The following is a 144179-nucleotide window of genomic DNA, read 5'->3' as shown; positions in this document are numbered from 1 at the left end:
ATGTTTAGATAGCTGTGCATCTTGAAAAAAAAAAAAACACAAAGAGAAGAAATAGGGGTTTGAAGTCTAATCTCAGGCTCACTTGGCAAGCATGAGTTTTTGCTATCATATATTTATAGCCACCACTGAGCTGGTAAGGGAGGAGGGAACTCCACTCACACATCTTCTTAGAAGTCTAAGGGAATGCTGGCAGAGTCCCAAATGATAACAATCAAAAGAGAAGAGAAAAAGATGGAGATTTTCTCAAAGACTACCATGTGGACAGCTCCTCCTGTTTCTCTAGTTCTCTTTGAGACACTCCAGTTATAGGGACCAAGAGACCAATCAGAGTTGTTGTGTTGTGTCTGTTCTTAGCAAGAGTCCTAAGCATCCATCCCTCCAGGGAGCCAGAGCACATGTCCAGTTCCATGGGGTGGTGGTTAGCCCACCACCACTACATTAAATCTTTAGATAAATGGTTTGCCAATGTAGCTAATTTTGTTGTATGTTAAATGTCAAATTTCAGTCTGAGAAATCAGTTGGTACCCAAGATTAAAGTGGTTTATAACTGGAAAACTTAGATACTATAAGACTTCATGACTAAATAGTCAAAATTCTACTTAAGAGTTCAACCCAGAAACTTGTCAGTAATGCTTTTACAAGATATAATTTTATTTTCTGAACTAGATGTTCAGCAAGCACAAGGAGCTCCATTTACCAAAAGGTTTTTTTGTAATAGATTTCCAACACTATCAACAGCCCCAGGACCCCCTGGAAAAGCAAATTATGTAATTTCTTTTACATATTTCTTATTTGAAATGCTCATTACCCTGAACACCTCAAAATACTATACAAACGTCAGTTAAACTATTATTGTTTATTTCTTTCTCCTCAAGATGTCTGTTTACTTGTCAATATACACATTGTATTTCCCTTCCAAGTAGAGTGTTTCCTCAGTGCAAATATTGTTTCATTCTTGTCTTTGTAAGCATATTCGTGCTTATTAGGCATATTAGGCACTTGAAATTTGAATTATTATTTAACGCCTCTACATGCCTCTTTCTTTCATCTTATTTTTCACTACTTCCTTTACTATATCCCTTACTTCCCTTGTCATTTAAAATAAAAATCACAGGGATTTTGGAATTGGGAGAGATTTCAGTGGCCATCTTGTCTAACACATCCCTGAATTAAATCCAAACTATAATATATCTGACAAGCAGTAATTCAGTCTCTGTAGAAGTATGTTAAAAATTTTCGGTTTCTCTAGAAATGTTAGAAATACATATTATAGTGGCTCCATAGTTTGAGAACAAGGCCTAGAAACAAGAGGACCTAGGTTCATATGTGGTCTCAGATACGTCCTACCTGTGTGGCCCTGAGCAAGTCACTTAACTTCCATTGCCTTGCCCTTACTGTTCTTCTGACTTGGAACTAATACATAGAATAGATTCTAAGATGGAAGCTAAAGGTTTAAAAGAAAAAGAAATATTACAAATATTATGAAGTAAATATTAAATACTCCTCTAGTATTATTAATATTAAATATTATTAATATTTAAACCCCCTTCTAGGCTTCCCTATATGAATGTATAAATTGAGGTGGGGAGTGGGGTTCTTATTCTGAGCGGAAATCAAACCTTCAATAAAAAAGTACTTCTTGTCTTGTTAAGATCTTTCTCTGAAGAATTTCCTGCAATGATGCTCTCTACCTCTTTTTTTCTAACTACTTCTAAATCCATTCCAAGCCTGGTCTTATCTTGGCCTCTTGATAATAGGCATGATCATAGTAGGACTAGGCTGGGTATTGCACATACTCTTTTCTTTGGTACCCTAAGATTAACTTTGGATTTTAAAAGGGGAGAGTTCTGACATTAAGTTTGAAATTACAACAGACTCACCCTCTGAATTAAGTTTCAATTTAACCCATCCTCTGATTGAATTAAGAACAAAGTCTGTTGTTTATCTGTCAACAAACTTAAGATGGTAGGATAAAGCAAAGATAGTGGGAGACATGAACATTCTGAAGTCATTTTAAAGATACCAGAAGACCCTAGTCTCCTGATGGCAAACCTATGACACGCATGTCAGCACTGACAAGTGTAGCCATTTTTGATGACATGCAGCTGCATGTGGCTGCATACAGAAAAGTATGGGGCTTCATGCTGAGGATGAAACATTTGCTATAGTGTAGTGTAGACACTCTGTGCCAGAGATCTGTAGACCAAAACAACTGTCACTAAGCAGGTAAGTTAAATAATTAGTTTTTGGTTTATTAAATACAGTTATATATTACAATTATACATTTTTGTTATTTAAACTATAAATACTACAAAATTATGGTTTTTTCTCGAAGTGACACACCACTGGAGTTATACTTAGTTTTTTGGCAAATTTTGACACACCAAGCTCAAAAGGTTGCCCATCACTGCCCTAGTCTCTTGCCCCTCATGACTCCCTGGGCTCTAGAAGACCTGCCTCTTGTCCAGACTAAGGCCAGAGTCCTCTAATCAGAGAGGCTTTGGAAAGAAATATCTCTTAACATAAATTTGGATCCTGAGAGGAAGTGGAAGCTTTTTTTCCCCCAGGGAATCCAAGGGGAGAAGGTATGTGTAGTTCCTGGCTCTGAACCTGGCTTTTAGAGGAGGTATACTGAGGGAATGGCCAGTCTCATGTGGCTTGAGACATTTTGTTTTTCTGGCCCACTTTTTATTGTTTATTAAATACATCTAAACTGAGGTTCAACTTTAATTTTAAACTAGCATCCAACCCATGTGGAAGTTCACAGCCTCCAATGGCAACAGCCTTCATGGCCCAAGAGATATGGGAAGACCCTTGGATGTCTCATATGGTCCAGAGTACTGACCAGGTGCAACGCAGATGGTATGATTCCCTCTTGGCTCTGCTCCATGACCTGCAAGCAACTAGAATCCATTCTGTCTTCATTAAGCCCTTGACTTTGTTGGACCTGCTGGTCAACCTAACTAAGACCAAAATGTACTGTGCATGTAGGCAGAGTTACCAAAAGCTGGCCTCACACTGACTTCAAGGAAATTCTTCCTTGTCTTACTACTTCTAGGTCCTGATCCCTGTGTGCTAGAAACTGCCCATGGGATCACCAAGGGCTTCTACAACCCTCTGATGACTGAAGCTCAGAAAGAGGAATTGGAGCCCTTCTTGTCCCTCAGTTGTGCTTTTTCTACTAAGTAGGATTGCTGTTTTGCAATTATCCTTCAAGAAGCTTGAGAAACCCAGACCCCTATAAGGCCTGATGCTTTCCTTCTGCCCTTTCCTGGGGGCCTCCAGAGGTCCTTCTAAATATCTAAACAGGAATTAGGTATGTATCTAGAAGGAAGTTAGGGCAAATGACTCCCTGAGTTGAGAAAGGCCTTGTCCTGCCCTTTCCTCTCAGAAGATAAAGCTATCAGTGATATTCCCTAGATTCCCTGGATATTCCCTAGCAATAAGAAGACATAGCCTGACTCATCTGTGAAAGTGGGAGCTGGGATAAGAATCTTCCAAACTTATATGGGCTATACCTTAAAATCTCAAACAGATTTATGTCTCCAAGTCTTCTTTTTTAGAGGCAATTAATGCGCAAGGTAGATAAAGGTCTGGAGTCAGGAAAAGTTCAAATCCAGCCTCAGACACTGTTTGACTCTGTGCAAGTCACAACCTCTGTCTGCTTTGTTTTTTTCAATTGTAAAATAGTGACAATAATAGCATTTACCTTCCAGAATTATTGTGAAGACACCATATATTTGTGCATAGTACTGAACACATAGTAAGCACTTAATTAATGTGAAGGAATTTTCTTCTTTTTTCTAAGCTAGCTGTCCATAATAGCTGATATTTCTATATCATTTACTATGTGCCAGATACTATAGAATTATTAACTCACTGGATCTTCACAATAACTCTAGAAGGTAGGTACCATCATTATCCCCATTTTACAGATGAAGAAACTGAGTCAAATAAAGGGTGCCATTTCTAGTAAGTGTCTGAGACTTAGAATTGAACCAGAATTGAGTCTTCCTGACTCCAAGCATTGTGTTCTATCTACTGAACCACTGGTCTACATTACTTATGGAAGTTATTCCTCTTAATGCCATCTAAGACAACATTAACTTTTTACTTCCATATCACATACTGTTCCTGTCTTATTCTTTATTTAGAAGTTGAATTTTTTCATCCAGACTATAAGATTTCACACTTGTCCTCTTATTAGTGTAGCTTTTTAAATTTTCTTATTAGTGTAGTGTTAGGGACCAAGACTTTAAGATAAGATAGTCACTCTTCTAAGAATAGATATCATTCACTCTTCTAAGATAAGATATTGATCATAGGCCCAGCCATGCTTGGAGACAGTAAGACGCCACCAGAGATTTTCTATGCTCCCTTTCCGTGTTCCTTTCCCCCTTAGTATCTGCCGACCCCCTTCTGCCCTCAACCTATATATTCTTGTCATAGATCTGCAATAAATGAGCCTTGCTTCCATCCAAACGACTCTGTGTCTTGCACGCGAGGTCTCCCCTCTTCTTCCCCTATGGGTTCTTAGGTTGCCGTTTCCCCGGACCCCTCAGTTGTGTCTGGCTGGACCCGGACAGTGTAGCATGTAGTTACTGCACCTGATTTCAATAGCATTGCCACATCACTCCAAGTATCAGTTTTCAATTCCTCAGAGTCTATCATCCAAGTACATCCCTTCACACTTGGATTATTATAATAATCTGCTGCTCAATTCTGTTTCCTTAAGTCTCTCCCCACTCAAGCCCATCCTACACTCAGTTTCCAAAATGATTTTTCTATAGCAAAGATCTAGTCACACATATCAGCCATTCAATAAATTCCAATGGTTCTGTTACCTCCAAATTAAAAACAAAAAATTCTCTTTGGCTTTAAATCCATTCAGAAGCTGGCCCCTTCCTACCTTTCTAATCTAAATCTTATACTTCATTCCTCTTCATATACTCTATGAGTCTGTGATGTAGGGTCTCAGAATTCCTTGAAAACATTATTCCATCTTCTGAGTGCTCTCCTTTCTCATCTCTACCTTCTGGCTTCTCTGGCTTATTTCAGGACTCAACTGAAAGCATTACTTTTAAAAGTTTCTTTTCCTTTTCTCTTCCCCACTGTTAGTGTTATGATGAACTCCAATTTACCCTATGTTTATTATATATAGTTATTTACCTGCTGTCTTCCCTATTAGAATGTGAACTCCTAAGGCCATCATCAAGGAATTGTTTGCCATTCTTTGAATCTTCAGTGCTGGCATGGTGCTTTGGGATTATGGAACTCTTTCATGGAAAATTCTGAATGAGAAAAGACTTCAGGGCCTACATGTCCTGACCAAATACTATATCAAACTGTGGCTACAGAAGAGGAGTGAGTAACCTTAGGAGAACAAAGTTCCTTATTGCTGCTCCAGAATAGAGGGGTAAGAAGACACAGCCTCTATAGAAACCTCAGTGGGTTAAGAATATTGAAACTGATGGTGCTGGGTCTCAGGAATATAGAAATTAAAAGAACCAAGAGATCAGAAACTCTCAGAGAGCTCAGGAAATAACAATAACAAATTAAACCCTGAGACATTATCACATGTAAGCACAGGGAGAAGAACTTGAAACTTGTATAAAACTGACAATTAAGAAATGTGCCACTAAAAATTAAAAAAATTTTTAAATGAGTAAAAAAAACAAAGAACCTAACCACAGATAGTTTCTTTGGAAATAAAGAAAATCAGAGTTCAAATTTGGAAAACAATGAAATTTAAAGCATCCATTTCTAAAGTTTTAAAGAACATGTAAAATGGACACAAATCTAAAAAGAGTTCTTAGAAGAGCTTTAAAAACTTTGTTCATGGGGCAGCTGGGTAGCTCAGTGGATTGAGAGTCAGGCCTAGAGACAGGAGGTCCTAGGTTCAAATCTGGCCTCAGCCACTTCCCAGCTGTGTGATCCTGGGCAAGTCACTTGACCCCCCTTGCACACCCTTACCACTCTTCCCCCTAGGAGCCAATGCACAGAAATTAAGGGTTTAAAAAAAAAGAATAAAAACAAAAACTTTGTTCATGTAAAATTAATTAATTTTAATAATCAATTTAATTTTAAAGCTGTTTATTTTAAAAGACTTTGAAAACCAAACGAGAGAGGTTGAGGTAAAATTTTTTTTTAACCCTTAACTTCTGTGTATTGGCTCCTTGGTGGAAGAGTGGTAAGGGTGGGCAATGGGGGTCAAGTGACTTGCCCAAGGTCACACAGCTGGGAAGTGTCTGAGGCCGGATTTGAACCTAGGACCTCCTGTCTCTGGGCCTGACTCTCAATCCACTGAGCTACCCAGCTGCCCCTGAGGTAAAATTTGAAAAAATAAAAATGATGGGAAAAATATAGAAAATTATGGGAGAAAGTTCAATCAATTAAAAAAATAAATCTAAAACTCACAAGATGAAAATAATTCATTAAAAAATTAAAATTGGGCAAAAGGAAGCTGATAACTTCTTAAGAAATAATAAAACTAAATTGAAAAAATTGAAAGACCTTGAAAACAGATTGAGAAAAGACAAAAATAATTTTTGGACTACCTAAAAGTTATAGTCAAATAAACAGTGTAAACCCTATCCTTCAAGAAATTATTAGAGAAATTTGCCCTGAGATTTTAGAACTAGAAGACAAAGTAAAACTTTAAAAAACTCATTGATTGCCACCTGAAAGAGAACCCAACAGGAACACTCACAGAAACATTATAGCAAACTTTTGTAATGCCCCAGTTAAGGAGAAAATACTAAAAGCAACTACAAGGAAATAGTTTAAATACTGTGGAGATACAATAAAAACAATATAAGATGTAGCAGATTCTACATTAAAACAATGAAGGGCATGGAATAAAACATTTCAAAGGCAAAGGAGCTGGGTTAACAACTAAGAATAACTTACCCAGCAAAGCTGAGCATCATCATACAAAAAAGAAATGGCCATTTAAAGAAATAAAAGACTTTTGAATATTCTTGGGGGTGGGGAGGAGATCAGAACTAAATAGAAATTTTGTTATATAAGAATGAGAAGAAACATAAGATAACACAAAAGGCCAATTTTAAAGGATTTAATAAAATTCAAAATATTTACTTCTCAGGGGGAAAATGGTATGTTTAAACCTTAAGAATGATATAATTGAGTGTTTTGAAGAAGAAGTTATAGATATAGAATTAAATATAATAAAATGAGTGAAAAATAAAATAACATTGGATAGGGACATATAAATTGGAATCCTCATCTCATATAAAAAAGGCATGAATGAAAGAAATATTACAATGAAAGGATAGGGGGATGATAATGCTAGTGTCTTATTCTCATCAGATCTGGGTAATGAATAACATTTTTATTAACTTATAAGGCAATAAAAAGGCAATGGATAAAGACTAAAAGAGGGAATACTGGAATAGTGTGTAGATTAAGAAAAAAGAGAACAAGGGACAAGATGAGGAAGGAATGAGAGAAGTTTATATTAATGAATAAGAGAGTAAGAAAGGGACAGAGGAGGGACTCAGACAAATAAACAACTATGAGGGTAAGGGAAGAGTAAAGAGAAGGAACTTTAGAAGATGGGGGAAGAAAATAAAGGTTGGTATAAAAAAGGAGTGGTATTAGGGAGGTAGTGGTCAGAGGAAAATTAGATTTCTGAAGAGAAATAAGATAAAGAGTGACAAACAAGGAAAAATAGTGAAGAAAAATAGAATAGAGGGCAATACATAACTCATTATTATAACTTTGAATGTGAATGGGATGAATTCATCCATAAATGAAAATGGATAGCAGAGTGAATTAAAAACCAAAATCTAAGAATATATTGTTTACAAGAAACACATTAAAAAATTAAAGACCTGCAGAGAGTAAAAATAGAGGAATGGAGTAGAATATATTTTGCTTCAGCTGATTAAAAAAAAAAGCAGGGATAACAATAATGATTTTAGACAAGGCTAAAGCTGAAATAAATCTAATTAAAAGAGATAAACGGGGACAATACATTATGTTAAAAGATACATTATCAGTACTAGACATATATGTACCAAATGTTAACATCCAAATTTTTAAAGGAAAAGCCAAAGGAGTTAAGGTTGGAAATAGATAACAAAACCATAATAATGGGTGATTTAAACCTTCCCCTCTCTAAACTGGATAAATTTAACCAAAAAATAAATTTATAAAATTAAAGAAGTAAATAAAATCTTAGAGAAGCTCGGTATATTAGCTATCTGGAAAGAACTATAGGGGGATAGAAAAGAATATACCACTTTCTCAGTGGCACATGGTACTTTTACTAAAATTGACCCCATATTAAGACACAAAAATTTTATAATTAAGTACAGAAAAGTAGAAATATTAAAAGCATCCTTTTCAGATCATAATGCAACAAAATCATATTTAATAAGGGACCTTATTCTGTAAAAACAGAATAAAATTAATTGGAGACCAAATAACTTAATCTTATAGAATAAGTGAAAGGACAAGTCATAGAAACAATAAATAATTTTATTAAAGGAAATGATAATGAAACAACATATGAAAACCTATGATAGAGCAAGTGCCATATTTAGAGAAAATTTTATGCTTTTAAATGCTTATATCGATAAAACAGAGAAAGAACAGATAAATGAATTGGTTTTAAAAAAGAAAGAATACAAATCACTAGCATCAAAAATGAAAAGGATTAATTTAGCACTAATAATGATGAAATCAAAGCAATTATTAGAAGTTATTTTGCCTGATTATATGCCAACAAATCTAATATTTAAGTGAAATTGATGAATATTTATAAAAAATATAAATTGCCTAGACCTCCAGGAACTGATGCAGAGTGAAAGGAGCAGAGCCAGAAGAACATTGTACACAGTAACTGACATACTGTGGTAAAATCGAATGTAATGGACCTCTGTTCCAGCAGCAATGCAATGACCCAGGACAATTCTGAGGGATTTATGGTAAAGAACGCTACCCACATTCAGAGGAAGGACTGCAGGAGAGGAAACATACAAGAAAAACAACTGCTGGAAAGCATGGGTTGGGGTGGACATGATTGAGGATGTGGACTCAAAACTACCACACCAATGCAACTACCAACAATTTGGAAATAGGTCTTGATCAAGGACACATGATAAAACCAGTGGAAATGTGTGTCAGCCAAGGGTGGGGGGAATGCGGGGGGTGAAGGGGAAAGTAGGAGCATGAATCATGTAACCATGTTAAAAATGAATATTAATAAATGTTTAAAATTAAAAAATATATAAATTGCCTAGACTAACAGAGAAGGAAATAGAATATTTAAATAAACCTATTTTAGACAAAGAAATTGAGCAGTATATAAAAGAACTTCCCAAGAAAAAAGTATTAGGATCAGATGGAGTTACAAGTGAATATAATTAAACATTTAAAGATCATCTAATTCCCATATGAAATAAATTATTTTGAATAATTGGTAAAGAAGGAATTCTACCAAACTTCTCTTATGCAACAAATATACTGCTGATACTTAAACCAGAAAGAGCAAAAACAGACAGAAAATTATAGGTCAATTTCATTAAGGAACTTAGATGCAAAAATTTTTTAAAATATGTTATCCTGGAGACTGCAACAATATATCACAAAGATTTTGACCAAATAAGATTTATGCCAGGTATGCAGGAATAGTTTAATGTAAGGGAAACTATTAACATAATCGATTACATCAACAAAAAAGGAACAAAAAAGCATGCAGAAAAAGCTTTTGACAAAATGCAATGTTCATTCCTATTAAAAACCTTGAAAGCAAAGGTATAAATGGATTTTCCCTTAGACTAATAAGAAACATGCTTAAAACCATCAGCAAAAACTATCTCTAATGTGGATAAGTTAGAAGCTTTCCCTATAAGATCAGGAATAAAATATTGGTGCCTAGTATCACCAATATTATTTAATATAGTACCAGAAATGCTAACAATAGCAATAAAAGAAGAAAAAAATCAAAGGTATCAGAATGGGCAATGTTGTGATAAAACTATCTCTTTTTGCATATATATATATCTCCTAAAGATTCAACTAAAATTAAGTGAAACTACCAATAATTTTAGTAAAGTAGCAGGATATAAAATAAGCCCACATCAGCATTTCTACATATCATTAGCAATGTCCTAAAAGAAGAGAAAATAAGAGATAAATTATTTAAATTAACCATCTGTCCAGTTGGGTTTCACTAATTTGCACATGTGCTGCCCAACATGTTGGAAAGCATCTACCATTTTCCAAAAGCTGATGGGGAAAATAGTTGAGGACATGTGTTCTTAAGGACACGTACTGCTTGGAAGAATTGAAAACATTATTGTCTTTGGAAACATGCTAGAAGAACATAAGGAGAGACTGAAGAAAGTGCTGGATTGGCTGGAGGAAAATGTTTTGAAGTAGTTAAATATCACTTATCCATTTATCTGGATCACTTACCACAACTAAGTGTAAGCACTGATCCAGAGAAGGTAGATATACTTCTGGCTACCACACCAACAGAATCGTCTAGATTTAAGGACTTTTCTAGGATATAGCAGTTTCGTGGAAAATGTATTAAGAATAATGCTGTTATTGCTATACTATTAAATGAGCTCATTTATTTATATATGATTAAAAGGATTTAGAAGAAGAAGGGCTGAGAAATACAGTGTTTTAAGACCAAAAAAGAAAGCTTTTTAGAGTCCAATGAATGGACTAATGTAAAAGTCTTTTTTTCCATATTATTTATTTATTTTTTAATTCAGTCCTTCTCTTCCCTCCCTATACTATAGAAGATGAAAATCTTTAAATACTTAAACTGCCTCACAAATGCACCAGTGTTCCAAAGTAGACCAAAACTAACCTTTTTTTGCTGCACAGAAATTCCAGCCTAGAGAGTTCTGGCCACCAGAGACATAGGTTTGACTGATAGTGACACCTGTTACTCCATTCCACAAGCTGGAGTTGTTGGGTTTTTTTTTACTTTGAAGTAGGCTGCCACTTACAAGTTCAGGGATTATATAATGTACATGAGATAAAACTCCAAGTGTGGACTGACAATAATTCACTGACATGTTTTGACCAGTATTAAGTTGGATGCTGCATGCTATAGATAGTAGCTCCAGAAAATTACGAATTCAGTTTACACTTGTAAACCAGGAGAAGCTAATATACATACAGAAACCCTTTTCTGAAGGCCAAGTAATCAATAATTAACAAAAAGTGAGTACAAGAAGTATATATGATACTCAAGGAGCTGGACCACAAGCAAGTGGAAGTAAAAATGAGAACTTGGGGAAATCCCCAAAATAGAATGTGCACCTTGTTTCATTTAACAAGCCTGTCTTACTTCAGTTGTCTGTGGATGACTACATACAAATAACTATAAGAAAAGTGACAAAATCCAAAAATCAAGGAAATAAAGCTAAGGATCTCTATTTCTAATCACCTTATTGTTAATTGCAGAAAATGAAGCTGTGCAAATGAATGATATGCCAAACTTTGACATGATATAAAATCATGCACCTATTGGTGCATAACTATTACTCAGTGGAATAAAAAAAAAAAAGAGGTCGTCCATCAATAATACAAAAATGGTTCTGTCTAGATATAGGATCTAAAAGTACAGACATATAATTTTTTGAAAATTCAATTTCATTTTATTTTCAGCCCTAAATTTTCTCCCTCTATTTTTTGCCAAATTGCTTTCTAGTTTTTCTAAAAGGTTTTGTTTAAACCAGATTCCTTCTTCCAGTAATTTGTGTCTTTGATTTATCAAAGACTTCACCATGAGGTTCACTTGCTTATTTTTACTCATCTGTTCCACGGATCTATTTTTAACTTTTCAATTAGTAACAAATGTTTGATGATTACTGCTTTACAATTTAAGGCCTAGTGAAGGCAAACCTGCCCAACATTCCTTTTTTCCCCAGTTTTATTCTTGAGATTCTTATTTTTTTGTTCCTCCAAATAAGCTGTTATTTTATCTAATTCTATAAAATAATCCGTATGCCACTAGAAGCCTAGCTGAGAAGCAGTAGGTTCAGATCAAGAGTGCTGAAGTTGAATGATCTCTTCTATCTCCAAGAGTATTGGGCCAGAATGATATCGATCTGCCATTCCTCAAATATCTTTAGAGTAGAGAAATAATTCCAAAGAATTAAGAATGAAAAATCTCTTGTCTGACTACTTCTTAAGGGGAAGAGTTTATGCTTGCCAATTCAGCCCCTGTCCACTAAATGCAGTTTATACAAAAGACCATCATGAATAGCAAAAAGCTAATAAAACCATTTACACAAGCAAGATAGAAAACAGAGATCAGAGTCTCTACACTGAAAAGTAAATGAGTTCTCTGGATAAGAGGGACATTAGATCTCAGTTGCACCCGGGAGGGAGAGAAACATCTCATTAAAGGGAGTCTGCTTTCTAGGAGTATAGGCACTGGAAGTAAAGGGATGTGATGGGGAGTGGGGAAGGATGACTCCTATCTGTTTGCAGCTCTAGGACTCCAGTCTGCCATTCAATAGGATAAGTAATTCTCCTCTCTCTCATCCTATATCTTTTCTCCTTAAACTCTCCTCCAAAAAGGTCCTACAAGAATCTCAATTATATGCAGGTATGCTGCTTTGGACTAAGCATTCCATCAGTTGATTAGATGACATTTCCATTCCTCAATTGGGGAATGGCTGAACAAAATGTGGTATATGATGGTGATAGAATACTATTGTGCTATAAGAAATGATGAACAGGACGATTTCACAAAGAACTGGAAAGACATACATGAACTGATGCAGAATGAAATAAGCAGAAACAGAAGAACATTATACACAGTAACTGCAATATTGTGGAATAACCAAATGTGATAGACTTTGCTACTAACAGCAATACAATGATCCAGGACAATTCTGAGGGACTTACAAAAAAGAATGCTATCCATCTCTAGAGAAAGAATTGTTGGAGTATAAATGCAGATGAAAACATATGATTTATCACTTGTTTATTTGGATAGATTATTTGGGGTTTTGATTTAAGATTATTCACTTACAAAAATGAATAATATGGAAATTTTTTGTGTGATAATACATATGTAATCTAGATTGATTTGCTTGTCAACTCTGAGAGGAGGAGGGAAAAAAGGAGCGAGACAACATGAATCATACAACTTTGGAAAACATGTGGTGATTTGTTATTAAAATAAAATAAAGATAAAACATTAAAGAAAAAAGTGACAAAGAGGGAAAAAAAAAGAAGTCACATTTCCTCTCTTGAATGCAGCAAGCAGCACAGGTCTGTCCTTCATAGAAAAGTCCACCACTCCTGGATCAGTTAATGTCACAAATATAAGTATTCCACTCAATTCCATGTTTGGTAATTCTTGATTTAAAACCTGATGAAAATGAAACACTGATTGAACATGATTCTGTATCCTATGGACTAATGCTTATTGGTTGGTTGTTGTCCTTCATACTCAAAGAGAACCAACTGACATCACTGATGATATCTTTTGACTCACACAAATTGGTTTTATGTACTAACTTAGAGTTGCACATAATCATAAGTCTTATACTCCCTTCCAGAGTCACTGAAGTCCAGTGGTGAGACAAAATCAAGATAACTGGTGAAGCATCAAGATGTAATAGATGACTTTGGCTTCTTTGATGTCTAACCAGGCCCTAAGCTCTCCACTAACTTAATGACCATGAGAACAAATCGTTCATATCTACCCATTCTGCCAAGGGAAGTTTTCCGATGCCTAGGGTAGACACTCCCCTTAAATTCCCAATAGGGTCAAAGGCTATTAGTTACTCTGAATCTGGTTTAGCCTGCCTAAGAAGATAGTTTACCGAGGTGTGGCCACTACATATACTAGAGCTTCTTGGAACCACAGATGAGAGCTGGGTTGTAGATGGACTCCAAAGGAGGAAAGCAGCCATGAAAAAGGTTTGGCAAGCCTCACATTAGAGGTACTAGACCTTCCTGAACACCTGATATACCCTGATGGATCTAATACTGATCACAGTTCATAGCAATGTACTGTTTTATGTTTTGTAGAGAAATAGCTTTACATTGATCTAATTCTTAACTCCCAACAATTTAATGAAGTAGTTACTGCAGTTTCATTATCCCTATTTTACAGAGTAGGAAAGAGGTTTAGAATGGCAGTAACTAATTTTTACTCTTCATTTATGATTAGTATGATCATGATAACTAGGAGGTAGCAAATATGAATTTGGTCCTCATTAGATATAATGTAAGGATAAGGAATAAGGGAGAGGAAAAAAAGCAGATTGTCTTTAAGAGGAAAGGAGGAGAATTTAGACACACACCCTGGGAGAAGATTCTGGAAGGAGAAACACTGGAGAGGAGGATCTTGAGAGTTAACTGGGATTAATCGTCACTCCTGATCTGGCTTTTCTCTGAGCTAGAAGGGAGGACATTTGCTCTATTATCTCCTGAGAACAGACTAGTCTTGTGGAAAGATGAGGAAGTTCCTGGGTTTGGAGAACTACCTTGGAGGAGATCTGTATTTCCCTGAAGTGCTGAGACTAATCTGGCTGAGACAATTTGGTTAAGGGTAAACCCATTGGTAATGGGAAAAAAACCAACTAGGAACCTCCCCAGGGCCAGTAAAACACAACCCTTGAGATTATAAAAAAACAAAATTGTTGAGGATTAGGGAAATGCTAGATAAACTTAACAGGGTTCCTGTCTCTAAAAACTAATCTCCACCCAACCTTATATGCTCCCCTCATGGGGAATGATCTTCAGATCTTCTCAATCTCTTCTTACCAACTCCCTGATCCATCTAAAACCCAAAGCTATCTGACTACCTTACTTAAGATTGTTTCTAAAAGGTTAAGAATACAAGACTCACAGATGGACTGAGTCCTTTCCCAGCCTGGGGTTGACTTCCTAGGTAAACCCAAAATCCCAGATGAAAACCCCTTGGGTTTACCTTAACCAAGTTTTCTCAGCCAGATTGGTCTCAGTACTTCAGGGAAACACAGTTCTCCTCCAAGGTAATTCTCCAAACCCAGGAACTTCCTAATCTTTCCACAAAACTAATTTGTTCTCAGGAGATGATAGAGCAAATGTCCTCCCTTTTAACTCAGAGCGAAGTCAGATCAGGAGTGACCGTTAATCCCAGTTAACTCTCAAGATCCTCCACTCCAATGTTTCTCCTTCCAGAATCTTCTCCCAGGGTTTGTCTAAATTCTCCTCCTTTCCTCTTAAAGACAATCTTTACTTTTTTTCCTCTCCCTTACCCCTCTTACATTAAGATATGTTGTTTTGAATGTGGATAAAGGATATTGGCAAATGAATTATTTCTAACTTCATAACAAAATCAAAGGACCATATCTCCTATACTAGAAAGAATATCTAATTATTGGTTGTAATTTGATGTTTACTCAAGCCTCCATAACATTTGGGACTTCCTTGATGCTTAAAGCCTTTGCTCTCTTCTATCAGTTTTAATTTGAAAAATGCTTTTTTTTTTTTTTTTTTACAATCTTCGAAAAATGTTTCTGAGGAGCCACGATGGTGGCTTAATAGCAGTGAAAGCTGAAACTATTCTAAGAATCTTTCCAAACCAAAAAGGACCTCAAAATGACAAGAGTTAAAAACCAACAACAAGACAGAGAGAGGTGGCTTTCCTGCAGAAAAATAACTTGAAAGGTAGGCAAAAAGAGTTGATTTTCATGGGATAAGGGGAAACCAGAAATAAAATTGCATTCTGAGGATTGCCAGTTGACCATCCCCCACCTAATGTTCTAGGTTATGAGCCTCAACATAGGCCAACTTTGGGATAATGAGAGCCTGCCTACACCAACAACAGAGCACCCCACCCCCACCCCTTGAAGTCCCAAGCCCTGGCACTAGCCCACAGTGAGGCTTGGAACTCCATAATGCTTGGTTTTTTCAGCCTTTACTGTGCTGAAACCCTAGTTCTGGGGCAAATAGCTCATGGTGCTAAGTCCTAAAAGCCATCAGCAGTAGAGACAGAATCAGCAGCTTTCAGAACTCCCAATCCACAGGCAAAAAAAGTCTAGGAAAATGAGTAAACATCAAAAGAAACACCTGACCATAGAAAATGTCTATGGGGACAAAGAGCAAGGCATAGATTCAGTAAGGGATGGTGAGATACAAGCAACCATAAGCAAAACTTCAAAGAAAAATGGGAATTGATCTCAGGCACTATAAAAACTCAAAAAAGAATTCAAAAATCAAATAAGACAGGTCAAAAAATGGGGTAAAGACATGAAAGTATTACAAAAAGAAAATAGCTTAAAAAAGAAAAATTGGTCAACTTGAGAAAAAGAGGTACAAAAATCCAGTGAAGGAAATCGTTTTTAAAAAAACAGAATTGACTTACTGGAAAAAGAGATAAAAAATCCAATTAAATAAAAGAGTTCCTTGAAAAACAGAATGGATCAAATGGAAAAGGAGAGTCAAAAGGTCATGGAAGAAATAAAGTTTTTAAAAATTCGAATTGGGCAAGTAGGAGCTAATGACTTCATAAGATATCAAGAAACAATAAAACAGTAAAACAAAATCAGAAGAATGAAAAAATAGAAAAAAAATATGAAATATCTCATTGAAAAAATAACTGACCTGGAAAATAGATCCAGGAGAGACAATTTAAGAATTATTGGACTACTTGAAAGTCATGATAAAAAAAAAAGGTAAGACATCATATTACAAGAAATTATTAAAGATAACTGTCCTAATATTCTTGAACAAGAGGGTTAAATAGAAATTGAAAGAATCTACAGATTATCATAGAGCTCCATTTAAGATTACATGCTCTGGCAGCTTCCACAATGAAGCACTGGAAAGCTTGGAATATGATATTCTGGAAGGCAAGGTATACAACCAAGTACTACCTAACCATCAAAATTGACTATATTTTTTCCAAGGGAAAATATGATCATTTAACAAAATAGAAGATTTCCAAATATTCCTGAAGAAAATACCAGACTTAAACAGAAAATTTGATGTCCAAATACAAAATTAAAGAAAAACATAAAAAGGTAAATAAGAAAGAAAAAATTTAAGGGACTCAATAAGGTCAAATTTTTAATATTCCTGTATGGAAAGATATTTATAACTCTTACAAATTTTTATTATTTTCACAGTAGTTAGAAGTAAACATAGACAGAGGGTATGGTAGTAAGCTGTTTAGGATGATGTGCAAAAAAAAATCAAGGGGTGAAAAAGAGGATTTCACTAAGAGAAATGGGAAGAGAAGTAAAATGGCATAAATTATATCACATAAAGATGTGCAGGAAGAGAGGAAACTATTACAGTGGAGGGGAAGATAGGGTGGTAAAGAGTATTGCTTAATCTTACTCTCATTGGAATTGGCTCAGAGAGGGAAAAACAGTCAGATTCATTGGGGTAATGAATCCTATCTTACCTTACACAGAAACAGAAAAGGTAATAAAGGGAGTGGTGAAGAGGGGAGTAATATAAGGAGGGGGAATAGGGAGAGTTATTAAAAGCAAAACATTGGTGTGGAGAGGCAGAGTAAAAGATGGAAGGGCAGGATCAAAAGAGGAAAACAAGAAGGAGGTGAATACACAGATGGTAATCATAACTGTGAATGTAAATGAGGTGAACTCACCCATGTGATAATAAAATTAAGTCTACACTGCCCATCTTTAGATTTAATCACCAAAGGTGAGAGCACTTTCCAATTCTGGGTGGTCCTAACCCACGTGTGTTAGAGTGAGTAACGAATCAGAATTGATGCACCACCCCCTACGCTTTCTATTAGAAAGCGTCTATTGTGATTGGACATGCAGGCTAAGGGAAGGCACTGGAAGTGACATATATGTGACCCCTTCTAAAGAGGAAGGGGAAGGAAGCTGTGACTGGTGTGGTGAAGGAGACCTGAGGGAGCTTCGCTGGTTCGTGACCGAGACTGTTCCATGTGGTGAGTTTAAAGACTGAATCTTCCTGAACTTCTATTGGGAAACTTCCTTTTATAGACTCCATGAGTAGAGTTTGCTCCATTCACTTCTGGGCCTCAGGCCCTTTTAACTCTCAGCTGACGGTTAAGATATACCTGGACTAATTAGTGAGATAGAGTCTTACTGTCTTTCTCTCTCTCTTCTCTCATGTAAATAAATTTACATAAAGGTCAATTTTGACTTGTGATTATTCCTTAATTGGGGAAATTTCCTCTGGTGGCCATCTTTTAATATATTGAACCCATAAAACCCCCATTTCCCCCTTACACCCATAAAACAGAAATGGATAGCAGAGTGTATCAAAAACTAGAATCCTACCATATGTTGTTTACAAGAAACACATTTGAGGTAAGTAGACACACAAAGAGTAAAGGTAAGGGGCTGGAGTAGCAATTATGATCTCAGACAAAGCTGAAGAAAAATAGATCTGATTAAAAGAGATAAGGAAAGTAATTACATGTTGATAAAAGGTAGTATAGACAATGAAGTAATATCAATACTTAACATATATGCACCAAATGGTATAGCATCCAGATTTTTAAAGGAGAAACTAAAGGAGCTTAAGGAGGAAACTGTAAAACTGTACTAGTGGGGGACCTCAACCTTCCCTTATCAGAACTAGAGAAATATAACCAAAAAATAAAAAGAAATAAAGGAAGTAAATGAAATTTTAGAAAAGCTAGATTTAAAAGATATCTAGAGAAAACTGAATAGGGATGAAAAGGAATATACTTCTTTTCAGCAGCACATGGTACATACACAAAAATTGTCCATGTTCTAGGGCAGTGATGGGAAAACTACGGCCCGAGGGCCAGATGCAGCCCCCTGAAATGTTCTATCTGGCCACAAGACATTATTCCTAATCTGACGAATACAATGAGTAGGAGGATACAATACAATGAAACTTCAAAAGAGTTGCCTTAGAAACAGACTGACAGATGAGCATTTCCTTTCCTTTGGCCCCCTCTTTAAAAAGTTTGCCCATCACTGTTCTAGGCCATAAAAACTTCACAACCAAATTCAGAAAAGCAGAAATAATAAATATAATTTGTAAGATCATAATGCAATAAAAACTATAATCAATAAGGGTTCATGGAAAGACAAATTAAAAATTAATTGGAAACTAAATAATCTAATTCTTTGGAATGAGTGGATCAAAGAACAAATCATAGAAGCAATCACTAATTGCATTAGAGAGAATGACAATGAGGAGACAACATATTAAAATTTATGGGATACAGGCAGCAAAGCAGTACCTAGGGGAAAATTTATATCCCTGAATATCAATAAAATAGAGAAAAAAGCAGATCAATGAATTGGGCATGCTACTAAAAAAACTAGAAAAAGAACAAATTTTAAATCCCCAATTAAACAGAAAAATGTTCCTAATCTAATTCTTTTCATTGAAGTTCATTGACTTCCAGGATTTTCATCATTCCACTAAACACCCTTTGAGAGTTAGCAATGATGTTAAATTCAAATCTAATCAACGAACTTTGAATATTTTTGGATTCACTTCAGCCAAAGTTGTGTATCTTATCTAAATAGAAAACAAAATGGACTCTGGTATAAGCAAGCAAAAGCGTTTTGTATAATATGAAGTGTAAAATTAACTTTATTAGGTGTTGTGTTAGTTACAATCACCTGGGGTTCTATTTGGAAGGATTGAACCTCAATATAGTGTTTGACAAATTTCTGTGGACCTGTGGGGGTCCTTAAAACTACATTTCCCGTGCTCCAACGGGTTACATGGGTTTCCTGTTTTGGATGACGTATTAAAGGTGAGGGACTATTTTAAGTAGGGGGAGTGACTTGGAACTTCCTCTTTAGTTACCTGAGCTCGAGGAGAGAGGAAGGTAAATGGCTGAGGTGAGGTTGGAATAGGTTTCTTACAGGCGCGTGGTCAGTTTATCTCTATCAGCATGGCTTTTATTAAAATACTATTCTCCCTTTTGATCTTGGCCCTCGTCAATTTTAATCATAACAGTGTTTATTCATAGAGAACTTCTTAGATCTATCAGATGAATAATGAGCAGAATAAGCTATATCTCCAGTGCCTAGCACAGTCCCTTACATTGAGCCTCATCATTAGGAAATGAGTATTGATGAGTTACTAAAAGAGTATTAAAATACTCAGAGAGTTAGTTATAATCTGTGCATTCACTTAGACCCAGAAATACCATTCATTGCTGGGTCTGTTTTCCAAGGAGATCATGGAAAAAGGAAAAGAACCTCTTTGTTCAAAAATATTGATAGCAGCTCTCTTTGTGGTGGGAAAGAACTGGAAATTGAGGGAATGACCATCAATTGGGGAATAGCCAAACAAATTGTGGTATATATATTACTATGCAATAAGAAACCAGGAGCAGGCTAATTTTAATACAACTTGGAAAGAACCACATGGGATAATGGACAGTAAAATAAGTAGAACCAAGAGAGCATCATATACAGCTACAAATTGAATACTTGAAGAATAAATTGTATGTTATCTCCAGAGAGTGATCTGAAATGTAGAAACATGAAAGACATAATTTATATGAACATATCTGTCTCCCAGATGAAGCCTTTCGTGATTCAGAGAAGGGGAAAGGGGAAAGGGCAGGGACACTTGTGGATAAATTCTATTACCTAATCAATCAATAAATAAAAAGACCAGATTAAAAAAATAAATTTCTAAAATTTCCAAAAAACATTTTAAAATAGTAACACAATTACATCTAGAAAGTTTCCTTTTCAATTATGAATTGATATTTAGTAAAGTATTTGCTGATTCAGGATACTGTAGTTTATCATTCTAATCATTAGTCTTTTTAGAGAAGAGATGATGGAGATGAGGTTGCATCTTTATTTTTTTAAGAAATAAGTTCCCTGAACAATACTATCTACTGGTCCTGAAAAAAAGGAATAGTATCTATCATGGAACTATGTATTGTATGATTCTTTAATTTTTCTTAAACTCCATTTTGTAAACTGGAGCCATCTTGTAACTAACTTGTGACACAGTTTTAATTTGCTATGGAAACTTGCTGGCTGGCTTGTTGACAACCCTCCCACCCACCCCCACCCCTACCCCATGTTTTGGGTTTCCCTGAAGGTGTATCTGATATGAAACCATTCCCCCTACCCTATTTCTTGGCATAAAGATATCACCACCTGAAAAGACCAAAGTCAGATCAGAATATTGGACAAGCCTTCACTTACTCTTCACCTAGGAGATGGTACACATACACACACACACACACACACACACACACACCCCTCAGGCCTCCTTTAACCATTCAGCTGAGTGTGAAACATTGAAGATACCTATAAAAAGCCCACTCAAATCCTTAGTAGAACAATCATTAACAATTCCATGACTATGTGATTGTCTCCTACCATTGACTAATGCCTGGAGGACAATTCTTGCAACCCACAAATATTACCTAACTCTCTGATTGGGATCCCACTCCCAGCCTGAAGTCAGGAAGACCTTGGGCATACAACTAAGAAAAACAAAACTAGAAAAAGAACGAATTAAAAATCTACAATTAAACACTAAATTGGAAATCCTAAAAATCAAAGGAGAAGATAAAATGATAAGAAAACCATTAAAATAAAAATAAGACAAGGAACTGGTTTTATGAAAAACAATAAAATAGATAAGCTTATGATTATTTTGATTTTAAAAATGAAAGAAGAAAATCAAATTACCAATATCAAAAATGGAAAGTGTAAATTGACTACGAATGAAGAGGAAATTAAAGCAATTTTGGCAGTCATTTTACCCAATTACCTGCCAATAAGTCTGAAAATCTAAGTGCCATGGAACTTCATAAAATTATAGAATGGACATGATGTTAGAAGTCAGGAAATGTCAATTATTCATTGTTTAACTAGCACAGTAAAGTTCATATATGCTTTATAGAAGAAATTGGATATTTACTATAATATAAATTGCCCAGATTAACAGAAAAGGAAATAGAATACTTAAATAAGCCTAAGTTAGAAAAAAGAAATTGAACACGCCCTCCATGAACTCCCTAAGAAAAAATTCCCAGGGCCAGATGGATTAACAAGTGAATTGTACCAAACATTTAAAGAACAATTGATTCTAAAACTGTATTGACTGTTTGAAAAATTAGGCAAAAAAGGAGTTGGAGCAAAAACCTTTTATGACACAAATATGACACTGATTCCTAAACCAGGAAGAACAAAAACAGAGAAAAAACTATAGACTATTTTTTCTAAAGAATATTTATGCAAAAATTTTTAAATAAAATATTAGTAAGGATATTACAGCAATATATCATGAGGATCATACACTATAACCAAGTGGAATTTATACTAGGAATGGAGGGATGGTTCAATATTAGGAAAACTATCAGCATAATTGGCCACATTAATAACAAAACTAACAGATATTATATGATTATAGATACAGAAAAGGCTTTTAATAAAATATGACATCCCTTTCTACTTTTAAGAAAAGCATTAAAATCAACAAGGCATGAACAGGCAGTTCTCAGATGAAGAAATGAAAAACATCTATAGTCATATGAAAAAATACTCCAAATCATTATTTTTTAGAGAAATTAAAACAATTCTGAGATACAACCTCACCCCTATCTGATTGGCTAATATAACAAAAAAGGAAACTGCTAAATGCTGGAGAGGATATGGGAAAATCAGTGAAAGTATAAACTGATACAACCATTCTGAACAATTTGGAGCTATGCCCAAAAGACTATAAAAACTGCACATACTGGGCAGCTGGGTAGCTCAGTGGATTGAGAGCCAGGCCTAGAGACGGGAGGTCCTAGGTTCAAATCCGACCTCAGACACTTCCCAGCTGTGTGACTCTGGGCAAGTCACTTGACCCCCATTGCCTACCCTTACCAATCTTCCACCTATAAGTCAATACACAGAAGTTAAGGGTTTAAAAGAAAAAAACAAAAAAGAAAAAAAAACTGCACATACTACTACTAGGTCTATATCCCAAAGAGATCACAGAAAAAAGAAAAGGACCTACTAGTACAAAAATATTTATAGCAGCTTTTTTTGTCTCTAATGGCAATAGCAGACATTGAATTTTTCATTGACAGAATATATTCAAAGGAGGTAAATGACATTAAGCTCATTTCCTTCATGGAGCTTATGTAAACACCATTTAACTTAGGATTTATAAACTGAAAAATTGCTCTATGATAATTTTTAATCTAATGTGGTCCAGAAAAATGAGCAATTCCTTTGCTTTAATAGTCTTTATCAAACATAATTTAAACCAAAAGTTTTTTTTACTGTACTCCAATTCCTTTAGTAATTTTTCTTGAAGAATTTGCTTACTGCTCTATCTGGGTATGTAAAAAGTCCTCTTACAAAATCTAATTCCAGGTAAGCAGAGATCTGGATTTTTTCTTGCATTCTTAGATATAAAAAAGTATAGTCTTCTATTCCTTTGAAAGGTATGGTCAGTTCCAGAGAGAAAACCTTAAAGATACACATTAAAATTCTTTACTAAATCTATAAGTATCAACTACATCATAAAATTAAACGATAGCTGAATAGTAAGAATTAAATTGGTTAAATTAAGTTATTTGGTTTTTTCCCTTTAAATCAACCTTGAATTCACTTAATAGGAACCATATTTTAGTATCTTCGTATTTCCTTTACTTCTATCAATGTTTGTTGTTTTTTTTTTAAACCCTTAACTTCGGTGTATTGTCTCATAGGTGGAAGAGTGGTAAGGGTGGACAATGGGGGTCAAGTGACTTGCCCAGGGTCACACAGCTGGGAAGTGGCTGAGGCCAGGTTTGAACCTAGGACCTCCTGTCTCTAGGCCTGACTCTCACTCCACTGAGCTACCCAGCTGCCCCTTATCAATGTTTAATACGTAGAAAGCACTTGGTAAACATTCCGTGGACCAAACATGATTCACAAATCTGAAGCATTACATTAGATTCCCCAGTAAAGGTTATGGCATAGCCAGCTGTCAGGTGGTAACACTCCATGCCCATTACTTTCTTTTCAAGGTTTCCAGGACTAAGTGGTATGGTGTCAGGCTCATCTTCCTGATTTCAAATTTGGCCCCAGACACTAGTTCTATGACCTTAAGCAAGCCACTTAGTCCTGCTTGCCTCAGTTTCCTCATCTATAAAATAAACTGGAGAAGGAAATGGCAAAATGCTCCAACATCTTTGCCAAGAAAACCCCAAATAGGATTCAGGAAGAGTCCTACATGACTGAAAAATGACTAAACAACAAACAACTGTCAAATATTGGAAAGACAATTTCTTCTATAAAGCATGTATTAACTTTACTGTGCTAGTTAAACAATGAATAATTGACATTTCCCCACTTCTAATATCAAGTCCATTCTATAATTTTATGAAGTTCCAATGGCAATAAGAAAGAATAGTGACAATTCTAAACATCCTTGAAATGTTCTGTTCCACAGGGCACAGAAACTTTATCTTGAACTGACTTTTGAGCCAGCTGATGCTATTTTTTCTTCTAAATGGCTATTCACTTCTTTCTCACTTAGACTGAACTTTAAAACTTTCAAATGTTAAAAATTTATCTCTCTTGTGAGCCTAAGATGATCTTAATTGGTTTTAAAAATAAATAACACATTTCTGACTTTGAAAAAATGCAAAAAATCAATCAATAAAACTTTAAATAGATGCCTGCTGCTTCTCTTTTTCTAATATAAGTATATTATGTATAACCTCAAATTCATGTCAGCTAAAACCAAATCGTAGAAAATATCTCCAAAGGATTATTTTTGAGAAAGCAAAGAGTCAAATGAACAACTCTGCAAGTACAGTTCTTAATAAAAATGTTCACATCACTTTAATAGATGCTACTGAAAAGATTATCATTATATCTCATTTTCAGTAACAAATCAGAGATTTGTTAGAGGTTAGATAGAGGTCATACGTGTCATTAACAGAATAATAACTGTAGTCCTGAATATATGATTCCATGGTCTCTATGTTAAGCACTGTCAATATATTACCAAGAGAAATTTGTTTCCATAAAAGTAGGTCATGGTTACACTAATTGGACATTTGGTAGCCTATCAAGGAAGAGAGAACTCAGTCCTTAATTGGAAACCAAATCATAGACTATCCACAATATCTAATTATTTTCAGATAAAACAATAACAGACATCTCCTGTGGGTAGATAAAAGCAAAACCGATTGAAACAGAAGGAATATTAGCAATGCTCAAAGAATGGAATCTAAGTATGGAAAATTTCTGACACCAGGAGTCTATAAAGACTGAGGATGACTGTGAATTCAGTATTAACAATAGCTGAAGGCTGTTAGGAATGTGAGTGGGTAATGGGGAATGGAATGTCAAGGACATAAATGGACTTGTTAAGGCTGTGTGGAGGCCCTGGGTTCAAATATGGCCTCATTTTCCTATCTGAGTGACCCTGGGCAAGTCACTTAACTCCCATTGCCTAACTCTTATCACTCTTTCTGCCTTGGAACCAATACACAGTATTAATTTTAAGATGGAATGTATGGGTTTAAATAAAATAATAAATATTACTGAGTTCACTATATTCAACACTTTCTTTTTCTCTTCAAGAAGCTGGAAGCAGAACAGGGAAACACTTTAAAACAAAGGCACTGAGGTTAAAAGAAATCCTTGAAAACATTTCAGAATCATGGCCAGTCCTCTCTTATTATGGGCACACTGGCTATTTTGGGAAAACCTAGCTTCAAGCTTTGAAACTGTGAAAAGACCTTAATTAAGCAAATGACTTAATGTTAATCTCTCTGTCCCTCAGAGTTTCCTCATTTGAAAATGAAAGGATTGGCCAAGATCAACTCTATGAGCCTACTTTCTGTGATTCTATGACCTTCTGTGGTTCAGTATTCAGTACATTTGACCACCTCTGCCTAATAAGGTAGATGGATGGTATTATCCATTTGGCTCACTGTGATACTTGTATTTGCTCACATATTTGTGAGGTTCATTTCTCACATGTGGCATGATAATGTCTTTGTGTGGCTCAAAGGGAGGCAGAATAGACATCTCTGATCTCCCTTCTATTCTTTCTAGAGAAGACTTTATTCTCTACCAGTACGAAAAGCAAGAAGGTAGAGGGCCAGAAGATGCTACTCTATTCTCCTCAGAGATAAGCAGTACCTGACTAGAATTATATCTATCTGCTCCTTTAAATATTATTCATTTAGGGTAGTGATGGTGAACCTATGGAATGGGTGCCAAATATGGCATGCAGAGCACTCTCTGTGGGCACTTGGCCACCCTCCCTCCCCACCCCCATCATCACATAATTCATTACTAGAAGGCAGAGGGACTAGTGCAGAGCTGCTCCCCCACCCCCTCTCCATCATATCTGATGACATTTTTTTTGCATCACCCACCCTTCTGCCCAGTAGCCCAATGGGAGCACACAGAGGGTAAGGTGGGCAGCTCACAGGAGGCAGAGCTGGAGGGGAGCAGAGCACTCGGACCACTCCCCTCCCCTCCCCCTGTCTACGCTTGCTGAGGACATTCCTCTTCACCTGCCCCTCTGCCCAACAGCCTAATGGGAGTGCTTCCTCCATCCTCTGAGTAGGGTAAGGGGGGGGCCTGGCATGTGGTGGGGGAGGGGCACAGCACACAATATCTGGGGGTGGGTGAGCATGGCACTCCATCTCTAAAAAGTTTGCCATTACTCATCTAGGGGATATGGTTTTCAGGTTCAAGCTAACTTCTTATTGCTGCTTCATTATTGGCAGAAGCAGGACCCCAAGTTCTACAGCCAAGGATTGACCCTTCCTTTCATCAAATAACAGTTCTACATTGAACATACATAACACTTAGTCAAGAACCTCATTTATCCAAACCAGTAGCAAAACCAGAAATCAGATTAAGTATATAGGAGAATATATACCAGGCAATACAGAGTGAAGGAGCTCTCCAACTGGAAGTAAGGTAACAGCTCAACCAAAAGAAAGGGAAAGAATCCTACATCTCACCCAAAAAGAAGTTCTTTGATGTCTAGTGTAGCAAGCTGGGGATGGGAACATAATAGAGATAGCCAGCTCCTCTCATGTTGGTTTCTTCCAAGAGTCTTTTCCTTTCCCAATCTGAGCTGGGGTTGGCATATTTGATCTTCTCTCTCTCAGAAGTACCTGAAGGAAGTGTAGAATTCAAAGAGACTTAAAGAGAATAAAGAGACTCACAGAGACTTTCCCCAATTCTACCTCATCCCTGACATAGGTATAGGGCATCAATCTCCACCAATTAGGAGAAAGTCTCATACCAATGGGACTGGGGTTACATTCCTTCACTGGACTGATTCTTTGTAGTCTCTTGCAAAGATCAGCTGTGGCATATCCAAAATCTATAAATATATAGAATAAACACCAACATTAGCACTTTAAAACAAAGAAACAAGGCTGATTTTCCTGGCGTCCTAGGTAAGCAATCTTCAGTACCATTGAAAATGCAATAAGTAAATGTACATTAACAGTACAGGTAGTAGATATGGCACTACACAGTATATCACCTTGAGAGTATATTCCAGTAACAATGGATGGGACATGGGACATAGAACATGAATATCCATGATACATAGCAATCAATCAAAAGCATTATAAGCAAAGCTAATAAAGCAAAGTCTGCAAGCTGCAACAATAATATCAATAGGTCTAAATATAAAGCCCAACTGTAAGCATTAGTACACATAGAAAACAATTACCAGACATTGCTATACCTGAACATCATATGAAATATAAATGAACATAACAGCAAAATATTAGGAAAACAAACAATAATCAAACGTAATAATCCATATGTACAGTAGTAAATATATGCAAGGCACAAAAGTGCAAGGAACTTTTAATATGGACAATCTCTAGTATTGTTGCCTAGATACATGTGTAACTCTACCTGTAACATCATAATTTAGCCTAGTGACTAGTCTAATAGATCTTGTTACTAACTGATGTCTCAGCACCTAGAACAGAGCTAGTAGTTGGTATGGGTTAACTATCAAGATCAATGGATTCGTGGTTGACAACCAGCCCAGGTCTCAGTATTTTCAAGCTCTGTGGGTTAAATCTGTACCCTAGAAGTCTCCATAACAGTTTTGGGAAGGAAAGGATTTGCCTCTGAGTTCAGCTCTCGTGCTACACACAGTTTCCTTTCCTAGATGCATCCAACAATTTCAATATTCATATCTAGGTCAGCAAGTGTTAATACAGCTGGTGAACAATCTCTTTTTCTCAGCCTTTTCCTGTATGAATGTCCATCATTTTCTTCCCCTTGCTCATTAAAAAGACCAACTAACTCTCCTATAGTCAATGGGTAGTTCTAGTGAATAGTTCTGATAAGGGCCCCTTCCATTTTGGGAAACTATTTTCTCAATTATTTTTATGGATCAGCTTTATAATAATCAGCTAACTTCTAAGTCTCTGGACTTAAATATAAGCAATATTTTCCTTTTTATTTTTCACACAAACTGAATACTACTGATTGCCTTGCAGATAATTCAGAGCATCTTGTACCCATGGCATAGTGAGTACTGGTCCATTTGAATCCTTTTGTCTAAAGTTTGGTAACCAATACCCATATGTACCTTTCTACATTTCTCAGGTACTGGCACTATGGGTGAAGCATAAGTGCTGCTAGATTCTGTGATGATGCTATAAGTCAGCATTTCTTTAAGATGGTTTCTGAGATCTTCCATCCTAGACAAAGGGATTCTTCTAGACCTTTCTCTGAATGGTCTGGAATTGGTGATCTGAAGTTTCATTCTGTTGGTTGCACCTTCCATGTCCCACTTTCCCAATGAGAACATTCTTGTCCTCTACCTGAGTTTCCTATCTTTTTCCTTAACAGAATTGGTTGATAAGATATAACCTATCCTTCCACTCTTGTGGTACTAATGAGTCTCCAAAGTCAAATACCTCAGAGTACATCTCAAAGAGTGAACAGTTGGATTTCTGTGGTATTCACTAGAACATCTGTCCTCTACACAGCCTGCATGGATGGTCAAAGTGTGCAAGTATTGGGTCCCAGCTTGTCACTTGCACTATCCTATTATAAATTTGAATACACTAGAATGAGTTCCATTTTGGTGTTGACACTCCAGTGAGAGCTAGTTTGTGTGCATACAAGAGCCAGAGTTTCAGTTTTTCTGTTCATACCAACTACTTCCTTGAGATATTTTAAGCTCACCTGGACATATCCCAGGTATGGACATCACTCAAACCACTATGTCCAATGATTGGGGATGTAGACTCGAAACTACCACACCAATGCAACTATCAACAATTGGAAATAGGTCTTGATCAATGACATGTTAAAACCAGTGGAAATGCGCATCAGCCATGGGGGGGGGGGAGCTGGGGCGGGGGTGAAGGGGAAAGTAAGAGCATAAATCATGTAATCATGTTAACTTTTCTAAAAAATACATATTAATAAATGTTAAAAAAAAAAAACACCATTATGTCCAAGCTCTGTCATAAGCTTTAAAGCTATTTGTCAAAACCTGTCATAAAAAGTTTGGGAAATGATGGTATAACTTGAGATCTACTATCTAGGACAGTATTGCAGTCTACCTTTTCATACTCTTTTTTTTTTTAACCCTTACCTTCCATTTAGAATCAATACTGTGTATTGGTTCTAAGGCAGAAGAGCGGTAAGGGCTAGGCAATAGAGGTCAAGTGACTTGCCCAGGGTCACACAGCTAGGAAGTATCTGAGGGCAGATTTGAACCCAGGAACTCCCTACCCTGGACCTGGTGCTCAATCCACTGAGCCACCCAGCTGCCCCCTTTACTATCACTTCTACATGGGTCTACTCCACTTGGACTCCACCCTCAAACATTTGGCTTTGCCTCTCTGAGGATATCCACTGCCTTTGCAGCCATCCCCTTAAAGCTATATTTGTCAAAATTATCATTCTGTCTGGCTCCAGGGCCTTCTGCTGTACTGGGCACACTCTTCCCTGTCCAACCCAGGTCTCCTAAAATTATTCTTTTGGGGAATGTGATTCATATCCAGAGAAAGTGGACCCAGGATATCTGTAGATCACAGTGGGTAAGGTCTCTGCCTTCCTTGTAGAGAGAGTTGTTGTGGGTGAATCATCTCTTCTTGGAGTTCATGTGGTAGGTACCACATAAAATCAATTTTACCACCTAGAGAGGTAAAAACCTAGGTTTTATTATGCTTAAGCGCAGGTTCAGGAGGTAGAAAAGAAAACTCTGAGCCCAGACTAGAGTTTCTGACAAGCCTTTATGAAGAAAATTCTATCAGAGAGACAGAGAAATCTTTTTTTTTAACATATAACAATCTTAATTAGGCCTTAAAAGTCACACAGACCTAATTAAACAGCTTCATTATCTCATGCTTCCTTCAATTAGGTTGAACAAAATAAGGCAGAACAAATGATAAAACTGAGTTACAGATTTCAACACTGCAAAATCCTCCATTTTCAAAACTACAAAGCTATATTTTAACGTAACAATGAACTAATTGAGGGAGAAGAATTTACAGGTCACAAAGAAAGTCAAAGGTATGGTGTCAGAGAAATTGCTCCATAAATAGCCAGGTGGGAGTATTTTCCCACAAATAAGATCTTTTAGTAGATTTCTAAAGATGCTGTATTATTTCCTTCTTCCTCTTGTTAGATTTCTTGTCTCAGGAATATCAAAAGTCTTCCCTTGATACAACCATTCCATGAGTCAGGTTTTAGCCAGGTAAAGTTAATATTAATAGGAAACAAGCTTCAGTTAACCAAATGTTCTAGGAGACATTGCATAATAAAATGGAATAAAAGGAAAATTAAAAACTCTCATTAGAGTCGAATTCTTGGATTTAATTCTGATAGTCTTTCTCTAGGAATGCTTCCCTAGATTAGAAGGGCTACTACCTCTTACGAAATTCCTCATCCTTTGTCAAAGGGTGGACAAGTCTGAAATTCCTAGAAATAATTTCCTACTGTCAATTCTTCTGGCATAATTCCAGAGTCAAAGTCACTTAGTTGCTCCTCCCTTATAGAATTTAAAGCTTTCAATTGAGTCTTTTTTGTTTTTTAAACCCTTAACTCCCATTTTAGACTCAATTCTGTGGATTGGTTCTAAGGCAGAAGAATGGTAAGGGCTAGGCAATGGGGGCTAAGTGTCACATAGTTAATAAGTGTCTGAGGCCAAATTTGAACACAGGACCTCCCATCTCTAGGTGTGCCTGTCAATCCACTGAGCTACCTAGCTTCCATCTCTGCCTATATTCTTAAAATGTTTTCATTCTTAAGGTCTGGGTATATTCCTGATATGAGAAGACCCATGTTAACCAAAAAATGTTATTATGTCAACTTGAAAAAAATCAAACAGAACTACCAAAGGTAGTAATAATAATGGATCCTTACTCAGGGCAAGGAGATTATAATCTGGGATGAAAGTACAGCAAAAGCCATGAATTCTGGGGTGGAGCTAGCGCTCAGTGGATTGAGGATCAAGCCTAGAGATGAGAAGGCCTCGATTCCAATTGGAACCAACACACATTATTAATTCTAAGACAGAAGGGAAGGGTTAAAAAAAAGGCATGAATTCAAGTCATGAAACCAGTACAATAACTTTTTCATGTATCAGCATATAACAAGTAATGACTCATTCATTAAGCATCCAGACTTTCAAGAAATACACCACAGCAATTACATAGCAAACAAGAGAATAAAGCTAAAGCAGGAAAAACTTGTCACATTTCTGAAATAATCTTAAAATAAAAATTAAATTAAAAACCAGGAGCAAAATTATCTGTGACTCTAAAGAATTCTATTCTCTGTGAAGTAAAATCAAGGTATAAACTAAAAGTATTTTCTAGAATTGGAAGACAAAAATCACACTTCTGAAATAAAGCTGACCGCAGAGACTTGAAACATTCTAGCTGAAGCAAGAAGTTTCTGAAGCCTCTAAATATTTACCAGGGGCAACTTCCGTTAAAAACAATTTTCAGTTTCAATTCTGACTATATGTGACTATCATTTGGGGTTGTCTTGGCAAAGATACTACAATATTTTGCCATTTCCTTCCCTGGTTTGTTTTACAGATGAGGAACTGAAATAATGACTTGCCCAGGGTCACACAGCTAGTAAGCATCTGATTTGAACTCACTTTCACCACCCTGCTATCCAATTCAAAACAAAAGGCTCTAGGGGGGTGAAAGGGAAAGTAGGAGCATGAATCATATAACCATGTTAAAAATGAATATTAATAAATGTTTTAAAAAAAACAAAGGGCTATATAAAAAAATCAAAAGGAGGCTCGAGATTCACCATAATTTCCTTTCCTTTTTCCTTTCCTTTCCTCTCCCTTATTTTTTGTCTTTGTATCAGCCCTAAGACAGAAGAACAGGAAGGGCTAGGGCAATGGTGGTTAAGTGACTTGCCCAGAGTCACACAGCTAGGAAGGGTCATTATTTGAACCTTAGACCTCCTGACTCTAAACCTAGCTCCCTATCCACTGTGCTACCTAGCTGTTCTTTTCCAAGTTTCTTAAGGAAAAAATTATTAGCTTACAAATACAAATTGTAAATCAGTATGTTTATAGAAGACAATTTAATTTAGACAAAATCTGTCATAAAAATTTAGTATAGCCAAAATCTGTCATAAAAAGTTTGGGAAATGATGATAATTTGAGATCCACTGTCCAAGACAGCACTTCAGTCCATGTTTTCAATTTTTACTATCACTTCTATTCCATTTGGATTCCCTCCTCAAACATCAAAGCTAAAGTTTGTATACATTTTTACCAGAAAACATCTGGCTCTCATTCCAAGTCAGTAGAAAGTATAAAGGAGCCTAAAACAATGGGTTTGTAAAATTTATTTAAAAAAATTGTTTTAATCCTTACTTTGGCTCTCTATCCACTGAGCCACTGCCCTACCTTATAGAATTTAAAGCTTTCAATTGAATCTTTAAAAAAACAAGACAAAACAAAAAAACCTTACCTTCCATCTTAGAATTGATACTGTGTGTTGGTTCTAAGGCAGAAGAGTGGTAAGGGGTTAAATGACTTGCCCAGGGTCACACAGCTAGAACATGTCTGAAGTGGAATTTGAACCCAAGACCTCCTATCTCCAGGCCTATATCTCTATCCATTGAGCCACCTACCCGGCCCCTTTCAATTGAGTCTTTTGGAGGTCATTCAATAAAAGTCTGAAGTTAACTAAAAAAAAAATGTACTTTAAAAGTCCCATTTAGAACACAATGGGCTGGATGATCAAGAGAAATAATAAAGAACCATGAAGAGGATAAAATAAATTGTCCAAGGTTTTATAAAAGCCTCTCAAAAGCCATAATTTCTTGCAAAATGGGAGATCAGAAATTATATTCCTACAGAAAGAGCTCCCACATGTGGTGAGAGCTGCATTATATAAATGATCATACATTCTATCAAGTTTGTCAAATTGGAGGGCAATTATAATCAAAAGAGAAGAAACTATTTTAAATGAGGAAATTTAGATTAATACCAAGGCATGTTTTAAAACATTTTTAAAGGTTACTAAATTCTCCCACTAGCCCATCAAATATAGCCCCAAAGCCACTATCATTTGCTTCTTCAAAATCTGGAAAACTTGTATTGTCCTGAATAACAAATATCTTAATCCATTTAAAACATTTTATTTGTTTCAATCAGCAAAATTCTACCTTTTGACCCTACCATCCAACCTACCCTCACAAATTTCTCTTTTTGTCTCTCTGCCAACCTGGTCTGGACTGTGATTCACTGGGACTTTGTGTGTGTGTGTATTTTCGGGTCAAGATTTAAATGGTGCATTTTCTAGATCTGTTTGGATGAATAAGGGGATGGGGAAGAGGGGTGGAGCTAATTGTACTGTTTCCTACCACCCACCATCTTGGCTCTGCCTCCCTCCTTACAAACCTTAAAACTACTTTTAAATACTTTAAAACTAGTATTATCCTAACAATTCTATTATCTTTTCACTACTTATTACAGTGGAACCATGTCAAAGATATAGGAAAATCAGTGTTGCCTAACTTTTGAGGTGGATGGGTTTGACCACTAACTACTTCTATATATTTCAGCCCTGGAAATGATCCTTTCAGCTTACATTTCTACATCCTGGAGAGGTGAAAATGAGCTCTCTCGTTCTATAAAGTACAGGGAAATGTTAGGAACCATTAAAGAGTATACATACAAATAGAAATCCTACAAGTTATAACAGAAGGTGAGGAAACCTAAGGATTGCAAATATTTGAATTAAGATTGGCCTAGCCGTCAAAATAGCCAAGACTATGTTGAATGCAGCAGCTGACCATCACCATCAACTGCCCTTGCTGCTTGTCTGCTCCTCTATAGACTACATAACAGCTTCTCTAGGCTGGTTCTCCATCTCTCTAACCCCAACCCCTACCCCTACTCCCTGCAGGACTATATAACTTTACTTACTTCTACCCATCTTGGATGCTCCAGTGCTCTGGTATTATGTAGTATCTCAGATTATAATCTTCTTACCTCAGTTAAAGATCATTTATTATTACTACTTTGTTGGTTTTGTTTATTCAGGTTGACAACTGAAAAGGTTTAAGACCAATTAATTATCAAAATGTACTTGTCATAAATTGTCTGTGGTACATTTAGGGGGAAAAACTAAATGATAACAAATATAAGTGTTTATAGAACAGAAGTGTACATTGAGGCCCGAACTGCTATTTTAGAAGTAGTCCTAATGCTAATTAGTATGTTAAGCAAATATGAGATTTCTTTTTTATAGTGATTTTTTTTATTTTTAATTTTAATTTTGAATATTTTCTCCTAGTTACATATTTCATGTACTTTCCCTCTCCCCCAAACCCCACTAATCCCCCTTAGCCAATGCACAATTCCACTGGATTTTACATGTATCATTGATCAATACCTAATTCCATATTATTGATAGTTGGACTAGAGTTATCATTTAGTGTCTGCATTCCCAATAATATCCCCAACAGCCCATGTGTTCAAGCAGTTGTTTTTCTTCTGTGGTTTTCCTCCTACAGTTCTTCCTCTGAGTATGGCTAGTTTTCTTTCTCATAAGTCCCTCAGCCTTGCTCTGGATTCTTACATTGCTGCTAGTACAGAAGTCCATTACATTCAATTTTACCACAGTGTATCAGTCTCTGTGTACAATATTCTCCTGGATCTGCTCCTTTCACTCTGCATCAATTCCTGGAGGTCTTTCCAGTTCACATGGAATTCCTCCAGTTCTTTATTCCTTTGAGCACAATAGTATTCCATCACCAACAGATACCGCAATTTGTTTAGCCATTCCCCAATCAAAGGACATTCTCTCATTTTCAAAATTTTGGCTACCACAAAGTGTGGCTATAAATATTTTTGTACAAGTCTTTTCCCTTATTATCTCTTTGGGATATAATCCAAGCAGTGCTATGGCTGGATCAAAAGGCAGATAGTCTTTTTCTTTTTTTTTTTTTTAAACCCTTAACTTCTGTGTATTGGCTCCTAGGTGGAAAAGTGGTAAGGGTGGGCAATGGGGATCAAGTGACTTGCCCAGGGTCACACAGCTGGGAAGTGTCTGAGGCCTGATTTGAACCTAGGACCTCCTGTCTCTAGGCCTGGCTCTCAATCCACTGAGCTACCCAGCTACCCTGGCAGATAGTCTTTTAAGGCCCTTTGAGCATAGTTCCAAATTGCCATCCAGAATGGTTGGATCAGTTCACAACTCCACCAGCAATGCATAAATGTCCCAATTTTGCCACATCCCCTCCAAAATTCATTACTCTCCCCTTCTTTCATTTTAGCCAATCTGCTAGGTGTGAGGTGATATCTCAGAGTTGTTTTGATTTGCATTTCTCTAATTATTAGAGATTTGGAACACTTTCTCATGTGCTTATTGATAGTTTTGATTTCTTTATCTGAGAATTACCTATTCATGTCCCTTGCTCATTTATCTATTGGGAGATGGCTTGATTTTTTATCTTTATCTGAGTTTTTTGTTATAAAGATTTTTTCCCAATTTGTTGTTGTTTCCCTGCTGCTGCCTCTCTCAGCCCCACTCCCATGCCCAAGGTCTGAGTTTTCCAGCCACCTGGGTTTCAGGTCTTGCTGCTCTCAGGGGCAAGCTCCTAGTGGTGCCAGTTAGCTTCCAAGGAACTAGATTTTGTGAACCCACTCGCTCTAACTCTGGAGCGCAGCCTCTGACTCTGGTACTGTGGGGAAGGGTCGATCAGCTCCTGTTTTAATGGGAGCTATTTCCCCCGATTATAGCATGGAAGTGCCCAATCCCACATACCTTTGATACTGCACCCTATTGTGGGGTCTCTTCTTTCATCTGAATTTGATTTTTTTGTCCTTTGGAGGTATGCTATATCTCAGGGGTCGGCAATGTATATGGCTCTCGAGCCATATCTGACTCTTGAGGGCCAGATATGGCTCTTTCTGCAGGAGCCATAAAGTCAATTTTTTTCAGACGCTGTTACAGGAGCGCGCACTGTGAGCACTGTACGACTCTCATGAAATTACATTTTAAAAAATGAGGCGTTTATGGCTCTCACGGCCAAAAAGGTTGCCAACCCCTGCTATATCGGTTGGTAAGGAAAGTCGCCCTGCTTCTACTCTGCAGCCATCTTAACCCAGAAGTCCCAAATATGAGATTTCTAAGACTATCCAAGTAACATTTGCATTAATATCTGATGTTTTACCAAGTACAGTTTAAGAAAAATATGGAGAATTTGAAGAATTGTCAAAAAAACAGCTAATAAAAATAACAAAATACAAAGGTTTACTTATTTAAGAGAAAAAAAGATTGAGGCCCTCATCGTCTCTCACCTATACTATTTTACTGACCCCATACCACCACTCCATTCCTGCTCAACCTACCTGCCATCTTAGAAGAAGAGTACCAGGCCACGTCTAATTCAGAATTTGCTTTGGGATTCCGCAGGGTTAGTAGGAAAAGGAGTTGAGAGAAGGAAAGTAATCCTATTTAGAAACTGTAACATTCTTCATATTGTCTCACTTCTTACCCCTATGTATATGAAGGTTTTCTATATAGGAGGTGGACAACCACTTGTTTCTAGAGCAGGGGTCGGCAACCTTTTTGGCCGTGAGAGCCATAAACGCCACATTTTTTAAAATGTAATTTCGTGAGAGCCGTACAGTGCTCTCAGTGCCGCTCCTGTAACAGCACCTGAAAAAAAATGGACTTTATGGCTCCTGCAGAAAGAGCCCTATCTGGCCCGAGAGCCACATGTTGCCAACTCCTGGCCGAGAGTCAGGAAGACCTGAGTTCAAATGTGACCTCAGATACTTACTTGCTTTGTGACCCTGCTTAACCTCTGCCTTTACTCACTGGAAAAGGAAATGGCAAACCAATGCAGTATCTTTTGACAGGAAACTCCATGGATCATAATGGCTGAACAAAAGCTGTCCTTGTTAATTATACTCCATCTTTAACCCAGAACCTATCATTCCATGGTCCAGAAATTCAGATCCCATCTCAGATATCATTTCCTTAAAAAAAAAATTAAACAAAAAAAATTTTTAATTAACAACAACAAACATTCTCTCTTAGCACCCCTGCTACTCCCCTGCCCCAAAGCCTAGGGACTCTCTTCAGTTATGTAATTAGTTATATTGGTGTAATAGAATATTATTGTGTTATAAGAAAGGACACATATGAAAGTAGAGTTACTAGTTAAATGAAAGAGAATGATGATGGGGTCAGGCACAATCACCTTTAGTCAAGAACTGGCAGAATGACAAGGGAAGTAATGGTCTCCAACCCAGAGATTTTTTTGGAAAATGTGACATGTAATCCATTGAAATCAGGGCCATAAGTCATGTTATTGAGAATGTGAAGATGAGAAGGGGGAACTGGTACAAGAAAGTTGCAGGAGTATCCATCCCATTACTGCTCTGTGAAGCATGACTTCCTCCACAGAAGTAAGAGTAGATGGGCTTCCATTATCAAAGAAGTTTTAACAATAATCTGGAGAGTCAGTGGAGTAGTGGTTACTAAATGAATGCTCCTCCAATGTGTGACAAAGGCATTCCATAAAACTGAAGAGCAATTTTGCAAAGCCAGTTCAATCAGTTAGACCAGTGGTTCCCAAACGTTTTTGGCCTACTGCCCCCTTTCCAGAAAAAATATTACTTAGCCCCCTGGAAATTAAATTTTTAAAAAATTTTAATAGCAATTAATAGGAAAGATTAATGCACCTGTGGCCATCACCCCTCTTCCTGGATCGCTGCAGTACCCACCAGGGGCGGTAGAGCCCACTTTTGGGAATCACTGATTTGGACCATCCAGTCTAAGAGTATCCTTTGTCCTTTTTTACATAGTTTAACTGGTCCCCTAAAGAAGAATTCCTACTGTAGTCCATAGGAGTATATATAGGGTAGGGGTGATGTTCCTATAGAAAATAGGGCTTCATATATGTTGTAGACATAACTCAAGTTCTCTTCAATTGTCAGATTTCTTTTCCTCTGAGTTGTTTTGGAAAACTCCTTTCCAAGAAAGACTTAGAGGACTAAGGGTGGCATCATTGTAAAGTATTTTCCTTTCTACCACTATGAAGAAGTGAAACTGTGTTTGCTGAATCTGACTGTGGTGAATGTGTATTTACCTGGAAGAAAAGGGCTCTCATAGTTTGCTTGATGATTATTGCAAAGGAGGACAATAAACATTTATTAAATGTTAACTGTGTATTGGACACTGTGCTAAGCACTGGGAATTTACAAGCAAAAAAGAAAAACAATTCCCAGTGTTAAGGAGCTTATCTTCCACTGGGGGAAGACAGAACAGAAGAGGGAGAAGAAAAGCAAGGAGTGGTGGAGGAGAGAGAAAAAACCCCAGTGTAGGTGTATATTTTTCTAGTCAGGGAAGTCAAGGATAGGGCTGAGAAAGGAATGAAGGTTGATTTAGACTTGTGTTGGTGAATCTATGGCTGGTGTGCCAGATGGGGCTGCTTTCCTCCCCCTCTTCATGTGCGCCCCAGGACATTTCTCTCATCACCCGCCCTTCTGCCCAGCAGCCCAATGGGAGTGCTTCTTCCATCTCCTGTCTGGGGTAAGGTGGGGGGCTCACATGTGGTATTAAGAGTTGCAGTTTGGGCACTCAGTCTCTAAAATGTTCATCATCATTGACCTAGGCCATTTCACAAAGTGGAGGTACTAGGAAGAACTCATTAATGGGTGAAGGGAGGGTGCAAACCTTATAGAGAAATATTACAGGGTAAGAAGAACATGAAGGTAGTTGCCCTTGTCAAGTCAAACCTTCCCAGGTGACTGGAGCCACAGAACCAGAGTCCAACTGAATGAAAGAGAGATGGACAGACAGACAGACAGACAGACAGACAATCGATCGAAAGGAAAGGCAAAGTCATTATGTTTTAATTCTCAACAGAATTGCATGCATGTGGAACTCCTAAGAAAAAAGGTCCCCCAGCAAAAGGTCAGGCTAGCTTTATTTGCTCAAAGCCACCATAGCTCAGGGGTAGGAGTATCACAGTCAAGTCCTGATCGAGATTCAGTTGGCAGTTGCCCCTTTTTAAGCTTAGCTTTGTTGACTTGGAAAAACACAGTAGCAGTCAGAAAAACCAAATCTTTAATCTGGACCAAGACAGGTTTTTAATATTTGGCTGTCACACAGAGCCCAATGCCCAGTCAAAACTCTGGGGCTCTGAGGACAGTGTCTATGCGAGAATCACAGGGCTAGATGATTCTCTGAAGAACAATAGAATTTGGGGGCTTATATCTTTTGGGGGAATTAAGTACAGCAAACATATGCTGACAGTTTATAAGTAGGCTTGGGAAAGAGGCTGTAGCCAGAGGCTGGGGTATCAGGGTGTGGTTTAACTTACAATGGATACAAAAGGATGTTGGTTTTCTAGGGAAAGGATCTCTGATACAATGGGGGGAATTTCTAAGACAAAAAGGGTGATTGAGGATTCTATCACTCCTGTTATGGACACTAAATGGATGCTCAGAGATCCCTTGTTCAGTCTAAGACAAAGTCAATTTGGGATTTCCCTGAAAGGTAAGTTCCCAAGGGAAATGGGCAAACTTGGGGCTTCCACAATTCACACTGACAGCATATTGTCACAAAGCATTGTTGTTATATTAAGGTTACATAGGGAAGTTTGAGCAAATCTGGCTGATTATTATAGTCAGTATTCCTTTTATTTTCAGCACCCTCCAGGGCAAGGAGATCCCAGGTACTATGTGAAGTTCTAAGGTAAGACAGATGAGGCATGGTTTTAAAGTGTAGAAACTGGGAGGAAGAAGGGTCAGAAAGGGAATTAAGTCTGGTCAGGGATAATCCACAAAAGAAACTCCCAGAAGAATTCACCAATGGGAAGTTATCCTGAATTCCTGGGCGGGTGGAGAAAGTCCTTATTGTCCCTCGTTTAAAAAGTGAGGCAGCTTCTCAGTAGAGATCTCTAAAGGGACAAAAATTTGTTATTATTCTACTAGTGAGGCTCCCTGAGAAGTGGACATCCTGACTGACAGACTGAGGAATACAGAGTGAATCCTGGCATCAGTATTGACACTGGGACAGACTGCATGAAAGAGGGCACCCTCTTCCCTTCCCTTCCCCCACCCCACTAACCTCCACATTCCAGCCATACATGCAGGGGCCTGATACCTTGGGACAGCTCTACTCTAGGATGCATCTATATGGACAATGATCACTTATTGAATTCATTCCTCAATGACCAAAATATACTTCCACCCTATCATAAACCCCCTTAGGCACATCCTCCTCAATTCAACTCCCTTAACCTCTCTCTCAAGCTACCCAACTCTTCCCGTGCTTTGTGGAAAGTCTGCTCCATAAGCAACAGCCTAGATTTCATCTTAAACCTTTTCTTCCCGCCCCCTCCCCCCCCTTCTCCCTCCATGTTCTTGCACTCTCTAAGACCTAGCTCCCTCCTGATGACAAGGCTTTCTGGTAATCCTTCCCAAGGCTGGTTTCACTTTCACTAGGTTGAAATGCAGCTGACTTGGAGCTGATCTGGTTCAGATCCAAAGGCTATGAATTGCGACGATGATCTCAACCAGTTAAAAGAGGACAGTTGAAATCAGTTTTTAAAAAATGGCTTACACCTGAAGTTATTTTGATCAGATGTTACCACTCCCCAGCTAGTCAGTAAAACAACTTAACCCTCTGGTGCACACTTCTCTCTTGCAGCTCCTCCCTAGCCTTTTCTAAAGACTTTCTGTTGTTATGCAAACAGATTTTCGTAACTGTTCTGGGAGCCTTTACTTTCTCGGAGACTCCTCCTTAGAAAAGTCCCCAGGTCCCACTGCCAGCAGCCGGGTGCTCTGTGGCCACTCTAAATTGCAACCCCCTACCTTGATTAGAGACCCTTTGCTATTGTTACTTTGGTAATTCTCTTTAATTCAAATTGACAACTCATTCCTCCTGACTTGTGGGTTGTGTAGAAGCAGTTGGAATATTCCTGGCTCCCCAAGACCACTTCCAAGCCCTCCCCCTACCGTAATCACTCAGTAACTCCTCTCTTTAAGTTTTTTTTTTTAATAACTTTTTAATTTTAGAAAAATTTTCCATGGTTACATAAGTCATGTTTTTACTTTCCCCTTCACCCCCTCAACCCCCTCCCCCTTCCGCTGTAGCCAATTCGCATTTCCACTGGTTTTATTATGTGTGGTCAGTCAAGACTTATTTACACATTATTGATAGTTACATGGGTGTGGTCTTTTCAGGTCTACATCCCCAATCATGTCCTCATCAACCCAAGTGTCCAAGCAGTTGTTTTTCTTCTGTGTTTCTACTCCTGTAGTTCTTCCTCTGAATGTGGGTAGCATTCTTTACCATAAATCCCTCAGAATTGTCTTGGGTCATTGCATTGCTGCTAGTACAGACGTCCATTACATTCGATTTTACCACAGTATGTCAGTCTCTGTGTACAATGTTCTTCTGGCTCTGCTCCTTTCACTCTGCATCAATTCCTGAAGGTCTTTCCAGTTCACATGGAATTCCTCCAGTTTTTTATTCCTTTGAGCACAATAGTATTCCATCACCAACATATACCACAATTTGTTCAGCCATTCCCCAATTGAAGGGCATACCCTTGCTTTCCAGTTTTTTGCCACCACAAAGAGCGCAGCTGTAAATATTTTTGTGCAAGTCTGTTTATCTATGATCTCTTTGGGGTACAATCCCAGCAATGGTATCCAGCCATACCATTGCTGGGATTGTACCTCTCTTTAAGTTTCATTCAATACATCTTTGTCACTCAATCAAGTTTCTGGTAGTCACTATCTACAGACTCTTAGGACACTCCTTCCTTCCTCAATAGGTTCAACACCTGCCTCACAGATTTTGTCCTTCCCTAACTCCCACTTTTAAACTAGGGAACTTTAACAAACCTACTGGTACTCCCTCAAATTCCTTAACCTCCCAGTACTTCAATTTACTAAATTCTCTTGATCTACTCTTCTAACACCATGGTTACACACAGAGATGGCTCTACCTTTGATCTTGCCATCCATCACCTATCCTATCTCTGTTCATGAACTCTGAAATTCCTTTATCTGATCACAATTTGTTGTCACTACTCATAGATCTAGGAAAAAAAAACAAAAAACCTTTTCTTTAAGGGACCCACTATCATTTCTCAATGGATTGCCACTACTTTTAGGACTTTTCTAACTGACCTCCACCATACCCAGGAAGCTCATTATTGGAATACCAACATCATTGGTCCCATCTCTACCTCCATGATTGGAGGGTGAGGCCATAAATCTCCATTTAAGGAGAGAGCTCAGCTTAGTCATCTCTCTATTTCTCACCTGGCTGTACTTATCCTTAGGTCAGTCCTCTGTACCTACTTTCTCCCTTCCCAGTGCTTAAGGACAGCGGTCGGCACACAGTAGGTACATAATAAGTTTTTATTGATTGACTGATCCCACTGCCTTGTACTCACCACGTTGTTCAATCTCTCAAGCCTTCAGTTCTTTCCCAGGTCATCACTACTGCTCAGACTATACCCTGTACCCTTACCCAATTTGAACCCCATGTAAATCAGTTCAACTCTACATTGTCCTCTTGAGTTCATTGCCTCTTTATCCTGTGGATATCTTGCCCTTCCAAACTCCAACCTTGAATTACTCACACCATCTGCTGCTGTCCTACTCATTTGCTACTGAACAAAGCTAGAGAAAATAACAAAGCTATGATCACTAGGTCAATAATTAGGTCTATAAGTTTATTTTACATAAACTCAAATGAGCCCTCTCCCAAATTATGTTTATGCTTCCTAAATTGACTCATAATCCTAATCACAGTAGCTTTTGCAAAAATTTTCATCCCTCCTTAAACTTCCCACAGTTCACCCTTCCCCCAGACAGGAACTTTGTTTAATGTTTCACTAAAAAAAAACTTGAGTTAATTCACTTCCCTCTCCTCTTATTTTACTCAGATATCTTCTGCCACTATTTCCTCCTTCACCTTGTACACCTGAAGAAATGACTTTTTTCCTTCCCTCCACATGCACAAGTGATCCCATTTTATTTCATCTCCAACCAATTGTCTTTTCTATCATTTTTACTTTCACTAATCTTTAATCACTCCTGTGTGAGATGAAATAAAATCATCACCTACCAAATTATAATTACAAACCTGGAGTCAGAGAGCAGATAGTATAAGATGCAGTTTTTATTCTTCTTCATGAGAAAGGGGACACCACTGTAATGGCAATGCCCAATGCATGACTGAAGATACAAGCATTTTATAGATTCCTGACATAAGATCCCCGTTCCCTCTAGGACCTCCCATCTCTAGGCCTGGCTCTCAATCCACTGAGCCACCCAGCTGCCCCCTCTAGTTAGCTTTGTTAACTAGCCCTTATATGCTGCAGTTTCATCAAGTGGGTTGGGAAGGGTGTCCAGATCAACTTTCTTCCTATACAGATATTATTGTCCTTGTTTTACAGATGAAGAAACTAAGGCTCAGAAAGGTAAATGATTTTATTATAGGAGAGCTAGAGATTAACCTGGGCCGGGAAGGGTGTCAAGAATGACAGGCTCCGATGTTTATCTTTAAAAATGGAGAAATTTATTTATTAAGTTGGATAATTGAGTTGAATGGCTGGGAGGCAGGTTCAGGTAAAACTCTGCCTTCCCAAAGAGATGGGGGTTCAGGATTCTTATAACTTTCTGGGGATAGAGATTGTGACCAGAAACTGGGTGGGGGATGTGCTATCCGGTTGTAAAGATGCCTCTCAGTATCCTCCAATACAAAGGAGGTGGGATTATGCAGTTTGGGGGGGATGAATTGATATTTGAGATGCAAATGAGTGCTTATCAAAAGCAAATGGGGGGGCAGCTGGGTAGCTCAGTGGATTGAGAGCCAGGCCTAGAGACAGGAGGTCCTAGATTCAAATCCGGCCTCAGACACTTCCCAGCTGTGTGACCCTGGGCAAGTCACTTGACCCCCATTGCCTAGCCCTTACCACTCTTCTGCCTTGGAGCCAATACACAGAAGTTAAGGGTTAAAAGAAATTTAAAAAAAGCAAGTGAGAAGGTGCATATCTGTGCTTAAAAGCTAGGGGAAAGGCTAACAAGATGTCAGATTCCTTTAACCAAACTGCAAGAGTGCAAGAATAGGAAATTCCTCACATACTCTTTGACCTGAGAGTCCTCTGGGTACTTGGGGTACCCAGGGAAACACCCCATATCCCCATCTCAATTTGACCCATTATCTCTTGACTAGACCACTGCAGGAATCTTCTAATTGGTCTCCCTGACTCAATTTTATTCCTTCTCCAGTCCATCTTCCATATAGCTGCTGTTGAATGCGGCAGCTGATCATCAGCTGATCCTGTTTAACCATCAACCAACTTTACAATCTATATTGTTCTTTCCCAGAGCAAAGCATTGCCTGAAGTTGAGGAGCACAATCCTAGTTACCCTGGCCTCTTACTCACCTTTCCCAGGCTATAGACCTTTTATTATTATGTAAAACAATTTGTATAGGTCCCTTCTCATAGGTCCCTGTGCCTCCTAAAAGTATTAAATATCACACGCTGCCCTCCCCACCCCCATTCCAGGTGGATTCCTCCAGTCCCAAGGTACTGAGAGGGACCCCAGATTATAATCTCCTCACCTTGATTAAAGATCCTTTATTATTATTTTACTTTGGTAGTTTTGTTTTATTCAGGTTGACACCAACAAAATGATTTTCCTAAAGCATTGATTTGACCATGCCATTTCCCCACTCAACAAACTCAAATGGTTCCTTTATTACCTCTAGTGTTAAACTAACTCCCCCTTACCCACTTAAGCTCTTTATAACCTAATTTGAACCTACCTTTCCAGTCTGGTTATACTTTATTCACCTTCATGCATTCTACAGTTAAGTCAAACTGGAGTCATGCCCCTTCCATTCTACACTTGCTTGTTATTTGCTTGACTGATTGCCCAGTCAGGGAGGAATCCAGTTCAGGCTTTTCCTGGCTCCAGGTGCGTGGTCTTGAAGATACAGTTTTGGATTCAGATTGAAAGAGCTACTTAAATGCCCTTCAGGTTAGTGAAATTACCTAGTAATTGTTACCAGTTCTGCCCCACATCCAGCACAAAGCTGGAGAATCTCCATGTGCCTTTGTTTATGACAATAAACATTAATAATAAATAATCCAATATGCTGACATGTTGTCTTCAGAGAATCTCCAGATTGTTTCTCAGAGTATTAAAACAAAGAACACAAAAGACAGATAATGATTGAATTTACTATGAATTGGTCTTGCCACTTTCTCCAGAATTAGTTAAAGAGGACCATCCAATCTAAAGTACCTTTGCAATTACCCAAGCCTCTGGCTAGTTCTCTTTTCCAAGCTTTTGTGAATTCAAATAACCGGACTTTTTGTCCCCCTCCTTTTCCCTCAAAATCTATTTAAGCACTCCTTTTTCTGTAGTTCAGTAGAGGTCCTAATGCTAAAGCTCTGTCTGGCTTCCCAAATTATAATCCCAATGCTACAGCTATGTGATCTCTAAGGTTATAATCTCCTCACCCTATTAAAGATTTATTAGTAGTTGTGTTTTTCAAGTTGACAATATAACAATAGAATCAACTTGAAAGAAGTGTCACTTTCTAAATTTAAAAAGCATTTTTAACTCCTTGGTTTAAAAAACTACTGATCATGCCTTTCTATACAGGAGGCAATTCCTTTAAGTCTTCCAGAATTAGCACAGGCAGCAATTTTATGTGCAAAATAGGAAGGGAAGGGCAACTGTCTTTTTCTTATTCAGTGCTGTTCTAAAATGAATTACCAATCTGGAGATCTCAAGTAGCAGGAAGGTAGCAGAAGGAAAGTTTCACATTATGCTATATATCTTCCTGAAAGTACAATCCACAAAATTGTATTTTATTCTTAGCAGTTTAAAAATGCTAAAAAAAAAAAGGGGGGGGGAACCCTTAAACAAAAACCCAGGAATTTCTTGTTCATTTTAAACTTATTTTCAGCAAAGTTTTACTTAAGGGAATTGAGTGGTTGAAGAAATTAGCAAGCCAGAGCCTCTGTTGTTAATACTTAATGTTCCTGTGCCCCAGTTTCCTTTCATTAAAGGATAGATGATATGCCTTATCATTACCTATCTTGCAAAAAGTTTTTGAGGATTCACTAATAAATGTTTAGCCTGTTGACTTAAAAAAACACAGAACTATTAAATAGTCATAAAGCCACTCTTTAATCAAGAGAAAGGGGGAACAGGACTGATTAGGCCTCTAAGACAGCTGCGCCTTATGCAGAGTGAACTCTGCTTTGCTTCCTGATCCCCTGGGAGTGACACCGCGCTAGATGTAGACTCCAAGGAACAAAAGAAATTGGGGAATTTATGTACCATTTGGGAAGATCCAGGGGCTGGGAAAGATGATTGAAGTTATACTGGTAAGGATGGGATTTACAATCAAGCTTGGGAAAGGAATCCTAGCCAGAGGCTAGGGTGTAAGGGAAAGGGTTGGTTACAATGGACACTAAAGGATGGTTCCTGCTCGGGTGTGCCTTCCTGGGAAAGGGTCTTTGATACAATGGGGAAGACTACCTGGGGTCCATTATTCAATCTGCAACTGCTAGCCTGAGATTCCCTTCAGGGTGGATTCTCACTGGACTAGGAACGGGGAATAAGCCCTAGCTTTGAGAGTCTCCAACCTACGAGCTATTTCTAAAACTTGGGGTTCATCAGATCTCACTAAGCCACAAGTTTGGGGGTCTCTAGATTCCACGTTGACAAGTCAAATGCACAGAGAAGCGTAGAATGACCTCTTTTACTGTTACTCTGGTTTTAAAAATTTCCTACAAAGTTATCATGGCACAATAACTAATACACTGATGCTTAGAGCAGTTTCCTTAGTTTGTAAAGAACCTGAAAACTTAAGATATTTTGAATGATTGTAAATTTTTGTCTTATACAATAATTGAGTTCTAAGACGGTCAAGTAACTTATTTCAGTGCAAAATAAATTCTCATTGACTAAGTCAGGAAAACAACATATCTTTAATAGCAATCATTGACTTCATGATTGACTTCAGTCAGAAGATGTTTTCCTGATTTTTTTACTTTCCTAATACTCTCATGTAAGGGTGAGGTCTGCTCCTACTCTTTTAGGACCAGACTTTCTACATTGTTGTCTTGAATGGTGGGGGTGTCTCTTTTCTCTGTTATTCTTAACCCCCTACTGGTTATGTTCCCCTATTTGTTAAGAGCTCAGTTACTAGCGCCCCACTTCCATTTAACTATTTAACATAAAGAGCTTTAACAAAGAGAATTTAGGGGGACTTATGACAAAGAATGCTACTTACCTCCCGAGAAAGAACTTTTGGAATAGGAATGCAGATGAAAGCATACAATTATTCATTTGTTTATTTGGGTTGTCATCTTGGAAAAACACTGAACCACTAGAGTAGTCAGAAAAACCAAATCTTTAATCAGGAAAAAGAAACAAGTCTTTAGTATTCAGCTACCACATAGAGACCAGTGCTAAATACCACAGAGTCAAAACTCTGGGGACAGTGTCTCTGAAAGAATCACGGCTAAAGAATAATAGAACTTGGAGACCAATGTACCTTTTAGGGGATATAGTACAGCAAACATATACTGACTGCTTACCAGCAGGCTTGGGAAAGAGACTGTAGCTAGAGGTTAGGGTATCAGGGAATGGCCTAACTTACAATGGATACAAAAAGATGGTTCCTGCCTGTGCAGGTCTTTTTGGGAATGGATCTCTGATACAATAGGGGGAAACTGCTAAAATAAAAAGAGTGATTGAGGATTTGAGCATTTCTATCATTCTTATTCTGGACACTTAATGGATGCTTGGTGATCCATTGTTTAGTCTAAGACAAAGTCAGTTTGGGACTTTCCCTAAAGGCAAGTTGCCAAGGGGTAGAGGCAAATTTGGGGTTTCCAGAGATTGAGTTGATGGGGTATATATATGTTTTGGGGTTTGGGGTTTTTAAGATTATTATTCACTTACAAAAATGAACAATATGGAAATATGTTTTGTGTGATAGTACACACAAAAAGACATAATTCTGCCATATGCTTAGCTTCTGAATGAATGGGCTCTATTCTCCACTTTAATCTGACAATAAGTTAATTGCTCAGAGCTAATGTACTTGGATACTGGTAGTATGAAAGATTAAAGATACTTGAATAACATTACTATATTATGCTAGAAAAAATCTAGCTAAGAGCATCAAAAAATTGAAGAAATATCACAATATTTAAAACTGGTGAAAATTATTAATCAGAAATGCCAATAAAGGAAACAAAGTCTCCAAACGAAAAAGAAATAGGTTTATTGAGAGAGGGCCAGTCTCACAATAAAGCTGGACTCTGGTCAAGACCAAAGACCCCCCCAGCCTTGTGAGTGACCTTCTCATATACCAAATTAATGCTTCAAAAGCTAGCTTATATCTGTAAAACAATAAGCACAAAAAGTACAATTTCTTCTAAGTCTGTCAAAGTAGAGTAGCTAGATACAGAAATTACAATTTCTGGACTTAAATAGTACTAAAAAGGCTGAAAAGGGAGTGTACCAAAGCTGATTAAGCAAGATGTAAAGAATGTCACTAAGGGTGATAAAGATTTAAATTTACAGAATGTCACTAAGGGTGGTAACTAATATCTATTCTTAGGACTATTCTGTAATAATGATGCTCAGAGAAGTCCAGTCACTTGAAATTACATTAATATTGCTTAACTGTGCTAGGATTACACTTTGATTAAATCAAGAACACCTGCTATTACAAAAATAATCTTGAAAGGAGTTAGGGGGATTTCTCATTCACAAAACTAAGTAAGAAATGGTAACATTTTACAGTTTGTACCACTTAATATATAGGTAGGGCAGTGGATAGACTGCCACGCCTGGAGTCAGAAAGACCTGAGTTCAAATCCATCCTAGACACTAGCTGTGTAACATTGGGCAAGATACTTGACCCTGTTTGCCTTAGTCTCCTTATTTGTAAAATGATGTGGAGAAGGAAATGGCAAACCCTACTCCATTATCTCTGCCAAGAAAACTCTAAATAGAGTCACAAAGAATCAGACATAATTGAAAACAACAGAACAACAACACAGAAAACCTTTAGGAATACTGGGATCAAGTTTTCTTAGTTTTATACTACCTCTTTCAAGTGAGCTTGGACATAATTTATTATTAATATCTTGGTTATGATTATAGCTAGAAAAGCATAGTTTCTTTATGAAATGGCCTATTTTGTCATTCCCCAATAGAAGTGACATGGGCATTGTGCAGAGATGGCAGGGACCCTGTACCCCTTAACTCAGACAGGCTGTGAACAGGAGACCTCCCTTAGTTTCCACTTTTAGAATATAATGAAAAGAGTTGTGATGAACATTTATGGTGAAGATCCTTTTCCTCTTGCACTCAAAGAACATACCAAATTAACAGATATATCCTAGAGCAGTGATGGCAAATCTTTTCGAGACTGAGTGAAGAAAAAGTGCATGTGAGCTGCCCCCTTGCTTCAGACAAGGAAAGAAGGAAGCACTCCCATTGGGCTGCTGGGTAGAAGGGCGAAAGACATAAAAAATATTCTCAGGCATGGAGAGAGGGAGGAGATCAGCCCCTCCAGCACATGTGCCATAGGTTCACTAACAGTCCTAGAACCTCTTCATGTTTTTTTTTGTTTGTTTGTTTTCTAGAGTATTTTCAATATTCTTTCAGTGGGAAACAATCTAATTTGGAGGAGATCCTGGTCCATGAATACTAGTTTTGTAATGGTTTATAGTGTTGTCTCCATACCTAAGAAGGAAAATTATGAGACTGGCCATAAATTAAATGATTTTGTTAAATCAGAAAGAGTAAAGGAAAAAAATATTTGGGAGAGAATTGCTCCCCATCGCAAACTCTATGATCTATTTTTATTGGTCTAGTTTTCCAATTCCATGCCTTTATATTGGTTGTCCTTTAACCCCTCCCCCCCCTTTTGAGCCTCAAGTTCCTTATCTGTAAAATGGGGAAGATGGGTGTGAGGTAGTAGCTCAGAGGTCCCCCCAGCACTAAATATGTTAACAATGAGGCTATTATTAGTAGACCTGGGGAACTTGGGCCACGATTCTCCCCAACAAACAACCAGCAACCCTGCTCCATCCCCAGGTGACGACTGAGTAGGAACTAAGGTGCGCGGAGCGCGGGGGACCAGTTTGCAGCCGCACCGGAAGGAGACCTTCCGAGGGGCGTGACGTTGCGGTCGGAGGTGGGCCGAGGCCGCACCAGAGGGAGTCGAACTCCAGTAAGGGCCATGCTGAGCAGCGCGGTCCAGAGAACTGTATCTGCGCTGGTGGGGAGGCAGCCGTTGGCGTGGCCTGTCGGGACCAAAGGGGTGCATACAGCGGTGTCCCGGCCTAAGGCGGACAGTCCAGAGTCCGGTCCGCCCCCGGCCTTCGACGCGGCCTTGTTGGATTTTCTGGTCTGCCCCCTTTCCAAAAAGTCTCTCAGGTGAGGCATCCCGCGCCAGCTTCGCCTTCGGTGCATGCGGGAGAAGCTGAGGCCCAGAGAGGCTGCTGGGAGCGCCAGGCTAGCTTGTGGGACTGAGCTACCTGTGCTCCGAGCCCCTCTCGGGGCTGCCCACGTGACCGCTGCCCAACCACTCGGCGCCGCTGGGGAGTGGGGGTGGGGGCGGTGGAGACTAGGCGCGCTTGCTGGGGATCCTTAACCCCTTTTGCACACCGCCTGCCCCTGGGATTATTTATTCTCATTTTACAGATAGCAAGAAACGGAGACTTTCCGAAATCGTCCCGCTGTGGGACTTTAAAGTTGACGAAAAGGATTAATGTGTGTGTGTGTGTGTGTGTGTGTTAACAAAAAATAGCCTTAAATTGGGAGTAATATGAAGGAAGGCAGTAGCATTAATGACTTGAGCTGAGGAAGAAAATTAGGAACAAGAGAGATTTGAGGATCAGTGAGTGAAAATGTAAAGTGGAAGGATAGCCAGGTGGCTCAGTAAGATGGAGAGCCAGGCAGGGAAACGGGTTCATATCTGACCTCTGAAACTCCCAGCTGTGTGAACCTGGACAAGGCACTTAACCCTAGCTGGTTAGTCCTTACAGCTCTTCTTCCTTGGAACCAAAAGTAAGACAGAAGGTAAGGGTTTAAGAAAGAAAGAGAAAGAAATTGTAAGATAGAGTGTCATGTCAAAGTAACGGCAAGGAAGGCAATGTCATTGGAACTTAATGTTCTTGGAGGGGAGTAAGACTTTAGAAGACTAGAAAGGTAGAAGAGGGAGGAAGCCACTGGAGTGTATTGATTGGCTGTGTAGGCTGGTGACATCATCAGCCCTGCATAATTTGACAGCTGAGTGGACTATAGTGGGGAGAGAGTTGAGGCAGAGAGATCAACTAGCTGGCTATTTCAGTATTTCTAGTTTGAAGTGATGACGGTCCATACGTATATGTCACCATCCACTCCTCACTCTACCCCACTTAGCCATTCTGTGGGATAGCTTGTTGGCAGCATCTGAGGAGAAAAGGAGGATTATAGAAGAGATGGTATGAAGGTAGAAACAATGGAAGTTGGTGACAGATTGGATATGTGTGGTGAAAAAGAGTGAGGAGTGGAGAATGACACCTTCAACAGAAATAGGAAAGTCACAAACAGGGGAGGGTTTGAGGAGAAAGACATGCCCAGTTTTGAACATATTGAGTTTGAGAGAACCAGTTCAAGATGAAGAAAAGACTTTTATGTCAGGAAATGAGGTCAGAGATGGACAGATTTGAAAATCGTTTTCATAGAAATGGTAATTAAATCCATGGGAGTTGATGGGGTCACCAAATGAAATAGTATATATATAGAGAAGCCCCAGGATAGAGCTTTGGGGGCCATCCAAGGTTAGTAAGTGGGACCTAGCCGTAGTTCAAGAGGAGGCAAAAAAGAATATTAGGAGTACTATCATAGTAGTGTGCTATTATAGTAGTAGTAGAATAATACCCCAGTATATGTAAATATTTATTGAGTGCCTAGTATGGGTCAAGTATTGGACATCTGGAGAAAGGCGATATACATCCTCTGCCCTCAGGTTCACAATCTAACAGAGAAGACCACACATAAAAAGAAGCTGAAAGGGTGGAAGGAGAAGGGGGCGCATGATGGAGTCAGGAAAGTGGGGGATGAGAGGGATGCCTGGGTTCCCTTCTTAAATGGAGGATCTGAGGCGGTCTCCGCTGTGTGTCTTCTTCATTCTGAGGACAGGGGTTCCAGGAGCAAATGATACTGAGGAGGAGGAGGGTGATCAGCAGTGTCCAAGGCTGCAGTGGTGGAGAACGCTGAAGAGAAAAGTCCATTCATGACGGTCCTGCCTCCTTCCTTGCCTTTGCTCAGATGGGCTTTTATGTCTGGAATATACTCCCTCCTAAACTTTACCTCATAATAAAAATAATAGCTAACATTTATGTAGTATCTACTATGTGCCAGGCACTGTGCTAAAGTGCTTTACAAATTATTTTCTCATTGGATCCTCACAATAACCACCAGAGATAGTTGCAGTTGTCCCTATTTTACAGATAAGGCAACTGAGGTCAAGTGACTTGCCCAGGGTCACACAGCTAGTTAGTGTCTGAGTTCTTTATCACTGCACCACCTACTGACCTCACACTTATTCATTAGCTTCCTTCACAGCACAGCTTAGGTGCTATTTCCTCCCACAGGTCTGCTGATGTTCCCTGTTAACATTTTCTTCTGCTTGAAATTACTTTGTATTAATTAGGTATACGCTATATCCCCCCAGTAGAGTGGCTGAATATATCTTAGCAAAGTGCCTTGCCCCATCAATGGTCATCACACAAACTTGTGATCTCCATAGATAGATGGAGCTGAATGACTTGCCCATAACTGTTGTTAGTGTCTGAGGCAACATTTAAACTCGGGTCACGCCTGATAGTCTAATAATTTTTTTTCCTGTGCTAGGTTTCCTTTTTTTTTTTTTAAACACTTACCTTCTGTCTTGGAGCCAATACATAGTATTGGCTCCAAGACAGAAGAGTGGTAAGGGTAGGTAATGGGGGTCAAGTGACTTGCCCAGGATCTGGGAAGTGTATGAACCTAGGACCTCCCATCTCTAGGCGCTAGGTTTCCTTTTAAAAGGGATGAAACTATTTTGGGTGGGCAGAGGTATTTGATATTTTCTGTGTGGCATGTCAGAACAAAGGCAGATCCAAAAAGGAAGGTATAAAAAAACAAAAAAGAAAAAAGACTCACTCTAGAGAGGAAGCAGTCTGAAGTGAATTCTCTGAGAAAAACAGTTTAAAGCAGTGATCCCCTTATAGGACAGAACTATTACAAACACAGTCTAAGCATTTTTAAAAATAACTGAAATAATTTATTTTTCTTGTGCTTAGGTATGAAATGTCAACAAATGAACTGATTAATGAAGAACTGGGAATTGCTTACCCAATCATTGATGGCATTCCTAATATGATACCACAGGCAGCAAGAATGATACGCCAGAATAAGCAACAAGAAGAAAAAGAACCAAAGTAGCATGTTCTTATTAAAAACCAAACTGGGACATAGTATGTAAGGAGGAAGGAGAGAAAAGCAGTCAAGGAAAATGTTTCTGTCTCTACCCACACTGACCGTTCTTGTTCCCCTGATCTCTTTAGCTGGACTGTTTTACTCCGCCTCTGTAGATGAAGATTTTCCCCATGGTTGTACCAACACCAGCAGCCTGTGCTTTTACAGTCTTCTTTTGCCAATTACCATACCAGTTTATGTATTCTTCCACCTCTGGACTTGGATGGGTATCAAGCTCTTCAGACACAATTAATGTAATGAGAGGTCACCCTAAAGGGCTCTGTGTACATAAAGTCATGTGACTTACATAGAATCAGGAAAATGATCTTTTATTGTACTCCACTTAACTCTTAATAGAATGAAATGATTTCATTTTCTTAGGGAACAGAGTAAGGAAAGTTAAAATGAAAATTCCCAATAATGATTTCATGAAAATATTCCCTTGTTGGATTTAACAACCCTAATTTTGATCTGTATAAATGTTTGATTTTTAGTTTTGATTATGCTTATAAAAAACCTAAATACATTTCCCAAAAGGTTTTTGGATTGGGCAGTGGAAGATAATTAAAATTGGAGCCAAATGTAATGGTTAAAAATAATTATTACAATAGAAATATTTTCAGAAGTGCTACACCAAATGATTTGTTCATTTAAATAGTTTCAGATAACTCCGTTTGAACTAATATTTATATAAAAGCTTACAATAAAGTAGAAATTGATTAGTATGTTTTGTAGCTTCATTTCCTGAATAGCATGTGAAAAGTAGTTACAATCAGCACATGTGTGTGCACATAGACATGTATATTGAGTACCTACTATGCTTCAAGCACTATGCAAGGTGCCAGGTCATACAAAGACAAAAATGAAAATTCCTACTTTTAAGGAACTTCCCTTCTAACAGGAAAGAATATGTGCACAAATTAATATTGTTGAGTTGTTTCAGTTATGTTCAACTTCATGATCCTATATGAGGTTTTCTTGGCAGTGATACTGGAATGGTTTGCCATTTCCTTTTCCAGTTCAATCAGAGGAAACTGAGGCAACACGGTTAAGAGACTTGTCCAGAGTCATATAGCAAGTAAGTTTCTAAGGCCAGATTTGAACTTGGGTTTTCTGAATCCAGGCCCAGTGCTCTATCCACTATGCCAGCTTACCCTCTAAATAGAGGGTTAAGAAAAATTTTTTTTAATGAGGATATTAGTAGCTGGGAAGATCAGGAACTGATGAACCCATCATAAGGTGGAGATGAGGTAGCAAGGCCTTCTAGGCATTGGTGTAACTGTTGGAAGATGGAATGAGGTATGTGGGGAACAGGAGAGTGTGGGATGGAAAACAATATATGATGTTGGAAAGGTAGGTTGGAGCCAGTTTGTAAAAAGCTTGCTTTAAAAGCTAAATGGCCTGTCTCGCTTGCCCTGCACGCTTAGCATCACCCTATCCATGGGAAAAGAAGTATGGAGTTGACCTGGTTTTCAGAGTAACGCAGGCATGGATGACCCATTTGAAGAGAAATCTTTGGCAGAAGGGAATTTGGGAGAATGAAAGTGGACCAAAGGACCTTGGAACAATGTCAACAGAAAACTTAACTTAGTTGTGTGTAATTTTAAGGTTGACAGATTGCACTAGATAACATCTAGTTTCATCTTTATTAACTGCCTTATGAGGTAGCTGCTATTACTATCATGTTCATTTTGCAGATAATTTAGTTAGAGAAAGCAATTTACCCAAGTTCACACAGCCAGTAAATATTTGAGATAGGATTTAAACCACAGGCTTCCTGATTCTGTCTGGCATCCTCTCCACTATGATCCATGCTTTTGAGAGCCCCTTCCCTCAAGAACCTTATGATATAGTGGGAGAAACAACACATTCCAAAATAACATAAGACAGAATGTAATAATGGCTGAGCGAGTCATCAACAGCGCTGTTCTGAAGAAGAAATCAGAAGACTCTCATGGGCTGATGTCAAATCTGTGTGAATTAAATATCTGGGGGACTCCTAACCCAGTCCAACCCCAGAAGGACTCGCCATGGGAATCCCAAGTATTATATGTCTGATGGCCTGATGTGATGGCATGATGCCACCATGGAGGCCAGGAGGCATGATATATGAAGGCTGTTAGCTAATCAAAGGATCCAGGGGAGGAGCTTAGGTTTGAAAAGCCAGCAAGAGAAGCTCAGGTGTTCTCTTGACTGATGTCCTTCTCTCTGGTCTGGCTCTTTCTTATCTTGCTTGAAATCTCTGGCAGGCAGTAGCATGGAGGGAACTATGCCAGGCTAGAATCCTGGACCAGATCTTGTTTTCAAGTTAAAAATGCTGGAAACCTTATTTCTCTCTCTTTACTAATAAATACTTATAAATTTAAAGTCTCCATACTCCAAGGGAGGTAAGAGGAAATAACTGTCTCTAAAGACTATTGGCAATTCAGGGACTGAATGGGATGGATATGGCTACTCTATCACTAAACCTACAGCAGACAGCCTGGGAAACAGCTGATTGGTCAGGGGATAAAGGGTATCTCACTAAGTCATCCTTTGGCTGTTGTCCAAATGTATCAGCTTGTCCCAGGACTACAAGTAAATAAAGCAAGATAAATCCACTGGAGAAGTCATGGAGATGGATGTATCTGTATGTCTACCATACAGATAAAACTCCTATCTCAACCTGAAACTTCTTGGACTTGCTGGAAGATATTGTAGATACTGCCAAGTTCAGAGATACCACAACTTCACAGGCTCACCAGACAAATGCTAAAAACCAACTCCCAAGCAAACTGCCAGCTCAGAGTCTCTGTGAAAAAGTCCCCTCTGCCAGCATTCCAGGTTTGGCATCTTCAACTCCTGCCAGCTTTGCCTGGCAAAGTCTGCTCTTTACTAAGTTAAATCCTACATTTTCCCTACAATAGAGGGTGGGGGTGGGGGCATGGCCTGGCACTCTGTCTCTAAAAGTTTCACCATCACTGCTCTTTGAGTTTCAGTTTCTTCATTTGTAAAAATAAGAAAATGATACTGGTGCTATCTACTTTATGGGGTTGTTGTAAAGAAAATGTTTACTAAGTACAAATACTCTTTAAATGCAAATTTTTATTGAGACATAAATGTGCCAGAACTTTTACACTAAAAAGCTGTCATTCTAGTGGATCAGTAATCTAAATAGAATAATGATCTATGATTATATATCATAATTTGAGATGAATGTGTGGCAAAGGCAAAAATAAAAATTCACACCTACCAAGTAATTTTGTGCACAAAATCAAATAGGCTAATCTCCTTCCCGTATGATAAAACCTGGGTTAGATCCCTTAAGAACTTTTCACTCTTTCAGCCAAACTTTTTATTTTCTGAATACTTCTTGGCCTCTTCTCTATCCTTTCCAAGTTGTTCTTTCCCTGAATCCACTTCTCTGATCCCTCCTTTTTTTTTTTAAACCTTATGTTCCATCTTAGAATCAATAAGTATTGATTACATGAAAAGCACTATACTAAGGGTCAAAGAAACAATAATCATTAGGATAAAGTCCCTGCCCTTAAAAAGTTTAAAACCCAGAATTTATCTTGCAAGCTACAATGCTTCTTCATCTCTCTTATGCTTTCACTTTTTAAAAAGTCATTAATATATTGAATTAACACAATCATTTTACTGGAATGATTTCAGCATGAAATAGTTTTTTGTGAATATTTGAATGATAGCTAATAGGTAAATCCTCTGTTGTTTTTGATGGCTATTTGAAGGGCTTTCTCCACTCTTTCCATTGTAGAATATCGTGGGAGAAAGAGAATATTAAAACATGTCTGTGCTTGTGGTGGATCTTCTTCCTTTGAAGTTTCAAGATAGGCAAATTTTATTCCAAAATTATATATTCCTTCTGGGTTAAATCTGTCATTTCCTGAAAGAAAGACTTTAAAAGAAAAGAAAATTAAGTGTAGTTTTTCAAAGATTGAGCACAAACTCAAAAGTACAGAAGAGAAATTCCATTTGTTCATTTAGCATTATATTGAATTTCAATCATATGCATTATTATACTTTAAGAAGTGGGAGGAATACAAAGTATATAGTACATGGTTCCTGCCCTTGAGGTACTTATAATCTAGATGAAAATAAAAGGTATTCAAGCATGAAATGATAAATAACATTATAAGATTTAATATTGTTTGAAATGCTATTTGGAGAATGACTTGTATGTGTCTGCCTCCAGAGAAAGAACTAATAAACAGAAATACATAGTCTGATATAGACATATATCTTTTTGTCAAATGGGGCTTCTCTAATGGGGGGAGGGGAGGAAGGGAGTTAACAGGGTATTTAAATGAACAAATTTGTAAAAATTTTAAAAAATTTTATATTACAAAAGATTTCATATCATAGTATGTGCTGAACTGACAAATGACAGAGTAAATGAGGACTTGAGTCATCAAGAAATTATGGAGAGGGGGTAGCTGGGTAGCTTAGTGGATTGAGGGCCAGCCTAGGAATGAGAGGTCTTGTGTTCAAATCTGATCTCAGCACTTCCTAACTATCTGACTCTGGGAAAGTTACTCAACTCTCATTGCTTATCCCTTACTACTCTTCTGTCTTGGAACTAATATACAGAATTGATTCTAAGATGGGAGGTAAAGGTTAAAAAAAAAAGAAGTTATGGAGAAACTGGAATTTGAATTGGATTTGAAGAATGGATAATATTTGGATTGAAGGGAGAAGGAGGCAGAATATTTGAGGCAAGAGAAATGACATGATGAAAATCTTAGAAGTGTGTAATTATCCTAAAATCCAAGGTTTAAATCTTTTGGAGAAATTTCAGGAAAAGAAACTTGCCAACAGCTCAAATCAAGAAAGCAGATCTTTTTGGAGAAAGTGCCGTAAAGATGCCTGCAGAAGCCACACACTGCATCAAAAGATCCAGAATGAACTTTAGGATATAATGAACTGAATTGAACGGGGTTGAACATACTTATTATGAATGTAAACTCTTATACCAAAGGGGACTGCCTCCTAATTGGCATTTTGGCAATGTGTCTATCAATCATTTTGTTTGTTTGTTTTCTTCTTTTATTTCCCTTTTACCTTTATTGTAGCTTCCTCTTAGAAAGTGCAATATTGTATGTACTTTTAGCTAGAAGACCTTTAGAGGTATGATAGTTATGTTTAAACGATCCATTGGGGAGACTAGTCTCCCAAAGGATCACAAGGGGGATTGTGTAGAGGGAATTTCATCCCCTCCCCCTTCTGGACTGCTGACCCAATTCATCCCATTTTTTTACATTCCAGTGCTCCTTCCATGAATGTAAATAAAAGAGTGTGGGTGGACCCCACCCAGCTCTCTCTACTTCCCTGAGCAGGCAGGTGAGATGGATGGAGAATCCTGCAGGATGAGCTACACATGGTTAGACTTAGAGTAAGAAAGAGACTTTAAATTTATGCTTATCTGCTTTCTCTATTTCAAGAGCTTATTAATAAACCTTATGAGAAATAAGAACTTGGAAATATTAATTTCAGTCTAACAGAAGAAATGAAAAATGTGGTCGGGGACCATCAGTCAATCAAATCAATCAGGGCAAAGGGTGATAAGCAATAAGATTGGAAACTGTAGCACATGAATATAATGGGATAACACTGTTCTGTAAGAAACAGTATAAGGAATTCAGAGATGCATGAGAAGATTTATATGTTCCAAAGAGACTGAAATGAACAGAGCAAGAAAAACAGTATGCACAACAACTAACACTGTCCAGGCTTCCCTAAGTGGTAATTTCTTCTTAGGGTCTGTTATAGCTAAGTCTGCTCCAGCCAGATAGCATTTATTATGCACTTATTTGGGGTACTATGCTAGGTTCTGCATTCCAGCAATGATTTTTTTTTTCATTTTTTTAAAACCCTTACCTTCTACCTTAGAATCAATTTTTTAGTTCTAAGGCATAAGGGTGGTAAGGGCTAGGCAATGAGGGTTAAGTGACTTGCCCAGGGTCACACAGCTAGGAAGTATCTGAGGTCATATTTGAACCCAAGACCCTCCCCCCCATCTCTAGGCTTGGCTCTCCATCTAGTGAGTACCTCCAGCTGCCCCTCAGCAATCTCTTTCAACAATTAAAAACAGGCTTCATTCACTATCCTTGTAACTTTCCAAATCAAAATAGTCTTCCCTAAGGCATTTTGTATTTGTATGCCCAGGGTTTAGCACCATGATCTTCACACAGTAAGGTCTTGTCCTTTTTCATTCATGCATGCATTAATTCATTCACTCATCTATACCCTCAGCACCTAGCACTGTGATTTTTATATATTCAAAATGGATGTGTCGTCGCATTAAATGAGTACTCTCTCAAATGATAAAGATCTGTCTATGCCTACTGAACCTGACTGATTCTTGTCTATGCCTTCTCAAAAGTCTGCCACCAGTGGTCTTCCTGGGGATCTTTCTTTTTCACATCATAAAATTACTAGTAGAAGGGCTAATGTGGTTCTTACAAATAGTAGGTCTTTAAAGGACATTTATTGAATTGAACTGAATTTATTGAGGGGAATTATAGGGGTTACAGGATTTAGAGCTTAGAGGTCATTCTGTCTGAGATCCTAATTTTATAGATGATAAAACTGGAGCTTAGAAGGACAGAGGGACTTTGCTCAAGAAATCAGGATTTCTCTTTGGTAAGGCCTGCAAGTATCCCAGGTACTCCCTTGGAAGACTTGTATAAAGTGGGATTAAGGGACTAGAAGTGAATAGACCTGATGTATATATGTTCTAGTTCTGATTCTTTTACTGACTGTTTGATATTGGCAGGTATCTCAACCAATATTAATGGTCATCACAATGGTATCCAGAGACTACTAGACCAGAGCCATTGCATGACCCCCAAAGATTGTGTGATCAATCAATTAGAATGTGGAAAATGTGTCACATCCTATCCCTGTGCAATCATGACCCCAATATATTGAATTGAATCAGGATTGCATAGAAGCAGCACAGGCAAAATTCCTGCTCCTTATCTCATCATATTTGAATCTTCTAAAAAATTGCACCCTCCCCCGCAACTGCTCACAGAAACAATTTTTAACATTTGTTTTCTGACATTTTGTGATTCAAATTCTTTCCCTACCTCCCCTCCCATTATTCTTATATCTCGACCTCCCCCCCCCCCCCAGGCAAATTTATGTTACAGCAGTCACCCCTCTGTGCTCAGGGCCAATGGGTAGTGAGTAATAGCTCCACCTATTCCCCTTTTCATTTTGGGTAGGATTGTGTGAATGCCATAGGATGTGGAGGCATGGAAGGATTGTGATATGCTGATTACATTATCTTTCCTCTCAAACCCACCTCTTTGAACCCTCTTATTTCCATTCATAGTACCATTATCTATTTACATACTCAGGTTCACAGTCTCAGTGTTATTCTTGACTCCTTAGGCTCCCACAGCCCATCTATGCATATAGTCACCAAATCTTTTCGAGTCTCAGCACTGTGTGTCTGGTATCTAGCTCTTCTCTTCATTCATGATGATATGTCCCTAATCAAGGTACTCATAGACTCTTTCCTGGAGTATTGAAATCACAATAGTTTCTTAACTTGTCTCTTGTGCTTCAAGTCTGTCCCCACTCCACTCCATCTTTCATACAACTGCCACAATGACAATGTTTTAATGTTTACACTGGGTCTAACTATGTAATAACCCCCTTGCCTACTCCCCCCACCCATATCCTTACTCATTAAATTCCAATGACTTCCTGGAGCTGTTAGGATCAAATATTATTTCATTTTGACCTCATCCTTTTAAAAACGTTTGCATCAGTTTTATAATGTACATAATTAGCAAAACAATGAATAGCTATGTAACGTCTGTGTAAGTTAATATACATTATTGTGGATGCATTCTCAATTTTATTTTTCCTGATGTTGGCGCATTATCAAGAAGTTGGGAGACATTATGTTCACTATATGAACAACTCGCCCATCTTTCGCTTCATAACTACATAGGAACACAGAGAAACAATAGGTGAAATATCATTCTTTTCATAGGAGAAGGAATATTCACATTCACAAAGCCAAGATTTTAGTTTTTTACGTATGAGGCTCTTCAAGGCTCTCAAAACTGTGAGATTTCTAGCATGGCATTGTCTGTTTTTACTTGGTCCCTGATTTTTGAAAAGAAAAAAAATCTTTTGGCTTTAACATTCAAAAAGTTACATTTCCATACACAAGGAAGAATCACAAGAGAGCATTCTATATGAAAGCACTGCAATTTCATATAGCTTGTTATGTTAGAAAGTATGTAATAAAAATGCTTGGTGATTTGCCTGTAATATATGTAATCATATGTAAGTATGAATTCTATAAAATAAAAATGCCCTTCTTTTTTGTGGTTCCTTCTGCATTTCCTTTTTTTTCTGTATGCCTGCCTAAACACCTCTGAATTAGAAACTGAGAAAAAGGGGAAAAAGTCCAAACTAAATAGTGTTAACACACATAAGCATAGTTAAGCAAACAATACAAATAGTGGTCATAGTCTATTGTTTTTTTCCACTTTTCTTTTGTTTTCTTCAGGGTTGTTTCTATTTTCTCTCCAACTACAAGTGATGTAAATCTAATGTAGGGGCTCTACTATCTTTGACGGTGAAGAGAATTTGTTATAAAAATCCTTACATGTCATTTCTAAGGTACATCTCTTTGTTTTCCTACTTTCAGTTCCATCATTAAATGCCCTTGGAATGACTTTGCTTAGTTGGGTGTCTTGCTATTTTTTTTTATTCGTTCCATTGCTTTAGCTATATAATTGAGTGATGGTGATCATGAACTTTACCCATCCTTTTCCATGAAATGTTACACATTAGTTTATACTCTAATTTGGCATTGTGATTGGCTATCATATCTCTGCTTGGTAACTAAGTCAAACATCTGATTAAGTTAGTTTTAAAGCTCTTTTGTTCTTCTTCTAGAGTTTAAGTTATGTTAAGTTAAACTTCTTTGCATTTTGGACGGTCAATGGCTTCCTTAAATAGGACAGATCGAATGTTGCCTGTTTTATTCTTGACTCAAGATATCTGCTATTTTTGAAGGTTGTGGGTAAGTGCCAGGGAGTCTGGTCTGTTAATCAAGGAAGTCTAAACTGTCCTTGCAGGTAGACTCAAACAATGAACATGAGGGAAAGAAAACCCGGTTGTCTCTAGCTCCTTATTTCCAGTTTCCAGCCAATTATATTGCTCCCTTCTCCCCTGAAGCTACAAACTCCATTACCTATCACTTATTTTCTCCATCTGTGATGCTGCCTTATATTTTGGATGCTCCATCTTTTGAGACCCTGTTTATTGGAAAATTCACACTTTGTTGATAAATTGTGCTCAGAGCTTTGTGCCTCAGTTTAGTTTCAGTTGTAACACTATATTTAACTAGGCTTGTCCTTGAAAAGTTGGCACTTTGTCTTCAGGATCAGTTTTTTTTTTTTTTATTTTAAACTCTTAACTTCTGTGTATTGACTTATAGGTGGAAGAGTGGTAAGGGTAGGCAATGGGGGTCAAGTGACTTGCCCAGGGTCACACAGCCGGGAAGTGTCTGAGGCCGGATTTGAATCCCAGGACCTCCTGTCTCTAGGCCTGACTCTCAATCCACTTAGCTATCCAGCTGCCCCCTTCAGGATCAGTTTTAATTCCTTTCTGAAGGTGTGGAAGATACCAAAGACAAAGAAAAATAATCTTGGACTTTATATTTAACGAAAAAGAGACTGAAAAGACATCAATAACTGCTGCCCATATGCCTACTTTCTGATCTATACCAAACTTTTATGAGAATAATGTTACATATGTATCAAGTGTAAGGATGGGATTTGGCATTGTTGATCAGGGAATATGAGATCCTGTATGATGACCGTAAAAAATTCTAAAGGGAAAACCACAGCCTTAAAACCCTCAAACATTGCTGAGTTTTCTGAATGAAATCCAGAAGCATTCTGAAGAATTGGGACTAATATATTCATAATTGAAAAAACAAAGGAAGGGAGAATGTTATTGTCCAAACGATGACAATCTATTGGGAAAAAATAATCCTTTATTAAGTACTGACCTGCCAAGCATTTTACTAAGCATTTTAGAAAGCACTTTTAACTATAGAAGTCACCATAATAGCCAGCATTTATATAAAACTTTGAGGTTTAGAACACACTTTATATGCTATCTCATTTTGATTCTCACAACCTCTCTGGGAGGTAAGTTCTATTACACTCTTTCCCATTTTACAACTAAGGAAAGTGAGTCCCAGAGAGGTTACATGATTTGCTCAGGGTCAGCTAGCTAGTAAATATCTGAGGCAGGATTTGAAATCAGGTCTTCTTGACTCCAAGTTCTATGCCACCAAGTGGCCTTTGTTAATAACTGTTATCTTAGACTGACACTGCAAATCAATAATGAACAGAAAAGATGGAAGGAAGTTCTTTGGATTGCTTTTGGGAAACTTCAAAAGTCTTTTAATGATCCTAAGCTCCTCCCTAAAACAGATCTTAGGAAATGCAATATTTTTCTGATGTTTTTATGTGGCTGTGAGTAATGAAACATTACCATCTATAGACAACTGGTATTTAGGCTCACACAATTGTAATGAAGAGGTATATAGTATACATATGTGACTGTAAAACATCACAAAGAATTATTAAAGTCTGTAAAATATGCCATCCAAGAAATGAATGGAAAAGAAAAAGAAACCTAGTCCTATTCATTTATTATTTCTCTGTTTCATCAGGGGGAAGGGAAGAGAATAAGTTATATGGCACCTACTATGTGCTAGGATCTGTTTAAATATTATCTCATTTGTTCCTCACAACAACTTTAAAAGGTAAATGCTTTTCTTATCCCCATTTTACAGTTAAAGAAAGTGAGGCAGACAGGGGTTAAATGATTTGTATAAGGTCACATAGCTAGCATGTGTCTGAGACTGGATTTGAACTTGTCTTCCTTTTACTTTACTCTATTTCACCACAGATACCTGATTGGGATACTTATAAAGTAAAGCAAAGTAACGGAACACTTCCTTTCTGCCTGAATCAGGTTTGATCATATCTCTACTGACAATGTGGATAAAGGTTATACAACATGGACAGACATGGATGGGTTGTGATTTCTGTGGTTGTAGAAACATCCACAATAATAAAAAAAAAAGCAAACATAAATAGTTGCTTCTTTGCAAAAGAAAAGTTATCATTTTAAAAAATAGATTTAGAAATATCAATAACTCACGGAGGAATTTTTTCTTTTCTTCTAGAGACAATCTGTGGAAAGCATCCCAGAACATCACAATGGTAGGATGTGACCTATGGTATTCTTGGCAATATTCCGAATTCTTGAGAAGGAAAGGGAGAAAGAAAAGTTTATTGAGAAGATATAGAAATTCTTTGGGAAAATTTGAATTTATTCTCCTATTGCATACCTCTTCAAAACTTTTCCAGTCATAATCCGGGTTTCCAATTGTCACTGCCTTAAGCTCTTCAGGCTTGAAAAAGTTTATTATCTCTTTTTCACAGACTTTGTAAAATCCCATTTGGAACTCCTTATAAAGCTCCTTCACAGATGTGTTAAAGATGTAATCAATACATCTGGAAACAAAATCTTTCCTTTAAGGAAACCAGAAGATGATCTTTATTAACATAAATATACATAGATATGTGCATGTATTTATGTATATTTCTCTCTCTCAATGTTGCCATGGTAAGTGGTAAGGTATGGATACATGTATATATGTATAGTGATATCTTTGTTATTTTGTTCCTTTTTTTCTCATTCTCCAATTCCGACAAATAAATACAACATAAAAGATTTTTATACTTTGTACAACTCTATCCAAGTGGGGAAATAGAAACATTTGGCAAGTTACCAAGTTGTTGAAGTGTCCAGAAGCAATAGGTGACAAATTCCAGGTCCCGGACAGAACTATTAGTAGTGATTTTTATGCCACTCTGACCTGAATAAGAATAGTGCCACAGCAGAGCCATTGTCAATGAATCCTACTAATTAGACATGGGTGTAACATGTTTAACACCCACTTCAACAGCCCTTGTCACAGAACAATATAAATATTGGTTCTGTATCTTAAGGGGCAATAGACTCTTGATACTGGTAACTTAATTGTCTCTTCAGGAAGGTCTTGTCATGGCTGAAAAGAGATCATATAAGGACAGAGAAAATGAACTAAGAGAAATTCTTTCCTGAGAGGACTATATTAACTCATCTTGGGAAGAAACTTTATTAAGAGAATGGTTGAGAAGTCAGAAAGAAACAGCAGTGATGGTTAGGGAAGACTCTAGTGATGATCCTCACAGATGATCCATTTTAGGTAATTCTGTCTTTTTAAACCTGGAATATTAGCAGGGGAGGGGTGAGATCTCTCCCCTTACTCCCTCTTTCTCCATCCCCCCACTCTCTCTTAAATTTATGTGTACTGTGTGGATAGAATTTTGCCCCCCAGGGACTCTCTTTTCCAGCATCTCATTTGCGTATCTACGATAAATATTAATGTAGGGAAGATATAAGTTTTGTGTAGCTTTGCTCCCAGGGACCGGGGCTCTGGCGGTTGGGTAAATGCCAGGTAGGAGAATTTTTACTCACATGGCTTTACACAGGTTTTTACTTTTGTTCTTTTATTTCTTCTACTTCAAGTGATTAGTAATAAATCTTATAAAATATAATACTTGGAGCTATTGGGTATTAATTTAAATTTCATAGTACACATACATATGTATTTATGTATATATATATATATATATATATACACAGTAGATAGAGTGCTAGGTGATACAGTAGATAGAGTGCTTGGCCAGGAGTCAGGAATTCATCTTCATGAATTCAAATATGACTTGATACTAGCTGGGCAAGCCACTCAATCCCTGTATACTCAGTTTCCTCATCTGTAAAAAAGCTGGAGAAGGAAATGGCAAATCACTACAGTATCTTTTTTTTTTTTTTAATAACCCTTACTTTCTGTCTACAGGGTTAGGTTCCTGGGAATCTCTGGTCACAGCATTTGCTTTCTCACTTTCTGGAGCAGTCTCACATAAAGATTGGCGAATTTCCCCTTCCTTTTTTTGGATGTGTTGTGTTGATGATTCATTAACATTGAACTCATGGCCAACAGCAGTATAATGTGTCTAAATGAACAGAAATTACATGTTTCTATCTGAAACATGTAATTTCTGCAAAAGGCACATTACAGTCTTCTTGTCCTTAGGAACACTAGCCAGCATGTTAGCACTTTTCTTGGTGGCCTTTTAAACAACTAAATCACCAACAAAAAAGCAAAAAAAAAAAAAAAAAGGGGGAAAATGGGGCACTGAATACAATAAGAAAAAAGATACTTGTTTATGGTATGAGTTTAAACATGAGAGCAGGGTATGATCATCTTGTTCAACCTCAACTGGTGACAACTTTTTTGATGTTCATTCCACGTCCATGATGACTGCAAAAGTGCTATGAGTATTGATTTGGGGGTTATAAATAAATTTTAGTGAGCAGGCAAATTTGCAAATGTGGAGCCTGTAAATAATGAGGATTGATGATATAAATGAATTTACACATTGATAATGACCCAACAAATTTACTATTTCTTATGCTCTAAAAGAATAATAAAAATGAAGATTTGGTTCACCTTTCTGAAGATAGTTAACCGAAACCAGAAATTAATAGTGCTAATTTATTAAGTCCTTAATGTCATTGATTGAGTATATTAAAAACAAGTCTTTATTTCTACTATACCTACTTGTTGGATTTGTCCACATGTATAGTGCTTCCATTTGGAATTAGGTCTACGTCTTTTTTGTCCCAATATATCTAAAATCACAAACACATTCAGGTGACAATATTAAGTGGTGATAAAGATAAGGAATGATAGGAATTTAGAGATCATCTAATTTTATTTACAAATAAGGAAATAGCCTCAGAAAGATTGAGAGATTTGCTTAGGGCCACCAAGGTAGATGTAGTGTAAGATACTACATCTTAAAGGAAGGAACTTTAGAGGTAATTTAATCACCTTAGAGGTCAACTCATCAAATCCCTTCAATTTATAGATGAGGAAACTGAGGCCAAGAGAAGCAAAGTGACTTGTTCAAAATGATACAACTAATAAGGATCAGCTGCAAGATTCCAACTCACCACCTCCAATTCTATATCCATTGAATTTTTCCCATTTTATAACCTTTCCTCTTTTTCAGGTAGCCCTTTGGAATTAAGTGATTGCTACGTAGGTCTTTGGATTCCCAAATCTGTGCCATTTTCCCAAAATAACATTATGCCCATAATCGTCTCCCATTCTTTCAGTGTAGGAGTTTTCTTAGAAAATATTCCATAATTGAGAGCCAAATGAACCTCTTTACTTATTATTTATTTAATCATTTTTTATTTTGAATATTTCATGTTTCTTCCTTCTCCCCAAAGACTCCCTAACCCCTCTTAGCCAATTCAACACAATTCTACTGAGTTTTACATATATCACTGATCAAGACCTAATTCTATATTATTGATAGTTGGACTAGAGTTATTGTTTAGTGTCTACATTCCCAATAATATCCCCATCAGTCCATTTTGAACCTCTTTATTTAAAAGAAATATAAATTAAAAAAATTTTCCAACTCAGTCTTTCATGAAAAATGCTAGCTACAAAATATGCTTTTTAAATTTGAGCAAGATGATTTCAGAAAAACCTGGAAAGACCTAGATGAACTAGTGAAGTAAGCAGGACAAAGAGAACATTATTCCCAGTATTGTATGATGATAAACTATGAAAGATTTAGCTGTTCTCAGCAATACAGTAAACAAAGACAATTGTGCAGCAGAAGAATTCTATCCACTTCTAGAGAAAGAACTGATGGAGTCTGAATGCAGTTTGAAGCATACTATTTTTCACTTTATTTTATGTATGTGTTTTTATTTTGGGATTTTCATTTTATCTGAGTATTCTCTCACAACATGACTAATATAGAAGAATATATTACATGCATAACCCAGATCAAATTGCTTACAATATCAGGAGAGAGGGAAGGAAAGGAGGGAGACTATTTGGATCTTATCATTTCAGAAAAATGTATGTTAAAAATTGTTAGTATATTTAATTGGGAAAATAATTTTTTTTCTTTTTTAAAAATTTTGTTTAAAATTTAGAATATTTTCCCATGGTTACATGATTCATGATTCCCCACCCCCCTCCCTTTGCCCTCCTGGAGCTGACAAACAATTCCACTGGGTTATATGTATATCACTGTTCAAAATCTATATCCATGTTATTCATATTTGCAATAGAGTGATCTTTTAACATCAAAACCTTAATCATATCTCTATCGAACTATGTGATTGATCATATGTTTTTCTTCTGCATTTCTACTCCCACAGTTCTTTCTCTGGATGTGGATAGCATTCTTTCTCCTAAATTCCTCTGGATTGTCCTGGGTCATTGCAATGCTGCTAGTAGAAAAGTCTATTACATTTGATTGTGCCACAGTGTATCAGTCTCTGTGTACAATGTTCTCCTGGTTCTGCTCCTTTTGCTCTGCATCAATTCCTGGAGGTCTTTCCAGTTCACATGGAATTCCTCCAGTTTATTATTCCTTTCAGCACAATAATATTTCATCACCATCACATACCACAATTTGTTCAGCCATTCCCCAATCAAGGGACACCCCTTAATTTTCCAATTTTTTGCCATCACAAAGAGCATGGCTATAAATATTTTTGTACAAGTATTTTCCATGATTATCTCTTTGGAGTACAAACCTAGCAGTGGTGTGGCTGGATCAAAGGGCAGGTATTCCTTTAAAGCCCTTTGTGCATAGTTCCAAATTGCTCTCCAGAATGGCTGGATCAATTCACAACTCCACTAGCACTGTATTAGTGTGGGAAAACAAATAAAAAAAACCCCAACAACTTATCTTCTGTCTTAGAATCAATACTGTGTCTTGGTTCCAAAGTAGAAGAGTGGTAAAGGCTAGGCAAGAGGGCTTAATTGATTTGCCCAGGGTCATACAGCTAGGAAGTATTTGAGACCAGATTTGGACCCAGGGCTTCCTGTTTCTAGACCTGGTTCTCAATCCCCAAAGTATTTTTTTTAAAAACCTTAGATTATCTAGTTGAAGTCTTTACATTAAGCAAACTGAAAAATTCCTTTTTTGTGCTTCACTTTATATTATGTAGACACATCTTTTCCAAATAAAAAAGAAAAACTAGCTTATTGTAGAAGGTGGCATTTAAGTAAAGGGGACTGACTATTTAAGCCATTGTGACAGGCAGGGACATATGTTAAAGTCTATCCAGGGCAGCTGGGTAGCTCAGTGGAGTGAGAGTCAGGCCTAGAGGCAGGAGGTCCTAGGTTCAAATCCGGCCTCAGACACTTCCCAGCTGTGTGACCCTGGGCACGTCACTTGACCCCTATTGCCCACCCTTACCAATCTTCCACCTATGAGACAATACACCGAAGTACAAGGGTTTAAAAAAAAAAGTCTATCCACATTTCTATTTTTCAGTAGTACTCACAGAAAAACGTAGGTAAAATTCTTCTTCATTGGCATTATCATCTAGAAGTAACTGCAAATTGCTGAAGGAAAAAGAATTTTTAAAGTTTAAAAAGCAAAACAGTGTCTATGTGAAGTAAATAATACCAGTCTGGGGGCGTGGGCAGAACATTATTCTATTTGTAGCATGACTCACAAAATGTTAGTTCTTATTCTAAGTCTGATTGTGGACAAGTTCCTTAACCACTCTGGTCCTTATTTAGCTCATCTGTAAAATGAGGAGGTTGGCCTAGATTACCTCTGAGTTCGTTCTAGATCTAAATTTCCACTAGAGCCTCAGCCTCTTGTAGCCTGAGTTCTAGCCTCTTCACTTCATTGAAATTGGTGTCAGAGTAGTATACACACAGAGCTAGAGGGGATTTAAAATAATAAATGTAGACCTGGAAAGGGCTCCTCTTTTCTTTCTTGGTTGTACTATTTTACATATATATAATGGGGAAATCTCATCATCCTACAGGATCCCATAAGCCTTAGTATTCTACTTCATACCTACTTTTATCTCAAGAGTGGGACCACGAACACCAAAACCTATATTTAAGGAGGGAACTCAGCTCAGAAATCTAATTTCTCACCTGGCTACACACTTTGGGACTTCTCTGATTTCACCATGCCCCTGTGCCAGTATCTTACTAACCTCCCTACCCTGCTATGCCTCCCACTTCTCAGTTTCCTTCTTTGTGTTGTCTTCTTCCCTTAGACTGTAAATTCCTAAAGGGCAGAGACTATCTTCCTTTTTCATATTTGCATCCCTCTTGCTGAGCACACTGTCAGGCAAATGGCAGAGGCTTAATAAATATCTATTGACTTTGGATTTCATCTAATAGAGAAGCTTCATCTCTCACTGATGCCATTCCCCATAGAAAACTTCACCCTCTCTCCCCTCTCATCTCCTAAAAAGAAAAGATATCAAAGTTGGACTGCTTCGGAGTTGTGAATTGCCTCAGAAACTGGTGTTCCCTATACATGTATCTCATTACCATTGGACTTTTAAGCGTATGTATTTTGAGGAGTGTGTCCTTGTTTGAGAGGAAATGCTTTCATAAGTAACTTTGTAAGTTCTTGCTATGTCATTTGAATAAATATCTTTGCTAAAGAACTGATCCCATTCTTCTAGATTATTGTTAAAGGGTAATACACTAGTAGGGGCTTGTGAGCTATAGTGTCAGAAGGATAGATATCTGCAGAATATTAAAAATAGTAGTAACCATTTTTCTGGGAACCCAATTTACTACTGCTAGTGAAAGTTGAAGGAATAAGTCCAGAGGGAGTGTTACACTGAATTACATAACAAAACTTACTTACTTGCCCATTTCAGGTGTCAATTCTTGCAAGTCTTCCAGTGAGGGTTTTTTATCCAAAAGTTTCTTAAAGAGAGCTAGTGGAAAAGGAAGATATACAACATTGCCATGGACTATGGAGAGGCCACACAGTATTCCAAAGAGGAAATAATCTTTTTTTTTTAATGTTGGCTGAAAAAAAAAGGAAAAGGGGAAAAAAGAATTCTGAACATTTAAAATTGGTATTACACTGAGTTTTGAAAATATTATTATTATATATATGTGGTTTAGGTGAGATTGATTTTGCCCCCAAGATCAAGTTACAAATTACAATAAAAATGAGTCTGAGGCAAAGTTTTTTTTATATTCAAACATAAAAATATTTTCAAACATGGTTGAATATTTCTAGTTCAAGGAATACTGTTAAGGACCCTTGAGTTCATTTCATTTACAAAAATAAAATTATGTTAAGTATATCCCAACTAAAATATTCATAGCTAACATAGATTTTACCTTCAAATTTAGAGTATAGACTGGGGAAAGAAGACTAATTCAATCTTGGTCCTCATTAAGAAAAGTAGAATTGGGGGGGCAGCTAGGTGCCTTAGTGGATTGAGAGCCAGGCCTAAAGGTCCTGGGTTTAAATCCATCTTCAGACACTTCCTAGATAAGTGACCCTAGGCAAATCACTTAACCACTATTGCTTAGCCCTTACTACTTATCTACTTTAGAACCAAGGCAGACGGTGTTTTTTGTTTTTTGTTTTTTTAAAGACAGAGCTTTAGAAAATAGGAAGGTTCCTTTTATTCCCTAGCTGTGTAACCCCATTGCCTAGCCCTTACCACTCTTCTGCCTTGGAGCCAATATGCAGTATGGATTCTAAGACAGAAGATAAGGATTTTTTTTTATTTTTTTTATTTTTAAACCCTTTAACTTCTGTGTATTGACTTATAGGTGGAAGATTGGTAAGGGTGGGCAATGGGGGTCAAGTGACTTGCCCAGGGTCACACAGCTGGGAAGTGTCTGAGGCCGGATTTGAACCTAGGACCTCCCGTCTCCAGGCCGGATTTGAACCTAGGACCTCCCGTCTCCAGGCCTGGCTCTCAATCCACTGAGCTACCCAGCTGCCCCCTGAAGGTAAGGATTTTTAAAAAAATGATGACCTCGAAGTACTAGGATAGTGATGTTTACAAAAAGCCTTTTATATTTTCATAGAAAAATACTCATAAAATAGTGGGGTTTGCTACGATGCACAATTTTCAACTTAAAAGAAGGGTCTTAGAACATATTGGTCACATAAAACAAGGTCCTGACTCTGATTTGTCTATTGAGGCAGCCCCAAGAACACAAAGAGAAAAAGTATGGTCGCACAGCTTGGGGAACATGTGAGTTATGTCAGGTTAGCTTTATACCAAGAGTCATTGTGCCCACAAGGTAGAACTACATTTAGAAAGAAAACTATGGGTCAGGCAAGTTGCTACTATTTGTATGGACACAGTGGAAGAAAAAAGTAGGAAGGGAGAGAGATACTCTCAACTTTTGAATAGAGGAGAAATGTTTACTTCTCTCTTTTCTCACTTCTCTCTCTCATATATACACATATACGTACAGACATATTAGTGTGAAGTAATGTTAAATCATATGATTTATGGATCAATGCTTTCTCTCCTGAAACCCCAGAAAGAAAAAAATTAAGATTGACTTACATTGGTAGGAAACCACATTAGGGAAGTTGTTTCAGAATAGACAAACATCCCATATTCTGGCTGGATCATTTCCTTAAACATATAATAGAAAAATTCTTTCCTGACCCCTCCAAAGTCCTCCAAAGGACCAATTTCTCCAATAAATTCAACCTGAGGAAAGAAAATGATTAAACACTCTATGTTCTTAAATGACTTGTGCCTCTTACAATATTCTTTAGCACCCAACACATTGTCTTAATGTAAGTCAATGGCTATTCTTGCGTTATAGTTAAGTATCTTTCTTAGCTTGAACTAGTTTATAAACAGAAAATGGAGGTAGAATATTGGGAGAGATCTTTATTACACTAAGTAGATACATAACTATATAAAGATATATATTTTAAACCCTTACTTTATGTCTTAGAAACCAATACTAAGTATTGGTTCCAAAGAAGAGTGGTAAGGGGTAGGCAATGGAGGTTAAGTGACTTGCTCAGGGTCACACAGCCAGGAAGTATCTGTGTCCAGATTTGAACCCATGACTTCATGCTTCCATGCCCAGATCTCTATCCACAGAGCCACCTAGTTGCCCTACAATATATATTTTCAATTTTTATGAAGGTCCAACTTCATCTGTTCTATCACTAGATCAACTGTTAAATGATTACCAGAAAATTATGCTACCAAACATATCTTTGTAGCAAAAGTGATGGCATCATCTTGGTCCATGTTTTCTCCAAGTGAAGAGGATGATATAGAAATACCCTTGAATTTAAATTTTCCAATAGATTCTGTACTCTCAAATAGAAATAACCTTCACGACTATACTTAAAAATCATTAAGTGCCAAAGATCATTAAGTGAATTGTATATTTGATTATTAATTTGATTTTTAGATTTAATAAATCTGGGCATAAATATAATATTAAATAAGTGCATAAAACACACAGCTGCATAATCCAATAAAATATTTTAAGAGTTGTGTTTTGATAATATTTCTGCAATTGAGTAGAAGAGGCTTCCACTAAATAAAAATGGGTAGATGATTCCACAAATTAATATTTTCTATGGAAAATACACTTGCCACTTTCCTCATAGAATTTGGGGAATCTTATTTGCACATGTTATCTTTTTTAAAAAGCTCTTAGTAATAACTTGAAGACCAAAGGGCAAAGGCTAGGCAAATAGCATTAAGTGACTTGCTCAGGATCACACAGCTAAGAAGTGCCTGAAGCTAGTTTTGAACCCACTTCTTCCAAACTCCAGGCCTGACCCTCTATCTACTGTACCACCTATCTGCCCCTGTACATGTTACCTTGCTTGATATAATGTACGTTCCTTGACAACAGGGACTATTGAATTTTTGTCTTTTAATTCCCATTGTCTAGCATGGTGTTTGTCATATCAGTCATTCATTCATTCAGTCAATCAAAAAGCATTTATTAGTGGTTAGGCCCTGTGCTAAACTCTGTAGATATAAAGAAAGGTGAAAAGTTTCTACCCATTGGCAGATCATATTCTAATGGAAATACAGCATTCAACTAACTGTGTAACTAAGGTGCTGAAAGTAATATAAGTAACTAGAAAGTAATCTTGGAGGGATGAGACTTGAGGAGAAGCTTCCTGAAAAAGGTAGCATTTGAGCTGGATATGGAAGGCAGCTAAAAGGTAAAGGTGAGAAAGGGGAGCATACCAGGTTATCTTACCTTACATCCAGCAAATTAGCAAAGATGATAAAAGATAGGAATAGTCAATGTAGGTGGGGGAATGGAGAGATAGGCACACCAATTCATTATTGGTTGAACTGTGAACAATTATTCTGGAAAGTAACTTGGAATTACACAAATAAAGTAACTAAAATGTCTCCATAGCCTTTGATCCAGAGATTCTACCTTTAGGTAAGAAGGTCATTTATGAAAAGAAAGAATCCAAGAGACATGCAAAGATAGTAGAATAGGAGAGAGCAGTATTGTCGTTTTTTCCCCAGTTATTACAATGGAGACCTAGAAAAGGCACCAGGTTGAGTCAGGATCAGGAAATCTAAGGAAAAATCACAATGGGATTTTTTCCAGACCAATTCACTGCAGGTAGGTTGGCAGAGATCTGAGGACACTGTTGAATGGTGACCTATGGTTGTGGACTTGGAATAGGGGCAGTGATGGATGCCAGAGGTAGGGAGTTCCTATACTTAAGGCACTTACATTCTGATGGGGAGACAACCACATAGAAGGAAACTGAGAAAACTTGTCTCTACTGATGCAGAACAAGAAAAAGAATTTATAAAATAACAGAAACAGTGTAAATATGAACAATTTTGAACAGATCAACAACTAGGATCAGCCCAATGCCTAACCATAATGCCAAAGAATCAATTATAAAATATGCTACCCTTCTCTTTTCAGAGAAGTAATGGACCCAAGGTGCAAAATAAGGCACATATCTTTTGGACATGGCCAATGTAGGAATTGTAGATACCCAGTGACTGAAGATTGTGTGAGGGAATTGAGGGGTTTAGGACAGCAAGGGGTGAATTATGGAAGTTGAGTAAGCCACGCTGACTCCATCTTGTGACTCAGTTCTGGAGCTAGCTTAGTTCCCTTTCTATTCAGTTATGGGCCTCATCCAAATTCTGTCTTGTGAAAGAGTTTATTCAATTGTGGGAATTGGAAGAAAACTTTTGTTTGAATCTGGTTCTGCGTGTCTGGGAAATTTGACTACCTGTACCTACTATTTAGAGACCTAGTTTATGTGGACCAGACACAATCAAATTTGAAGATTTATATAAGGAGTTTTCTCATAATTGTACATCTCAAGCAACTCATATTTCTTATCTGAAAACTGGCCCCATGCTGGCCAATCAAACTGAATCATGTATGCACCTATCTATTCTTCTCCAAACTTGGAATGCCCCTAAATTTCTGGATTTGTGGCTAAACAAACAGTGTTACATGAATATAATGGGATGTTACTGTGCTTTAAAAATATGGATTCTGATGAATACAAAGAAGAATGGAGTGAAAGTGAAATAAGCATTGCCAAAAAAACAACAGGCAAAATGAAAACAAGGTAAATGAGAAGAATAACTACATGACAATCAAAAAAGAACATTGCAAAATTATAGAGAATAAGCTTAGTCCCAAAGAAGAGCTATGAGAATACACCTGTTCTAACTCCTGTGCAGAGTTGGTGGATTCACTGGTGTGGAACATTGTACAGATGGCCAATTAAAAAAAAAAGACACACACGCACAGATCTTGCTCATTTCCCCTCCTTCCTCTTAAAAAAATATTTCTTATAAAAGATGGCTCTCTGAGATGTGGGAGGGAGGAGGTACCAGGAAAAGTTCAGCTGATAGAAAAACAAAAAAATTGCAATAAATTTTATCTTCTTTCTTTTAAAAAGAAGATTATTGTAGTAGTCTAGTCAAAAAGTGGTGAGGATCTGTCTAATGGGGAATTGTTGATGTGAACCAAGAGATTAAGAGAGAAATTAAAGCTGGATATATAGACTTGGGAATTATCTTCAAAGAGATGATAATTTAACTCATATAAACTGATGGGATTACCAAGATAGTATAGAAGGAAATGAGAAGGAGCAGCTAAGTGGCTCAGTGGATTGAGAACCAGACCTAGGGATGGGAAGTCCTGGATTTCAATATGGCCTTAGACATTTCCTAGCCTTCTGACCCTGGGCAAGTCACTTAACCCCCATTGCTAGCCCTTATTGATCTTCTGCCTTAGAACCACTACATAATGTTGATTCTAAGACATAAGGTAAGGATTTTTAAAAAAGAAGTAAATGAGAAAGTTCCCAGGACAAAATAGGACACAAAGTCAGGGAAATAAAGATTTAGTAATAGGAACTGAGGAATGATCAGACAAATGGGAAGAGAATTGAAGAAAATAGTCATGAAAATCTGAAGAGGATTCCTTTCCTTGAGGAAAGAGTAATAGTGTCAAAGACTGAAGAGAGTTTTTGAAGGATAAGGTTAAAGAAAAGGCCATTAGGCTCGGCAATCAGGAGATTGTCAGGAGAGCTCTAATAGTTTAGAAGTTTAGAAGACCCTGATTGCAGGGGGTTCTCTTCCTCCTTCCCGCCCCTTTCCAAGATGGCAGGTAATACAATATTGGCTGTAGGTGTGCTGTCATACAATACAGATTTCCATGCTCATGATGTTGTGAATAAAGACGCATATTGCTTATATGTAGTTGGTTTTCTGAGAGAAGTTAATAGAGAAGGGTAGAAGAGGTATAGAATGATAGTGGTCAGGGAGTCTTCAGGATGAGGAGCATGTTTATAGGCAGCAGTCTCTCCTACTAGGGGTTTTTTGAGGCCTCTAGGGAAATCCTGGAAGAGTAGCATGATAGGAAAGATTGAAGACTGAAAGGCAATGGGAATGATAGTATCTTCCATGTTGATTCAATGGTTGCTGATTGACTTATGGACATTGTTATAATTGGTCTTAGCTAGGCAGCAAGGACAATTTTCCTTCCTTCCTTCCTTCCTTCCTTCCTTCCTTCCTTCCTTCCTTCCTTCCTTCCTTCCTTCCTTCCTTCCTTCTTTCTTTCTTTCTTTCTTTTTTTTTTCTTGTCCAGGGTCACACAGCTGATCAGCTTTCTCAGTCTGTATTAAATGATTGAAAAAGTATTTGTTAAGTGCTTCCTTTGTACAAAACAATGTGCCAACCACTGAAGATGCTAAGAGAAAAACAAGACAATCCCTGCTGAAAGATACCATTTTAAGGTAGTCAGGGTCAAATTATTTGGGGGCTTTATAGACAATAATCCCTTCTGTGGTTATAGTCAGAATAAGCAAATAAGTCAATATGCTGTGAGTTTAGCATATAGTACTAAGGCTATATGTTCTACAAAACAAACTGGAAGCCTGTCTGCCTTAAAGGAATCCTCTCAACATTGCCCAATCCTGATCTAGCATTCTGGCAATAATTTGTTTAAATGAATTGTTCAGGGCTATACCAGATCCAAGCAGATTATTCTCAGAGTAGAAAATGAAACACATTTTCATTCCTGTTTATTCTTATTAGGGTAGCTTAAATAGGTGCCTCTAGTCATAGTTGCTACCTGTAACTCTGAGGGCAACTGAGGAATCAGGAAGACCTCAAGACTGAGAATCTACAAGGGAAAGAATCCCAAGATAAACCATACTCTCTGGATATTTTCCATCAGCTAAATCCCAAGGGAGAAAGTATACTTACCAATAACTGCTTGTTAAGGTCTTTGTCCACAGCTTGGCATAACTGTTGCAGGGCATCCTCTACCAGGTGACTCCGTCTGACTTTGAGACAAAGTTTAGGTGGAGTGATTGATTCATTTGTTTTATTTATCAGGTGATGAATAAAGGTTACATATTTTTCAGCCTAGAGAAAAAAGACATCTCCCTTCATTTTTCCTTTTCTCAATTACAATTCTCAGTGATGGTTTACAACCATAATGAATTGATTTAATGTATTGACAAGTCACTTATTCCTCTCCAACCCTTAATTTCCTCAACTGTAAAATGAGGGGTTTTGACTAGATGAAAGTCCTTTTCATCTCTAAATGTTTGATTTTGTGTTTATTCTCACCATGAGTATTTAATTCCCAACCATTTAAGAGAAAGAAAGATGAAATGGTTTATTCTGTATTTACAGTTGAATATCAAAGTAGCAAAAAGAAGACGTGGTACATAGTAAAAATTATTTGAGATCATTCGATCTGGGTGGCTATCTAAGGGCTGTCCTGGTGTGAATAAATAAGATTATCAAGGTAAAGTCTGTGTACTCAAGTGCCAGGTACTTATTTCTAGTTATTTTCTTTCTATTTTTTAAAAACCATATCAGGTCTAAGGCAGAAGAACAATTGGGCTTAAGTGACTTGCCCAGGGTCACACAGTTTAGTTATTTCAAAATGTCCTAACGTTCTAAAAATTTCTGGTTCCTCTTTATAAAAATTTGGTTATAAAGCTCAGTATGTAACGGATCCACCAAAAATCCTTCTATTTCTATATTGCTTCTTTCTTCCTTAAATTCCCTCATTGTAACAAAAATACCAAAAGGATAAAGAAACAAATCATTTTCTGCTAAGCTAGAGGTTTTCTAGATTTCATACTACTATATACATGATTCAGTTTGTAAGTATGGTGGGAATAATATCCTAAGGCCCTGCCCCATGCAAGCCAGGTTACTTTTTCTTTAAAAGATATTGATACCATTGTAAAAGATTATTTGGGACTTCTTGCTCTGAAAGGTGCCTGAACAGGAGGTGGGTTACTCAACTTCCCCATTCCTACTCCATCAAAATCCTCACATTTCAATCAGATCAAATAATGATCAAGAAATCCAATGAGAAACCACCATTATGTGCATCATCCACTACAGAAATACACAAAAGATCAGTCAGAAACTCATGGGAAATCAGAAATGGGGCCCCTTCAGCAAAGCAAATACCCATACAACTAGAGAGGTGAAACATGTAGATCTGTCCTGAGGTAGCAGGAACAGATGACTTCCAGGGCAGAGACCTTGGAAGCCTTGGGAAGTAGTATTATAGCAGTGAGCAACCACTATGGTGCTGTCGTGATCAGGACATCCCAGGTAAAAGCAAATCTAGAAAAACTTACAAGCCCCTTTAAGTTTTCAACTTTCAAACATATCTGTGATCTGTTATTACTCCTTTTAAAAAGATTAAATTAAATTTTATTTTCATTTCACATCTGTTACCCCTAATTCTTTTCCATCCACGTGTGGTAATATGAATTGTGTTTATATGAATATTCTTAATTCTGCTGTTCTCTTTTGGGTAATAATTAGTCTAGCTTTCTCCTTTTAACACATAAACTTAGAATTCATACTTTGAATATTCTATAGTTATCTATCTAACCCAGAACATTGGTATGAAGAGCAAATATTTAGAAAATACTTTTTGATGATGATGAAGGCATTCATACCTCCCAATTTGCAGCTGAATTTACATCCAGTATTTTAATTTTGGAAGGAAAATCAAAGACAAAAGGAAAATGAGTAAATATGACAGGACTGTCGGCTTCAACCAAAGACTCCTACAATTGAAGAGAAATAGTATTTATTAGCATTCAAAAAAACAGAGAAGCCCCACTCCGTTATCGTACTTTAAATCTCTCCCCTAAGTCTTTCTGGGCTATCTTCTAAGTCAGGGGTCCTTGATCCAGGGCCCATGAACTTGTTTTATACTATGTTTTGATGTAATTTACTTAATGCATTTAAAAAGTATTCTGAGAAGTCCTTGGGCTTCACTGGAAGTTCAAAAGGTTGATGACACAAAAAAGATTATGAATCTCTATTCTGAATACCTCCAAAAGCTGGAAGTGGTTGTTGGAAGACAGATACTAATTCTCAGAAAGCATGTAAAAAGTACACAATATGAGTCCTTTCAGTGTATGTTGTATTTATCAATTCAATAATGTACCTAAGAATTGTTTAAACCTTGACTTATCAACGCCAAGAATAGAATAGAGTAAGAGAATAATTATCCTTTTAAGAGTACACTTTGGTAGTCATTCACCCAGAGAACCTGACTTTTAAAGGAATTGGGGAAGTAAACTAAAAGGAATGTTATACTGGACATGACATACTCACAGGATGCATTTTGAAAAAAAAGAATCTTCTTAGGTCTTCCAAAAAATTAAGCCAATTATAGAGTTCAATAATGTAGAATTCACTCTCTGGAACTTTACATTTAGCCTTCTCATTTACCTGAAACAGTATATATTTTCCTATGAGTGTACTTTCATACCAATAAACAATACTGATTTCATTTTTTATGTATATTTCTTAAATAATCAGGCTACAGAAGAGCCAATCTATTGGGTTTATTTTTCAATTTCATCATATTTTCATGATTGCTTTTTGTTCTTTCTCATATTCCCTTCTCCCGTCTCCCTTCTTCCTCCGCTAAACGGTTAAGCAGCCCTTAAAACAAAGATTTAAAAAGGGGAAAAAAACTCAATTCAGTGAAAGTAACCAATGCATGAACATCTGTGATAGTTCTCTTCAGCTTTGCATAATTCTAACCAATGAAACTGGACTTACAGCCATTTTCTGGGCTGTCTCCTGGAAGCATGAATTCAGACTTGTCTCAAGTGGTTTCCTATGCATGTACATCTATTTCATTGGATCATAGACGTCAGCTTGGAAGGGAACTTCCAGGTCATCTAGTCTAACTCTCTCATTTTTTAGATCACAGACACAGACACAGATTTTTTTTACACCTTTACCTTCGTTCTTAGAATCAATTCTAAATATGGGTTCTAAGGCAAAAGCGCAGTGAGCACTAGGCAATTGGGATTAAGTGACTTGCCCAGGGTCACACAGCAGAGTCAGAGATTTTAAAAGAGGTGCCCAACTTCATGTAATCAGTAAGTGGCACTCAGGTTTTGAATTTATGTCTTCTGGCTCCAAATCCATGGCACCTCTCAGATCTGGTGTAATGCAGTTTCCATCCTGATATGGTGTCTAGAGCACCTTTTACTATGACTTCAATATGGACCATCATTATAATTGGCCCAATAGCCCCAGAGCCAGAACTATAACTAGGAATTCTAGCACCTGGCCATGTTCTTCATCCTGCATGTTGAAGAGGAACAATGACATCATGGGGTGGGTAATGACTTGACTTGAGGGTGAACTGTACTTAAATGAGGCGGAGGTACTCAAAGTCATCAACCTTGCCCCTTCTTCCAGAGCCATTGAAGTCTTAAGTGGCAAGGCAAAAGTCAGGATGACTGGCAATGGTCTGAGATGCAGTGGATGTCTTTGGTAGCTTCAATGTCTGACCAAGCCCTGACCCACAGCACCTGCCTTCAACCATCTTCAAAGCCTTTGGAACAAATTGTTCTCATCTGCCCCTTTCACTGGGAGAAGTTTTCACACATGCGTGGGATAAACATCTCCTAACCCAAAAACCTGTTTGAAGCCTGTTGTTACCCTTAATCTGGCAAGCCCATCTGCTGAGGAAGTTTCACCAGAGTCTGGCTTCTTGGAGCCACAGGTTGGGTGAAAGATGGACACCAGAGGTAGATGAGTAGCCCTGCTAGTCCTTCCCGAATGCCCCATATTTCCCAGTAGTGGAAGGAGAGGAAGAAGGACAAGTAATACAACTGTTCTTTGGCTAGCAATCCTTCTCCCCTTCTCTGAATCAGAGACCAAAGGACCATAGATATAGAGCTTAAAATACCTTAAAGGGCACCCACCTTTTATAATACTTACATGCAAATAAATACTACAACCCAACTAATATTATAGATGAGGAAACTGAGGTCCAAAGAATTTCACTAACTTGCCCGAGTTCATAAAGGTAGGAAATGATAAGCAGTCAGATTTGAATCCATTTTTTTATAACTTTAAATCAAGTTAATAAGCATTTATGGAACACTTAATTAACTATGTGCCAAGTATTCTGCTAAGCAATGGGAATACAGAGAGGCAAAAACAAGCCCTGTCCTCAAGAACTCACATTCTAATAGAAGAGACAATATGTTAATAAGCATGCAAGCAAAATATATGCAGGGCAAAATGGAAGTAATCTGAGAGGGAAGGTACAAACAGTGAAAATAATTGGGGAAAAAAGAAAATAATTGGGGAGGACTTCTTGCAGAAATGAGAATAATAGCAGAGAGAGAGAGAGAGAGAGAGAGAGAGAGAGAGAGAGAGAGAGAGAGAGAGAGAGAAGAGAGAGGGGAAAGGAAAGGAATCAAGGTCAGCTAGTCAAATGGTATGGAGTTGGGAGATAGAAAATTCTCTGTCCTTTCTCTTCGGGGTTCTTGTTCTATATTGTATATCAAATATCTTCTGTTTTAGAATCAATATTAAGTATCAATTCTAAGGCAGAAGAGCAGTATGGGCTGGGCAATTGGGGTTGGATGACTTGCCAGGATCACACAGTTAGGAAGTGACTGAGATCAAATTTGAACCAAGGACTCTCCTGTCTCCAGGCTTGGCTCTCTATCCACTGAGCCACCTAGCTGCCTCTCAGATAGCTTTTAATCTCACTCTTTGGTAAGACCTAAGATATTCCTTTTTAGTCCTATTTATTTTTCTCCATATATCTAATTTTTATAGGATTTCGTTCACCTCTCTTATCTCTTTCTTATTTTTTGGTTTGATTTATCTAGATCAGATAGGGGAAGGTTTAAGTAAGACCTAAGATATTAACAAAACCTAAGTTTTAAGTTTTCCCCAGGAACTTTGGGATGGGAAATAAATGGGAAAAGAGCATTACTATACTCTTTAGTGGCCAGGAAGACTGAGTATCAGCCCAGAGAGCCCTTTAGTAGTAAAAATAGACCCTGCCTGGACCAGGATTAGTTTACTGTTACTCTGAAAAAGATGGTCAGGGAGAGTGCCTTATGTCTTGGGCAAGAAGATGGATGGAGATTAGAAATAAAAGGTCTATGAGGAAGGGAAATTTGTCAGCAATACAATAATGGAGTTTGAGAGAGCACAATGGAAGGAGTGTTCAGAATTGATTTGGTTCTTGAAAGGGCCAGAGCTGACACTGATGGCAGTAAGAAAATGAGGTATAAAGCCAGGGAAAGTTTTTGCTGATGCTGCTTGCAACTTTGAAAAATAGGGATTAGGAAGAGGATAGAAGAGTTTGTTAGCCATAGAATAACTGATCTGTTCACCCTTTCTCCCCTAACTTATTCCAGTCTTCTTATAATTTATCTTACCACGTGAAGCCTCTTCAGCATTCTAAGGAGAGTTTTGATATTACAGTGGTCCTGGGCCCTTTCAGTCCAAAAAGCCATTTGAGAGCAGATGCTTCTTTTGACCATCTTGATCAATGATTTGAAAGAGGATTCTTCCAGTGATGCCCAACATTCCTCTGAAGAATATAAAGATAATTATATATATATACATATATATATATATATACATGCATGTATTTACATTGGCATCCATACATACAAACATATAGCATTTAAGATTTACATAATAGTTTACATGTTTTCTCTTTTGAATCTTGAAAACATTCCTATGCTACTATTATTATCCTAAGTTTACAGGTGTGGAAATTAAGGTTAAGTGACTTACCCAGGCTCATACAGCTAGTAAGTGTCTGGTGGTAAGAGTCAGACTCAGATTTTTTGGACTCTTAGTTCAGTGCTTTAGGCACTATTCCAAGTTGATCATATCCTCTCTTTCTCAAAATTCTCTTCTTTGGTTTTGATGACACACACTTTCCTAGTTCCCTATCACTGACTACTTTGCTTTTTTAGAAACAATTCTTCTTCTCCCATTCCATAAATTCATGTTTTCCTCAGAATTCTTTCCTCTCTAATCTCACTTCTCTACAGTCTGTCTTACCATATTTTTATTCCTGCCACAGCTTCAACTCTCGATAAATATATATATATCTCAAAAGGTTTATTTTGGGGCAGCTGGGTGGCTCAGTGGATTAAGAGCCAGGTCTAGATATGGGAGGTCCTAGGTTCAAATCTGACCTCAGACATTTCCTAGCTCTGTGGCCCTGAGCAAGCCACTTAATCCCCATTGCCTAGCCCTAACTGCTCTTCTGTCTTAGAACCATTTGGTTCTAAGACAAAATGTAATGTTTAAAAAAAAAAGCTTTATTTCTAACTCTAGCATCTCCAAACCTCAGTCCTGCACTTCTAACTTATTGTTGGATATTTCTCTCTGGTGTTCCTCTAGCATCTCAACAAAATCTATCCAACTAAATTTATTTCCTTCTCCTCCAAATCAGCTCTTCTTCCTTCCAAGAGCACTTGGACTTGATAACAGAGTTCTGGGCTTGAATTCTATATTCTATACTTACTAGCTTTCTGACTTAAAAAAAAAAACCACAACCAAGTGTTCTAAATCAATTTCTTCATTTACAAAAAAAGGATAATAAAACCTGTTGGTACGTTCATTTTAGGACTGATGTAGGGACCAAATGAAATAATGCATAGAAAGAACTTTGTAAATCTTTAAGACATGAATTAATATCACCTAATATTATTAATGGCATCAACTTCTCCCCTTGCTACACAGACTCAAAAACATATCTTTGATTTCTCTCTTTCGCAACCCACCTTCTCTCAAATGACAAGTCCTATCAATTATTCATTCATAACATCTTTCATTTTGGTCCTCTCTTTTCAATTTTTACTGCTATTACAGGCCATCTCCAGAACTCCAACTTTTGCTTATATTGCACTTACCTTATCCAGATCCTATTCTTGTTTCAAGTTATAAAATGCTAGCCCCTTTACGAAACCTTCCTAGATATTCAGTATCTTTAATTTATCCTCCTCATCTTCCCCCTTTCTAGTTAGGTGGCACAGAGGCTTTGAGTCTGGAAGATGAGTCTTCCTGAGTTTGAATCTGTTTGAATCTGGACTCAGACACATAGTAGCTTACATGATCCAAGGCTTTCCCCCCTCCCCTGTTTTCCTTGGGCTCCTCATCTGTAAAATAAGTTGGCGAAGGAAATGGTAAACCACTCCATTATCTTTGTCAAGAAAAGCCCAAATGGGGTCATGAAGAGCTGTACACAACGGAACAACAACAAAACAACAGCCCCCCCCCATTCACCAGCATTTGATTTATACTTCTTTTAGGCACTCATCCCATTCTACCTTCTGCTAAAATCATCTTATTTCTTCCAAAGTAGGTGCTCAATAAAGATTTGTTAAGGTTACTTCCATTGAAAAAGTAGTCCACATATGGTAGACCTCACACTGACTAAATCCCACTGGAATTTAAAACAAAATTTAATGCTTTAAAAAAACTCATTAACAGCTACATTCCCACATAATTCTTACTTTGTTATTTTAGAGACAAGCAAATTTAAATTAATCATATTTTTTTTATCATGAGTAGAACACAACTGATGTCCAAATTTAGGTTAATAGGAATACTTATTTATGGAAGATTCCAAGACAAAGTCATACTAAATGGAATTGATCTTACCCAAGACTCTTGAGGAACGGTCACTCATTTTACAAAAAGCCTTTGCAAATGGGACCACTAGAGACTCCCAGTTCCTAGGACTTTGCATTATAGGACATTCGGGGAGCAGAAGAAAGATTGATAAAGCATCCTTATGTGGAGAATCTAACGGAAGGGCTTTGAGCAGATAATATTGGAGACGTGTAGTTATCTGTAGTGAAAACATATTGAGAAAATATTCAAATAACAATGTTTACTAAGCACAGCAAGAGTTAAGGAAGACGGTATGGGCAGAAGACTCATAACAAGTTTTCTTCTTCAACTCTACTAAAATGTACCATGTCAATAAAAAGTTTAATCTTTCTGGAACCAAGTGCTTAAATGGTTTCTCTAATCTTTACCATATACTCTTTTTTAAAAACCTTTACTTTCTTTCTTAGTAACAACTCTAACACAGAAGGGCAAGGCCTGGAAAAATAGAGGTAAGTGACTTGCCCAGGGTCACATAGCTAGGATGTCTGAGGTCAGATTTGAACCCAGGTCCTCCCAACTCCAGGTTCGGTACCTACCCATTGTGCCACCTAGCTGCCCCATAACATGTACTCTTGAAGTAGGCTTATGACAATTATATTTCTCGTTTAACAACATGGAATAACTAATAGGGAAAGCCCAAGCAACAGGGATAAAAGTCATGCAAAGTAATCTATGGTTCCAAAATTACAACTGGAGTCTTTCCAATAGAATTATTTATCCACTAATTTTATACTGTAGGAAGTTGAAGCTGCTACTAGCAGTTTCCTTAGAATGAGAATACATTTCTTTGCTTTCATCTTTGACCCATCATCATACTGTCACTCCAATTTTTTTTTCTTTTTTTTTTTTTAAACCCTTAACTTCTATGTATTGGCTCTTAGGTGGAAGAGTGGTAAGGGTGGGCAATGGGGGTCAAGTGACTTGCCCAGGGTCACACAGCTGGGAAGTGTCTGAGACCGGGTTTGAACCTAGGACCTCTTGTCTCTAGACTTGACTCTCAATCCACGGAGCTACCCAGCTGCCCCACTCCAATTTTTAAAGGAATATATTTTCTGAATATAAAAGAAAAAGCCGTTTCATGCTATTAATTAATTAATCAATTAATTAATTGATTGATTTTTTTAAACCCTTACCTTCTGTCTTGGAGTCAATACTGTGTATTGGCTCCAAGGCAGAAGAGTGGTAAGGATAGGCAATGGGGGTTAAGTGACTTGCCCAGGGTCACACAGCTGGGAAGTGTCTGAGGCCAGATTTGAACCTAAGACCTCCCGTCTCTAGGCCTGGCTCTCAATCCACTGAGCTACCCAGCTGCCCCCTCACGCTATTAATTAATTTATAAAGGGAGGCAGTGTGTAGCATAATGGATACAGAATTGGAATTAATCAGGTATACATCGAGCTAAGTTTCACCTCTGATATATGCTGGATGTATGATCCAGGGTAGGTCATTTTACCTAGCAATGCTAAAGGCAATATCAAAGACAGAGGAGTTGCTGATATGTTGTGTGAAGGGAATTTTTTCTCCTAGGAGCTCCTTGAATGAACAAAATAGCAGGGTTAAAAAAAGGAATACTATTTTTTCTAAGAAAAAAAGCACCCATGATTTTTCAGTGTCTATTGCCCTCAGATATCATCCTAAAATATGTGGACTTTCTGCCAAAATGGCATCCTGAAGGGGAGGCAGATTGCCTATCTCCCACATACCTGCTGCAGTAAGACCAGGAAGCTTGTGCCAGATGGAATAATGATCAAGAGATCCAGTGAAAAATTATAGTAAATTATTTCTTCTGCCTCATAAATACACAAAAAGTCAGCCAGAAGCTTGTGGAAAAATCAGAAAACAGAAGCCTCCAGCAAAGTGAGCACTAGCGTGATGACAGATGGGATGTGTTTAGAATCACAACAGCAACAGAGGACTTCTCTGAGAAAACCCCAGGGTGGGGTCTTTAAGAGTCCTGGAAGAGGTAACAGGCAACATTCAGCATGATGCTGACCAGTGTCGTACCACAGTGCTCAGCCTGGAATAGCCCAGGCTTTTAAGCTCAGAGTTCCTTGGAATTCTGTTCTGAGAAAACAAAGAGGACCCAGAAGAACTATCACTCTGAAACTTTGAGATCCAGAGTGGGGCCTAAGCCTGGAAAATGGAGATCAGCTAAAGAAAAGAACCCCCCCCCCCCCCAAAAAAAAAAAAAAAAAAAAAAGGGAATCTAAGTGAAGACTAAGAAGGATAGACCACTCACCCAAAAGCACATCAAAGCCTGGCTTTGACAAAAATCCTTAATTTAGAAGCCAAAAGAGAGATGAATAAATCAAAATGATTACAGATCCCCTAAAAGAAGGAGCAACTTCAAAATATCTGTTAGCAGAGACTCAAAGAAACAAAAAGGATTTGTCACAAGGACTACAATGAGATCTAGAAGAAATGAAGCAATAGACAAAAATAAACTAAAACTCTGAAGGGGAAGAATTGAAGTAAATAAGTAGTTCAGAAGAAAAAGTGATAAACTTTAACCTAAAAATGGACTCCCTGACTACTGTAATAAACCAAAGAGAAATCAATGATTCCATGAGACAGCAAAAAAAATTAAAATAAAATTCAAAGATTGAAAAAATGGAAGATAATATAAGGTACCTAGTATCAAAATAATCTACCTAAAAAACAGTGAAAGGAAGGAAAACTCAAGAATCATTAGACTCCTTAAAAACCATGATTAAAAAATGCTTGAACACTATATTTCAAGAAATCATACATAAAAACTGCCTTGATATAGTAGAATTAAAGAACCCAGTAAAAGATAGAAAGGAATCCTAAAAGGAGAAGTCCCAGAAGTATCATAGTCCCAAGCATGCGGAAAAAAGCAATTCAAGTACCAACAAACGAGAATTGGGATCACACAAGACCTGGCCCCTTCTATTTTTTAAATGAAAGAAAATCTTAAAACACAGGATTCCAAAAAACAAAATAGAATTCTGTAATAAAGAATACTTATCCTGACATTGGAGAAATCTCTCAATTGAGAGGAATGGAACCTCTTGGGAGATATGTACCTATCAGTGGGGGTTTGATGACTGTGAGTCAAAGATAGGAGACCAAAACTGAAAGCAAAGGCATGCCAAGGACATTGTTGATAGCAGCTTCAACTTCCGACAGTACAATGTAGTGCTTGTAATTTCAGTGGCATTTAAGGGTTCAGACAATCAGTAGAATTCTGTAGCAGCTTAGGATAGATAACAACTTTCAGAGGAGAAGGAGTGATAGAGAAGTCAGGAGTCAGTTCCAGGAGAAAAGAGAGAGAGTTCTGGGAGAATATTTTCCATGCTACTGGCAGAGTTTGTAATTGGTATGAGAAGATATTCTCTATCTAAGCAGGAGACAAGAGGCACTGACCAAATTCTTTTACAGTTGTGAAAGAGGTCTCTTTTGAACTGTTGGAGGTGAGGTAACCATTTAGACAAGCCTAAAAATGTCTCTTATGAAAGGACAATGATTCCAAGGGCAAAATAGTTGTTACAAGTGGGACTATCCACTTGCATTGTTTGTTAGATTTTATTGCTCCTTACTTTCCACTATTAGGCCAGGAGATGGTTGGGGGATTTATTTTTATATTGTTAGTCCATCAAGATGATGAGAAAATATTGTGAGCCCTACATTGCAAAGCTGAGTTTGGGAGAGGAGAAAAGGATTTTTAATGGAAGAGATGTTCAAGCATTTCTGAGCTAATGCCCAGCACCCCAAAATCTAGAGGTTGGGGAAGATCTATTTGGAGGGTTTGAAGAAGAAGAAAAAGAAAAGGGAGGGTAAAAGGCATAATAGATTAATGGAGAAAAGAGGAAGGGTTGAAATTGTGTTGAACTTGCTATTTCCCATTTGGGGTTGTGGAAAGAATATATAAACATGGATGAAAAGGATAGTGAAGGATCTGGCATCAGATGAACTTTACTCATCTGAAATGCTCAAAGGAGGTTTGAATACATATACACAAAGCTTGCTGTAGAACTTCAACTCAAAATCAATAGGTGAAAAAGGGAAAGATGGAAAATAGTGAGTTAAGAGGAAGGATAATACAGGGGAAGGCACATTCATAAGCAAAATAAATTTCCTGATTCCAATGAGGAATTGAAAGGTGGTGGTGGTGATGGTGGTGGTGGTGGTGGTAGTGTGTGTAAATGAACAAAAGAGCTACAATCTAAGAGAGTGCCTTGGATTGTCTCTTAGATGTCAGGGGAATGAATGAACAAATTACGGTATAAGAATGTAATTGATATTATTGAGGCATAAGAAATGACAAGAAGATTTCCCCAAATCCTGGGTAGTGTGAAGTAATCCTGAAGAACCAGAGAACTAGAACCAGGAAAATAATTTATAAGAGGATAGCAATATTTTATTGACTTAAAAACTTTATCTGAGCACTGACCAGTCTCTAAAACATCTATGATGAAATCTCCTGACAGAGAAGTCATGGATGCAAGGTACAAAAGGAACATTTTCAAACATTTTCTCATTTGATCCACATAACAACCTTGTGAGGTAAGTGCTCTTATTATCATCCCTTTTTGATAGTTGAGGAAACTGAGACAAAGTTTGAGTGACTTTACTCAGGGTCACCGTAAGAAAATATCTGAGACTAGATTTGAACTCAGGTCTTCCTGGCTCTGGGCCTCAGTGTTCTATTCATTAGAGGTCTTGTGATTATTTTGCTTTATTATGCTAATGTATTTCCTGGGGTCTTTTTTCCCTTCTTTCTCTCTTTCCTTTAATGGGAGGGATGGAAAGAGAATGATGACGGAGAAATGAGAAATAATTACTCAAAAATAATAATAAAGGATCACAGAAACATTTTTAAATGAAAAGAACGGCACAGAAGAAATTCAGAAGCACAGACAAGCAGAATGGTTTTGAAATAATATGCAATACATGTCATATTTTTGTTTTTAAACTGATGGAGATTCATAGAATTCTCTTTTGGTGTTCTGTTATGTCTATGGAAATGTTCTTTTTTGTGTTTAAGTCTAGAATTTTAAAAAATGTTTACAAAAATAAAAAGAACTGCTGCTCTTACCCTTTTCTTCTTCCCCCACCAAAATCCAGGTATCATTGAATAAATCTCTATTTTTATATCTTTAAATTGTTTCTTCTTATATTGATCCATCAGCCCTAGGTCAACATCTATGCAGAAGAATCAGACTCCTTATCATTGCAGAGCCACATAAAAAACCAACAAACAAAACCAAAACATTTTGTGCTTGCCAACTTTGGCAGTTATCTCTAAACTGCCTATTATAAGCAAAGGGATCCACTTCTGAAATTATGAGAAACTATGCTAAACCATACTTGCCTTAATATGATAATTGCTATAACTTAAAAATAATTGTTAAAGTGTATCGTTTCCCTGTTATGTGGAATTTTAGAGCTAGAATGGACAGAGAAATCATCTAGTCCAACTTATTTAATTTAAAGAAATCAAGGCTCAGTCTAATTAAGTGATTTGCTCAAGAGCACATTAGTAATTAGTGTTAGATCTAGGATTATTGAAATCATAGTCTTTCCTTTACTTCACACCATGCTATCAGTTTTCAAAAATGTCATTTAGAAACTTAATTATCCAATACTAGGTTGGATCTTGGAAAGAGAGTTTCGAATAGCTCATTTAAGAAGAAAAATTGGTAGGCTCTTAAGAAATCTCCCATAGTAAAAAATTCTTTTGAACTTAAAATGCATTCATGTTGAATTCCTAAAATTAGATCTCTACTTTCAAATAAATACACATTCACACAGGCACATAGCAAAATATATATTATTACCATGTCTGTAATCCAGGCCTTCTGAGTCAATTCCTCAAATGTGTCTCTCATCTTTTGTAGGTCGACATCATTAGGATGAGTATTTCCAGTTCTTTGAAAATAAAAATATTTTTTTAAAAATAAAAATAATTTGAAAAAAAATCACTGCACAGATGAACCAGGATCATGCCCAAACATAATGTACCATTTCACTGGCTTATGTCTATATATTAAAGTGGGTGTTACGTCTCCAGATGCAACATTTCTTCTAAAGAAGCTTACACCCTTCCATCTTTCTTTCTGGCCATTTCCACATTATGCTGTCTAGACTCTAGTCATCACCCTCATCAATTCCTGTATCCCACAACTCTGGGTTTTACTAGGCTTTCTCCTTATCTTGCCTGGAACCAGAACTCCAGAGCACTTCCAGTCTATCTCCACACCAGACTGATGATGTTTACTTCCCTTTTGCCTCCCTCCATACATACCTCCTTCAGGTCTTTACATGCTGTCCCCCCCCCCAATTAGAATTTGAGGGCAACCTGGTTTGCTTGCTTGTATTTGTATCACTAGAGAGCCTCGCCTATAGTAAAGTATCTCTTAGTAAATGTTTTTTGATTTGAAAGCCCATTTGACATTTTCATGTGAGGCTTTTTGTGCATCTATTTCAAAGCAAATTCTTTTCAAAAGTCATGTCAAACTCATTCCTTATTGAAAACCATTAATTTTTAGACATCCTTCCTAATATTTTTAACCTAGAAATCAATAAGCATTTGTTGCAGGCATCTTTGTGCCTGTTCCATGCTAGGTAAAAAAGGAGTTATCTTTGTCCAGTAGCTAAGTGGTTCGGTGAGTAGAGCATTAGACTTGGAGGCAGGGAAGGTCTGAGTTCAATTCTAGCCTCAGATCCTTCCTCATCTCTAAGATGGGAATAGTAATAATCTCTCTTGCAGGGTTGTTGTGATGACAAAGGATGATGATATTTATAAAGTGTTTTGCAAATCTTAAGGCACTTGTAAATGCTAGCTATTATTATACTTAATGAAATTAAATACCAACATAGGATTACCTTTTCATCAAAAAACTTGCAGTCAGACAAGCAGGAGACGAAAATATCTCACAAATTTCCCTACATAAAAAATGACACAAAGTTAAGACAAAACAAACTGGGGCAGTTAGGTGACTCGGTGGATTGACAGCTAGGCTTTGAGATGGGAGATTTGGGGTTCAAATCTGGCTTAGACTCTTCCTGGCTGTCACTTGGCTGTCACACTCTGGGCAAGTCACTTAGCCCCATCGCCTAGCCCTTACCGCTCTTCTTTCTTGGAACCAATACTAAGTATTGATTCTAAGACAAAAGGTAAGGATTTTTAAAAAAAGACAAAACACACTATAAAACATACCTCTTCATAATCCTGTTTTCATGATCAATTATAGTACAAATTACCCATGACTTTTCTATGCTGTGGGCAATAGGCGATGATATATGTGAAATCTAAAATGTAACATAAAAAAGAGGTTTGATTTTGGAGTTATCCAAGAAGAATTTATTTTATTTTATTTTTTCTAAAACCCCTATCTTCCATCTTAGAATCTATACAGAATATTGGTACCAAGGCAGAAGAATGGTAAGGGCTAGGCAATGTTAAATTAAGTGACTTTGTCCAGGTTCACATAGCTAGGTCACATAGTCTGAGGTCAGATTTGAACCCAAGAATCTCCCATCTCTAAGCCTAGTTGAGAACCTAATTGAGATACCTAGTTGCCCCTTGAAGAATTTATTTTTAATATGTACAAGTATATCTTATTTTACATAAGAGACATTTCCCCCTAAAATTGTGTATAACTCTCAAGCTGCAAATATAAGATATTAACAAACAAAAATTTAAAATTTCGGGAAACATTATTAACTGTCTTACTTATAAGATCATACAACATTGCATCAAATAGACTTAGAACCTCAGGGGTCATTTAGTTCACCTCCATTTTTTGCAGATTAGGAAACCAAAGAAAAAGATTAAGTCATTCGCTTAAGGTCTCAGACTTAAAACATTGAGCCTCTGACTTGAGACCTTTTGTGCTTTCCACTACACCACAATACCTTCTAGTATCTGTTTTATACTCAAGTAACATTCAGAGAGGAAATCACTATAGATCTCTATGAATACATACAAACACCAAAGAGGGTCATCAAAGATGGTTGTGGAGTCAAGTTGCCTAGGCTGCTTTCATAATTATTTTAGAGTCTCTGTTCCCTACCTAGACTGATTGATTGTTCGCCACTAAGACCACCACTGATAATTCTGTCTCACTCAATATTGGGGCAGTCTCAAGAGCTTGGACACTGTTGTAATGACTTCATTGATCATCTCTATATATTTGGAGGTTCCTAATTTTTATGATTGAAATAAAAAGAAAAAGCAGGATTATTCATTCTGATGAAACTAACGAACATTTTTGTAAAGATAGATCAGTCTCTAATTTGAAGGGAAGAAAAGGAAGAAGACAGAGATATCAGGTATTTCTAAAATACAAAAAAAAAAAAATAAATTCTCCAGGAAAAACTGGCAGCTAAATCTTCCAATAAGCATAATGTTGACCTATACTAATCTCTCTCTCTCTCTCAGACCCTCACACTCTTTAGACTTCAAATTTCTTACCTATATATAACATTTTACAACACACACGCAGAACATTTATGTGAGCAACTTGTAAATTGTCAAGCACTACATAAATGAGTTATTGTTTATCACTGGCATCTTCAATATGAACTTCAACTCAATGTGACCTTGGGAAGGTCATTGTATCTGAAAGAATTGAAGGGATTAGGACAGTCATTTCATCCTTTGCTGCATAATCTTCTTGGCTTTTAATTTCCTTATCTGAAAAATGAGAAGGGGCACTGTGCTATAGTGGAAGAAGAGCTTGATTTAGTCAGAGGACAAGGGTTCAGACCTTACTGTTTGTGTTATCTTGGATAAATCATTTAATTACTCTGGGCCCCCATTTTGTCCTTGATAAAATGAGGGGGTTGTATTAGATGGCCTTTTAGGTCCCTTCCAGATCTAAATCTATGATCTGATTGATCAGATGCTCCTCAAAGGTTATTTCTGAGCTTATTTTTCTCTGGGGAATTGACAGAAAAGGATCATTTTTTTCTCTTCTTTCTCTTCTTTCTGTCTTTCAAATAATGACATTTAAGGCATTATGCCCCCCCTTCCCACCTCAGCTATATCAAGGGAGAAAAAGGCAGAGAACAACCTTTTTGACTCCTCATATTCTTTACTTCCAGTTTTTGCCGTGGTCCATTTCTTAATCAGAGTTTGGTTAATTTGGCTGATTTGCTGTAGACTTCTCCCCATAGCATCTGAAGAACTAGTATCCTCCAAGAGGAGACAAAAAGATGGAAAAACATGTTAACAGAGCAGTAAGTCTCAGGGTATCACCTAGGACACTGGTAAAACCACCACCATATTAGGTAATCTACAGGTGGTTTCTCTAATATCCCTAGTAAGTCAGTCAATTTGCATTTATTAAACCACTCTAGAACCAAATGTCCCAAATAAGTGATGTCTCCATCACTTCTTAGAGAGGAAAAGTTGGTTTCAAGTCAATCTTTTTGAAGGGACCAACTCTTGGCTAAACAGTCTACACCACCTTCCAAAGCCTTTGTCATGAGGTAGGAAATTGCATCATTTCTTTACTAATCATGTTCCTGGTTCCAAAAAAGGGGATTCCTTGAAGAGGGGCTATGTGACATGCACAGCCGAAGCATCTACTCAATGTGAATGAATCACTATTTGTCTTTAAAAGAAAATTAAGCATTAAGGGGAGGTATTAAGCTTGAAAAAAAAATGGACTCATGATTTTGATTGTGTCAAACTCAAATAGAAACAGAAGGCCTGTGGGCCACATGCTAGCTTAGTTTGAAAATGTAATGTCATCTGTGTTTTATTGTATTTTTATTTATTACACTAAATTATTTTCCAATGGCATTTTAATCTGGTTCTGTTGGAACTCAAAAGCTGCCTGAAAGCTCTGTGTTTGATACCTCTGGTATAAAGAACATACAGACTTAGAGAAATTGTCTGGAAGCATTGAAAAGTTAAATGACTTGCTTACGGTCACATAACCAGTATGTGTTAGAGGTAGGATTTCAACTGGAGTCTTAATGACTCTGAAGCCAGTCCTCTAGTCATTATGCTATGCCATGTTTCCTCTCCTCTATGTTTAAGATATATGAAATGAAAATGTGTCAATAATATAAATTCTCAATGCAAACATTTTAAACTTCACCTCCTAATATAACAGCAAATGTACTATTAAATAGATTTTTGATTGTTTAAATTAAGTGAAGAATTTTCTAATCTATTAAAATACATTAAAGACCAATGAGAAAATAGTTTAATATTTAAGCACACTTACAGAGCATATAGTCAATCATCTCTCTTTTCAGATAGAAATAAAATTTGAATATAAATACAGAAGGATGAAACAAGGCTTGAAATACTGCCCTGAAAACCTGAGCAAAGAATTAACAAAGGAATCCGAAAGCATAAGAGATATACCTTTGCCTGGACAGTGGTCACAAAGTTGGCATTTGCTCCAGCAAAAATGTCTTTCACTTGAACATCTGTAAAGTCTGAAAGAATGGCATAAATCTGAGCTTGTGTGTCCTTGAAAACAAGGGAATATTATGAAACAGAGCTGTTATGCATTGGTGAAGAGTAGGTGATGTTTTATTTATGACCCTTCATGGGATCATGGATTTAGAGCTCAAAGGGACCTTAGAAATCATCTAGTCCCAAAGTAGAGAGGTTGCTTGATTTACATAGTCTTAGGTAGTGTATCAGGGTTAAGCTTCACACCCTGGCCTTCTAATCACAAATATATTGCCATTTCCACTTGAATTATATGTCATTTAAACTTTATGTATAAATACCAAATTATAGGAAAGCAAAAGCCCACCAATACTCTGTGGAGTTGTGGGTTGGTCAAAATTGTCTGGAGAATAATCTGGAATTATGCTAAAGAAGTGAATAACGTGTTAATACCCTTTGCACCAGAGATGTCACTGTTGGACCCAAGGAGGTCAAAGATGAAAAATTTTCTATATATATAGCAAAATGTCTACTTTTTGTAATAGCAAAGAACTGGAAACAAAGTTGTCATTGTTTGTGGGAAGGCTGAGCAAATTGCGGAGGACAAATGTGATGGAACATTAGAAACAATGAATATGAAGAAAGTATGGGAAGACATGCAAACTGGAATAAGCAGAACAAAGAAAATAACATACCTAATGACTATATCGGTGTAATGGAAAGAACAAAAAATTAAGATGATCATTATGATTATAATGATCAAACTTGGTTCCAAAGAAGATAGGAGAATACATTTCCCTCCTTTCACTGCAGAAGTAGGTTATCTACGGATATGGAATCCTGAATATACTGTCAGGGTAAACTGATTTGTTAGCACCAGTCCCCCCCAACCCGCTTTTTTTTTTTTTGTTCTTAGTTTAAAATGGTAGCTAATCAGATAGAGAAGGAAGAATAAGAAAAATATTGGGAAATGAAAGTGATGTAAAACAAAAGTTATCTGTATCAACCTTTTAAAATAAAAGACTATAGATTTGTTAACTACAGGGATTATTATAGAAGAGCTTTAAAAATTCAGAATTTAAAGTTCTAAAACAAAAATAGCTTTACAAGACCTTTAAGAAAGAAGCTGAACAACTCTTTTCTTTCTCAAACAAGAACAGAAAATCCCCAATCCTTCTTACCATTAGAAGAAATAAGGTTGCTAATATTGAAGTTCTGTACTGCATCACCTGGTTGCAAAGGGCTAGTCAGGTCTCTTTGAGATCCACAACCAAAAGATATTACCTGGCCAGTGGTACAGGAATATGCCAGAGTGTGATAACTATTGGAGAAATAACACATTATAAGTGAAATTCTTTTACCTGTTTTGTTTTTCTTTTAAGGAAAGTTAAAATAGTTAGATAGGTTTATTTTAAATAATGTACCCAGTGTTTATATAAAAAATTCTATTCTTAAAATGGTGACATCTATAAATATTATCAAATACTTGTATATTGAACATGGAAATTAAACTCAATTTAATAAAACATTCTGTAAGTTCCTGGAGTATACACAGGATTGTAGTAGGCATGAGAGATACAAAGATGGAAAATGACACCCAAGATGAATTCAAAATGGGAACGAAATCATGAATAAATTAGGTGAACATAGAATACTATACCTTTTAGATCTATGGGAAAGGGAGGAATTTAAGATCAAGCAAGAGACAGAACATTACAAAATGTAAAATGAATGATTTTGATTACATCAAATTAAAAATGTTTTGTATAAAAAAGGTCTTGACAAAACCAATGTAACCAAAATTAGAAGGAAAGCAACAAACTGGGAGAACATTTTTATAACAAAACTCTCTAACAAAGATTTAATTTCCCAAATATATAAGGAACGAAGTCAAATTTGCAAAAAATCAAGCCATTCCCAATTGACCAAAAATTGGTTAAGGGACATGAATAGGCAGTTTTCACAGAATGAAATCAAAACTATCAATAAGCACATGAAAAAGTGTTCTAAATCCCTCCTGATTAGAGAAATGCAAATAAAAACAATGCTGAGGCACCACTGAGCAGACTGGCCAATATGACAGCAAAGGAAAGTGATAAACGTTGGAGGGGATGTGGCAAAATTGGGACACTAATACACTGCTGGTAAAGTTGTGAAATGGTCCAACTATTCTGGAGGGCAATTTGGAACTGTTCCCACTGGGCTTTAAAAGATTGTCTGCTCTTTGACCCAGCCACACCACTGCTGGGTTTGCACCCAAAAGAGATAATAATAATAAGGAAAAAGATTTTTACAAAATATTTATAGCCACACTCTCTGTGGTGGCAAAAAAAACTGGAAAATGAGGGGGTGCCCATTGATTGGGGAATGATTGAACAAATTGTGGTATCTGCTGGTGATGGAATACTATTGTGCTCAAAGGAATAATGAACTGGAGGAATTCCATGTGAACTGGAAAGACCTCCAGGAATTGATGCAGAGTAAAAAGGAGCAGAACCAGGAGAACCTTATACATAGAGGTGAATACACTGTGGCACAATCAAATGTAATGGACTTCTGTACTAGCAGCAATGCAATCCAGAGGAACTTATGAGAAAGAACACTATCTACATCCAAAAAAAAGAACTGTGGGAGCAGAAACATGGAAGAAAAACATATAATTGAGGGGGGCAGCTGGGTAGCTCAGTGGAATGAGAAGCCAGGCCTAGAGATGGGAGGTCCTAGGTTCAAATCTGACCTCAGACACTTCCCAGCTGTGTGACCCTGGGCAAGTCACTTGACCCTCATTGCCTACCCTTACCACTCTTCTGCCTTGGAGCCAATACACAGTATTGACTCCAAGACAGAAGGTAGGGGTTTAAAAAAACAACAACAACAACAAAACATATAATTGATCACATGGTTCAATGGGGATATGATTAGGGTTTTGATGTTAAAGGATCACTCTATTGCAAATATGAATAACATGGAAATAGGTTTTGAACAATGATACATGTATAACCCAGTGGAATTGCTTGTCAGCTCTAGGAGGGGGGAGGGGAAAAGGATGGGAAAAATCACAAATCACGCAACCATGGGAAAATATTCAAAACAAACAAATAAATAAATTTTAAGAAAGAATGAAAAAAAGATGAAAAATGAAACATTATTATTCACTTTAGAGAGGGATGGTTTCTGAGTTAAGTTTTTACTATTTATGGTTATCATGAAATCAAGTCCATAATATTTTAAAATTAGTTCTCATGTGTAGGGCATTTTACTAAGTGCTATGTGGTACAGTAAAGATGCCCCATCTAAGAGAACTTAATTTAAATACTTTAATTGAAATAGTAGATCATAATATTTGTTAGAAAAAAATTTGCAAAATTTTATTTTTACATAGCAATTATTTTGAGTTTGAATTACACTAGTGTAACACCTGTTTCATTAGGCTCTCCCAAAGACACTAGAGACAATATTACTGTGTCTTTCAGAGCCAATTTTAACTCACAGTCTGGAGAGACTATTTATAGAGTGATGTCTAAAGAGAAGCTGAAAATTCTTTTCCTGACATTGATGGAAAGAAGCTGAGAGAAGGCAGAAAGAAAGAGGATAGGGCAACTCTCTTTACTGAAGGACCTAGTTTAATCCTAATTTTGAAAATGCAAAAAATAACATTCTCACAAAGTATTGAAATGAACTCCCCCCCCTTCTTCTTTTTTAAAACCTTACCTTCTGTCTTTGAATCAATACTATATATTGGTTCTAAGGCAGAAGAGTGGTAAGGGCTAAGAAATGGGGGTTAAGTGACTTGTCCAAAGTCACAAAGCTAGGAAGGATCTGAGGCTAGGTAATGAACTTTAAAAATTTTTTTATTTAGAAAATTTTCCCACAGTTACATGATTCATGATCCCCCCTCCCCCCAATTTCCTATTTCCCCCTCCCAAAGCCAACAAGTAGTTCCACTGTGTTATACATGTATATAGGATCAAATAGGTTCAAAACCTATTTCCATGTTATTCATATTTGCAGTAGAGCAATTCTTTAACATCAAAACCCTAATCACATCCTTATCACACTATATGATCAATCATATATTTTCCTAATGCATTTCTGGTTTCACAGTTCTTTCTCTGGATGCGGATAGTGTTATTTCTCCTAAATTCTTCTGGATTGTCCTGGATCATTGCATTTCTACTGGTAGAAAAGTCCAAGTAATGAACTTTTAATTTCATGAACTGAATAGTGTGAAACTATGTTCTCAGACATGAAATCATCTACTGCTGCAGTAAGGGTTTAAATAACTCCAGAGATAATTATCCTCACGGTGAGAATATTGTAAATAATGATATCTTTATTATTGATTTCACTATTAACAAATTGCACGTTCAGGAACGGTAGTGTTTCTTTAATCCTAAAAGATTAAGGGATTTGATATAAATAGAGAGATGAGTAATGACTATTAGGACAGGAAGCTTCTCCAGTTATTAAATAAATAACATTTGATGAGTTAGTGGGGGGCTCTTAGTGGATTAAGAAATATGTTGAAATTTTATTAACTGAGTAAACACACAGATATATTCCTGAATTACTCCAAGAGTTCAGGCTGATAAAACAAAAAGAAATGGTGAGTCAAATTATAGCCCAAAACAGAGTTAACTCTGCTACAGCAACCTTTGTATTGCACTCTGGGTTATGTTCTCTATTTCTCCTTGTCTTGGCTCCCAGGTAGACTGTGAGCCATCTGAATAGTTCAACTTCTTTTTTATTCCCAGAATAAACTCTGGAAGACATTAATTAAATTCAAAAAACAAAACAAAAATCAAGAACATTTGTTATGTGTCTATTGTGGGTGAGGTGCTTAGAATATGGAGATTAAAAACAAAGTAGTCCCTCCCTTTAAGGAGTTTAAATTCTACTGGGCCAAACTATTTACAGAAGGATTTACAGATGATTTAGCTAACCAAGGGTGCAGGCTGACACCTTCTCTGAGACTTAGAATCTTAAGAGTTGAACATATAAATAAGTACAAGATCCTTGGAGGAGGGAAAGAACACAGCTTGGGGGCATTAGAGAAGGCTATCCAAAGGCAGTAGCAGTTGGTTGTTCAGAGCTGTGGAGATGAGGAGGCTGAATAATAGTGTGTGAATATGAAAGATGTCTGGAAAGGTAGATGAAAGCCAGATTTTGGAGGATCTTAAATACTAGGTTGATGAGTTTATAGTTTATCCTGTAGGTAATAGGAAATCACTGAAAAAAATTAACCTGAGCCTTCTCTTACACAGATTATTATTATTATTATTATTATTATTATTATTTTCAAACCCTTTCCTTCCATCTTAGAATCAATACTGCATATTGGTTCCAAGGCAGAAGAGTGTTAAAGGGTAGGCAATGGGAGTTAAGTGACTTGCCCACGGTCACACAGCTAGGAAGTGTCTGAGGCAATATTTTAACCCAGGATCTCCCCTCTCTAGATCTGGCTCTCCATCCACTGTGCCACATCAGGTAGATTATTTTGATAACTTTGGATATTGAATTAGAGAGGGGAGAGAATAGAAACCAGGCATCCAGTAAGGAGTTTCTTATAATAGTTTAGGCAGAGTCGATCAGGACTTTCACTAGATTAAAGGCTGCATATGAATGGAAAGAAAGGGAGGATAGGAGAAATGTGGTCATACCAACAAGACTTGGCAACTGGTAGGACATGGGGGGTTATGGGTAAGGAAGAGGAAAGCAAAATGGCACAAACTCTATTAGGTGACTAATTTAAACTGGTTGGCACTCATCTGAAAATCTGGCCAAACAAATTGTACTTGGAAAACTCAAGTTATTGGAAAGGAAAGCTTCCTTTGAAGAATCACACATCTCAGGCACAAAAATAGGAAAATGCATTGATACCAATGGTATAAGAGTCTTTTCTGGGTAACAAAATAAGATGCTTGAAACTTTTAGCTTCTCTCTCTACTAAATGAATATAGACTTACCTTCCACAAGCTATTTGAGAAAACACAATATTAGCTGAATCCACAATCTGAGGACCCTTTATCCCAGAAATTAGTTGATGTCCTAGTTGTCCAGAGTTATTGCTTCCAAAAGTGAACACTTTACCATCCTGTAAGGAACAGATCAGTTTTTTATTTAATAATAGGAAGTGAAAAATTAAAGAGTTCAGTTCCAAATAGTGGTATGCCTAGATTTTGTATATGGAGCATGCAAAATCCTGAGCATTCTCTGGGTATATCACTATATGCTCAAGAGTGACACTGAAGTTTCTCTGTGCTTCATTTGTCTGAGTATTTTCCTAAAAACAATTTCTCTTTAGAAGACTTCACTGGTTAAAAAAAGGATACTTGTCATTGAAAGGAAATACTTCTTCCCTCTCGTTCCACATGTACATCTCAGCTTTGTAAATTTTAAGAAGGGCTTTTCAAATAAAATCATAATATAAAGAGCTGTTTTTTAAAAAACCTTTATCTTCCACTTTAGAATTGTTATTGTATTTTGGTTCCAAAGTAGAAGAGCAGTAAAGGCTAAACAATGGGGGTTAAGTGATTGACCCAGGAATGTCTGAAGCCAGATTTGAACATAGGACCTCTTGGCTCTGGGCCTGGTTTTCAATCCACTGAATCACTTAGCTGTACTCATAAAGGGTTAAAAAAAATTTTAGATGAAAATTCTTTTACTAGAGAAACAATAACCCAAGAACAGAAGCCAACCATAAATCAAGAAATAAAATTTCATGATTCTTTTATATTCCTATACTCTTTACCTAAGAGTTTAGGTAAACTATGTATTTAAACCTAAAATGTTTTTAAAAATAAATATTTGGGAGGCAGCTGGGTAGCTCAGTGGATTGAGAGTCAGGCCTAGAGACAGGAGGTCCTAGGTTCAAATCCGGCCTCAGACACTTCCCAGCTGTGTGACCCTGGGCAAGTCACTTGACCCCCATTGCTCACCCTTACCACTCTTCCACACCTAGGAGCCAATACACAGAAGTTACCTGCCTAAAAAATAAAAAATAAAAATAAATATTTGAAACTCCACAAGCAATTTATAAATAGCATCATTCATTTTCAATTTAAATGGAGAATCTTTTTTTTTATTAGCCTGGACAGGAAAATTATGGGGGAAAGGAGGGAAAAAAAGAAAAGTTGGTTAAGGACTGAATCTCAAAAGTGTGGGAATATTGTTTGATGGTGGATGAAATCTGGATAAACCATGAACAGAAGCTAGATTTTCCAAAATGTTATAGTGAGGATTCCTGTTCATATATAGTTTGGGTCTCTAAGATGGGGGTTGACAAATGGAGATCCATAAAATGTTAAAACAATTCTTAGCTTAGAATGTCCTTTCAAAGCCTGTGAGATTCTTGGATGCTGTTGATCCATTTGCAAGTAAGGGCCAAAGCCTCATTTCAAAGGCAATAATAGCTTAATACCTTTACCAGTTCAGGTATTATTCCTGGAGTTTAGAGAAACATAAGTTCAAATTCTATACCCTCTGAGTCTCAATTTCTTTACTGGTAAAAACAAATAAGAATAACTGTAATTATTATTGAGAATCATAGGACACTTTCTCTCAAAGTTAAAAAAAACCTGATAAACATTTATTTTCTCTTCTTTATATCATCTCCCCCAACACTGGAAAAAACACTCCAAACAATTATGCCTAGAAAAAACAAAATGAATTCATGCATAAATGATATCCAAAAATATATATCTACATCTTGTATCCATCATGTTTATGGCAGAAGGTGATCAGTAAACTTCATTTTTGGCCCTCTGGGATCTTAGTTTCTTATTACATTAGTCATAGTTTGAAAGTTTTTAAAACTATTTCTTTATAAAACTGCCTTCAAATAATTGTTCTCCTACTTCTGCTAAGTTCACTCTGCCCAAGTCCACAGAGCTCCTCCTGGTTTCCTTTAAAACTGTCCATTTCATCATTTCTTATGGAGCAATTAAATTCCATTTCATTCTTATACCATCTGTTAAACTGTTCTTCAATAGGTGTACCCTCTCAGGTTCCTTTTCTTTAGAAGCTACCATAGAAATAGCTGTTATAAATATTTTTATACATATAAATTTTTTTCCTTCTTTCTTTGATCTCTGAGTTCAGAGGAATCAGAGAGTTGATCTCTATAGGCCTCTTAATAGTACCACAGATCAAAGAATATGCAGTTTAGTGATTTGGAGGCCATATCATTTTTCAGAAAAATGGAGCAATTTATAGTTCTATCAACAATGGTTTAGTGTGCTCTTTTCCCCCTAGCCTCTCCAACATTTGTCACTGTTACTAATCTTTTGGGTATGAAATAGAGCTTCAGAATTGTTTTAATTTGATTTCCCCCAATTACTAGTGATTTAAGCATTTTTATATGACTATTGATAGCTTAGATTTCTTACTTCGAGAACCACTTGTTTATATCTTTTGAGGAATATTGATTGTTCTTATAATAAGAATCACTTCCTTACATATCTTGGAAATGAGAACTTTATCAAAGATATCTGCTGCAAAGACTCTCCCCACCCCCAACATAACTGTTTCCCTTCTCATCTTAATTGCACTGGCTTTGTTTGTACAAAACCTTTTAATTTTGTATAATTAAAATTGTCTATTTTATCTTTCGTAGCCTTCTCTCTATTCCTTTTGTGGACCCAATCTTTCCCTCTGTTCACTGATTTGAAAGTTAATTTCTTTCTCACTTCCTTAATTTGTTTGTGATGTGACCTTTTAAGTCAAGTTACATATCTATTTAAAATTTATGTTGGTATATAAGTGTTACTTTAAACCCAATTTCTGCCACATTACTTTCCAAAATTTCTAGCTGCTTCAGCCAAATAGTGAGTTTAGTAGCTGAGGTCCTTGGGTTAACTGAACAGGAAACTACTGTTTTTGTTTTCATATGCTGGGTAATGAATCTATTGCATTGATCAATCTTTTTGTTTCTTAAATCAGTACCAAATCATTTTGATGATTATTTATTTATAGCAGTGGTTCCCAAACTTTTTTGGTCTACCGCCCCCTTTCCAGAAAAAATATTACTTAGCCCCCTGGAAATTAATTTTTTTTTTTACATTTTAATAGCACTTAATAGGAAAGATAAATGCACCTGTGGCCATCACCACTCCCTTGGATCACTGCAGTACCCACCAGGGGGCAGTAGCACCCACTTTAGGAATCACTGATTTCTAGCATATCTTGAGATATGGTACTGGTAGGCTCCCTTCCTTCTCACTGTTTTTTTTGTTGTTGTTGTTGTTATTTCTCTTGAGAGTATCAATATTTTATTTCTCCAGAGGAATTCTGTGATTATTTTTTTCTATCTCTATAAAGTAATCCTTTTGTAGTCTGATTGGTATAGTACCAAATAAGTGAAAAAATTTAGTTAGAATTGTTGTTTTTATTGTTTTGGTTTAGCCTACCTATCAGTATTTTGCTAAAGAGTATTTATAGTTAAGACTCATAAAATACCAAGATGACTCTTGGAAGATATACTTCTGAATATTTTAAACATTTTGCAACTATTTTGAAGTAACTTTCTCTTTCTTCTGCTGAAATTTGTTGAAAATATATAGGAATTCTAATATTTTATATCTCTCTATATAATGTTTTACCTCTTTCAGCTTTGTTGAAGTCATTTAAGTTAATTTTTTAGTTGAGTCTTTAGGGTTTTCTATGTAAATAGAATCTACAAAATCTACCAAAAAAATCTACAAAAAGTTATAGTTGTGTTTCCTCTTTGCCAATGATGGTTCCCATGATTTCTCTTTCTTGTCTTATTGGTATAGCAAACATTATGAGCACTCTGTTAATTCATAAGGTGATAATGGTCATCTTCACTTTACCTCTTATCTTATTGGAAAAACCTACAACTGCTATCATTGCATATAATGTCAACTTTTGTTTTAGAAGGATATCATTTACAATGATAAAGAAAAGTCCATTTATACCTTATTTCTATGAAAATATACAATGAAACAGTAATATTTATAAGATTTTTGTCAAAATTCCTTTTTGAAATCTGTTGGTATAATCATGTAGCTTTAATTTATGTTATGTAATTAATATGGTCTAAAATGTTTTTGTCTTCCATATAGTTATACCAATCCTACATTCCAGTATAAATTTCACATGATGATAGCTTATAATCTCCCTAATATATTTCTATAATATATTTGCTAATATTTTATTTAAAATTTTTATCTAAATATTTATTAATAATATAAGTCTATAGTTTTCTTTTTCTGTTTTGTCTCTACCTGGTTTAGCAATTAAGACCTTATTTGTATCACAGAAAGAGACTGTAAATGTCCCTTCTTTTTTTGTTGTTGTTCTTGTTCCTATTAAATTATCTGTTTTGTTAACCTTTATGCATTATTGTAATCAACTATCTTTTGAGTGGTAGAATTCACTTGTAAATTCATCTGGTCCTGAAATTTTTTCTCTGTGAGTCCATTAGTGGTTTGATAAATTTCCTTTTCTAATAATAATCATAGCATTTATATAGTACTTTGAGGTTTTAGGTTAATTGAGTGATCTATTTCTTCTTTTGTTAAGCTATGTATATTACATTTTTCTAAGAATATATCCATTTCCTTTAAGTTATCATTGTTGTTAATATATAATTGGCAAAATAGTTCCTAATATTGCCTTTATTCTTTAATTGTAGCAAATTCTTTTTCATTTTTGATATGAATAGTTTGGATCTTTCTCCTCTTTGAAAAAATTCATACTAGTTATTTATATTTTTCATTAGTCTCTCCCAACTTCTAGTTTTACTTATTGATTCATTTTTTATTCATTTCATTCATTATTAATCTCTTCTTTGATTTTTTTAGGATCTCAATTTTTTGTTTAGTTCAGAGAGTTGGTTTTCTGTCTCTGTGTTTGCCAAATTCACTGATTTGTTCTTTCTCTTTTGTAACTAAAGATGTTTGTAGATATACATTTTCTCTAAGGACTACTTTAGTTGCATCCCATGTGTTCTGGTATGTTGCTTCATTACTATAATTTTCCTTGATAAAATTTTCTATTTCTATATTTTGTACTTTGATTCACCAGGTTTTTAGAATTAAGTTAGTCACCAAATAATTTTAGATTATTTTTTCAAGGACCATTTTTCAATGGACCTTTACTAAACGTTGTTTTACTACATTATTTTCAGTAAGTAATATACCTAACATTTCTACTTTTCTTCATTTCAGGGTGGGATATTTCTTTTTCAATATATTGTCAATTTTTGTAAAGGTACCATGATCAGCCTAAAATATATGAACTCTTTAAAACTCCCATTTAGTAATCATCAGAGATCTATCACCTAATTTTTCCAAAGTTCTATTAATCCTAGTCCTATTAACTAATTAAATCTTTAATTTTTTTCTCCTTGTCTTTTTGTGGATTTGTCTACATTTAAAGGAGATGAGGTCCCCCACTTTGAATATAAAATCACTGAGTTTTAAAGCTGTAAGGAAACTTATAGACTTTTATCTAATCTATATTCCTTATTATAAATGAAATGATTAGGGCCCAGAAAGGTTAAGTGATTTGTCTCTGGTTATACAGCTTATTTTCATAGTGGCAGAACAGAGGATGGAAGAATACTTGTCATTTGACTTCCAAAGCAGATATTTCTTCTCCTTCCCTTTTAAATACAATAATACTCTGCATGTGCACCCACAACCTCACCCACACTTTATTGTATTTCTAAGAAATTTATGATTATCATTACCTGGGTGAGGACAGCCGTATGCTCATCCCCACAGCTGATGTATGTTACTTGAAGCCTTTTCAGTTCACCAATGGAATAAGGTTTGTAGATTTGTTCAACTGAAGGAAAGGAGAATTTCTATTATACATAAAAAGCCTCAGGTTTCATCTCTGTTTATAAGCAATCAGGAGGAGAGGTGATATGGGAAAGAAAAAAGTAGTCTATTGGCATCTCTAGTTATTCTAGTCATAGCCCTTAGGATACCTGAAGCCTTAGACACAGGTTTCATAACTATTCACAACTCCATTAATTACTGACTTAAAACAACCAAGAATTAGCTTTCAAACTCTGATTCTCAAAGTTTATACATCAGTATGCTTGGAATGGTATTGAACAACAATTAAAAATGTACTCTATTCATATTTGGGGAAATTTTCAACATCAATTGCTCAGGAAACTCTAAGATTTTCAAAGGATTTCTGCAAGAATTGTAAAGGGTCTGTGAGGTTCAGATTTGACAACTGCTTCCATGTCATTTAAAGCAACTGTTACAAACGTGTATCAATTATTCACTAGATATAAACAAGCCCTAGACAGTTAAATCAATTATAGGTTTTAGGCTTAGTACAAACACCATTTCATCAATTTAGATTGTGTTGAAAGGCACTGAATGAATAGAGTGACATTATACAGGAAACCTGTTCAGATTAGTTGAGGGAAATGATAGTGCCTTGTGGAACATTGATAAAACCAACAAACTAATTAAAATTATGGATTCAAGCATATAGAATTTTAGTATTAGAAGTTTCTATCAAAGACTGAGAAGAAATCATTTGGGACCAAGGACAGTGCCTTGGCCATAAATGACACCTCTCTTTCCTCCCCATTTCTCCTAGGAGGGAAGAGATCTTTATGAGTTTTGAAGAATATTGTGGATTTCTAATGTTTGCATTGGCACCTGAGTAGTATTTTCAGCTGAAAGTGCTGATAGCAGTGTCTTCATTAGGTAAAGACTGGATGAGATGGAGAAAGGCAGATTCAGGGCTCTACAAGGAGCCAAACAGAAAAGCCTGGCAAAAAAGGCAAAAATATTGGCAAAAGGACTTCCAAAAGTTGTGAGATATCTCTCTTTGTCACATATATTTTAATTTTAAGCCTACTTTCCCCTTGATTCCAGGGGGAAAAGTATGTCACAAACTTGTGATTAATATAACACAAATGGACACAAATCATCAGCAGTCCTGAGAGGACAGAGCCAAGATGGCAGATTAAAGGTAGCAACCTAGTCAACTCTCCCAACACTCCCCTCCAAACAACCTTAAAATAATGCTTCACATCAAATTCTGGGTAAAAGAGAAATTGAAAGAATACATTGATCATCGCCTGAAATAGATCTCAAAATGAAAACTCTGAGAAACATTATAGCTAAATTTCAGAACTCTCAGGTCAAGGAGGAAGTATTGCAAACAGGCAGAAAGAAACCATTCAGATGTCATGAAGCCATTGTCATATCACACAAGGTTTAGCAGTTTCTACATTAAAGTTGCAGAGAGTTTGGAATATAATATTTTAGAAAGCAAAGGATTTAGGATTGCAACAAAAAATAACCTACCCAGCAAAACTAAGTATAATCTTCCAGAGGGAAATGTATGTATTTAATAAAATGGAGAACTTTCAAGCTTTTCTGATGAAAAAACCAGAGTTGAATAAGAAATGTTATTTTTAAACATTACTCAAGAGAAGCATAAAACGGGTAAACATAAAAGAGAAATCAGAAGGGATTCAATAAAGTTAAAATGTTTACATTCCTATATGGGGAATATGATACATGCAATTCCAAAGGATTTTATCATTATTAGGGCAGTTAGAAGCAGTGTACATTGTTGTGAGGAAGATTAGTTAGTAATTAATTAAGTATTAAGGTTGGACCTAACAGGAAGGGCTTGTGCTCTGAGAGAGACTCCATTAGTGGTTGGCACAAACTGTTGCTAGCCCTGGGAGATCTCAGCCTGCTTCTGATTCCCTGGGATCCTGAGTGGTGGTGGCATCTAGCAAGTGGACAAGACCTACAGAGCAGCACCAAGGGGAGGAGGAGTTTGGGACCTGGTGGACAGCATCTCAAGCACACTCTCTACTTGGGTACCTTGGACCACCTTGGCTTTTGGCATTCCTGTGATCATCTTTGGATAAACGTGAGAACCCTCAAAGCCACCCTCAGCCCTTTAGCTGTGCTGGTCAAACCTGGCTGGAACCAGATTTGAAGTGGCCTCCCCAGAGACTCCAGAACTCTTCCTTTGGGCCTGCTTAGATCACTAAGATTAGAGAAGTCTAGTCCTCCCCTTGCCCTGTGGTTTTGCCATTTAGGTTTTAGTGTAGAATCCCCTATCCCACCTTTATTTAGTTTCTCATAATTAAACTGTTTAAAACTTTTACCTTGCCTGTTGTTTCCAAAGACCCTGGCCTAGGGTGAGCAGAGTGACAGTTAGGCCAACTGTCATTCTTGATTCTTGGTCTCCCTATCCTGTCTCTCCTTCAACCCAGTGTATGTGTACCCACAACCATTTAGATTATGTTTTAACATCCCTGGTGCCCCATATTTTTACAACATCAAGAGGGCATGGATGTGAGTTGGGATGATCTAAAAAAATGAGAAGGTGATGAAGAGGGATCCACTGGGAAAAGAGTGAATGGAGAGATAGCATGAGATAAATTACCACGTCACATAAAAAGGAAGAGCTTTTACAGTGAAGAGGAAATCACAGGGGGCAGAGTAGAAGGCAATACTTGAACTACATTCATTGCAATTGATTCAAAAATAATAAAAAATGTATATGTATATTTATATCTGTGTGTATATAGTATTATATTTTAAAACATACCTGTTTAAAAATACTTAATTGCTAAGATAAATGCTAACTATCATCTGAGCCTTCAACAAATTATAGTCTTTTTGCTGGTGTAGGGTCTTGCCTGGATGCTGATGGCTGCTGACTAATCTGAGTTGGGATTGCTCAAGATTAGAGTGACTGTGGCAATAAAAAAAAAGACCATGATGAAGTCTGCTGCATTGATTGACTCTTCCTTTCACTTGAATACTTAGATGTTAATCTAGGGTTATTAACTGGCCTAATTTCAATATTGTTGAAACTCAGGGAATAGGAAAGCTCAGGAGAGGCAAAGAGATGAGAAAAGGCCAGTCAGTGGAGCAATCAGAACATACATAATATTTGTCTATTAAGCTCATTGTCTCAATGGTTGTAATTTGTGGCACCCCAAAATAATTATAGTAGTTGCATCAAAGATCACTGATAACAGATATAATGCTAATTAAAATATTTGAAATATTGCAAGAATTACCTAAATGTTACACAGAGACACCAGGTGAGCACATGCTTTTTTTTTTTTTTTTTAAACCCTTAACTTCTGTGTATTGGCTCCTGGGTGGAAGAGTGGTAAGGGTGGGCAATGGGAGTCAAGTGACTTGCCCAGGGTCACATAGCTGGGAAGTGTCTGAGACCAGATTTGAACCTAGGACCTCCTGTCTCTAGGCCTGACTCTCAATCCACTGAGCTACCCAGCTGCCCCCTGAGCACATGCTTTTGAAAATGGTACTCACAGATTTGTCCAATGCAAGGTTGCCACAAACGTTCCTTTTTTTTTTTTTTTTTTTAAACCTTTACTTTTTATCTTAGTAACAACTACAAGATAAAAGGGAAAGAGTTAGGCAGACAGGGCTAAGTGATTTTTCCAGGGTCACACAGTAGGAAGTGAGACCAATTTTGAACACAGGTCCTTCTGACTCTAGGACTGTCCATTCACTGTGCCACCTGGATGCCCCCAAAACCTTCATTTAAAACAATCCCTCAATATCTTTGAATTGCAATAAAGCAGGGTGCAATAAAAGAAGGTATACCTGTAGTAATAGGTAGGCTGAGCCAATAAAAAGAAAGCAATAATATTAACTAAATTTATTCATTTACTCAGTGGTAGTCCAATCAGAATACCAAAAGTTACTTTACAGAGCTAGAAAAAATAACCACAACATTCCTCTGGAAGAACAATCAAGGATCTCAAGGGAAATAATGAAAAAAGTGAGAAGGAAGGGAGCCTAGCAGCACCATATCTCTGATAGTGCAAAGAAGAACAACTCTCCATTTGACTTCAAGACTGCTATTTCCTGCTGTTTCCATTTAGGGTAGAGAAGCGATGAACATTCTTATACCTGGAATACCTCTTTTCCTTCGCAGCCCAGTGACTCTGAATTCCTATAGATCATCATCTAAACCCCATTTTATACCTGCCTCCTACCCAATTCCTTGTTCCCATTTCCCATCAATTTGACCCAGCCTTTCCACTGTGCCTTCTGAAATGTCTATTCGATAAGTAACAAATTTCCCTTCATCTTAAATCTTTTCCTCTCTCCCCCTGTCCATCTATTAGCTCCTACTGAAATGTGGCTTCCCCTGATAATACGGTGTCCCTGGTTATCCCTTTCCAGAACTGGACGCATTTGTACTCATACTCCTTGCTCCCCCACCTCCCCCCATTGCTGCTTCTGGGTTTTCCCTCTAACGTTTATCACTCAGTAACATCTCTTCCTTTAAAGTTTATGCTGTTCATATCTGCCACCCAATCAGAATCTGGGAGCTGTTGTCTACAGACCTTCAGATCACTTCGTTTTCTTTCTCCATGAGTTCAGTACCTGGGTCACACTTTTTCCCTCCTCAGCTCCTACTAGAGAAGTTCAACATGGTGACTCCTTCAAATACCCAAACCACTTGGTTCCTCAACTTACCTCCCAGGAGCTTTCCTCTCTGTTCAAACTGCAGCCACACACAAAAAGTCATACCCTTGATCTTGCCATCACTCGCAAATGAATAAAATGGAAATCGGTTTTGAGTGATAATACGTGTATAACCCTGTGGAATTGCTTGTCAGCTCCAGGAGAGGGGAGGGAAGAGGAGAAGGAGACAACATGAATCATGCGACTTTGGAAAACTTATGTGTAACTTTGTTATTGGAATAAAATAAAGATACAATTTTAAAAAGACTCAGTAGGGAGTTGTCAGAGAGGTTTAAAGAGATGAGTAGCAGAAAGGAGCTGACAGGAAACTTTGAGTTAGGCGATTCCTGTCTGATTGGAGGGATGTGCATTCTCACTGGACCACTTTCTCCCTCAGCCACAGCTCTTGAGCATATCAGAGGAAGAGAGTTGGAGTCTCTCCAAAGTACCAGCTGTTCTTTTGCTGCCCCCATCTGGTGTTAGAGGTAAAAGCAAAGAAGGGGAAAAGATTTTGCTTCTGCTGTTTTAGGAGAGACCATACATATATGAAACTACTTTGACAACATTTAAAAGGCAACAGATAAACTAGGGTGAATGAAGCCAATACATACAACATGCATATGTTCTCGAGGAACACAGAACTACACGAGATGCATCAGGAAAAGATCCAAATTGTCAGAGTTCTGAGCAAAAGGTTGTAAAGGAAATAGCTTGGTCCATACACCACATTTCTTCCATAATTGGCAGTTCTGTTGAAGAATCCTTCACAAAACTGAGCTCTTGCCTTGAAAAAGACAAAGTTTATTGGAAAGACAAACTGCTTTTGTTACCTGATTCCTTCTTGCTGCTGAGGGCCAGCTGGCCTGCATTATTCCTTCCCCAACCATAGGAAGTACCAGAGAGAGAGAGGGCAAAGCTGTGGGCACCTCCTGCTGCAACCTGAGCCAGAGGAATGCCATCAAGAGATTTTATCCACTGCGGGCTGGCTTGGGAGGGAAAAGTTTTCCCCAGACCTAGTTGACCGTGATTGTTTTTTCCCCATGAAAATACTCTGCTATCTGCAAACACCAACACAAAAGAAATAAAATTTCAATATCTTGGGTTCCAGATATACTATAATACCAAAATTGACTATGAAGTACCTTGCAATGCTCTATACTATGTCTATGTCTTTATATTTAATTTTTCCTATTACAGTAAAAACAAGTTTCAACATTTTTCAGTTCTAAATTCTCTTGCTTCCTTCCCGCTCATTGAGAAGACAAACAATTTTGTAAAGGTTCTTATAGGCAATATATATAATTTTTCCAAACCCTTACTTTCCATCTTAGAATAAGTACTGTGTACTGGTTCTAAGGCAGAAGAGCAGTAAAGGCTAGGTAATGAGAGTTAAGTGACTTGCCCAGGGTCACACAGCTATTCAGTGTCTGAGGCAGCATTTGACTCCTGATTTGAAGCTTTACCCACAAAGCCAGCTAGCTGTCCCTTGCTTGGGATTACTTTGTACAAAATAGACTGTGAATTATCCATGCTCCTCCCTGACAGGGTATGTTTATTGGCCAATATGGCAAGATGTTTCAGCAATACTAGAGGATGCCATCCTATTACATAACATCACTGAAACTGCACCATAATGGTAAAATGCAAGGATTTGGCAGTGGGGCCAAATTTAGTTAGTGGGGTTTGGGGCAGGGGGCAGGACAAAAGAAAATCACACTCTCTGAGAGGCCAGACCAAACCTCTGTGGGAGTCAGAAGGGAAAATAAGGGAGCAATAGTAGAGGGAGAGGAAGAATCCTATCTCTTTCTCTTTCTACCATGACCCAAGAGGCTCAGGAGTGCAGTTTCCAGAGGAAGTGTACCTCCTCAAGGGGAACGGCTGGGGCAAAGTCCCTTGTAGCTCTGGTAACATTCCCCCAGGCTAATGACCCATCTGGCATATGCAATTGGTACACACAAATTTTGGCATTCCCTAGGAAATACCAAATGTTATTATAACCCACCAAATTTGGGCATATTTTTGGATATTTGGATGGAGGATGCTGTTATGGAATTGTCCATTATGTTAAAGAAAGAACAAAAGAACAACAAAAAACAAGAAATACAATTCCACATACTGGCATTTTCCTTCCTGGATGAAGTATACTTGGGAAGAGATCCTTCCTATTGGAAATACAAACTGGAGATTGTGGATTAAAATTAATTACCACCAACTCTTTAGTATAAGAATTTGGCACGCTAGTCATGAAGACTTAGGTATGAGTCTGCCCAAGTTAGCTTGTGAGAACTCCAGTAAATCATGTGTAGACAAGGCGCTAAAATTACAAATTACAGAACAGCTTTTGCTCTGCATTTACGGAGGGAATTTGCTCAAAGGGAATTTCCCCTACAATGAAAAACATCTAGACCAAATGCAAACAAAAAACTTACCAATCAGCTCATATGAAATATATAGTCAGTACCATCTAAACAAGATTTTTAAAAAATGGAATAGACCTTTTGAATTGGATAGTTACAAACTTCTTAATTCACTAAAAAGTGATATCAATACAGTAAAATGTACAGTAAAAATCATCAAACAAATTTTTAAAAAGCAAGTGTTTATTACAAATTAATTACTATGAAAACAAAGCTTTTACCTTGTGCCAATGCTATGGAATGATAATGTCCACAAGAAACTTGGATTATTTTGATACTGGAAAGTTCACCAATTTTCCTTTAACAAAAAATTACGGGAAAAATATTTAAGCAGTTCACTAATGCACCTTGCTGCTTAAACAGCTAATTCCTCACTGACCTAAGATAATAACTTTATCATTTTTATACGGTTAGTACTTACTTACAGAATTGTTGCTAGGACCAAATGAGGTAATATATGGAAAACATCTTACAAAACTTTAAAGTACAATATAAATGTTAACTATGGTCATCATCATCATTAATACTTGTGTTTTTTTAAAATGATGGGAAGAAGAGGGACAAGATGAACAATGTTTCTATAGAATCTATCAATAATCAATCAATTTATTAAATAATCAATCAATTTATTAAAAGTCTAACTATGTACCATACATGGTGCTAGGCCCTCTAGATGCAGAAGAAGAATATTTTAAATTTTATATACAACAAAATATCCTTGCATTTAGAATGTCTATATCATATTAAGTTGGAAGGAAAATTATAAAATAATAATGGTAATGATAAAATAATCACTTTGTAATACCATTTCCTCTTAAGGTTATTGATGAATGTTTTTTATTCTAAACTTGAACATGAGAGAGAATTATTTATTATGCAAAAAAGAATTACAAATAAATCTCGGAATTTCCATTTCTTACTGCATGCTTTTAAAAAATATAATTCCCCATGATACTTTCAAAATTGTCCTGTTTGTCTATGCTTCCTTCTCAACTTCCTTCTGTTCTCTTGAGTGCATTTAAAAATGTTTCAATGAACTTTTTGGGGAGTTGGGGGAAGCTAGGCATTTCTATTGCTAGTATCCTCCAACTTCACTCCAATTAAAAACCTGAGATATAAAACAACCCTCATAGTAGATAAGCATATTCAAACAAAATGAATCCAAATGGGTGGCAATGTCCAAAAATGTATGTCTTTTTCTATATGCACCTCAGAATTGAGAAGTCTCAGGGCAGGATAAAAGCTTCTGTGGCTTATCCAAGCAGCACCACTGAGGTCTGCTGTTGTTTCTCTGGACTCCTAAGTCCCCACCTTAGGTCTTTCTGACCTCTGTGAATCTTTCTCAAGGGACCCTTCTGATTTCGACGCTTCTGGACATTTAGCTTTATAGGCTATATACGTCTGGCTTAACTCCATACACATGCTAGTAGGCTTCAGGCTTATTTGCTGGCTAGCCCTGTCACTGATTTTGTTGATGGCCCCCTTCTTATTTTCCTCAAGCATCTGATTTTGGGGGCAGTTCTGAATTTGAAGATGTCACTTACTAGAGTTTCTCATTGTATTTCTGGATCATTATTCAGTCAAAAAAATGAGGTTTTTATTGGATTAGTGTGTGAATTAAGTATCTAGGGGACCCCCAACCCAGTACAGTCTCAGAAGACTCAACCCAGTGGATGGACAGAGGAGTCCCAGAGTCGCACATCTGTGCAGCACCATGGAGGCAATGAAATATGATATAGGGAAGCCATGGGCTAATCAAAAGATCTGAAAGGATGGGGATTGGGGAGGGACTGAGAGGGAAATTTGAAAAGCCAGTACAGGAAGCTTGCCTGGATTCTTTGGTTTTTGTTGCTCTCCCTGGGCTGGCTGTTTCTCTGAGCCTTCTTATCTGGCTCTTATCTCTGGGGTTGGTGTGTGAAGGGAACCCTATGGGCTGCAATCCAGCCAAGATTTTACCTTAAGTTAGAAAGGCTGGAAACCTTATTTCTCTCTTTCTTTCTCTTTACTAATAAATGCCTATAAACTTAGTATAAAGCCCCCAGATTAATTTTTATTTATAACAGTAGATGTGTGGAGCTGGATGGCAGCCATAATCTGGCAGTCCAGAAGTCTATGTTGCTTATTCCAAATCAATATAGACATTGATAACTTAGTCCTTTTGAAAATCATTTATGTATTAAAATAATGTCAGAGACATTTCTGAAAAAGCTTCTTTTGCTTATGGGCCTGTACGCTTGTTTTCAGTTAAATGAAAACACACAACAAATCATGTCAATCCATGTCACATGTCAGATTATCACAACTGTCCATTTCCATTAAAAGACTCTTTGAGGGTACAATAGCAGTTTCTCTTCTTCTCCAACCATCTTGCCCTGCTCCTTCCCCCCCCTCTCCTCTTGGGCAAATAAAAATATTCCTTTGTTCTTAGATAGAACATTTCAATCATTGCCTCACTGACAATCTAACTTTCTAGCTTGGTAACTTTCTGGACCAAAGTGCCCCTCTCGGCCACCATTCCTCTATGTATGTTTTATTTTTCCATTTGAATATAAATTCCTTGAGGGCAGGGACTGCCTTTTCTTTTGTATTTGGATACAGCTCTTAGCATAGTGTTTGACATGTAGTAAGCACTTTCTGAATCTTCATCCATTCATTCATCAATATAGTTCCTTGATGTTTCTAAAACACTTCTTTTCCTCCACATTATGAGGTAAAAAATGCAAATGTTTTTAGCCCCATATAGTATGTTCTCACTTAAAAAACAACAAAAAAACCTCTTATCTTTTGTCTTTGAATCAAGGCAGAAGAGCAATAAAGGCTAGGCAATGGGGATTAAGTGACTTGCCCAGGGCCACATAACCAAGAAGTATCTGAGGCCAGATTTGAACCCAGGATGTCCCATTTCTGGGTTTGGTTCTCAATCCACTAAGCCTGTTAATAAGTCTTAAAGCCAAATTCAAAACTAAATTAAAACTTCAATGTCCTTGGTCCAAGTTTTTTCCACTCTACTCTCCTTGCCCCTAGAAAATAATGTGCTAGCAGAAGGGAAAATGGAAAATTTTAAACAGCAGATGATTAATTCAAAAACAACATTTACATCACTTTTGAATATATAATAGGGTTAATCAACTGAATATCTTTCCAACACAACTGACAGGTTCTGAGTAAGACTTAGTGCTGGGGACTTGGCATTTTGTAATGGCATAGCAGTTTCTTGACAATGTAAGACAGGAGTGCTTGTCAAAAAAATTAACCACTCAATTTGGAATTATGCCAAAGGGCTTTAAAAGAATGCCCGCCCTTTGATCCAACCACACTACTGTTGGGTTTGTACCCCAAAGAGATAATAAGGAAAAATACCTGTACAAAAATATTTATAACTGAGTTCTTTGTGGTAGCAAAAAATTGGAAAATGAGGGAGTGTCCATCAATTGGGAAATAATGTAATAGACTTCTCTACTAGTAGCAATGCAATGATCTAGGATAATCCCGAGGGATTTATGAGAAACAATGCTATTCACATCTAGAGAAAGAACTGTGGGAGTAGAAACACAGAAGAAAAACATACGATCAATCATGTTTTGGAGTTAAAAGATCACTCTATTGCAAATATGAATATCATGGAAATGGGTTTTGAACAATGATACATGTATAACTCATTGCAATTGTTTGTCAGCTCTGGGAGAAGGGAGGAAGGGGGGGGGGGAAGAACATGAATCATGTAACCATGGAAACACATTCTAAACAAACAAATAAATAAAAATTTAAAAAAAAAAGATTAGCCACTGAGGCAAAGAAGAGACCCTGATGTAGGAGACTTTAACAGAGTGATTCCATACTCTGGTGTTCTCTCTTCCTAACTCCAGATTTTTGCATATACAGTAATGCTCTCTGAGACTTCCAGTGACAGTAAGGTCAGCCCTCCCCCTGGTCTAGCATTAATGGTGTTTTTCTATAGATGTTGTCTGCATGAACTTGAACCTATCTTTTCTTGTGTTTCTTTTCCTGACCTTTGGTGCCTGACAGCAATCCCATAAGATGAATTCTTCAAGAGATCTTGGTTTCCCTCAGTCAATGCTTCTGAACTATACAGATTGTATTCCCCAAAGCTACCACAGGAATCTTGGAGGAGATGCCCATTAACAGAAAGAGGAGTCCAACCTAGAAGGCACAGACCTCAAGGAACATGAGTCATAAAATGGTTCATGTTTTCATGTTTTAAGTATCAATTTCTTTGGGGAAGTATGATAGGAGTTAGAAGTTACTGCTTTATGTTTGTCTTATTGTGTGCTTCTGAGTTTTCTGTATTTTAAGCATTTCTTTTATGAGAAGGAAATAAATAGCTCTTCTTTACTTGATCTATAGTATACATTGAGTACCTTTCTATTCCTTTTTAGGGAGACCCTAAGAATGAACTGAAGCTGAGAATTCAGTGATCTTCCCCTAAGCTTTAAGGTAGGGGCATAAAGAATCAGAGAAGGGACAGCCAGGCCTAGAGGTGGGAGGACCTGGGTTCAAATTGGATCTCAGACACATCATAGCTATGTGATCCTGGGCAAGTCACTTAATCCCACTTGCCTACCCTTTGCACTTCTGTCTTAGAGTTGATACTAAGACAGATGTAAGGGTTTTAAAAAAAGAATCAGTCCATAAGAGAAAAAGACATGACCCTTCTATTTAGAAGCTGGGCTTCCTGGAACTGAACCCAGTCCATGTATATGTATTCAAAAGCAATGGAGCAACCTTGAGAGGGAGAGGGGCAAGTGTCAGAGGTCGCCATGGAGAAAATAGTGGTTTTGTGTTGTTATAGTTATCTCATGCTTTGCTTCATACTTGTCAGTTAACATTAAGATTGCTATTCCTTGAATAAATAACTAGGAGGTCTTTCCTAGTGTTAAATTTTGCTTTAACCCAGCAATTTTATGCTGGCCATTTCCCAAGAGATGAGGGCATGACTTTCAATTGGCTAAACAGATTGTGGTATGTGATTGTGATGGAATATTATCACTCTGTTAGAAATGATGAGCAGATTAATTTTTTTTATCCTTACAAGTTATCTATGATGATATACACAGAAAAGGAGACAGAGGCTTGCCACACACCCAAAGTCACAACAGAATACTTACTTTGGTATAGGACTTAGTTCCTTAAATTCACTGATGCCCAATTGTCCTTCGGAACCAGATCCCCATGAGAAGACTCTTCCTTTTTTACAAATGGCCAAAGAGTGTTCTTTCCCACAGCTGACAGAAACAATGTCCTGAGTTTCCAGTGCCTGAACTGGTGCTTTGGGGAGTGGAAGGGGACACAAAATCATAAATTTTTTCAATTTAACTACAGGTACATTTTTAAAAATGCACTGAAGAGAATAGAGAGAAGTTCAGAAGCAAGCACAGAGAGGTAGGCCAATTTCAAAAGTACCATGGGAAATGATTACATACTTTTAAAAAAGCATACATATGAAATGGAGATTTATACAAATTCATATACAATCCTCTTTTTGCATTCTGTGGATATATGCTAAAGAAATCAGAAGTTTCTGGACAGAAAAGAGAATTTAGGTATTGAATCTGAAATGTTCTCAAAATGATACCATTAAAAAAAATCTGTCTAGGAATTTTAAAAAAACTTTTCTATAGTATCAACCTAACATGGTGGCAGCAAAGATCAGTTAAAAAAATGCAAAAGGAAGCAGGCCTTGGTCCAAATTACTTAAGGTTAAGGCTAATTTTCTATATTATAGAAAATATTCATAATGACCTTGAGAGCTGGCAATAATGGTGTATAATTTTATATTTCTAAGATAGTGGTACTTCCTTTGACCAATATGGATGGAAATGCATGTTATTAGAGAACAGCTTTCCAGAGTTGTTTGGGCCAAAAAAATCACATTATCTTGGTTGCCAGCCATCAAGAAGTTAGCCAACAGTGGATACCTTTCCATTTTGGCAGGTTCTACTAATATAATCTCCAATATATTATAACCTCCAAAGAGTTAATTCTACCAGGTAATACCGAGGACTACTTTAGTGGAAGGAGGCAAGTGCATACTGAGATAAGAGAATGGGCAGCAGCTTCCAGTTAGGAGAAAAAAAAAAAAAAGATTAAGGGTCTGGATCAAGCTGAATTTTATTTTGTGCCCTCCTCTCAAAAAGGAAGTTTTTCCTGAAATCCTACCTAAATTATATTTCAGTCTTCTTCATCACTCCATATTTCTAGATCTGAAATGGTGTAAAACTGTAATTTACTTAAGCATCCGATTCCCCTGCTTGATTACCAATTTACAAAAAAAGCCCATTTCAAGTTATGTACTATCAATATCACCAATTTTTTCCTTTTCCATTTACCTATTCGCTTATATCTTACAACTTTCACAGAGAAATCCCTGCCTCACCCCTGGGGAAGTGCCTGGGGAAATTATTCGCTGGATCTATTGTATTTGGAGCTTTGCCCTTAATCATCAGTTTCTTTTCTGGAGAAAGGAGTAGCTGTCTCGGGAAGGAGGAGGATGTCATCAGAAGAAGGAAAACAAAAGAACTTGTTCCCTATTTAGTTTTGTTTTTCAGTTTCGTTTCACAGGACCTAGGAAATCGAAACTAGTTATACTGATGGATGGAAGAAAAAAAAAAAAAGATCAACAAGATGCAGCTGCAGCCACAGCCAGGAGGGAGATGCGGGAGAAGCCCACTTCTCCCACTTCCTTTTCTGTATATTGGTTCCAAGGCAGAAAAGTGATAAGTGACTTGGTCAGGGTGACACAGCTAGAAACTGTCTGAGGTCCGGTTTTGATTCAGGACCTCTCGTCTTTCTATCCACTGTGCCACCACTGTGCCCCTAGTCATTAACTTGCCATCAAAACTCTTATCACTCTATAATACATGTGTAATCCAGACTGAATTGCTTGCCAGCTTCGGGAGGTGGGAAGGAAGAAGGGAGGGAGACAACCTGAATTATGTAACTTTGGAAAACTTATGTGGAAATTTATTAAAATAAAATAAAGATCAAAAAAGAAAAACCCAACAACCACGATCACTCTAGATTCCCCTGAGCACTAAGGCTCCAGAACTTTCATTAAGCTTGGCTCCTGCCACCCCAGAGCCCCTGGTTCCCGACCCTTCTGACCTGGTCTGTCACGGTTCAGGCATTTCTTCCTGCCCAGCTGCCCGCAGCTGTTGTTCCCGCAGGACCAGACGGTGCCGTCGGACAGCAGCAGCAGTGAGTGGCGCTCCCCGCAAGCAGCCTGCAGTAAGCGCTCGCTGCCCAGGCTGGCTCCCGGCCGGCATCTCACTGTCCTGGCCTTGCCTCTCCGCGCTGCCCGGATCCCCAGCTGCCCCGAAGAGTTGTCGCCCCAGCAGTAGTGCATGTCGCTCCTGCCTCACAAGATGCTCTTGCCCTGTGGAGCTCTGGTTGTGGATGGTCAAGGACCGTTAGCATCTCCAGCTCTAGCTCCACCCCCTCAAGGCGGGGATAGTTTTCTGATCTCTAGGAATTTTCGTCTTTCAAGCTGCCTGCCATCCTGTGACCAGAAAAGCAGCACTAGGGATACCCATGGGGACCACCGCCTCCGCGCTGGAAATGCCCCAAAGGGAGAAACTTGCTCTCTCCTTCCAACTCGCCTTGTGGCTTGAGAGAACTCTGAGAGGAGGCGGAGGTGGTGTCCATCCCTTACCCTCCCTCTCCCCACCCCCAAGAAACTCACATCTCAGAAGTACCCTCTCACCTGGTTGGAGGGAGTGCCCTTCCTAAAAATCTTCCTTTAAGAAGGATGAACAGGGCAACTTTATTTCCTATGAGCCTGCACCTCTCTGGAGTCTAACTTGTTCCCCCTGGCTGGGTGCCTTCTCCCTCCCTCCCCTTTCAGCTTCCTTTCCTATGTGTTTTTCCATTAGACTGTAAGTTCCTTAAGAGAAGGGGCTGTTTCTTTTCCCTTGTAGTTGTGTTCCCATTGCTTAGCACAGTATGTACAAAATAAATGCAGGGAAACGGAGGGAACATTAGCAGCTGGGAAGATCAGAAGATATTTTCATCGTGTGAGATGTGAAGTCCCAGCTGACCTTTGAAGGAAAGTAAGGAGCCAGAGGGGAAGGTGAAGATGGAGGGCATTCCAGACATATGAGTAGCATAGATATGAGAGATGGAAGGTCATATGTGAGAAATGGTTAAAAAAAATCTTTTTAAAAAGTTCATCTAGAGACAGGAGGTCCTAGTTTCAAATCTGGCCTCAGACATTTCCTAGCTGGGTGACCCTGGGCAAGTCACTTAATGGCCATTTCCTAGCCCTTACCATTCTTTTGCCTTAGAACCAAAACATAGTATCGCCTCTAAGGTAAGGTAAGGATAAAACAAAAACAAAAACCAAAACCAAACAAAAACCAAAACCATCCATCTAACTAAACAGTAGATTGCATGGAGGATAGTCATATAGAAAATAGCTAGGGAGCTATATTAGAGTAAGGCTTTTAGTTCCAAAAGGAAGACTTTGCATCTTATGCTAGGGAACCACTGGACCTTACTGAATAAGGGAACAACAGGGACAGATCTGGCAGTTATGAGGAGGCTGGATTGGAGACCTTAAGGCAGGAAGACCAATTAGTAAGTTACTGAAGTAATTCAGGAGTTGAGGACTTGAACTAGACTGCAGTGGTTCCCAAACTTTTTTGGCCTACCGCCCCCTTTCCAGAAAAAATATTACTTAGCCCCCTGGAAATTAATTAAAAAAAATTTTTAATAGCAATTAATAGGAAAGATAAATGCACCTGTGGCCATCACTGCCTTCCTGGATCGTTGCAGCACCCCTTTGGGAATCACTGAACTAGAGGATGAAGATTGAGAAAAAAAATTGTTGTATATGGCAATTAGAAAATTATTGGAAACTTTGGAAAGCCTCATATTTATATAACATGTCTAGTACTCCAAAGCTTTGGACCTACATGGACAAGAAGTCTAGACATCCCCAAATCCTTCTAAGATACTGAATCAGGGAGGTGAGGTGGTTCAGTGGACTAAGAGTCAAGCCTGGAGATGGGAGGTCCTGGGTTCAAATGTGGCCTTAGACACTTCCTAGCTGTGTGATCCTGGGTAAGTCCCTTAACCCCCATTGCCTAGCCCTTACTGCTCTTCTGCCTTGGAACCAATATATAGTACAGGGGTTGGCAACCTTTTTGGCCATGAGAGCCATAAATGCCACATTTTTTAAAATGTAATTTCATGAGAGCTGTACAGTGCTCACAGTGCCACTCCTGTAACAGTGCCTGAAAAAAAATGGACTTTATGGCTCCTGCAGAAAAAGCCAGATCTGGCCCTCAAAAGAGCCAGATATGGCTCAATCCACTAAGCCACTTAGATGCCCCCCCGTGGTTCTTATTTGTAAAAACTTTAATCAGTTCCCTATACAACTTGGAAAGGAGTCTTCTTTCAAAGAAAGTTATCTGCTTCCTTTCTTACCTTAGCTGCATTGGTTTTGTTTATGTAAAAACTTTGTTTATAATAAAAATTTCCGATTTTATCTTTCATATCCCCATCCTTTGAACTCTCCCTCTATATATACCTGAAAGTCATTTTCTTCATAATTTCTCTAATTTTTTTATGTTTTACCCTTTATGTCTAAGTCACATACCCATATTGAGCTTTTCCTGGTATATAATGTGAGGTGTTAGTTTTACTGCTCTCTAGTTTCCCCAAAAGTGAATTCCTTTCCCAATAGTTGGCATTTCTAGCACTATGTCAAACAACGATGATGATATCCTTGCTCTTATTGGGAAGTTGGGAAAGTCTCTAGTTTATAGCCTTTACAGAAAAGGATACCTCTTGGTTTTATATACTACTTATCATATAGAGAAAGGTCTGTTTATTCCTATGCTTTCTAATGTATTTTTTTTTAAACCCTTAATTCTGTCTTAGTAACAACTCTATCTGATCTCAAGGTTTGTTTTTTAGGTCTTTCCTTTTTTTTGTGGTCCATTTATGTCTTGTTCATTTTCTGTTTCTGAGACTGGGTTAAGTATTCTCTTATTCTGTTAATCTGGGTATTTGACATTTTTAAAATATTCATCTATTTCATTTATGTTGTCAGATTAACTGGCATATAATGAGCAAAATAAATTCTACTAATTTTCTTTATATCTTTGTTGAGAATTCACCCTTTCACTTGGGTTTAGATTTGATTTTCCTATTTTACTTTATAAATATTATCCTCAGAATAACTTTGGGAGGTAATATGGGTAAATTAAATACTGGGGTTTGTAAAGGGAAAAGGAGATGAAGGAGGAATGATCGGGGTGAAGAGGGATAACTGCCTGAGACAAATACAAATGGGAATAATATCCACACCCACAAACATAGGACTTGGGGAATGAGTGGTGACAGTTAAAATCAACTGTCACTTCAGACCAACCCAGCTAGATTTTTCCTATTAAACTTTAGTGGGCCCTCTGGGTTGTGGTGAAGGAACAAGAGGAAGTTAAAAACACTGTTTGATAATGGTTTTAAGGGTAAGAGATGTAGGAAGAGGTGACCCTAAAACTAGGTATCTTAAGGACAAACTCCAGGGACTGGAAAGATGGGTCAAAATCTATTCTATACTAGCACTGACTGTCAGGTTTAGCCTGGCTGGCTGGAAGGGAAATGGATGTTTCACAATTGGGTCCACTTCTGTTCTAGTGATGATCAAGGGTTTCCAAGAACACAGGTCCACAGCAAATTAATCCACAGGGAGATGAAGGCAGGGAGCTGAACCAGCCTGAAGGTTCACCCATCAGAGCTGTGTCCAATGCTTCCTCACAGTTCGAGACAAATCCACTCTCCTAGGCTCTTCACTAGAGACAGCATCTAACTGCTCTCAGCTATATCAGAGTCCTCAGGAAAGACTTCCTTCCTTCTCACTATTCCATGATTGGAACTTGGCCCTGCCTATCCAATTTATTTATGCCTACTGCTAAGCTTTCCCTAATTCTCTTATAACAGAGGTAGATGTTATTGTTCCTATTTTACAGATGAGGAAACAAACAAACCAAAAAAAGATTAAGTGGCTTGTCCAGGGTCACACAACTAATAAGTATTTATGGTCAGACCTGAATTATGTTATTTCTTATTCAGATCCAACAATCTGCATATTGGTTCTTAATTTAAATATTTATGTTTTTATTCTTTATTAATTCAGGCTTCTGGGTTTACTTGCTTTCAGTGTAGCTAATATCTCATTTGATTTTTAAGATTTTTATTCTGGGGCTTAATTTGAATTTTTAAACTTTGTTTCTAACATGAATTTACTTCTACTCAATTTCTTATAAAAGAAACAGTGAGAATGCAGAAAATGGTACCATTCCACAGTAACTCACAAACTGCAATCCATCTGCTTTCACAGGCAAAGTTAAATGCCATATTTATATATTACATGTTTACCCTCTGCTGTAATAGGAAATAGGGTCAGAGAAGGAGCTGGTCCACAACACCCCTAAACTCAACCCTTTTTGCCATAGTCTCTCCACTAGGAGACAAGCTGGGATACTTGGAATCTCAGCCTGCCCAGCTAGCTCCTATAGCTGGGGCCCAAGTCTTTATAGCCAATATTTATTGCAGTATTTTGTATTTATTAACCACTTAATATTTATAAAACTGTGGTACTTGTTTGTTAGGTTCTTATCCTTGTTTGTTTGTTTCACTGTTGAAGTTTTTAAGTACAATGCTCCTAAGTATTCCCACCATAAACTATGGTTTTTATTTGTACAACTTTGCTAATGGCATGCTTTTTAGGAATACGTATGTCACTTTATAGTAAAACTACTTGATTGGTTCATTGACCCATCAATTCTTTTTTTTAAAATCATTTTAATTTTTTATTTTTCCCAATTACATGTAAACTTCGTTTTAATATTCCTTTAAAAATTTTTTGAATTCCAGATTCTCTCCTTCCCTTTTCCCCACCTCCTTGAAAAGGCAAGCAGTTTTTATAGATTATACATGAGCAGACAAGCAAAAAACATTTCCATATTAGCTATGTTGCATTTTGCAAACCCTCCCACCAAAAACAACAGAAAAAATAAAGGAAAACAGTATGCTTCATTTTGCATTCAGACTTCACCAGTTCTTTCACTGGAAGTGGATAGCATTTTTCATCACAATTCTTTTTGAATTGCCTTCAATCAATAGCTAAGACCTTCACAGCTGATCATTATACAACATTGTTGTTACTGTATACAATGTTCTCCTGGTTCTACTCACTTCACATTGCATCAGTTCAAGTCTTTTCATATTTTTCTGAAAGTATCCTGCTTGTCATTTCTTATTGCACAATAGGAGTCCATCACAATCATATACCATAAATTCAGCCATTCCTCAATTGATGGGCATCCCCTTAATTTCTAATTACAAAAAGAGCTCCTATAAATATTTGTGTACAAATAGATCCTATTCCTTTTTCTCTGATCTTTTTGGAATATAGGCTTAGTAGTGATATTGCTAAGTCAAAGGGTATAGTGATAACTTGGAAATAACACAAAACTATTAAGTAGTCAGAAAACCCACTCTTTAATCAGGAAAAAGGGATAAGTTCATTATTTTGGCTACCACACAGAGCCAAAGACTCTGGGAATTGTATCCCTGGGAGAAAGCATTGTGCTAAGTACCAACTCCTCTGGGAGAAGACACAGCTCTTAATGCCAACTCCAAAGAGATACTGAACCTGGGAATCTCTTTATACCCCTTTGGGAGGCCTACAGAGACTAACCACAAACAGGTGTGTAAACCTCTTTGTAGTCAATAGCTATGGTATTAGGGAATGGTCAGCTGTAATAAATTAAAGGCAAATGTCAAACTAGGAAAACTTTCATCCAATAGAGAAGCCTCCAAAACAAAAAGCTGCTTAACATTCAAACCAAAAATCAGGGTTCTTGGCACTAGGGTTTCTCAAAGGTAAGGGCAAACTGAGTCATCCAAAAATCCATGTTGACAACAGTTTTATAGCCCTTTGGGCACAGTCTCAAATTAGTCACCAAAACAAATGGGTCAGTTCAGAACTCCTCTAAGAGTGCATTAGGGTTCCAATTTTTCCATATCCCCTCCAATATTTGTTATTCATCTTTTTTGTTATATTTGCTATCTGATAAGGATTCATCACCCTTTTAGCCCCTTAGATTATAGCTACATAACAATGCCCCCAAATTTGATGAAGATCCCATGGCAGTTACTAATCAGTTCCAAGCTATATTTAGAGGTTTTAATTCTAATTGGGGAGATGTTATGGCTTGGATTTACTCATTCAACCCCAGATCAGACCTGAACCTACCTACCTGCCTGCCTTACTGCCTTACTTAAAATTTTCCCCAGCCCAGGAGCCTTAACCCTAATCCTCTTTACCCCTACTGAGCTAAAACCCAGTAGGGGGTCTTGCAAAAACACCCAACAGGGGTCCCGGAAAAAACAAACAAAAACACGGTCCCTCTCTGACTACCACCCATCCCAGCCTAATTCTCAAAACTCCCTATTGCCCCCTACCTTACCTATCCAGAGTGATTTTGCCTTTTTAAAAAGGCAACACTAACCACCCCCTCCCCCCAAAAAACTCCACTTACCTTGATTTTTAGCTGGAATAGCTTCCATTATACCCTCTTTGTCCATTTCGACTTTAACTCCCCCCACTTTTCACCCTCACCAGCACTAGTCCCACCCCTAGTCCCACCCCTAATTCTCCTCCCCTTGTGGTATTGCACGTTGGCCACTAGAGGCCAGCACTGAGCACTCAGTATGCTCCCCCTCCCTTTTTTTCCTACTAAGTTGCAGTGCTAACTTTCTGCCACTAGAGGGCAGCACCAATAATACAAAATATATAGCAAAACCAAACAAATAAAAAATAATTTTTTTTGCGCTTTAAACTTAATCAATCAATCAGTCAAAAATCATAAATAAATAAATCTACCAAACAAACAAATAAATAATTGGAGCTAGTTGACTAAATAAATAAATCAATAGAAGCTGCTCAATATGATCGCTTCTATACAGGAGAATCTTTTGGCTTTTGCCAAATTAGAAACCTTTATGGTTTCCAAGAGCCTCTTCCTTCTGATGCTGCTAGGGAATCTTGTTTTCTTAATTTTCAATATGATGATGCAAAAGGTTGCAAATAGGAAAATGCAGGCCAAAATCCAAGCAGCAGTACAAATCCAATTGGACAATTTCAAATACTCTATGCATGATGCACTGAAAAAAAGAGGATCCAATTCAAATATTCAATTCAAAAATTTGCAAGGCTGTTCCCAAAATACTCAGAGAGAAAATAGAGAAGGAGACGGATGTGAAGAAACTCCTCTCTCATCTTGTGCATCTCCTGGCCAACCCTCCCTCCCGTCCTCCTTCTCCTGACACTCCTGTCCCTTCTCCCAACCCCAGTCCAGACCATATCAGTTCCTACCCATGCCATGGTAAGCACGCAAACACATTAAAAGACCTGTTCTGCCACGGTAAGCACCAAAAGAACTAAAAAGAAACCAAAACCACACTATGATTCTGATTCATATGTTTCTGATTCCTGTGATGGCCTTTTCCCTCTGAGGGAAATGCCTACATTAGACCAATCTGGAGATGTGATAAATTTAACACTTCATATTCCATTCACTCCTCAAGATACCAAAGAATTTTAAAAAGTTGTTCCAAATTTTAATGATGAACCCATAGCTGTATTGGAAAGGATGGAAGACATATTTTCCCAATACAATCCTTCCTATAAGGATGTGGAAAAATTACTCCAGATCTTCCCGACAGAGAAAGAAACAAAATCATCTCTCATGCAAATAAGGCCTGAGGATGAAATGCTGTACACTGGCGAGGATCCTCACTGGAATTATAATGACCCAGAGGAGTATTTGCAGTTAAATAATGCTAGGGCTGCAGTATTAAAAGCAATTAAAGAATGTGCAGAACGTGCAAACAACTGGACCAAATTTGATCACCTAATGCAAAATGATGATGAAACTTCCTCTCAGGCTTATTGAATTGGGAGTTTGATATTTGGACTTGGATTTATCAACAGAACAAGGCATAAGACAAATAAGGCGACAATTTGTAAACAATTATAGCAGAGTGGTCCAGGATTACTTTAAGATGCATTGTCCCAAATGGCCAGAAATGGATCTAGATGAACTAAGGAGAATAGTTGTGTATGTCACTAAAGGACATGAAGAGACAAAGGTACAAACTCATGATCTATTGGATACCATACAAAAAAAAAACTGAAATCATTACAAAATAAAATAGAAAAACAGGAAAGAGGACATGATGATACTACACCAATACCACTTGCCCCTTTCTGAGAGTCTAATAATCAATCTCTGACCTGCCACTTCTGTAACAAGAAAGGCCACTTAATGATGAATTGCAGGAATTTGTTCCAGACAATTAGGAATAACAACAATAATAACAACTACAACAATTACAGAAACAATACTAATTTCAGAAACAGTAACTATTGGAACAATAACTATAGGAATAATTTCAGGACTGATAACCAGGCAGATAACTCACAACAAATGACACCACAACAGTATCTTCAAAGTGGAGCTTGTCCATGCACTCAAGGTACTACTGCCCCTCCATGTGGGGCAGAAGGAGGTGCCCCTTAAAACTCTATTGCTTTTGTTGTTTTGTTGCTATTAACCCTTTTCAGTTTTGTCTCCCTTAAAAATAGCAAAAGGAGAAGAAACATATTTTTACAATACAGTCCTTGTCTACCTCCTTACTTTATTTGTGCCATCTGGTATTTGACATGTACCTTTATGGAAGACCATAACAAATTGCATTGTATTGATGATTTAGAAAACTTGTATTTTATATATTTTGAAATATTTGATCAATTACCTTGAAGGAAACTTGTATTAGAATTGACTTGATATGCATTTTGTGCTTTTTGTGAAATTTTTGTATTTTCTTAAATGTTTCATTGCTTTTATAACTCCATTGTTTTACCTCATTTGCACTCACACTGTGGATCATGGCTAAGCTAAGAGGAAATGCATCTAAATTCTTGGGTAAGAACCTCTATATGATACCCTTCCTTAAGTGACATGAATTGCAACATATATATATATATATTTTTTTTCTCTCATTGTCACTGATTATAGGATATATATGTGTATATATATATATAAATTTTAGCACATTTTTTTACAATTGCATGTGCAATTTTTGTATTTGAAGCACATGTTATCTAAATTCAAAGAGTTTTTGATTATTAGATTAGCGTAGGTTTAGTATATCCATTTGTTCTAACTGTAACTGCCTACCCAAAAGCTTTAGGCTACTGTAACTGCCATTGGTATTTAACTAATATGGGACTTTGCACATATGTCTGATTCGAAGAAATGGGATCAACAAAGGAACACAGATTTCATCTATACAGTGCCGAAGAAGCACAAAAACCAACACAGTGACAAAGCAGCACGTATTCAACCTGACTGATGCCAAATGAGCACACAGGTCAAATAGAGAAACTAATCTTGCTGAGAATTGCTGAGACTTTTATGCCAATAAAAAAAGACTTGAACCTAATGTGAGCATTGAGGTTGCGATGCTTAACACACATTAAGACGTAGGACTCCTTGAACCACACTCCTTGTGAAAATTTATATCAAGTACCTAACAATTGGCTGTTCTTGCCTCCATATTCTATCCCTGAGAAGAAATGATGAAAGAAGAAAAGAAGAAACAACGTAATATCAGACCAAATAAATAAAAATCTAGTCCTTTTTTCTAAAATTCTTACTATAGTGTTTGACTGTGATCCTGGCTGCTAAGTGAGTAAGTGCCTGATGTTGGACATAGATTGCTTTGATTGGGCATTATTCAAAGACCTAGTGTGATTGTTTTTTCTTATTTAGAATTTTTTTCCATATAAAATTTAGGATTGGATGTTTAGAATTTAATCATTTGGCTTTTTTTGTGCTATTTTTTTCTGATGATTTTAATTGGCAGTGATTCATATGCCTCCTGCTTCAGCCATATATCCCTCTGTGATTTCAATGTTTCTTTCTATCCTCTTCGGGGGGAATGTGTTTTTATTTCATATGGAGAGTTTAAGTTATTTTAGGAAAAAGAAGCTTACTGCCTCCTGGAATACAAATGGAGATGCCTATGGAGACCACATGGAGAATGCATGCTGATCCAGGAGCCTAAGAGAACAACCGGATGTGCAAAAATTTTGACCTTTGGGGGGTTTTAAAATTTGTCTGGTTTAAAATTCATTTGTCTTACTAAAATTCATTTTTTTGTTAAATTCATCTGTTTTGTATAAATGCATTTGTTTTATATATTTTTAAAATATTTTTTGTAAAAGAAGCGCCAATTATTTGATTTCCTTATAGTTAAAAAATTGTTACCATTCTCCCCTTGTATTGATGTATATACTCTTTATTTTATTGTAATTGTAAATTTATTTATGTTTGTTATGATCCACTGGGGAGACTGGTCTCCCAAAGGATCATAGGGGGGAATGTGTCATTTAAAAATTACTCTAATCTCTGCTACAATTACCCCCAACACCTCCCACTTCCTTTGTGGGAGGTGTCAGAGAAAGTATAAGAGAGAGGGTTTTGGGTGCCTTTTCACTCTCTCAAGCCCGGAGGCTGGTTGATGCTCTTTACCCTGAGCCCTGCAGAGCTCTTGGCTACTAGCTCTCTCTTAGTGCTTTTTTCCCCTTCTATCTACCTCCTAGTTTTCCCTAGACCTTCCCTTTTCTAATTTAAATAAAACCTAGCTATTCTAAACCCAAGTTGCTATCTGATCTTTTATTTGAGCCCAGAAGGGCTCTGGTCAATTTCCCCCTGCTGGGGCTGGGACTGCTAACTTCCTTTCCCTTCCTCTATCTTCCTTTCTCCTTTCTCCCATCCATCCTTCCTCCTACCTTCCTCCCTTTTCATCCTCACACTCCAGATGGAAAAAATGCAATGCCAATCAATGGACTAGTCACAGCTAGACTGCTTCACTAAGGGCAAAATCAGCATGCCCATCAGCATTAGCACACTCAAAATCCTTTCTTTGATCCTGATGCCCTAGCAGATTATGGTAGACTGCTCTGAGGAAGAGATGTCTTAAAATTAGAGGAAAGGAAGTATGTGCAGTCCAACCTTAAAATTATAGTAGACTTTAGGAGATTGTTCAAGAAGATACAGAAGCCCCTAGTAAGGTTTGTGATAGATAATGTGAAGGAGCAAAAAGATTTGCTGGCTTAGATCCCCTTAGCCCTAGAGATGCAAGTATTCTTAACAGAGCATTTGCCAATCAGTCTTCCCCTAAAATTAGAGATTATTTTTAAAATAATTGTCCTGGCTGGCACATTGGTGAACTAAAGTCTCTCTACATCTTTGAAATAAAAAAGAAGGAATCCGAGAAAAGAAAAAATAGGCCAAAGACAGACAGAAGCATATCCTGAGACTGCTTTTATTGTAATTTTAAAAGGATAAATAGCTAGAAAATGCCTTAAAAGGAAGGGGGATCAATAGCACAGATTTCAGATCCATTTTGAACACAGACCAGGATATGATGGCTTTCAGGATAGTACTTCTGAGACATGCCCATTCAAGAAAAGGCTGGAGGTGTGGGGAAATAGTTTCAGTAAGAAAAAGAGGAATTTGCTTTTCCTGATCCTGATGTTCTTATAGCACCAATGATGCCCATTTTCACCCCCTACAGCTGAATCTTATGTTTCTATGAAGGTAAATTATATTGTTTTTGACTGTCCAGTTGATACTATGACTGTGTTGATTATTCTGTGAGGGCCTTCTGCTAGTGTAGGTACCCAGGCTATGGCTGGGTGGCCCCAACTGGTGATTGTCATTCCCCGAGCATGCTACTATTGGTCTTCTCTCAGTTGGTTATTCTTTTTTAAAAAATTAATTAATTAATTCAGAATGTTTTCCCATGGTTACAAGATTGGTTATGCCTTTTTTATTCATGCCCAATGCACCAATCAATGTAGTGGGAAGAGATTTATTGTGTAATCATAGGTATTAATTGTTCCCATGATGGTTCTTCTCATTGCCTACCAGAAGAATACAAAAGCTTCCCATAATTTTGGATCCTGATGACAATGAATATTCATGGTTGTTTTTTTTCTCTCACTTGGCCAAAAGGTATTTACCTTTTAGCATTCCTGAATTTCTTTGGGCTACTTCTTTTAATGATGTTGATCTCTTGAAATATGCTGTGCCGCTTACTATTAAAGTCAAAGTCCCTTCCTGGGACACCATCTAGGCCACATATCCTTTATTTAAGGAAGCCATTAAGGGAATAGAACCTATTATCAATTCACTAATTGACTAAGGCATCTTGTAAAATGTTCTTCTCCATGTAATACACCCATTTTACCAGTAAAAAAGGCTAAACGAAGCAAGCCACTTTGTCATTTTGTACAAGATCCCTGAGTCATTAATGCTTATGCTATTCCTAGGCACCCAGTGGTACCCAATCCTCTCACCATTGTTGCCGCCATTCCCTGCACAGCTATTTCACAGTTATTGATCTTTGTTTGGCTTATTTTTTCATACCAATATCTGAATCTACCAGATACCTTTTCACACCCAACTGGAAAGGGAATAATGGACATGGCTGAGGTTGCCTTAAAGCTATATAGAAAGTCCAAAACTGTTTCCTCAAATTTTGCAGCAAGATCTAACATCCACTTCCTTGTTGGTGATATGTTGCTAGCCTCACCTGATGAGGATGTTTGTGAAAAAGAAAAGTTGTCATTTATTATTGCAATTACATGAAAGAAGACATAAAGTTTCTAAATATAAAGTTCAGCAGTGTCTTCCCCAAGTTCAATATTTAGGCTTCCTCCAGTCAGGAGGCTTCTGTCTGGTTTACTCCAAAACACCTTCAAATTATCCAGAAGCTAGAGACCCAAAAGACAAAGGAATACCTTTGCACAATCCTGAAGACTTTATGGAACTGTTGACAATGGATTCCATGTTTTGGTGAGATAACGAAGCCATTAATTGCCTTACCTAAATATTCTGTTTCAGGATGATTTCCAAAAGAGCTGGAAAGACCTCAATGAACTGCTGTATAAATCAGGTACTTGTTTTGATCTCTGGCTGCAATTATGGTTGCAGGATTGTGCTTTCTCCTGCCTTTGGAACTGAGGATATCTGGGACTTGAATTTTGATAGCCACACCCATTTTGTCTCCAGCCATTGTCATTATATCTGTCATTTCTATTGAACTGATTGAACACTTGGCCCCCTAAATCAGCAGTCTCTGAGAAAATGCCATGGTCTTTGCAGAGAAAACAACAGGGTAGGCTGGATTTCTGTCCTCTAGGCTTATACTCAGTCCTAGGGTTATACGATCTCAAGGCTGCTACTGTTTTCACTTTTTTGATATGCCACTATTCTTTGATTTCTGCTTCTTTAAGCTTCTTATTAGCCTCTTTTAACTGGCTTCTTAACTCTTCTACCAGATCATTTTTTTTCATCCATCTGTTTGTCTCAATCAGCATCCCATATATAACATGCATTCTTCTTGAGTTCCTCCAGTCCCATAGACTCCCAGGTAGGACAATTTGTTGTGAAATAATTTTTCACTACATTGCAGCTGTTTTTGATAAATTGCCTCCTGATTTGAGCTATGTCCTGTTCATTCATATTCTCCATCCCCAGAAAATTTTTCCCAGCCTATATTATCCTGTCCAGGAAAGTTGCAGGATTCTGTCCAACTTCCTGTTTTATTTTTTCAAATTTAGACCAGGTGTTAGGCCTCTTTGCATGCATGTTCATTGCTTCGATTAGGGATTCTCTAGCTTGATTTAAAAAGCAATAACCATCCATGGCATTCCATTCTACTTCCTGTTGTGACTGACTAGGCCATGATATAAAATCTGGATTTTGTACAGTTTCATCAATAAATTGCTTCCTTTCCCTTTTGGCAAATAATTCTCCCAAAAGAAGTTCACAATCAGAAATGTCTGGATCAAATAACCTTTGGGCTATGCTTTTTTATGGATTCCAGATCTCCAGCAATGAACTGTTTATGGATTCTGACATGGACTATTCCTACATCTGGCTGTAAGTAGGTAACATCCCTAAGAGGCTACTGCTCTAGCATTATTTAACTGTATTCTCAAGATCTATTTTTGTTGCCTGGGTATCATTAGCTTGCTTATCTAGATGTTCTATCTTTGCCTCAGTTTCCTTTCCTTGTTGCTTATATGAATATTGCATTTTGTCCAAGGTTTCCTTCATTGCCAGAACTAGTTGTTTCATTTCATTGTCCTTAAAACTTAAATATAGAGAGGTCTTTAGTTTTTGGAATCTTGCAACAGCCAATAGGTACCCTCGATAAATAGCACAGATAAGAAATAGTATCACTGATATATATGAAATAATCTTCCTTAGTGAAAAGTATAAGAATCAATAGTTTAAATGCCAGAAACCCATAACATTGTTCCAGTATTTTCACTAAAAAGAACTCATAAAAGAGTAAACAACAATAATAGAGCAGTTCCATAACTCCCATCATTTTTGCTTAACAGTTGTTCTATGTATCTGTTTGTATTTTCAAACTGGAGGAAAAAATTTAAATTTTTTAAGCCTCAAAGACTCAGAGACAGCTCCCATTACTAGGCAGATTTCACTGTGGTGTTGGGAAAGTTTTTTTTTTTTTCAAAATGGCCACCAACTACTGTCTCTGCAGGCTGGGTAGGCCTAATTGCCACCAGACCCCCAAAAAGCTGTTTTAACCCAGAAAATCCTAGATTCTTTCCTTTTTCATGGCTCTGCCAACTGAAATAGATGAGTAAGATGACTCACCAGGGTTTGTAAAGTTGTTGATGTTATATATGCAGAGGAAATCACTTTCTAAGCCTGAGTAGGCCAGAGGTCACTCTTAGGCCACAATGCTATCTCTCTTTCTTTTTAACCAGTAAAATAGGTTTATTTATAGTAAATCAAAAGGAAGTGATGGAGGACCAGGGTAAAGGAAGTCTCTAACTCTAAAATCTAGATATTCTTCCCTCCATTCCATGGGCCTCTCACAAAGCCTTCTTTAATTTAAAAGGAGATAGATTTATTGGAAATGACCTAGATGGGTTGGTGATAGAAAAAACTAAGTAGGGACTTTCCCAGGGCCAGTAAACACAACCCCTTGCAATTATAGAAAAAAATAAGTTTATTGAGGTTAGGGAAATGGTAGATAAAGTTCTAAATCTATACAGCTCTAACTCCTCCCACCAATCTATGATCCCCTCATGGGGATGCTTTTCTTGTCTTCTCAAGCCCTCTTTATTTGCTCCCTGATCTTATCTAGACCCCAAAACTATCTGACTACCTAAATATCACAGATTGTCTTTAAAAGGCTGAGGATACAGGACTCACAGAAGTACTGAGTCCTTACCCAAAGTCTGGGGTTCGATTCCTAGGTAAACCCAAAGTCCCAGGTGAAAAACCCTTGGGTTTACTTTAATCAAGTTGTCTCTGACAGGTTGATCTCAGTACTTCAGGAAAAGGCAGGTCTCCTCCAAGACAGTTTTCCAACCCAGGAATTTCCTAATATTTCCACAAGATTAGTCTGTTCCTAGGAGGTTCCAGAGGAAAGATCTTCCTTAACAACTCAGAGGACAGCCAGATCAGGAGTCAGTTAATTCCAGTAAAACTCCCAAGATCCTCCTCTCCTTCCAGAATCTCCTTCTAGGGTTTGTGTCTAAATTCTCCTCCTTTCCTCTTAAAGACAATCCATGCATTTTTCCCTATCCCTTATGACTTATCCTTACAACTATGTTGTAAAAGCAAAATTCCTATGAAGCTAATTTCTCCTTTTGCTCCTTTTCTGTGTGCTTATTCCCATATAAGAGACCAGGACCACTATAAAATCAAGACAGACTTTATAAAATCAATTGATATTGATTTTTAAAATATCCAGAGAACACTAAGGGTAAAAATCATAGGGCACAGATCCATCAACAATATAAGCAAAACCCCACCTTTCCCAGTCCAATGAACAATCCTTGTATCCCCACTGTGCATAACATAAAAAACAGCCCCACAACACAGGGATACCCCAAATTTGTTGGAACTGCTATTTGCATTCATGTTCTTTATTTGTGTAATTTTAATAAAGTTTGTGGCTTTCTATGTGAAAGTCTCCATTTTTTATATGAAGGGGACTATAAATAGTACCAATACATTTATGCCTCCCTTTATGGGATGAAGCAGCCTTTCATAGGTCACTCTTGGGGGTTAGTCACTCCAGGACAATTTTTTATCCATGGAAAAGAAGCTTATGCCACCCTTCCTAAAAACTGGTATGGCATTTGTGGGACTGGCTAACTAATACTTTTTGTTTCAATTTTTAATCATAGCAAAGCAATAGGGAAAGATGCTATCAGGAATTTAGGTGTTTAATGGAATAGATGGAGTAATAAAGCTTCCATGTATGTAGCACAATCTTCTTCATTTGAAAAAATGTATGGCCTCTGCTATTCCAGCTGTTGGTATACACTTCCTTATGAATTCTGTCAGGAATCTATCTGTTGAGCTTGAGAGCCTAGCCCAATATACCTCTCAGGGATTCACTTTTACCAAGAATGTTCTTGTAAATCTGCAAATTGAGACTAAAACTCTTGCAAATGTGGTTATTCTGAATCAACTTGTTCTTGACCTTCTCACTGCTACTCAAGGAGGGTGCCTTGTGCCATCATTAATCAGAACTGTTGCTCATACTGCTCTAGTGACATTGTCACAAATGTCTGCTCACTCATTTTAGCAAATGTTCACCAAATTGCAAATGAGACTCATGTTTCCTCATCTCATTCATGGTGGGGCCCATTTTCTTGGCTTTCCTTAACCTTTTCCTGGCTGTCAGATACTGGAATTATGTTTACCATTTTCAAATGGGCATTCATTGTTTTAGCCATTTTTATCCTTGGTCCAATGTTACTTGAATTTTGGTTTGGTTGTTGTTCTAGAATATATTCAATACTATGTGTCTCTCTCCTTACCTTTATTCCCAAGAAACTTGCCAAGTCAAAACATACTTCATCAGTCCCTTTCATGATGATTTACAAATCTGTAGACAATGAATATGATGACCACACATTCCAGGAATATAAATATCCATATAATTAATAACCTTTTTGAATTAGACCTAGGTGATGACCCAAATCTTGACTATCCTCCTACCTGTCAAGGATTTTCAAGCTATTGTTACTAGGCTACTCCTATTTTAAGCCTTTTTGTTTTTCTGGTGGTTGATGACAGTGACAGATTGAGAGCACCCAGAGCTGCCTTCATCTCCAGATGATGACTTCATTGATCTTACATGGGAGTTTCCTTTCCTAACTTCCTGTGGTCCTGACCAATATCCTTCAACAACAACTGGAGCTCCAGAAGAAGACCCAGGCAAACAGCCATCAACTTAAGCTTCACTTTTGTCCTTGGACACCCCTGCTCTGGGTGTTATCATCTATATATTTTTGTGTACGTGGACACATGGCAATGTTTTTTTTTCTTTAAACCCTTAACTTCTGTGCATTGACTTATAGGTGGAAGAGTGGTAAGGGTAGGCAATGGGGGACAAGTGACTTGCCCAGGGTCACGCAGCTGGGAAGTGTCTGAGGCCAGATTTGAACCTAGAACCTCCCATCTCTAGGCCTGGCTCTCAATCCACTGAGCTACCCAGCTGCCCCCATGGCAATGTTTTTGACATTCTTGAGCTTCCATATTTATCACAGCATAAAGTTTGTAGGACTATTGTAAGTGGTTACCATGAGAGAGTACTAAGTTATGATCCTTGCTGTGAATTTTTAAAGAAAAATTGGTATAAAAATAGGCATTTATTTGTTTAGCAGTTAGATGTTGTGCTATTATGATTACTACAGGAAAGAATTGCTGTGTTTGTCACCTTCAGACCTGTCTTGCTATGGGGATGACTGTAACACCAAGTCCCTAAAATCAACTAGGGTCTAACTTAAGAAATCTGAAATAAATGTGTACCTCCATGAAAATGTTTAGACATTTAAAGAAAAGGCTAGCTTATATTTCTCAGGATCTTAGCAGATAATCTAAGCACATTAGTCCTTTGGCCAGAAAATCGATTCCTTTGCTTGATGACACTGTAATGGTTAAAAAATATGTTGTCTGTACCCTTGAATAGCTAAATGTTTTATTAATATTACTATGTTGCTTTGATTTGGATATCATTTGTGAACTGTTCCGTGATTTCACTTATCATTTTTGCATCTCAGTTGAGGAGTGGCTCCTCTGGAATTGCTCCTCATAAAGGACCACTGGGTATGCATTTAAATTGTATGGATTCATTCTTTGTGCTGGGTCCAAAGGAGGGAATTATAAAAGATAATTTAGTTAAGCAGCTTTAATTAATTATATTCATTGTTTTATTAACTTTTAGATCCTCTGCATGTAATCCAATATTATAATAATAAATTGTAATCATAATAGAAATTAATAGTAAAGAACAACCCTAAATATTAATCTACTTTGTATGGCATATATTATAATCTTAAAAAATAACAAGGAAAATCCCTTGAAGTGACTTGCAAAAGCATCCTTGCCAAAAGGGAGTTTTGCATATGTTTCCAATGTCTTAGAATGTGTCCAGACATGATATCTCAGTTGACTTTGAAGCCATTTTTTTTCACCATATATGGATTGGATGATGATGTCGTAGAATAGAGATAACAAAAAGACCCAACCTTCTTGAGGGAGATCTTCCAAAAGATAAAAACTGGTTACCCTCTCTGAGAAGAAATATTCAGAAGATCACCACCTCCTTTTAAAACTCTAGCTGACAAATGGGCTCTGAGTCTTACACTGCACTGGGTATACCTTAGATCCTGACACTCTAAATTATTAATAAGCATCAGTTTGGCTCAGAAGATTGTTTTCCTAAAAGTATTTTTTTTAGATGAAGAATAGCTATCTTTCACAATTATGCGTTGTACAAAATTGCTGCTACTGCATACAATGTTTTCTTGTTCTGCTCACTTCACTCCACCTCAGTTCATATGGGTCTTTCTAGGTTTTTTCTGAAATCATCCTGCTCATCATTTCATATGTGCAATAGTATTCCATCACAACCATATATTGCAATTTGTTCAGCCATTCCCCAATTGATAGATGTCTCCTCAATTTCTAATTCTGTAGCTTTCAAGGCAAATAGCAGTTTAGGTGGAGGAAAGTCTAGATTGATGCTAAAAATACTCAAACATGTTTCCTTTCTATTCTTTTGTGGCCAGTTTGAAAGAAAAATGTTTTCTCCCCATAGGTGGACCTGAAGGAGTTTCTGGAGAGAAAAACCACACACCTCAAGGGAGAGGCTTAGAAGGAGTGCCATCTAGAGGGTGGAGCACATAGGTAGAAATCACTAGCATAATGACCTCTATGCCACTGATAGATTTACTTATTTTTTACACGTCATATATTCCTTCTCCAGTTCCCATAGAATGTCCCTTTGAGGACAGAATTCCTTCTTTTTTTTTTTTATATCCCCACTGCTAAACTCAGCACCTTGAAGATTAAATTAATGACTCCTTTTAAATTGAATTGAAAGCACTTAAGACATTGAATAGTAGAACTATTAGTCTATCAACAAACTTTATTGATCTTTATTAGATTAAAGCAGGTCCAATAAGTGAGCTCTTCTTTTCATTAAGTGAAGGATATGCTTCCAGATTTACCAGTTACAGAAGAACCATTACACAATTGCAAATCTTTAGTGTCCATGGCTGAAAAACCTCAAAATAATCTCCTGGACACTCCTTTAGACAACCCAGCTCTAGTCTTATTCACTGATGCTTCTTCTTTCATGAGGGATGGCATATGTTACACTGGAGCTGCTGTAGTCACAGAAGCTGCCACTCTGTGGTCAGTTACACTGCCCTCAAATATAAGTGCTCAGTGTGCAGAAGTCATAGCTTTAAAACATGCCTGTATAATTGCAAAAGATAAAAAAGCAACAATTTACATAGATTCTAGATATGCATTTGGAATATGTCATGCAGTGGGTATGCTTTGGCTTCAAAGGGGATTTTTAACTTCAGCTGGGAAAAGTTTCACAAATTAAGAAATCATTAATGAAATTCTTTCTGCTCTCCAACTACCTGAAACCTTGGCTGTTGTAAATTGCTCTACCCATACAGGTGGAACTGACCCTGTCTCTAGAGGGAACCACCAGGCAGATACTGCTGCAAAACTTGCTGCCTTATGTAAGGATGGGATTTTTGCAAGGGGGATGGGACAAAAGGAGCCAGAGAAGAAGGTAGTTGGTGAAAGTTACTGACAGTTGAGAGAAGATGGAATTCTGGGAATTTTCTTGGAGGAAGAGGATAAAAAAGGAGAGGTCTTTGAGTGGAGGACTGAGAGAGGGAGGAGGTGGACATCCCAGCTCGGATCCAGTCCTGAGGGCTTCCTGAGGATCTTTCTTAGGAAACTGAAATCCTGATTCCCTGTTCAAAGCCATTCCATTGCATCTCATCCACAAAGACTTCAACAATCGAGTCCGCTAAGTCTGAACTCCATTTTGGGAGCTATCTCCTACTCTCCTTCTTCCATTACCCAACCTTGCTGAGAGACCCTCTTTCAGCCAAAACTTACAATTATAGAAAAGGATTAGAAACAGAGAAACAGAAACAGAAACAGAAATAGAAATAGAAATAGATGGAGAAGGGACAAGGGGGGAGAAGTTTAGGAGTGAGAACCGTTGGGTTTCCCACCTAAGTGACAGACCCCATAGGAATAGAGAAGAGGGCACCCCAAAATTCCTCTGCCCTTCACCCCTTTTCCCAGTCCCTGATTTGCAAATAATAAAAGCCATTCATCACTCAGATAGCATTTCAGAGTGCCTGAGAGACAATGAGGGAGAGGGGTACCACAGATTGGTCTGGCTGCCTCCATCTTGAAGCTAGACCTCCTGCTGTGAATTTAACTGGCTGGGGGGAGGTTTGTGTGAACCCCCTCCTTATTCTGAATTGGATTGAGGTACCATATACCTCCTCTTGTAGGGAAGCCTTGCCCTCAACTCCTGAGGGGCGGCAGGACCATCCAGGTCACCCAGTTTTGGGATGACACCCCCTTAAAGTCTTCCAGTGTACATTTGGTCCCAGGGAGAGCTGGAAGAGTGACTTGCCTCATAGACTCTCTCTCTCTCTCTCCCTTCTATCAAACATCGGTTACTGGCTCCTTTACTGTTACATTTACCAGGGCCTGAACTAATTCTAAGTTTGGCAACTAGGAATAAATCAGATTTATCCCTTTCTTATAATGAAATGGAAATGCAAAAATGGAATAAAAAATTCAAAGCAAAACAAATTAATGGAGTATGGGTGTCATTTGAAGGAAAACCCCTTACTCCCTAGAAGTTTTTATCACCAAATATGTCAATTTATTCATAAAAATGGCCATTTTGGAACCCAAGGCATTGTAGACTATGCTCAAAGAGTATGGATAGCCCCTGGTATCACTACCATAGCCTCTA

General features: G+C 37.4%; 3 protein-coding genes across 3 annotated transcripts; 2 read left to right on the top strand and 1 right to left on the bottom strand.

Moving 5' to 3' along the window:
• Nucleotides 1-50645: 50645 nt before the first annotated feature.
• PYURF (PIGY upstream open reading frame) lies at nucleotides 50646-53955 on the top strand. Its single transcript, XM_044680467.1, has 2 exons — nucleotides 50646-50919; nucleotides 53814-53955. The coding sequence occupies exons 1-2, from the start codon at nucleotides 50723-50725 to the stop codon at nucleotides 53953-53955; spliced, it is 339 nt and encodes a 112-aa protein (XP_044536402.1). The 5' UTR covers nucleotides 50646-50722.
• A 70-nt stretch (nucleotides 53956-54025) lies between these two features.
• Nucleotides 54026-54713, top strand: PIGY (phosphatidylinositol glycan anchor biosynthesis class Y). The gene has a single exon (XM_044680468.1). It carries the CDS (start codon nucleotides 54026-54028, stop codon nucleotides 54239-54241), a length of 216 nt encoding a protein of 71 aa, XP_044536403.1. The 3' UTR covers nucleotides 54242-54713.
• Nucleotides 54714-57006: 2293 nt separating this feature from the next.
• Nucleotides 57007-123072, bottom strand: LOC123253124 (probable E3 ubiquitin-protein ligase HERC6). Its single transcript, XM_044682412.1, has 23 exons — nucleotides 122832-123072; nucleotides 120836-120995; nucleotides 115931-116007; nucleotides 114123-114350; nucleotides 108531-108628; nucleotides 102784-102911; nucleotides 97999-98138; nucleotides 96785-96858; nucleotides 95478-95599; nucleotides 93286-93345; nucleotides 92238-92328; nucleotides 86425-86614; nucleotides 84180-84334; nucleotides 81088-81204; nucleotides 80421-80531; nucleotides 78691-78852; nucleotides 73498-73647; nucleotides 71817-71983; nucleotides 70477-70537; nucleotides 67712-67782; nucleotides 65390-65573; nucleotides 65200-65302; nucleotides 57007-57886 (listed from the first exon to the last, which is right to left on the bottom strand). Exons 1-23 carry the CDS (start codon nucleotides 123070-123072, stop codon nucleotides 57678-57680), a joined length of 3099 nt encoding a protein of 1032 aa, XP_044538347.1. The 3' UTR covers nucleotides 57007-57677.
• Between the last annotated feature and the right edge of the window lie 21107 nt (nucleotides 123073-144179).

The sequence above is a fragment of the Gracilinanus agilis genome, chromosome 6 (assembly GCF_016433145.1).
Source record: "Gracilinanus agilis isolate LMUSP501 chromosome 6, AgileGrace, whole genome shotgun sequence".
NCBI classification, from domain to species: Eukaryota; Metazoa; Chordata; class Mammalia; order Didelphimorphia; family Didelphidae; genus Gracilinanus; species Gracilinanus agilis.
The sequence above is the reverse complement of the archived record's forward strand: the minus strand, read 5'-3'. Positions and strand labels throughout refer to the sequence as shown.

What these genes read in the sequence shown, in the direction of transcription:
- PIGY (XM_044680468.1), top strand. Translation starts at nt 54,026, where the DNA reads ATGTTTCTGTCTCTACCCACACTGACCGTTCTTGTTCCCCTGATCTCT.
- PYURF (XM_044680467.1), top strand. Translation starts at nt 50,723, where the DNA reads ATGCTGAGCAGCGCGGTCCAGAGAACTGTATCTGCGCTGGTGGGGAGG. An exon ending in CTTTCCAAAAAGTCTCTCAG is followed by an intron (nt 50,920 to 53,813) that starts GTGAGGCATCCC and finishes TCTTGTGCTTAG; the next exon opens with GTATGAAATGTCAACAAATG.
- LOC123253124 (XM_044682412.1), bottom strand. Translation starts at nt 123,072, where the DNA reads ATGCACTACTGCTGGGGCGACAACTCTTCGGGGCAGCTGGGGATCCGG. An exon ending in ATACGGCTGTCCTCACCCAG is followed by an intron (nt 102,912 to 108,530) that starts GTAATGATAATC and finishes TGTTCCTTACAG; the next exon opens with GATGGTAAAGTGTTCACTTT. An exon ending in ACCTTAACAAGCAGTTATTG is followed by an intron (nt 73,648 to 78,690) that starts GTAAGTATACTT and finishes TTCTTTCCTCAG; the next exon opens with GTTGAATTTATTGGAGAAAT.